A 144179-nucleotide genomic window follows, 5' to 3' on the forward strand; every position below is an offset into this window, starting at 1 on the left:
GAGCCTACTTAAAGGTAGCAGATGCTCTTGTAACTATTGGGTTCAGCTGTTTCTCTTTAGGTTCAACCAAAATGTAGAAGGCCTGCTACAAATGTTTCAAGAACTATTTTCTTATTTTTCTGTGTGTAAGGGAGAGCATAGTCCTGCTGGCTCATCTCCACCAGCCATCCCTGGCTGAGTGTCCTTCATTTTGTCACCTGCTCAGTGTGAGCTCCCGACAGATTAAAAATCTTCTTAGAATAAGTACCGGTTTGGGACAGGCTTGGTTTTGTAATTACACATAAGATATCTCATATAGTGATGCTGTGCAAATCCACCCTGGGGAATAAACGCTGATGCTTTTAGGGCTAGGTGGCCTTCATTTGGAACCTTTGAGAAAAACCTAATATTTTTATCCCCGAGGCAAGGTAAGAATAGCAAAATTATCAGTACGTTGTTCAACCTTCCAACACATTCCCATAAGCTGTAAAGAATATTTTAGCCTCTGGAAGAAGTGAGACTTTAACCCCTTTTTTTGATCTCATAAAAATGCCAACAGGTTTTTATAAGTTTCCTTGAGACTTTGCAAACTTGTTTGAAATTCATTTCAGGAACAGAGATAATGGCTTACCAACTAAACCCCAGACACGGCAGATATCTGCCAACAGAGAAACCCTCTCAGACGTGCTGCTGGAGATTAGATTTTTAAATGTAACTTAATTTGAATGGGTTGTTTTCTGTTTGAGTTAATGGATTTTAGAGTCAGGAATTAAGGGTTGTTTGAGAGCTGTGGATCAGGTTTTTTGAATGCTGTAATTTTGATGTTTTAATGAGTTTTTCTATGGCTGTCAGACAGACAGACTAGATTGTGGAATCATGATCTATCTAACAAGTCGTCATTTAATACAAACATATATTTCTCTGTAATCTTTAATCATAAATATGCTAAGCAGGATAGTGTCATTTGGGTTTTGTTGTTTGCATTTTATTCAAATTTGATCTGAAGATTGTGTGGTAGTCTAAAAAGAGGAGAGGAGGTAGAAGTCGTGGCCGACATCCGCTATCCGTGCCCCCATCACCCAGCAGACAACAACACCACATCAAATCCACATGAGACAGATGCACAAAGCCTGTGCTCATCCAAGCATCACTCTTTCCTTTCTGTCTCTCTATCTGTCTTTCTCCTTGTTTTTCTCTCTCCTCGCTCTCATTTTAAAAGGACGAGAAAACCAAGGTCAGGCCACCGAGCAGGTGAAGTTGCAGGAGAATAAATTTCCACATACTTGTCCTTTCCGACCCACTGACAGTCTCGAGGAATGTAGCCTTGTCGAGCTGGGTAATATATGACTAGTGAAGACGTATGGTGTGTTTACATGGAGCTCTTTGTTGCTGTCCACCTTCCCTTTCCCATCAAATTTTTCTCCTCCTCTCACATGTTACTCACATCCGCATAGGAAGCGATGGCTTCTTAATGCTTGTCTTAATGCTTGAGTCAAAAAGTCCACACTGTCAATGTTTGAGCAGAGGGGAATCTAATTAAAGTGGCAAATGGAAGAAGAAGAGACAGAGCAGGGGGAGAGGGAGAAAGTGAGTGAATCAGCATAATTACAGCTTAATGCAAACAACTCCACATTGTCTTTATTCCAATGAGTTAATGAGGTTACAGAGTGGAAAAAACAATTCCATCACTGCTATTGTCTTCCACAGGCCACCAAGGAAAATGAGCTGTCACCCGATCTTAATGGCGACAGGGTTTTCACCCAGGCCGGAATTAATATCTGACTCCTCAGCCTAATGAGGAGGAGCGAGGAGAGCAGAACGGACTCTTCGTCCTGCAAGTTAGGAGGAGAAAGACAGGAGAAGCTAAAAAAAAAGAAAAAGAAATGAAGTGATGAAAAAAGAAGTGGATGTGCAGAGAGTGATAGAAGTTGTGAGGGAGCACAGTGCTGTGATTGGATTCTGCTCCTCAAGGGCAATTTAGATTCAGAGATCCTTTATCGGTGTAATGCTCAGAAAATTTATTGTTCTACATTTTTGATGCAAAACTCAATACAATAATGAGGTTTAAGTAGTGATAGAGTTAACTTCCACACTGGTGTCATGGACCTACAAACATAAAACTTTATATCATTTTAGTCTGTTGAATCACCCTGACTTTATTTGGGACAAGCATCAATTTATAACATTCACTAGCAACTCTTTTTAAATAAAAGTCATGCACAGCAAAGATAATGAAACTATACTTTTTAAATTTACACCACAAAGATAAGTAACCGTGTAAAAATAGGATATCAATTAACAAATTAAAATAAAAAAATCCTTTATTTGATTGTGCTTTGTAGGATAACATACCCTCTCGCTGCATAGCTGGTAAGCATACTAGCACAGCTTCCTCTGAGAACACTGAGGTTGTGCCCTCCATTTCCCTCTTGGACCAGCAGACTATTTGCATTCCTGGAGAGAATTTACATTTTACGATTCAAAGCATTCTCAAGTGGGGGTGTTGTACATGCTGATTCTTGTTAGAATTAATATTTTCAAACTACTGTTAAAAAAATGAGAGCATTAATTGATTGGTGCTCATGATTTAACAAGGTGGGGGGGGGGCAATTACTTTTTCACTATTGTTACCCTTAATAAATGAAATCATCATTTAGAAACTGCATTTTCTATTTACTTGGGTTGTCTTTGTGAGATATAAAAATTGGTTTAATGATCTGAAACATTTAAGTGTGATAAATATGCAAAAAAGTCAGGAATCAGAAAGGGGGCAAATATTTTTTCATGGCACTGTATGTTAACAGTACTAACACTATGGACCATGTTCCCACAGTGACTCTGATCCTGTCACTGGTGGGAAGCTCATGTTGATAAAATGTGGTCCAGTCTCTCTCAGGATTTTCAGTATCCATTGTTTTTGTTTTGTGCCACTTTTTCATCAGGAAATGTGCGAATGTAAGCAGGGACCGGAGTCCCAGCATTTGTTGGGGGGAAAAAAAAAAAGAAATATAGCAGTCCAACATGATAACCACATTTGAGCTTGACGTGACAGGAACATGACCACCATTGGACTACTGCATGATCCTTGGTTTAAACGATCAATTTCTGTCTGGATTTTTCAAACTTGCTGGTTCTGAAACAGACAGAAGTCAATACTAATACTTATCATCTACAAAAACAAGACCATCAGGAAGAATATTCTTTATATATAGTTATTAATGCCTGAAGCATTTGCAATGGATAGGTGCTTGATGAAGTGATATACTCCATGCTTAAATTACATGGAAAAAAATCTTGATAAGGTATAGATTCAGCAGGTAGAGAAAAAGGAGGATGATTCTGAGTGACAGAAGACAGACAGGTGTCTTTAGGGTTCTGAAGAGTATAAGCTATACAGCATGATTTTCCTTAATTTCTTCTTTTGTGATCACAAAATAAAATATTGATTCTCCAGTTGTTTTAGATGTCCATAACAGTGTAATCCAGTGGAGGAAATCTCCACAAACACTCATAAAACACTCTTGCCAAAGAACCAGAGGAATTGTAAAAAATGTCTGCATGATCCAAAGATTATGGTACTGAACAAGTTATTCAGTGTGCAGGATTTTCTTTTTATTCACCAAGCCTGCTGTAGAAAATGATGCATTACATCAGTTTGGGAAGAGACTCATGCTGTGTGTGATTATACAATGGATTTCATATTCACTACTTCTCTGATTGGTTTCAACTGTGTTCATGCAGCACTCCCACTAACAAATCCCAGATAAATCTGCCCAGAACTGCCGTTGGAGTTTTATTAAGTTTTCTAACAGGATACAGGACCTCCCTGGGGTCTTACTGACACCCCAGATTAGCCACATCCCTACAGTTGCATCTCAAAAACTTAGAAAAGTATGAAACTGTTCATTGTTTCAAGTGACATAATTCAAAAATAGAAACTTCCATTCTAGATTTATCTTATACAAAGTAAAATATTTTAACACTCTTTAGTTTAAATGTTGATGATTACGGCTACAGCTCAAACAAATCAAAAATCCACTATCTCAAAATATTGGAATATTACAAAGCATCCGTCCAAAAAAAGGAATTATAACACAGAAATGTTGACTTGGAAATTTATGCTCATGTATGCACTCAGTAATTGGTTGGAGCATCTATGTGATGTAGAGCCAATCAGTCTGTGGCACTGCTGGGGTGTTATGAAGCCCAGGTTGCTCTGATAGCAGCCTTCAGTTCATCTGTATTGTTAAGTCTGGTGTCTCTCATCTCCCTCTTGACAGAGATTCTCCATGGGGTTCAGGTCAGACCAGTTGGCTGGCCAATCACACTAATACCATGGTCAGCAAACTAGTTTCTGGTAGTTTTGGCTTCACTGTGGACAGGAGCCAAGTCCTGCTGGAAAAGGAAATCAGTATCTTCATGATGCTTGTCAGCAGATGGAAGCATGAAGTGCTCTAAAATCTCCTGGTAGACAGCTGACTGTGTTGACTCTGGACTTGATGAAGCACAGTGGACACACACCAGCAGATGACATGGCACCCCAAACCATCACTGACTGTGGAAACTGAAAACACTGGACTTCAAGCGCCTTGGATTCTGTGCCTCTAAGATTTCCCTCCAGACTCATCTGAAAACAGGACTTTGGACCGCTGAGCAAAGGTCCAGTTCTGTTTCTCCTCAGCACCAATGAGATGCTTGGGGCATCTGTGGTTCAGGACTGGCTTGGCACTAGGAACATGACACTTGTAGCCAATCTCCTGGATCTGTCTGTGTGGTGGCTCCTGATTCACTGACTCCAGCCTCAGTGCACTCTTTGTGAAGCTCCCCTAAGTTCTTGATTCTCCTTTGTTTGATGATCATCTGATGGCTACACTCATCTCTTTCGCTTATGCACCTTTTTTTTTACCACACTTTTCCCTTCCAGTCAACTTTCCATGAATATGCTTTGATACAGCCTCAGAACAGCCCTAAATATTTCCTTAAATATTTCTCTGTGTTTTGTTTCCTCCAGGAGAAAATGAAAAATAATGACCATTAAATCTTTGTTTGTGATAAATTAGAGCCAAAATAAAGCTTAAAGACATATTTAAAAAAGATTGTTTTTGTATATTTTCTAATTATACAAACCTTCCTGTAGTGCAAACATATTATTTTAATGTTATTTCCTGCCTCTGTTTCATCTGATGCATTTTTTTTTTATATCACACTTTGTGACTGTTTGTGTCAAATGTTGCCCACAGCAACAATGCAACCATGTCTTCATTATGTGCACTTACTAGACTAAAACAAATTCAATGGCCTTTATATGCAGGTACTTATTTCCAATTATAATGAATGAATCTAAAAATCATATTCCAACCTAAAATGTAAAATTATAGCAGTTTTGCTCTGTATTAATGCTATCTATCTTATTCTCCAAACACAAACTGTGACGCTCAGCCAGCTGGGATTTCCTTCCCAAGGACGATTTGCATTTGATCTTTTTTTTTTTCCTATATTAAGCAGTGATTTTTTTGATTTTCTGCCTGTTACAGAATCTTTTTTTAACTCTTGTCACCCATGCAGAGAGATTAGGGGGTAGAAGTTGTAAAAAAGATGGGTATTGCCTGCAGTGAAAAATGTACTATTCCAGCTCAGTTGTGACCCAGCATTGAAGCAGAGAATGTGTTACGAGGGCAAACCCCTGCATCTCTTGTACAAATGTGGAATATGTGCATATATCAGTGAGCTATGGAAGAGTTTAGGCAACATGCCAATGCCACAGTCAGGTTTGATGTGGATTTGTGATTCACTGGTGGGTAGGTGGCCTTGAAGAACCTCATGACCTTTGACTTGCACACAATGTCTCACTGATTATTCCTTCATCTAAACTAAAGTAAAGGCTTTATATTAAGCTTTCATTACCAAATTGTAATTAACACTTGTCCTTTACTGCAGATCCTGTGGCAGCGGGACACAACTAACTTTCTTATTACCAAAGAAAGTCATTTATGCCCCTGTTCTCCTTTTGATCCGTCAGACTTGTGATGAAAAGAATAGTGGAGCCTCGGCTAGAGGATGTGCTGCCTTTGAGACTGAACAGCTTGACTCATTTCATTACTGTCATGAATTAAAGATCCCCAATCTCCTTTTTTTCCATTGGCATGGCAATGATCCACCCTTAGTTAATTTACAGCTGCCCGTTGTGCAAGGCCTCCAGCCTCGAAGCTCCCATGACAATTTACCTGTGTCCTTTTCACTTGCCGGTGCATATCATTGTGATATAGTGTAATGGAATGAGCAGAGGGCTTCGGAGTGGGTGGGCATGTTGTATAATGAGCTGAGGGAGGTATAGTAATCAGTTATAGTGAACCTTGTGCTTCCTGGCACAAGGAGACATGCTCACCTCAGAGCCAAATGAGAGTTTTCCAGCTGTGGATACAGTTAGTCAGAGTTATAGTCTGGGAATGATGTGGACATGCACAGGCCTTAATTAAGACCCATTTCATATGCAACCATAAGATTTATGAAAATGCAAATAGAGCCACTTTGTCAGCTATTCGTTTGGGAAGAACCTAAACAAGCATTTAGTCAGGGATTTAGCTGTTTTCATGTGTTTTTTTTTTTTTTTTTTTTTTTGACCTGGAGTGACAGTATTTGAATGAAATCACTTTCATGGTTAGGATGCTGGTGATTGGTCCACACAGGTAGCTGCACTCTGAAGCATTTACCCTACTTTTGGGGCAGTTTTACCCAGAGTGGGACCATATTTGGAGAACAACCTCACAAAAGACTGTAAAGTAGTCATTAAAAACATTCATTCATTGTGAAAAATTTTGCTCAGGTATTAAATAAAGTAAAAAGTAGTCTGGGCACAGTTAATCAAAACCTTCAGAGAAGACATTAGCATTGATAGCAGTTCATCAGTCAATAATAAACATGTTAATTGAAGTTAAATGAATAATCTGCTTTTTTGCACTGTCAGTTTGAGTTCTAAAGATGACTTAGAAGTCTCCAAATGATCCATCTATTTAAAATCTTCACATGGTGGAAGCTTTTTTGTAACATCACCACTGTCTTTACTTAAAAGCAACTTGGGCAAAGACAGCCACTATATGGTCCATTCAATTAGCTCAGAGAGACAGTATGCTCTGGCTTTGGATGCATATAATCCATCTAACCATGTAAGAGCAGGGTTTGGATCCTTCTTTCTCAGGTAATCAAATATAATGTGGGTAAATACAGTACTGCAACACAAGTAGGAGGGCAGCAGCACTTTCTTTAATCAGCCAGTCACCAAGAGCACCTGCATCAGCACCTATTGGTGCGTTTCCATTTAATCTCCAACTAAGTTTTCCAGCCAGCCACCAACTAAGAATTTGCCCTATTCTGGTTGATAATTGACATCCTAAGGTTAGACTACCTCCTACAATCACTAGAGTCCAGGTGGTTTCATATCAACAACCAATAGACTTCTAGATTCTTCTAAAATAGAATCTTTGCATGTAACTTACCTTTAGTTTCTATGGACATTTTATTTTATGGAAAGAGTGACTATATACAAAATCATTATTTCACAGCATGTATGTAAATGTGTCTCCAGGATACATTTACTCTCATTTCTATATACAGTATACTCCGATCTACATTTTTAAAGGCTATAATTGTGTATTGGACAATATTTTACAGCTTGGGAAACACAGCATCTGTTGCCTCCTTTCTTTCCTAGAAGTGGTGATAGCACTTCATGATTATTATTTTACTCTTGTGAAAAGCCTGAGAAGAAATGCCTCCTCCTCTGTTACAGTACGCTCCGGGGAGCATGGACACACAGCATACAAATGCAGGACAGGATTATGTACACACACTTGTGTGCCCACACCCTCTGATGCATTCAGAGAAAACAGGAGACACGCAGACCAGTGTGAAAGGTGACAGCATATCCTGTTCTCTCGGGTGACCTGGTTCTCAGCGGGTTGCTGCGGCGGCAGCTTTGGACTGAGCCTCCACCGACCATCTGGCCCTGCCGGTCTCTGCTGTGAGCAAATACCAGGCGAGTGGCTCGCTGACATATTCTGATGGTGTGATTCAATATTGGTGGTGGTTGTAAGCTCAGGATTAGCCTGCTGCACATACATCCATTTCACTCAGCTACACCACCCACCTGGCTGTGGTTTCACCTGCTCCCCATGGTAATCTTCTGACTTTTTTCTCTCTCACTCACTACATGCTATAGTGTAATTATAACAAGCATTTGATCCCGAGCCAGTATGCCTCAAAGTACATACACTCTAGAGTTTGTGTAAGCAGCTTTTTTTTAAATGAAAGACTGAATAGGCAATTTGGAAAATTTCCCATATTTCATTATAAATGTAGAGCTGGCAGATGGAAATGTTCCAGACTCTCTTATAGAAAATGTTAGATGATAAATACTGTCTGCCAAAGCTTACAAACTTTTATTTACAGTCTGATTCCTTCCTGTCTTTCAGGGAATCATCATCCACAGATGAGGCTTGTCTGTCTCTGTCCATGGTGCTGAACATCTATTTTTCTCTCCGCCGGTAGGGGGCGTGTGCTACCTAAAGATTACAGCACTACTGCTGTGAATCCAATTCCCCCTGGGTTTCAGCAAACCAAGCAGAGCTGCAGACTGGTCTTCGGTCCTGTCACCATTACTGGAGAGTGTGCGTGCTGCTTAGTGATCTAATCAGTGTGTAAAAGCATCCATTATCATATCAAGTGCATGGAAACGGTATGGGAAATACCTGATTTGCTTCAAGGATGTGCAAAAGTTGAAGGCATACAGAAGGAAAAAAGGTCTTAATAATCATCATCATCATCATCATAACAATAATAGTGGTTATAAAAATAATAGTAAGTTAGAGCTTTACATTTCTACAATAGAATACAGTCATCTACAAACTTTTCTATGTGGATCCAAATAAATAAAATGCCTTTTGTTAAGTCGTTTATCTCTGGGAAGTTTGCAGATTTAAGATGTTTCTCTGTCCGTCCAATTAACCAGGCAGAACTGAAATCTCTGTGTTTTCACTCTTTTTTTAACACTCCGCCTACGCCATCACAGCAGTCCCACTGTCCTGTCCCCTGGGGGAGGCGGAGCGGGTCCCACCAGCAGGCCACGCAGCCTCTTCGCCCGTCATTTGGGGGGGGGGGGGGTCGTATGCATGTGCGTGCCTGGTCCTGTCCGATCCAAATAGATTCGCCTCACGTCACCTCGCTACCCACCCACTGGCACCCCCACCCCCCCACCCCTTGCACATAAAACATTCATTAGAGCGCAGCTCTGCACTGCAAGAAATGTCTGTCTCAATAAGTCATTACTGACACCTAAAAAAGTCCAGCAGTTATGTAAAACAACCTACTTTCACTTACATTTGTGTGTATGTGTAAGATTTTCTATAAATAACTGTAGTGGAACCAAGCAGACGTACAAATCTGACCAAAATCTGTTTGCTATGCTTTGATTTAAGATGAAGATTCCACTTTTAAGAGGGCTATTTTTTACAGCGTGATATATACCCATAAAAGATTAATCTCTGAAGGCTCTCTCTCCCTCTTCCTCTCTCTGTTCCGCCAAACGCACCTCGCTGCCCCGCCCTCCCTCTCCACCTCCCCGCGGTAAACGCACACTGACGCTCACCAGTGCGGCCGCCATCCGTGCGCATCCACCACACTTTTCTCCGTCTACTTGGGGGAATATACAGCGGGGCAGGTGATCGGACTGGATATGTGCTGCTACTTCAAAATATGGATTCAATACTGATTTTTCGCCTGTGTCGCTGATTCTTCTCCACTTGTGAGTCCACACTTTAAGCTCTCCTCTGGAGCTGTTGTTTTTGCGCGTCCTATATTTTTGGGGAGGTGTCGACTGGTGGTGTCGAGTCTACTGATCCCACTTTGGATGTTTATTGCTGACTATTTTTTTTAATCACTCGTCCAAATGACTGAGCTCGGGTGCAGCCGGAGACGTGGCTCCCCACTCGGGACGACCTACGGCTAAAGTTTGCAGGGTGCTGGGCTTGCTTTAGGCTGTCCGTCTCCTGCCGTGCACTGGATTTGCAAGTAGCCATAAATTGCAAAAAAAAAATCAGCGGATATCGTATCTGTCTGCGCACACGCTGGGAATCATTCCAATTGGATTTAATACAGCGTCTGGATTTCACCCCCATTTAAATCATGAAGACCGTCATTATTGATGGTGAGTACGCATTAGACAATAGGACATGTTTGCAAAGTTTTCACACTAAGAGACTGGAGAATCCTGCCAGGTTACTGCGCAGTGACTATATCCACACCGGGCAGTGTCTGGAGAACAGACAAAGATAAATCACATGTCCTGATTAGAGTTTGCTCTGCTGGCTGAACTGGTGTGTGAGTGACAGTATGCGCAAAACAGCTCTAATCTGCACAGTAACACCTTCTTATTGTATTTTCAGCGCGGATCTGACAAGCTGCGCCGCTAACAGTTATGGATGTTGCGGCTGTAAACGACCTTGACTTAGTGGCTCTTAATTGAGTCGTAATTTGCAGATTTTGCGCGTGCCCTCTTTTATGCATGCGCGCGTGAGAGAGTGAGCGCGTGAGACGCCGTGGAAGGGTTGTAGTGGTCAATATGCTCCGCATGAAATCGCAACTTAACCCAGGCATCCGATCAGCTCCGTCTGGACTCGGTGGGATGAGCTTTTGATGAAGTCTGCAGATGGTCCGCTTGGCGGCCCAATAATCCCGCGTTTACTCTCACAGCTCTTTGGCTTCTAATTGGTGTTTTTGTGGCAGCGTCCCACTAAGGGTGCCGCCAAAAAAAAAAAAAAAAAAGACAGGAAATGGAGCCTTAATGTAGCTTTCAGCGACTGGACTTGGAGCTTTCTCTAATGAGGACAGGAATGGCTCTCCATTCCGGCCGGAAATGAGAAGGATTTTATTTGTTTCTTGGCAGGAGCAATGTATATACTGTGTGTGGTGAAAGTGGGTCCTCATAGGTGGAAGGAGGAGGGGCTGGAAGGAGGAAGCACCTGGCATGTCAGCGCGTGTTTTCCTGCACGCCTGATTGCGCTCGTGCCCGTTGTGTGTAAATGTGTTTAACGCAGGCACTGACATGGCGCGTGATGTTTGATAAGCAGTACCTGCAGGAGATAAGTGAACGTATGCAGCATTCAATTTGTTCCATCAAGAGCTTTAGGAAAAAACCCTCACCTCCACCCTGCCCCACCCCTACACAAACACATACACAGACACTGTGATTATGCAACATGCTGAACACTCTCCCCCTTCCTCACGTTGTTCATTACTTGGCTAAAACTGCAGGATTATGGGAAGAAAGCTGCAGATTATCATGGGCCTACGGAGTAACTTTGCATCTCATGACTAGATAAATCAAAGAGGCTCGTCTACTCGTGCATTCTCTTTGATATGTCACAGAGTGATGCAAATTCAAGTGCACACCCCTTCATTTGCACAGAATGGCTCCAGGTTCCCTCAGACACTTCAGGCAGGTTTTCATCATCCAGCTGCAGGTGTGAGGCACACAAACCTAAGTCTGGCTGCAATTATAATTGGTATCCATCTTTCAGGCTCCTGATTTGGCGCAGCAAATACGGCCTGTCGTGCCTCCTGTTTAAGGTGTCACAGTGAGGAGGGACTTTAATTTGCACTCTTTCTCTCCCAGTCAGCACATGATCAAGAGACTCTGTGGGGAGGCTGTTGCTCGGAGGGGTGACGCTGCTCCCTGTCTGCTGCAAAGCAAAGCCAATAAAACCCCAAATGAATGGATAAAACCATTACACTGGAACTGAAAGCTCTCTCTTCAGGAGTTTTAAACTACATAAGGGCCACTTTTTTAAATTCACTAACTTTGTTATTGTTTTGGCGCCACCATGCCAAAAAACTCTGCCCTATTTTCAAGAATTAGGCCATAAGATGCAGCATCTGAGGTGGTGAGATAATTGTTCAGGATCTCTAAAGAAAAGACAACACACACACACACACAAACACATAAAGAATAACAATAGCTCATTTGCATTGCAGCATTAGGTAGGATCAAGCATCGTGCCATGAACTGATAATGAGACACGGCATCTTCTGCATCCTGAAAGGGAATGTGAAATTGATCCATCTTTGTGTTTTGTATGGGTGTATATATGAGCACAGAGGGAGGGCTGTGACTGTGTGGGTGTACTGTTCCGGGAGTGTATGGGGAGGTCTTAGGAAGAGAAGAAAAAAAGACAGCAAAGAAAGAATGCATTTGAAAGTGAAAAGTGTTAAGGTTATGTAACTTTTCATGCCGTGCGCTTGTGCGACTTTCCAGATAAAGTGTCTTTCATCACATGTCAGTGTGTTGGCTGCATGGATTCTGCAGCACAGCGAGGGAGAGAGAGCGAGAGAGAGAGAGAGAAACAGAGTGGGAAAAGTAGCTGCATTTTTCTTCCACGTTGACTCCATCTTGTGAGTTCTCCTTGAGTTTGTTTTTCCTCTTAATTGGCACAAGGTCGACAAAGAGCCCAATAAAAGCACAAGTCTTTCTTGCAGGTATCCAAGAGGAAACATGTAGGATTTCTAACTCCCCACAGCACAAAATGACCATAATATATCTGCAGTTGGGAGGGTTGTTGATCAATAGCACTGACTCATTGATTACTCTGCCAGGTGCTGAGATTTCTGGCTTTCATTTCTTGCTTTCTCACGCTGACTTTCAAGAGCCTCCCATCCTCCTTGGTCTCATTTATTCACCCTTTCTCTGTGACTTTAACAATTGAGGATGGTGCTGCTGGCAGGACCTTTCAGCTATGAAGACTAATAAGGCTCATTACCTGTACCAGAGGCCTGAGATGCTCCAAGAAGAGGAGTTAATAAGTTCTGCTAAATGTTGTTGCAGTTCTTTCTGGTCACCAATAGAGGTTGATAGAGGTCTCGGATTAGTTGTTGCACCTCTGTGATGCAGTTCTGGGGGTTCACAAGAAGTCAAGACAGCTTGAGTGAGTGTAACATTGCTTGGCAGCAACCTAAAACCAACTGAAACAGCTAATAGAAGAATTGTTTACAGGAGTTATGCTGGAAACAGCACAAAATAAGGGTGGGAAATACACTGCTGTTCAGTTGAGACACTTTTCTCTGTCCTAAATGCACAACACAAGGAAATAACATTCTTTTACTCCTCTCTCTCTTTTAATACACATTTGCATATAAACAGTGATAATGAACACATCATAAAAGATGTCTAAATAAGTGGGGAAAAACAAGCTGATGCTAGCTACTAGGAACCCTGTAATTATTTGACATCAATTTAATGGCAAGGATAGCTGGTCTAATAGCAGAGAGAAAAAACTTGAGAAAAAAAAGATTGAAACACTCCATTATCTACTTTTGCATGCAAAGGCAGATATTTGTCTTTGAGTTATGTGTGCATGTATGCCATTCCAACATTTATGACATACAAGATGTTTACTGTAAAAAATGGCAACTGAAGAAAAACTGACATAATGGAGCTACAGCAAGGCACCGGGGTTTTTAAGTAAACACTGAAGAGGCTTACTGAACAGCAAATACTGGTAATAGGAATATTGAGCAACGTTATCATACGTTGCAGGTTCTTCTAATCACATGCTGGCCTAATACCCATCCAATCTTTTATTTTCTAATCCAACCAGCTTTAGATTTCAGTTTGGAAGCAACTATGTCATCACTGTTTCATAATAGTGTTTAAAATTTACCAATGCTGTTGGAATCCCTCTTTAATCTGGCCTTGACTGTACAATGTAAAACTGGTTGGATGGAACAGAAAAATAATGTATTAAACCAGACCATAGCTATAAAAAGACTGTTCATGTGCAGTAAAGTTATTTTCAATGCCTGTTGGTTCTAAGATGACAATTTCAGAAGATACTTGAGGTATTTGAATTCAGAGTCAAGGTTGACATTTTCCTTGCAGTAATTTTTGGCAACGAGTAACTCTTAAGTCTGTTACAAAAAAGCAGAGAGATATCTTTGCCAAAGGACACACCATGAGCATGTATCAGACAGAATCAGCAAAGAGATATGAGAGCAACCACTTGAGTTGACAAGAAGGTTCCTTTCAGCTGTGTTCATGTTGTTTTCTTTGTGCACTGCTCCGCTGGAGTATAATATAATGTATTTGAACATTTTTTTTAAATTTAAAATCAAAATCAGCTTTATTGGCCAAGTATGCTTATGCACAAGGAATCTGACTCTGGTTAGCTTTGCTCTGTGTACAGAAATTAAACATTGGATCCAAAAAAATAAATACACTGAAAAAGGTGTAAAAAAAAAAACAAAAAAAAAAACAAAGATTTAAATATGTACAAGTGTTTTATAGGTCTTTTTGATTAGACACTAGTCCATTTGCATTGGTAGTATGGTCAGAGGTACAACAAAAAATGCAAGTATGTCAGTAGATCTGCAGTTTATGACATAGATCAGATAATTTAAGAAAGATAACTAGTGCAATGTGCATATGCGTTGGGGCATTTTACCACAGAGAGCTTTCTTGCATTTAAAATACATACAGGCATCTATTCCAGTGCTTCCAGAAGAATGACATATATTTTGTGTCACTCTATTAGTATGGTAAGGAGGATAACTAGTGCAGATATACAAAGTGAGTAATTTTACCACAGCCTTCTTATAGCATTAGAGTTAGGTACAAGATGTCCTTTTAATGCTACAGTGAAGCTGTTTTTGTAATACAGATAAAAACTATACGATCAAGCTTTTCATAATCAATAAAAAAAATAACAGATGGTCACATTGATCACTTTTACATTAACTGATTTTATCTTAACATTCGTCGCTGTCAGGCTACAGCCTCTTATCTCCAAAATCACAACTTTTCATCAAATGAATGAATAGCTCTTTTTCAAAATGTTATAGTCTGCATTGTGCTTGTCTGTATTGGCAGATTTCAGTATGTGTGTCCAAATTGGTAGTGTTTTGCAGAAATCAATCTAAAATGGAGTTGCAAGGTTATGGACCAGCCGATTTGGACAGAAAAGCTTTTGGCATCATTTCAGAATTGCTGAATCCAATCACTACATACATAACATTTTCATCATCTTTTATATCACACAATTCATTGTAGTCACTCATGTCCTCAGTTTTTTTCTGTTATTAACTACACTTGTCACAAATTTGGTTAGAAAACATTTGTTTTTTGATCAGAGCATTTGACAGTAAAGTTTACAAGTAGGTGACTTAAAAGGCACTCTTCTTGCCATGATTTCCCTGATGCTCTCTTGACCCTAACTCTTCATAAAACTGCAGCCATTGTAGTCTGCCATTGTAATCTAAAAGCAGGTGTCTATAGTCTACAGCAGTGGCCCCCAACCCTTTTTCAGAGCCTTAGACCCGTTTAATAAAAGACTATTTTCACGGACTGGCCATGAATACGTTGAAATTAAATGATACAAACTGCATAAAAACAAAGAAACTGCAGAAAACATGCAATATAATACTTAATCAGTGGGTGTGTCACACAAAATAAACCAATTTTTTAAGTAGGATTCCTGGTATTGTCTTTTAAATGCAGCTTGCCTTTCCTTGGCTCTACTTCTGTCTCCTCTCTGAGCCTTTTCCCATTTGCAGAGAAACACAGGGTGCTTCTCGTTACAAAGTTTTGTCCATCCTCGCTTCCTCTCTCCTCGACTGACCCGGAAATCGTTCTCCCTCTGCCATGATGAAGGATCTTCCAATTCCTTAAATGCACCTGGAGGAGGCAAGGATCGAGGGAGGAAACAGCTCCTGGAGGAGCGTTGAGCGGGGAAGCACCGGTGTATCCTCCACAGAAGTCTTTTTACCAAAGGTGCAACATGATTGGTGTGGAGGCGCGGCATCTGCCAGAAAAGCTGCACCTCGGCACGGTTCATGACTGTTTATATTCTTGCAGCACTTATTTTCTTGAAATAAAACCCTTAAACAAAGATAGATTAAATAATGAATATTTTTTTTTATGTTTTAACTTTATACAGGATGATATGATCTTACAGAATTTTGGCCTCACTAAGGCAGAAGTTTGTTTACTGTTCCTATTTAACTGAAAAAATCAACAAACTCACAGAGCTCTGTGGTGGATTATTGATCAGATTACAGATTATGAGAAAGAGAGCCTCAGTCATCAGTTAATAAAAATGGATCTGTAGGCTAGATAGATGAGGATATTAACAATGATTAAATGGTTTGGTTTATAAACCAAAAACATTCTACTGATAATCAGATATGTAATATAAAGATTGCTTTTCTTAATACATTTTATTGCTGATTTTTTATTCCATTTTTATTGTCAGTCATCGTAAAGGTTTTTAAAATGATTTTAAATATGGGTCTGCTAATGTTTGGGCTATGAGGTGGCTCAGCTGATCAGCTGATCATCAGTACCTGAAGTCACTCAGACTGACGCTGTGAAGTGAAGGATTTCTCATTCACCAAGTCGTGCCTCCTCTCTCCTCCTGTCTCTTCCTTGCATCTCTCTTTCAATTCCTCGTTGGGTGGAGCTAAGACGTGAGGAAATGACACGAATGGAGGAAGGAAGGAAGGAGACCAAAATATGTAATGAGAAAGACCTTCAATGTTTGATTTCAGCTACCTTGTTGGCCTCATTTTTGTGTATCATGTGACTGAGACAAGCATCCTAACATGTGCCAGGAGGTCAAAATGCAAAGAAGCATGACATGATGGAAAAGAATCCATTTCCTTTTTTTCTTTTTTTTAATTAAAACATCTATCAGACACTAATAGTCAATAAAATAATGACATCTTCTCTGTTTACTTTCAGTTGCACAGCGCACTGTAGGTGGAGCTAAGAGGTCTTGTTGACAGCTTTGAGACCCAAGGGAGTCACAGAGTTTTGGCACAAACTGTTTTTGTCACTTTATATTGGCTCTGAAATTTAGCAAACTCAGTAACAGACATGAAAGGTGACCAAAAGCACTCTGTATGAATAAAAAGTAGAGATAAAAGGTTGTGGCCCATTTCAGTCTGTTTCATAACCAGCTAAAGAGAACAACTTCTCAAGCTGCATTTCCATTACCCTTAGAAATGCTGAAATCTAAATAGCACAATAAAAAACTGGTAATGGAAATACCTGAATTTCAGAAAAACCTCTCAAATATGGTTAAATAGTTTTTATGCTCTCATGTGAAGGTTTTTCAGCGGTTTCAATACAGAAATATATTGCAAAAGTGCAATGGAAGCACTTTTTCCGCATTTACACATCGCAGGATGTAGCGTAGGGTGTCACATGACCAGTTCACTCCAAGACAGCATGGCGCAGTACGTGGATAGAAGAGGAGACTGAGACTTTTCATAACAACATACTTATACCCTTATACCGGGCTTTTGCCATACATACAGACCTTGCCTCTGAACTCTTATCTGTTGCCTTCATCTTTTGTTCAAAATTATCACTGCAACCACTGTAGATGTAATCATAACTATACCAACACACAACAGGTTTCCAATATCCAGTTTCCTTGCAGCAGAGTCTTGCAAGAGGAGAATTTACAAGAATAGCGAGGCTCATGCCCAAAACTCCCTTCAATGGAAACACATTCAAAGCACAATTGTACTTGGTAAAAATATAAGAAATATTGCTTTTATTTAGCGAATAACTGTAGTGGAAACCCAGCCACAGAAGCTTTAAGTCTTAGAAGTCCACACATTACCATTGCCTTTTTATCAGTAGTTTTCTTCTGACAATATAAACCTCTCATAAAGTGTTTATCAAGCTCAAGTTTGGTGTATATTTCTCCAAACAACCTCAACTTTATGAAATGAAGGCTCATTTTTAACTTTAACATACTTTATTATATAGTCCTATATAGCTTCTAAGGATTTAGCTTCCAAGTCTACATTTTCTACAAACTTTAAAAAATACCTCAGAACTTTAGATTTTTTTAAGTTTGAATGTAAGTAGAATTGAGTATGAATGCATGAATTTAGCTGTTAAAGATGTTTTTTGTAAAATGATAAAAGGCATTTAACCACATAACCACAACAGGAAAATAAAACTACGTATATCAACTTTTTGCAGATACAATGCTAACTAGATAAAAAGGCGAGATCAGTTGTTCATATTTATATAAAACTGTAAGATAATGTAAGGGCAGCTGTGGGTCCCTGGTAGAGTCTTTTTTCAACCTGAAGGTGTTATCCCAAGCTCCTGTTGTATGTCGATATATTATCAGGAAATATGCTGAACCCCAAATTGCTCCCATTAATGCATCAGTGCTGTGTGACTGAAATGCGGTTAGCTAATACTAATGGACACCATCAGTGTGTAAATGTGGTGTAAATGAGCAAGTTTGGCAGTCAGATGGCTTTAAAACCCCTATACGAACCATTTACCATGTTTCAAACGAGGGCTCATAGCTGAAATAGAGAAAAATCCAAGGCTTAAAAATTTGGGCTCCCATTACACTTGCCATCTTGTGAGCCATTGTATTCATATTTCTATCGATCTCTCTCCGTCTGGAAGGATGAAGATGTCAATATTTTGTGCTCCAAAGTCCTGCTGGTGTTAACTCCAGTGACAGACTGCAGCAGGCGATCTGTGAGTGAATCTGCTATGTTCACTGCATCCTGATGAGCTGGCCCCTTCAGGGGCTTCTTTTAATTGGCCGCGCCCTTTGAGCGGCTCTGCGTTTGTTTATACAGCACACACACTTACACACATGCAGATTCAGAGTGATACACACGCATAAGCAAACAGGCGCTCTGGCCTCAGATATCCTTGGAACTATTCGCTCTAGGTTATCCCATCCTACCAGCCCTTCACTGCTAATCATCAAGACAGAGGAACTAAGTGGATAAACGAGCAGAATTGTATTTGTTTATTCACTGGAAGCTAAGGGGCAAAAAATCTACAGAACAAAATAGAAATGGAATACTCTACTCCCCAAGATTACCAGTCCTTAATCCTCTCTGTGGGTTATTATTCTACTGTCAGAATATTTGGAAGGACAATGATTAGAAAACACAGTGTAAAAATTAAAGTCCTCTCCAAAAATAATAATAAACAAGTGTTGTCCGTTATCTTGAGGAGGGTGTGGGAGAAGAGGGAGGATCATATGAATTATTGTTATGCAACAGTGGGACGATGAGGCTGGTGGAGTCTTTATAGGGGGATTTATTTATGTCTATTTTTTAAACCAAAATCCACTCTTGACACTGCACGATAATCCTTTAAAGGTGCCCACATCAAGCTCTGCATGACAGAGCATGATCAAAACCACCAATGTGCCAAAGCCGTTAAATAAAAGACAAGGTTCAATCTGCACATGATATGCATAAAGCATCAGAGCGCCGTTCACACCAGTGTCGTGATACATATGGACCAGCTGAGCCAGCAAGCAGCACGAAAGCCCCACCCCCATGGGAGCAAACATGCATCTGTTGATTCCTTTAACACGGCAATAATGTTAAAATGCTGCAGTGCACAAAGAGAGCCGATTAATTTGTGGAGCTGGGTGCTCATCTCACTCCACTGCACAGTGTCTTCTTTCAGTTTGGGGTTTCACGGTCGTCCTTGGAACCGGCCCTGACCACTCATCTGTCTGTGTATCCATGAAAGTTGCATGCTTTTCCTAATCCTGTTGCAGATGTGAAAGTGTACGCCGAGCTGGCTGAACGTCGGTGACGCTGATTATACCACAATGGGGAGGCTGACTGATGGCCTAGTAAATTGTTAATTAGACAGAGCAGAAGCTGCTCTTAAATTAGACGCATGAATGGAGCCGTTGTCAGCCTTATAAGTCAGCGCTTCCCCGCTCCTTGTCTTGCTGGCTGCTGTGCCGCTCAGATAGATAAAGTGGCTGGCTGATCCGAGACGTCAGTTAGTACAATGTCATTGATCACAGTGTAAGGAGAAGGCTGCTGTAGCTGATCAACACTATTTGAAATGTAGTAGATATGGTATCAGGTACTGGGTTTTGCTTAGCCTTGCCCCTGATATTCTTTGTTTTGTCATTTGAAAGGTGTTTTTGCAGCAGTGATGGTTCAGACAATGAAAAGCTGAGCACTTCAAGTATAAAGAAGACAATGTTTAAGATAATACTCAATTAACAAAATGTCTTCCTTTTCAGGTGAATAAGAAAGAAAATAAAGGTTTTAAAACTGTAACAAAACCTGGATGACCAAGGTAATATGTGAGGCTAAATTTAACAGCCTAAACTGTGAAGGTAAAGTATACCATAGATAAAATCAATAGGAGGACTGTGGGTCAAGTCCAGGCCAAAGCAGAGGTGCAAAAAACTGCAGTAAAACCCTTTAACCATTCATTCCACTTCTCAATTATAAAAACAGCTCACAGTCTGCTGCCTTTAAATGTGTCGACTTAACTGTGAGGATATAGCCTGGTTTACAGCCCTTAATCTATAACTCTACAGCCTGATGACATCACTAACAGATGTAAAAGCCTTTACAGCTCTTTAATATGCTCACAATCTGACAACAAACTGGGCAGAGCCATACAGTATAATGCACGGCTGTGCATAAAATACTGTATGCCTCATTGGAATAGCTGCACAGCTGATTGAATGAAAACAATACTACACAAGCTTTTGAATTTAGGTTTGGACATGGTGTTGTTCTTGTGCCTTTTGTCCAAATATTCAGCATAAAGAGGATAGTTCCACAGTGTAATGCTGACGTCCTCTCTTCCATCTCACTAGCTCAACAAGCTAGCGATGCATGCACTGTCACAGCTGTGTTTACCTTTGCTGACTCACAGTTAAAAGCCAAGAGGTAGAGAGAGAAAGAGTGCAGATGTTTTGAGGATTTCATTTAGTCACCACTAAAGAGAAAGGAAACAGTTGTGTTTTTTTTTCCCCCGCAAAGGATTACTTTGAATGATAAAGTAAGTAATCAAAAAATACAAAACAAATGTGTTACTTGTTGTACATAAAAGTAATCTGAGTACTCTGACACTGGCCTTAACTGAATAAATTAACGTTTGGATGCACCATAATGTTCTTCCGTTAAACAAAAAAACAAACAAACAAACAAAAAAAAAGAGCTTGTTGTGTTTGGGCCCAGAGAGGAATGTTTAAAAGTCAGTTCCAGTCATTACGGATAAAAACTCCTGTCCAGGCCAGAATCTTGGTGTTGTAATGGATTCAAACCTAAATAAAATAAAAAAAAACACACAAATACAATTACAAAGACAGCTTGTCATCATCTCAAGAAAATTCCTAAGATTAGAAGTCTAATGTTTCAGCAGGACCTTGGAAAAACATGTCCATGCATTTATTTTAAGTCGAGTTGACTACTATAACAGTATCTGCACTGGTCTGCCTTAAAGTCAGTAAGCTGCAGCTGATTCACAAGTCCTTATTAAGACGAAGTGAGTGGATTGTATCAGTCCTGTTCTCAGGTCTTTACCCTGGCTCCCTGTCTCTTAGGGAATAGACTTTGAAGCCTAGTGTAATTTTATGCAGGACACGGTTGTCATATGCCCAGTCATGATCAGCTGGCAGCCAGCTGATCCCAGTTATCACCTCCCAGCTCCCACAGCCAATCACAGCTCTTTTTCTTAACACAGCAATATACTTAAATATGACGTGCGTCTCATTAATCCCTACTAGCATCAATGCTGCTGCTTGCAAAGCTTAAGCTCCTCCACCCCAGCCTTCCTCTTCATTGCATAATGCTTGCTGTACCCTCATAATCAGATTTATGCTATTATGGATTAATTGCATTTAAAGACCCTGTAAAGTGAAAATGGTTCTGTATTTGGGTTTGTTTTATGACAGGTCATGGTGTTATGAACCCCTCAATCAAATTTCAGTCAAATAAAACATCTCTAGGTTTATAAAATTAAGCTTCAAAATCATGAAAAATGAGGCAGTAAAATCTGCTCCAGGATGGTGTGGGCGTGTCTGTTGAATGAGCTGAAGCCACGCCCACTTAGGAGAAATGCAATCCTCTCGGGTTTAAAAAATGTCACACTCTGAATGTTGACTTTATGATCAGAGTGAAGCTGCCTGGCTCTGTGCCAGAGAAGAGATAAAGTGAGTTTTCAGGCTAGAATCTCTGTTATGATGCTTTAAATAATTCATAGGCCACTGTGGCTGATAGATTTGGCAAATTTACCTCACAATGAACAAAAAAACAGCATTTAATTGACTGTTAACTTTCAATAAAGGCAGTGACATCTGCTAACAACAGACTGTACTGAGATGAACTGCTCTGTAAATTTATGTTGTAGTGTTAGAGGGGCAGGGTCATCCCCTGCTGTGGGCTTGTGACATCATGAGCCCATATATTGGCCCCGCCCACATGAAACCAAGCCTGGAAAGAGGTGAAAATCTTTCTAATGGTCTAAATCCAGAATTCAGTCACACATAGATCTCAGTGTTTTCACATGTTTACAGCAACCATATTCCAACATACCTAGTGTGTTAAGACACAAATTTTGGATTTTGCTTTACAGCGTCTTTAAACTAATTTTATTGTATTGTACTGTCAATATGCATTGTCATAAATGTGTCTATCTACTGTAAAAGGGGATTTCTTTTTCTCCCTGGAAAGTCAAAGAATGCTGCTTGACTAACCCATGGAGCATCTTTGGGTAGAGCCCTCTCCACCAAGTAAAACTGTATATCTATTTTGCAGCTTATAAAGTACTAACCAGTTTACGCCCCAATGACATCAGTGACCTTCTAATACAATAATACAGGTTGTCTGGTGCAGGTCTGCTCTGTGTCCACAGAGCCTGACACAAACTGGGGAAGCAGTGTTCAGTTTCAATGCTCTTTATATCTGGAACAAACTCCCAGAAAACATCGAGTCTACTGAGTCAAACATGATCTGTTTGAATCAAACAATCAGATTATATATAAAATGCATTACTTTTTTTTAACTTTTATTTTTTTTAAATGCCTAGCTCTCTAGGTATGACATAAATATCAATGTAGGGGTCTTGTTTATTTTAAACTAGCTCTTGTAAAAGACAGTTACTTGTTTGGCTTGTTGTATTACACAGAAGAATTTGTTGTGCTGGATGTAAAGCAGAGAATTTGTTGGTTTCAACAAGGCAGGTCCATCAATACTTGGCCTTAGTAAATATGGAGGGCATTCTGGTATAATTAATACAACATTTTGTTGACATATGACCTCATCTGAAGTCTGCTCTCAGTCAGTATTGGCTCTGGTGCTTTTCACAGCGGGATGCTTGAATGTCTAACCAAATACTTTGGAGAGAGTGTTTTATTGCTCCACAGATGGATCCATACTCCTGTATTTTGAGCTGTGTTCATCTCATTAGTTTCAGTGGTATGGAATGGACTCCCTAATCCTTCTGATCAGTCCATGTGAGTGTACCTGTTGTTGTGATTAGTTTGCAGATGTGCCAGATGGAAGTCTGTGTTTGATTCTGTGTTCTAGTCAATCCCCAGCCACACACTGATGAGGTACGTAGGATAACATGGTCTTTAGCTCAGCAAGGACTCTCCGACTTGCATAACAACTTGCATATATGTGAGCCAATTTCCTGTGAAGGACACATACTGTTGACTTCAGAGTCTGCACACTCTGCAAGCTTTCAAAGAGTTGTTGTACAGCTTGGGGTAAAAGAAAAATGCACCTTGAGTCAAGAGTACACTTATTGACAGAGGAGCAGCCCACTCAGACAGACAGGCTAGACTAACCGGATATAGATGGATGGATAGATAGATTGATAGATGGATATGTAGAAAGCTGGGTAGATTGGAAGATTGGTTAGATGGATGGATATATGCTAATGGATGTGTAGCTGGAAAAGCATAGAGTGGGAGAGAGATGGGGAATGTGGGTGCTTTGTCTTAAAAGTGGAGATGTAAAGTCTGTCACCTAAAGCTCATTATGCATCAGACCTTTTTTTTTATTCCATTATGTAACCTAAAACAGCAGTCATAAATGTGGTGTTGGGTATAAAAGGCTGTAAAATGCTTCTTCCATTTGGTTTTTATAAAGAGTGAAATACAATTGTGGTGGATACATGCAAAAGTTGTTAAAAGGCTTCCTGTCACTCACTCAGAAATAATGGATTCACCTCCTGCTGTGACATAAGGCGAACTTGCCACAATTTAGAAAATTAGGAACAAGATATTTATGAATACATACATTTGGTGCAAGGCCAGCATTAATTAGATCACCCTCACAAGGGAGCAGAAAAGAAGGCAAGTCTGGGTTCAACATGAGCTACTGAAATACAAAAACAAATTAGCATTAGAGCACTCCCAGTTCAGTTGTTAGCAGTTGCTAACAAGATTCTGACTTGGACTAACAGAGTTTGTCAGAGACATTAAACGTCATCATGTTGCATGTGTAAACTCATCTACAAGTCCACCTTTCACCTGGTGGTTGTTTTGTTGCTTAAACTGGTCATATTAAGGCTTTGCAATTCGTTAGTCACATTAAGTAGACATTCTTTCGTGGAAGAGGTGAGAGTGCTACAATGAAGTTGGAAGCTTTGTGATGGAGAAGTTTTAGTCAATCAACTGTGGTGTGGTTGTTTCATAGCCCAAAGCTGGCATTTTAACTTGGCTAATCTTAGCAAAGATCTTAATGAGTAAAACATGTTTGCCAAAAACCTCTTCACTGTGGAGCTTGTTTCAGCAGTGATCCAAAAACCCATGGAAAAAACACAGAAGCGTTTTGTAATGGAATCCATGAATTACAAACTTCCTGGTTAGCTCCACTCCGCAGCACTCTATTGCAAATCAGTTAAATGCATGATTAATACTTTGAATGCTGTGAATGAGCATTGAATGCCGGTCAAACATTTTGTACAGGCTGTTCTGCAGCCACTCAGGAATACCTGGCTGTAGTGGTAGACTTACTGTTGCTCTGGCAAATGAGAGATCTCTTGTGGCTTTACTGTCAAGATGTAAACAAGCACAGGATATCATAAGGAGCAGATCTAGATCTAGAAAATAGAGGCGCAGTTGTATGTGAGCTGTGGCTGCTTATAAGCACTCCAACATGGGAAGGTGTAACTAAATGTGAGGGAAATCATGGAACTCTCAAGCTAAACAGCTGAAACTTATCACAAATTTCACCACCTTTAAGAAAACTACCAAATCCTGGTTAATTCAGCAACAAAGTTGTTGTCATATTTGATTTTCTGTAACAGTGTCACTGTTTAATGTTTTTTACTGTCTCTATTGAACCGAGTTCCCTTTTTAATCAACTGTTTTAGCTTTTTATTCTCATAAAAGCCCTTCTAGAGATGGGTGTTGCAAATTAGCATTCGTTATAAACACTATGATACTTGCATGGGATGGCTATTCTCAGTTGTCTATGTATATTGTATCTGTCCCTAACAAATAAACTTTAAATAAATAAATAAATAAATAAATTCAAAAATCAGCAAGGAGGACTATGCATGTCCATGTGCTAGCACTGCTAATATTAGCCACACTCCACAAACCAGTTTGACACCGTTGAAACGCAGACAATTTTAAAGAAGTAGTGAACACAACATTTTCAGCCGTACACTGAGGTATCTGACTGAACTATGATAAAATACATCAATGCTGGTGTAATTTCTAAAATCTGCACCAAAATGATAAAATCTGCATTTTAGGACTTTTAATTAGCTCAAACGGACATCTGCTTTGAAAAATATTTTCTGTAGCCTAGAAACCTACTATTGGTAGGTTTCTACGTCACAAACTCTATATAAAAGGTTGAATATTACTACCCCTAGCTGACTTTACCATCAGAGACGACTCCCATCCTCTCCTGCACCTGCGCTGCTCCGGCTTTAGTAACGCCGGTGCTGGAGCCACGGGCCAAGGACCAGCGTGGTCAGCCACCACTCCACAGCCTCTTTCAGGGGACTGTGAAGGGGAAAAATCCTCCACCTCAAAAGATCACTCTGAGACAGCAGTGCTGCGGGACTCTGTGACACTTTCTGGCAAGGGGAGTCACTGTCACTTCTGCCTCATCTGGAAAACCCCATCCTTAAAGAAAAGAACCCCCCCCACCCCACCCCGTACCAAACTGCTCACTTTCTGTGCATTTTTTGAAATCATGAAGTGGGCTGAGTTAGCTTTGAACTGGGGGTTCACTTACACTTTAATCAAATTGTGCCCAAATGTGACTGTTTTCTTACCTTTAGAATGGCTAGTTGTTGAACATTTAAATTTGTTCTTAATCCATTTTGCAGTCACCAAGCAAGTTTTTCAATCCAACAAACAGTAATCAAAACATTTTGCTGACCCCCTTTCAGTCATGAATGAACCAGCAGACTCTGCTTTATCACCTGTTTTCTTGCGAGAGAAACATATTTACTAAATAACAATCTTTTAAAATATTACTTTTGGCTATGCCTTTATTGAGAGATAGGGCAGTGGATAGAATCAGAAGTTGGGATGGGAAAGAGTAGGGAGTAACATGCAACAGCCCTTGTACACAAGGCAGAGAACAAAGATAACAGACTACCAACATCCCATCAATGAAATCAGTTTAAAAACACACTTTACTTAGCATTCACTCTACGTATCCTACTTTCTTGTAATAATTTATCATTCATTGTGAAGACCTGCTTTGGAAAATGTAAAAAAAGAAAACCGGCTTTTTCTCGTTAGCCGTTAATCGTTTCAACTGGCACCTTCCCTGCAGAAATGTCCAAAAGATTAAAAATAACTTCAAGAAATAGTCAGTCTTGTCACTGACAATTTGTTTTGCTTCTTTGGGTCATATTGATGTGTCCGTTTTCCTTTTAGTCTGCGTCATAACTAGTGCATGGTAGACAAGTTTAACTAGATAGATAGATAGATAGATAGATAGATAGATAGATAGATCATGCTCTACCAGGATTAAAAAATGCAGAACACAACAGATCCTTTCAGAACCTCAGTGACAGATTGTGCCTTCCTGCGGCCACATTGCAACACATTGACAACAGTAATGTGTCTCCCTGTGAGCCCGGTGGGTTGTTCACCGCTGAAATATGTATGGGGAGCCCTTCAAAGGAAATAGGTCGTCACTCCTCGGCTCAGGGGAAATGGATCTGTAATAGATGTGAAAGCTCATTCCGTAGGTGCTAAACATATATAATATATACCTGCTTTGGTGGCTTTACACAAGAATCCCACAAATTTTACGAGGCGGATAGAACTTTTTTCATACACAAATCAATATCCTCAATGGCAGGTGGCAGTGAAAGGATTTGTAGAGGAAAGGCATAATCTTGTGACTGCTTATAGGAGCAGAGAGAGATTTTCTAAACAAACTTGTAAAAGTTGAATCAGTGAAGATACCACTTGCCTGCTGCTGTAAGGTTGCCTTGTGACCTTTGCCTTTGAGGTACAACACTAGTGTTTATGTGCCCTCACAAGCACAATACAGAACAAGGAAAGGTAACTCACTCTAAGCTAAAATACAGCATTGGTATTCAGGCAAGTTGATGTGGATCTCAGTCATCTCAGGGGCTTGAAGTAGGTCATTCTTATTAAAATGCAAATCTGACAAGTGCATTTCATCTCTACTCTCCTTTTGTCCCTGTGGATTGTTCACAGAATACTTCCTACTTTTTACTACCTTCCCTTCACTCTCACCTTTTTTTTACCTCCCTAACATTGTGCTGGCCATTCTTCTTCTTCTAATTCTATTATGGTTTCATACCCACCGTCGCTCATCTTTCTGTCCTCACTCTCAGGTGTAAATGCTGATTATCTCGTGTAGATATCAGGCCATGGCAAATTAAATGTGACCGCAGATAGTCTGCCAGGACGTCCATTATAATGATATCTGTAATCTGCTGGGCTCAGGGGAAGCGGAAGGGAGGGGTGGGAAGATGGAGGGATGATGACGGAGGAGGGATTCAGAAAGTATCCGGTAGCTGCAGCAGGAGAATGGTTGACATGGATTTTCCTGTGCTGATGAGGTTCGTGTGAACTATAGGACCATATGTCAACCATGGGTTTAAATCCCACGAATCAGTGAACCATCCAAGGATAGAACATCAGAAGCTGAGGTCACGAAGAGTTGTATACAGTGTGTCGACTTAGAGCTCAGCTGATTTTCTTCTTTCTTAAGCTTTTTTATTCTTTCTCCATGAGGACTTCAGTGCAAGCATTCCTTGTTTCTGTGTTTCTGCGCCAAAAGACAAGGTTTTATGTTCGAACGCTTGTATTTTTTTGTTTTTAGCTATAAAGAATCAGTTGCAGAAGTGTGTGGTGATCATTATAACTTAACCAAGAGCAGGACATGAGACCAGATGATTTTTTTCTTTTTTTAGCCAATAAAAAAAAAAAAAAAAACAGGACCAGAACTGACTGAGTCAAGACCAAGCCTCTAACAGAAAAACACCTAACACTATTTCAACATTTTACTGACACAATTGTTGATTTTCCTCTTATATTCTGAAAATCAACTGATTAAGGGAGCATAAGAGAAAGGAGTCAGCCTCTCTCAAACAAAACCCAGAAGAATTAGAGTTTTACTGGGTAAAACCTACTATCCAAACCTGAGAACTCCTGGAGTAAAGCTAATGTGTGGTTACTATCAGACAGTCCATCTGGTTTGTTAAATGTTTTATAAAGGTAGGGATGTTTTAGTCATGCTTCACTTTGTTGTCATATCTCCAGCTCTAAATTTAGGGAGTGGTTGCACACTTTGGGCCCCGTTTTTGAAGGCATGAAGCATGCTGCATATCAGAGTTTCCACTGAACTTTTTTGTCCCCGGTCAAAATGACCAGCAGTCCTCAAGAATTTCAGCCATTTAGAACAACTACCGGACATTTGCTTTAACATAGTTTGCAGCATTAACAGCAGCAAAACACATAAATCCGATATTCTACGATACATTGATACATACAAGTCTGTGCTAAGCGGGACTGAGGACATATTTTTATTTCTGAACCAAAACTGAAACCGTAGAAACCAAGCCGGAAGTAAACATAAGTAATTATTAGTTTATTACAGACTGGTAGACACATACACACGATTCGACCCTGGGAATGACGCACACAGACTTTCTCTTATTTTTCTTAGTATCTCAGGGATATCTCTCTCAGTATTGAAATGAAAGCTGCACGCTTTTCCTTACACATATAGTCAGTCAAGCGATATACGCCCACTTTAAAATCATAAACAACAACAATTAGCTTCAAATTAGCACCATTAGCCTGTTAGCACATTGGCCGCTACCATAACTTAGCAGCTTACAACAGCCAAATACCATCCTCCACCAACAACAACGAAACATCCAAACATAACTCCACAGTGCTTTGTTAACTGGACACCACATTAAAACTCGGCATCTCAAATGAAAAATGTGTCTTACCCGTCAGTTGTCCAATATCAGTCCTCATGATGATATAACTGTAACCTCTCCTAAAGCAGTAAATCCAACCATCCTGGTTTATTTGGACTAGTCCAGAAAAGACATGTCTTCTGTCAGATATTTTAATCTGCTGGACTTCCGCTCTTGAAACCGGCCAATGACTGGCAAATGCCGGCTAACGGAAACTCAGCTGCATATACAAAAAATATTTAATATCATGAATAAGTTCAATATTTTTTGTCACTCATTTCAGAAAGTGAAACCCATATATTATACAGGCTCATTACACATAGAGTGAAATATTTCAAGCCTTTATTTCTTGAAATGTTGATGATTATGGCTTACAGATAATGAAAACCCAAAATTCAGTGTCTCAGAACATTAGAACATTACATAATGAAAAGGATATTTTAAACAGAAATGTCAGGCTTCTGAAAAGTATGCTCATTTCTATGCACTCAATACTTGGTTGGCCCTCCTTTGAATTGCCTTGTTGCTGAAATGTGCTATACAAATAAACTTGCCTTGCCTCCTTTAAAGATAAGATAAGATAAGATAAGATAAGATAAGATAAGATAAGATAAGATATTCCTTTATTAGTTCCACAAAGGGAAATTCCAATTTACAGCAGCAAAAAGTGTCTTGGACAAAGCAGGCCATTGGCGGCAGAAACACATTAGAATTAGAGGACAAATAAAAGTAGTATTACAAGAGCACTAATAAATACAAAAATACAAAAATATGGAATGTAAAAATGTCAGCTTACAAATTATAGATAGTATTTACAAACAGTTATGTACAGGTTGGATATATTACAGATTAAGTGTGGTGGAGATATTAATATGTACGCCTATATACACATATATACATAAATATATATACAAAAATGTGTACAGATTATACATATAAACACTAGTTATTGCACATATTATTTGGAGCAGCTTCGTTTGTGGAGTCTTACAGCTGCTTTACACAGCTAGTGTCACTGTGGGCTTTCCCACTTGTGTGCTGACATACCTCATTATTGGTCAAAGGTAATGATAGTCAACTTGCTATTTGTCATTAACACTCTACATTAAGAAAGTGCAAAAATAGAGGGATTATAGTGACAGGTAAGCAGATGTATCAAATGTTAAATAACAAAGGACAGGGACATCAGAAATGCTGAAAACGTAACTGAAAATGGGTTGTTTATTCACTTTGGTTATGGGCTGCTTGGATGAAAGAGATAACAACTGACTGCTCAGCATGAAAGAAACATGTGAAACAGTTCATGCAGCTCTGCTAATGTTAGTGGCCTGGACAGGGAGAGAATCCCCCATCAGCTGCCTGTGATGGTGAACAGACCCCTGTCGCACCTGAAATAAGACTGTTGAGGAAAGTGTTTGGTAACAGTTGCATGGGACTTGAATGACCTTTGAACCCCACTGCTGACACTGTGCATTTACATAGTTTAAAGGCAGGTAGTAGCCATTGTTGCAGTAGTTACATAAATTCAAGAACATTTGGACATGTGGACCACTTGATGACTCTTGGATGTTAAAGCACCAAGTGGCCTGTTTGCTGCGGTTCTTTAGTGCTGATTCAGTGGTATTAAGTGCAATGACTGTTGGTGGGTTTGCAGGGCAGCAGATATCCAGGGGGCACTTAGAAGTTCTTGCCCAGAGGCATGATGTTGTGTTAGACGGGCCCTGTTAATGGTGCACAATTCAAGTGCAAACCCATGTGCAGAGTTTATTGGAGTTTATTCTTGGGAAGTAATGACACATATGGTAAGACTTGTGATGCTGGTTTTACTGCATAACTTTTTTTAATGTTTCTGAAAGGCTGTCAGTAAACAATTTTATTTTCAAGTTTAAGATAAGGGTTTAACTGAGATGCTTTTACTTTACTGCCTTATAAGTTGGATACTTTGTTTTCTCCTTTGATAGCATACATGTTTCATTTTGAAAGGAAACAAAAGGATACTTTCAGAAAATTATAAAGTTACAAAAGTAAATGAAGAGCATTAACATAATATAAGGAAACATTTGGTGTATTATCACCTTCTCAGGAGAAATAAGCTCTAATGCTGTTGTGTAGGTAGATGTGCAACATATACATGAGGAGACCATCTTCTGGTTTACAGATAGCAGATGGCAATCATATGATTTAAGTAAGAACATGCTAAAATGGTCAGCAAATGTATGGAGGTGTGGTGCCAAGGTGTGAAACACTAGCAGTGCTTCATCTGCTGTGAAATCTTCAACAGCTGCCATGGTTGCACACCTTATGTGATATATAATACGTACCATATAGCCTCTATTTGGCTGTAGATATAAGGGGCATGAGGACCTCGAACAGAAGGAAGTCAAAAGTAGTTAGCATCCTTTGCTATTTAAAACATTTAATCAGGATTATTCTTTTTATTTTACTGATTTGGATCATTGCTGAAGTATACTATTTTCACACCCCATGCATATGCTATATTCAACACAGCTTTGCGTCACCAGGTTGTTGTTGTTTATCACAAGCAAAAACAGAACTTAAAAACAAGAACTTGTCTCATGCATACTAAATCCACCCACAAGTCAAAACATCATTAACATCACTTAAAGTGCTGTATGTTGTGAGTGTGAAGATTGTATTCGAAAGTTGTTAACAGCTGTAACAAAAGTTTGTATGGAAGTAGGATGTTTTGCCTCAAAATACAATTATATTTTTGATAAAAAATGATGTACCTTAAATGCCATAGGAAATAAAACGCCACGTTTTGATGTGATATGTACATATTCCTGTGAGAACGATACACACCTATTAATCTGTATTTCATGAGAGACGTCAAATTGAGAGGGCTACTCAGGGAGTGGTGCTCTTCCAACTCTACCGGTCCTCAATTTGACTTGAACTGGCAAACAGGTTAATACAGACCAGTGTTTAATGTTTTATACCTGACAACTTTCAAGATGATTTAGCAGTATTTCCCTGTGTGGTTTTGACTGGTGTTGAAATAAAATCCAGAATCCTCTTCATGTAAGACCAAGAGAAGTCCAAGTTAAAGTGTGGTTGATTCCAACCTTCAAAAGTGGACTTTAAAATGGCTTTGAGTCTTGAATAGTCTTGAAGACGGAGCAGCACAACCTGCTGAGCTAAACTTTCTCAAAACATACTTAAAGATTCTTAGTCATAAAAGTCAATATGAGCCTATAGTTGTGATTGATGTTCATATGTAACTCAGTTCCCTATTACCTGTTGTTGTGGGGCTTTTATTAATGACACACAGAGACACACGAATGATGAAGCTGGACCTTCCTGGTAAAAAGGAGAGTTTTTAATGCTGGAGAGACCATGCCATTGTGAGTGTAACCAACGTGCCCCTTAACTGCATTACAGAAGATAAGTGTGCTTATCCAGAATCTTTTTTATCATCATGTCTGAGCAGCCATCTTGAGTCTGCTAAAGTCATGTTTATAAAAGCAGGAATAGAGCCTAGTCAGTGCCTTAACATTTAACACCCCCACACTTAGGTTTTGATTTCAGTAGATTCCACTTTACCTCATGTAAAGCTTTTAGATAACATGTATGATGCTCAAAAAACCTGAACAGGCACACAAAAACACAAACAGTTACAATGGCTCATTATTTCAAAACAAGCACAGATAAAACTTGACATAAATATTAGAATAGATACTTCAAACATGTCATCACGCATTTTAGTATTTGGATATTTGGAAAAGCTCATTTCAAATACCAGTTCCTCTTTAAACTGTGTTTTTCTTGAGACTCTCAGCATTCATCACAATGTGGTCCATAACCAGAGCATTCTTTTTATTACTGGCACACTTTATTGTCCTTTTCACACAAATAAGACCACCACTGCACATTTATGTTTCAATTCACATTCAAAAACTCACTAACAGCAGTGGACGAGTCAAAAGTCATGATGACTTCAGGACAGCAGGAACAGGATACCCTCTTTGGAGTCTAGACTCTGGTGGTGGTGTTGATAAATGCAGAAAGACTTCTGAAAAGCTAGACCAGGAAACCATTGAGGTGGCTTGGAGGAGGACACTGAGATATGCAGGAAGAGATGAGCACAAGACTTGGACTGGATCTGGACTAGATGCTGATGAATGGCTGACGAGTTAGCTGGGGTGGAGGAAGGTTGCAGCATCCACACTGAAACAAATGGCTGACTGCAGGAGAAAGGATGGTAGAATTGAAATATAACAAGTGCATCATGATCAGTCAAACGAGGTTGTGGCAGAATTTGATTAGCTTAGTGCATAAGATAGCAAACACCCATTATCAGCTGATCACCAGAGCAGGAAGAGAGGAAAAATGGAAGCAGGGATATGAACGAGCAGTGATAAATGAATGAACGGAAATAGTCTTCCTGCTTGAACTTTCTCTGAGCTCCAGGGGATCCCAAACTTTCCCATGTCAAAGACCTCCATAACATCTGACTGAGTTGCCCCTTGTCTGTTATCTAAGCAAAAAGCAAAACTTTAAAAGGAGCCACTCTTATAGGTGCTTGGTTCTGATTTGCTGGAGTGTTTTGTGTTATTTTGCCAAATTGAAAAATTGGCACGAAAAATAGCTGAAAGAATTCAACATTCAGTGATGAATAGCATCTGTAACTACACATGGTATAAACAACCTATACAGTGCACTGTTCCCTTTGGTTGGGGAGAGTCCCTTCCTCCAGTGAATGAATTCAAGTATCTCTGGGTCTTGTTCTCGAGTGCATGAGATTGACGTGTGGTTTGGTGCAGTGTCAGCAGTACTGCAGGTGTTGTGCTGTAACGTGGTGAGGAGGGAGCTGAGCCGAAAGGCAAAGCTTTCAATTTCCTGGTCAATCTCCCAACCCTCACCTATGGTCACGAACTTTGGGAAATGGGCGAAAGAATATGAGCAGATACAAGCGTCTGAATTGAGTTTTCTCTGGGAGGTGGCTGGGCTCAGCCTTAGAGATTAGAGGAGTTCTGACATCCAGGGGGAGCTGAAATTAGAACTGCTGCTCCTTCTCATCAAAAGCAGCCAGCTGAGGTGGTTCAGGCACCTGATCAGGATGCTTCCTGAGCGCCTCCCTCTGGAGGTCCTCTGGGCAAGTCCAACTAGGAGGAGACCACTGGGGACACCCAGAATGTCCTGGAGGGATTATATATCTTGACTGGTCTGGGATCGCCTCGGGATCCCCCAGAAGTGTCACTGGGGAGAGGGATGTCTGGGTTGCCCTGCTCAGCCTGCTTCCAACACGCCCCGATCCCAGATAGGTGGAAGAAGATAAATGGATTGATAAATTTTTTTCTCTTACATGTACTGAGGATCCAGTTCTTTTAGAGACTTCGTCTCACCAACTCATTACCACTCTAACAGATAACGCCTTGTATGAGCCCAGTGTATTGTAGATGGATGGAGCCACTCTTCAACATCTAAAAACACAGCACTGACTACTTTCAGAACCGCAGCATTTTTTACCCCCAACGCTCAACATCTTAGAGCTCGCCTTAGACCTGTGTAGAAAAAAAATCCTCTGAAACCCCGTTGACATTCAGGATTGGAACAAACAGCGGAGGAAATGATCTGATGAGTTAAAAGATTGTAGCGGGAATATGTCGCCTTCGCTGCTGCGTCAGCCTGGCTCGCTTTCCAAACCCTTTAATCAGAAATGGTGCTTGTTTTCACATGCCCGTCCGTGTTCCCAGCAAAGCCTATCATCACAGCAATTATTCCAGTGAGGAAGACAAGCACTGCCAACACTCCATCTCCGAGCTGTAAACAAATTATGCTGAGGGGTCTTGATGATGTCTGTGTGGGAAAGGAAATAATCTGAAACCAATTCTGATGATCCCGCTGTGCGTCCGTGGGTCCTCTGCCAGCAGCGCCTCATGGGGGGGACGCTGCAAGGACACTGGATGGTATAGCACTGTCTTACAGATGTATGGTGTTTTTGTGATGTGTTTTTTCTGTCTTTCTAAGCTTTATTTACACATTTTGTGTCTCTCATCAGAAGAGTAGACTTCGCTCCACTTGTTTGGATAACGAGTTTTGACAAATCCAGCTTTCACACCATTTGCATAAATCAAAGCTTGAAATTTCCACCTGGCACTCTCAAGAAGTAATTGATGAGGATACAAGTGGTGCCATATGTGGCCTTAAATGCAATGTAATTTCACTCCATGCCACTGAATAAAAGGAGGTTCATTTTTTCACCTTAGTCCGGTTTTTTAATCCACTTAGTGTTCAAGCTCATTTTTCTGGCACTTTTCATGAAATCTTTCAGTAATTTTTGATTTTTTTAGCTTGAGTAATTGACAGGTTATGTTTTCTCCCCCTCCATCGCTCCCGCCGAAGGCATTAGCATATTGAGTTTCGTGCCTGACTGTGAAGCGATTCCCACCATGCCTTTAAAAGGCAGCGCATGAATAGGCGGCGCGTTATACCGCAGAGAAATATGAGACAGAAGAGAGAGCTTCTTCTGCTTTCCCTCTCTGCTCATACACACTTCAGTGAGATCAGCTCAACATGGTTGCGAGCTCACACACATACATGCACACAACGGCTGCTAGAAGCCCCCATGCTGCGTGCTGACTCACACAAGATTTGGGGAGGCGGGCCGTATTTTTGGAAGGGGTGAGTTGTGCATGGAACATTTTAATTTCCCACAGTTCACCATGAAATCTGTTCACCTTTACTTCCAAGTTATGATAAAGACCTGAGCCTTCCCTGGTTCGTTGTTTCTCTCTCTAGTGTGAATCTAAAATGAAAGCTGTAAACTTTATCAAATCAGATCAGCAGTTCAAAATCACAACCAAGAATTAAGCCTCTTGGCTTGTGGAAACAGAGATCAAAGAGCTGGAGTAGTTTCCCTCAAAAAGTCAATACCAGGCTTTAAATTAAGTGTCAACAACCCAATGTACCGTTGAATTTATTTCTGAGATGGCTAAAACAGTATCTAATGCTTATTTATTAACAACATTGATTTTCAAGGCTTACCCATAGCAGGATAAAGAAAAGTGTTGCACTCTTACCTGTAATTGATCTTTTTGTTTATCTATTTTATTGTCTAGTATTAATCTATTCTTTTTTACAATTGCCATAGCTGCTGTTACAGCCTGTCAGGAGGGTTCTTTTATCACTAACAGTACTGATCATTAACTATGAGCTTACACTCATCAACCACTTCATTAGGTATACCTGTACAACTACTGATTAATACAAAGGCCTAGTCAGCCAATCACAAAAAGAATTGTACAAATTAGAGGGAGTATCCTCTCTGGGCCATAATGCTTTTTGTTTTGAGAGAATTGTCAGAATGATCAGAGCTCATAGAAGCACGACAATAACTCAAAGCTGAGAAATGTGGAAATGCGCCTCTGAATGCACAACACGTGTTTACGATGCTTACTCCAAAATCCCACAGTACCCTGTGCAGCGATCCAAATACTCCAGGGCAAACTGCTCCATTTCCATCCAATCTTTGTAATTCAACACTCGGTGATCTGACTTCGGCGTGTGCCAGAAGTGCCACGCCACTCTGCTCCACACGAGAAACCTGCCAAGTCTATTTTAAGTGGAGGCTGCTGCCAGCACATGAAACCATGCAGAGCAGATCAACCCAAAGTAAACAAAAAAGAACTTCTGATTGTAAATCTCCTCACTATATCAACATTACCACACAACCAGGGAGACAAGCCACAGGTCATCAGTGGGTCCAAAGGTCACAGAGGTACATGATGAATGAGGGGAAATTTTGGAAGTGGAAAACCACAGGATTTTATTGCTACCATACATAAAAAAACAGCTACTCATAAACCTTTTAATTACCTAATGTGCTTACCAAGATTATTAAAGTTAACTGAATCTTACTAAATAACTAAAACTAAAATGTAAGAAATCAATTTTGTTAAGCTTTACAAAAAAAAAAAAAAACAACCTGTAACTGCATTGCGTGCTTACAAAACTAAAACGAGATAAAATCAGGGGAAAAATGTCCCTAGTTTTAGTCTTTGACACTAGCATACTGACTGACATGTACACCCAAGCCTGGAGAGAGTAAAATGGTCTGGTTTCATTAAAGAACACACCACACAATGAATAATTTTAGGTCTTGAGTTGTCTCCAACTATCATGTTTGAATAAATGAAATGAAAAGTGAATGGCTCTTTTGGGTCTTACCCCTGACTAGTGTACCTTATTACTGGGATGGAGTGGGCAGGACTAAAGGTCTTTAAACACTGGGTTTGTTATTTTTGGATGCGTTTTTTTATGATGCATATTCCAAAAAAACGTCACGCATTCGGACCTTGCACACTGAGTTCGACGTGCGTTTACTTGCCTTCACTGCGAAAAGTCGTAGAATATGGCAAATTGTTTCGTACTGCAAGCCTGTGGCTCCGTCACTCCTTTAAAATCACACTTGGATCCATCCTGACCGAGAGCTTTATACAGCACCTAATCACCCATATAAATGATTTGAAGTGATGTGAAATTTTGCACAAAATTGAAAAATATGACGGACGAAAATTTTGACGTCAGTGTGCAAACATAATTAGAACAACATGGGCTTTTTTAACATGCAAAAAATTAGGACTAAAAAAACTTGACTCGGTGTGCAAAGGCCTAAACCCTAAAACCAATAAAAACTAAACTAAAACTATGTATTTTTACAGAATTAAAAATTAAACTAAATCAAGAAACCAGCAGTAGAAACTAATACAACAAAACTAAACATACATTTTAAACAAAAAATAAAACTAAATAAGAATCAAAACTAATGATGAATCTGAAATCTGAATAGTCTTTAAATATTAAGTACTGAGTAGCTACTGAAGAGTTGTACAGTAAAATATGATCTTTCCTTATTGGCAAGAAAAAGAGAATAGAGATTTCTAAACAGTTTGTTAAGGTAAAATTACACCTTAATATAAAGTCAAAGAATGTTTTGGGAATCAATCTTTGAATTAGGGATGCCTGATACTGGATTTTTGCCTATAAATATGCAGATATGTACAAATTAATTCAATCATGCAAATAATATTGAGCGTCCCTACTTGCTATGTCCTACTATATAGTCAACAGAGATGGAAAAATACAAGAGCACCGTGCTCAAGTAAAAGTAAAATGCTTCTGGTTATTACTTACTTAATTATAAATAAAAGTACATGTTTCAAAATGTACTCAAAAAACTAAAAGTACAACAAAAAGCTACTCAACAACAGTAATTTGAGTTTATGTGATTAGTTAATTTCCGCCTCTGCCCAGTGCCGAGGGCATGCAGTGTTGCAGTGCAGCCAGGATGCCTGGGACTGTGTAGAATTTGTGGTTGATGAGCTACAGCAGGAGAAAACCTCATCGGGAGCCACTCTTGTCAGCTAGAACAGAAAACTGAGGCTGTGCTCAAAAACTGGACAATAGATGATTGGGAAAATGCTGCCCAGTCTGAGGAGCCTGTCAGACCATCAGTGCTGCTCTTCAGATCCTGACCATGTCTGCATGCATTGGTTGCTTCCCCGTGACTGCCTGCTTAGATTTTTGTGTAAATGAGCACGTGAATCAGCACACCTAATGAAGTGGACAGAATGAAAATAAGATTACCAAAGGCATTTTTCCACATGTCTACATGAGTCATTTTAGGAATCAGCAGATGACACAAATTACAGGAGGAATATTACATAGTATGGACCAGTCTGTATCAGATTCAGGTTCACATGAAAAATGAACATCAAACAGATGTAAATGCATCCAAGTTCACTGGAAGGCTAGTTTCTTTTAAAGTTTCCAGGCTAGTTTAGTTAATAAAGCATGAAAGATACCTTGTTTGATTTGCAAATGTAAACATACATGCAACGCATAGACATATATATGCAAATATACACAGGATTTAAAACAGGGCAAAGGAACAAAGCATCCAATAAATATAAGGATTCTTTCTTTTAAGACATAAACATCACAAAATCTAGCTATCTGCTGCTGAAGGTTGTGCTGTCCATTGACCTTTCAGAAACAAAAACACAGATTTTAACATGTTTGCCTAATTCTATAGATCAAATAAGATGTATAATCCTAAATGAGGAGTAAACTTTTAGAAACTTTGCATCCAGTTAACTTTTGCTTGTCTTGAAATAAGATGTTTAGCTTGACTTGTTGGGTGAATGTGTGCATATTTTTGACTAGAAATTAGATGAAAACTCCTGATAAGTTAGGGGGTTCTGTTACTTTTTTTACTCTTAAGAATGCAACAAATCTCCCCAGAACTTTAATTGAGGAGTTTGAGTTTCCTTAAAAAAAGAGAGGATACTGAAATCTCAAAAATGGTTTGAATGCTAAAAAATGTATTGCAAAATTGGAATTTTTGTGCTGTTTTTAGAGGATTGGCTGCATTTTTAAGGTTTTAGAGGGTGGTTACCATGTAGAGGTCTTAAATAGTAAGTCAGTCTTTCAAGCTTTTACTGATGCAAGTAGCAAAAATTCACATCCAAGTCTTCTTCTGTTAAAAAAATACTCTTCCAAATAGGTCAAGGTATGCCTTCAGAAGTTCTTAGAGGTCACTCTCAGTATCACAGTATTTCCCGTCAATGGATCTGATCTGCACACACTGTCGTAATAGAGGCCTATAATTTCTAAAGCTATAGGCATCATGCATTAGAAACCATAAACAGCCATTAGCTCCCTTCAGTGTGAGAGCACGGCACCTCACCAGTAGCCAGCAAAGGCAAGGCATTACTCAGCAAATGGAAACACTGGAGACTGGAAACTTTACTGCAGATGAGTGGATGAAAGGAGATATGGTTTACTGACATGGACTTTATGGGCCTCTCTCCTTGAAAGAAGCATCATTTACTGAATCTGCAGGGTTTTATGGGCTTAGTGTTTATTGGGGAAACACTGTCTACCAAAGCCGCAGTAATGGGGATGTGTTTGTGCTGGCAGAATCATTTCAGACATCTTTCACTCCTGAAAGAATACAAACACAGCCTATTATTGCAGCTTTTGTTTTGTTTCCCGATCTTACTGTACCCATATTCTTTGTCTTTCTACTCATCCTGAGGATATGTTTACTTTATTATGACAGGGAGATGTCATAAAAAGTTCCTTCTGCTCTGCTGACAATAGGCCCTCGCTTTGTCTGCTCCAGTGGAAACTTATTCTACATTATGTAACCGACATTGAAACATCTCATCTTTGAGGATTCCTCTGTCAATACAGCAGCTCTCTAATTACGTCCTTTTCATATCAGAGCAGTGAGCAGGCACGGCCTGATATGGCTCTGCAGTATGCAACCTTCCTTATTACTGAGTGGGCTCATCCAGACCGCCCTCTGTCATCCCCCTGCAAACTATCCTCCTGTGCACCACCTTCTCAATGAGATAGAGTCGGAGCAGAGCATATTGGGACTGTATTACAGTATCGACTCTTCATCCACTTAACAGGAGAATCAGCTCCGTTTACGACTAATTAAAGCCATTAAAGGGGGCACCCACTAATGCTTTTCTGCACTGATAACAGAAACATGGGCGGCAATGGCAGCAGGCTCATTTTACCGGCAGGTCAAGATGAGTGTAATTAACTGGATATTAAAGTCGCAGCGTGAAGCGTTCGTCAGCTCTCAGACGAGACATGATGGAGGCTCGGGTGGAGAGTCCTAATATGGATGTCATTGAAACTCTTGAGGATTACTTCTCACACTTCATTCTGACTTGTTCAAGAGCTCTCCTTAGGGATTTGAAAGCATGTCTGTTATGAAAGCAAGACAAGAGAATTGGTCAATGTATTAATTTTTTTTCCTATAGAAGTGGATTACAATAAAAACAAGGTAGCATGCTGCTATTGTTTCATCACCAACAATACACAACATGATGTTGTTTGTGGAAGTTGTTCTGCTGTTTTCAAGGTTTCCAAATGGCCTAAAAAGTAAGTCTGAAAAAATCAATGACCCTACAGTTTCTCCACCTCCTCACATCTGAAACTAATAAAGACAAAAGTCAAATTCTGTGAGGACACAGGGTATTATTTCAAGTTGACAAAGTTAATAATCCATTAGTTAACTAAACTTAATTTAAGCTGATAGTAATGAACAAGAATAGGCGTAGTTACCCCCAGTTTCAACATAATCTATCTGGGCAATGTTCTATACACTCTGAATAAAATCACTTGCTTGTCAGGTCTTTAGGTTTCCAAAGCATGCACCACAATCCAATTCTGGTGTGTGCCAAAAAAGCCACTCCACCTGAGATATGTGCCATGCAAATTTTCACTGAAGGTGCCGCCAGAACACTTCTGTCTGCACAGAGCAGCTCAACCAAAACAGGAAGACAGGACAATTTCAAAATATAACACTCGGTACTGACTGAAAGTAGTTTATCCTATCACTAAATCAACATAACATCAAAAAAGGAAACAAAAGAACGCAATTCAACCCTATACAGACAGAGAAACGTGCTGTTTGTGCTCTTTAATCCAATGTAAATACATGTTCTTGTTATCATGTGGTCTCATGATCCAGCTGCTCTGAGCTCAGCTTAGTTGAGCTGCGCTGCACTCTGCTTCAGAAACACGGTGTTGATAAAATGCCATGGACTATTGCAGGTTGATCTGACACTGGTTAATTTCTCATATTTGCTATTTTTTTAACTTGTCTTTCAGTGTCCAGTTGTTTTAGCTGTTGTTTTAGCTTAATTTGGTTTCCATTTGCTTCTTTTTATCATTTGTCTGACTTTGTTGGAAACATCTTGTAATACAGCAATAAACTAACATTTGCTGAGAAACTGAGTGTGACAGGATAGCAGAATTCTCTGTAAATGTGGGGGTGGGGGGGGTTAGAAAGTGACAGGACCAATCAGTGACGAGGGGCAGTACTTTCAGGCGTGGCAGAGTTGTGAGGTAAGCAAGCAGCAACAAGAGGCCGGTGCAATTATGGCAGAAGAGCTTAGCGTAGATGCTGCTTAAGCGCCAGTTTTATCAGAACTTGACAACATTTCTTTGTTAAAAGAAGAACAGCAGTGAGTTGTTTTCTCTTGAAAAACGACAAAAGCAGAGTATTTACATATTTATAGTCGCCATGGTTCGCATTATTCCTCGGTAGCTGTGCACACGCACCTCAGTCGCGGCTACGTCACGTGTTTTGTTGCTCTGATTGGCCTGTAAAGATGTGACAGACAGAACGTTCATCCAATCACACTCCGAGATTTTTTCAACTTCTCTGCCCTTTCCTGAACGCTTAGTATTGAAGGTTTTCTTGCTGGTGTGTGAAACAAATCCATCTGTCGTGTCAGGTTAGGTGGAAACGATATTTGTTCAACTTTTATTTAAGTTGAAACAACCTAATTGATGACTTGTTATGAAAACATGGCTAATGTTAATATTCAGTCAACAACAAGCAGATATTTCTGTTTAGATTGTGTCACATGACAGCCTTGCCAACAGTAATGTAAGTAAATGTGTTAGTGATTGTGTCTAAATTCTCACCCTTTTTCAATAGTGAGCTGTCTAAAGTGGGCTATATCATGAAGTCATTTACACAATAAAAATAAGTATTTCAGATCTGTCCTAGCTGTTGCACTATCAAAATATGCAGCATCAATGATTGGGGACAGCAAACAATGGCATAATTAAAAAAAAAAAAAAATTACATTGTTTTATAGCGATTCATGACTTTTTCGTGTTGGCCCTGTAGCAGTTCAAAGCTCTCTGAAGCCAACATTTTCTGATTCAAAACCCTAAGCATTGGTCTTCCTTTGCAAATAATCTACAGCTTTTAATTAAAAAAATTCAGTTGTAGCTGCCATCAAGTCAGACAGCAAGCATGCAGTTTGGTTAACTTTCAGAACGTTTTTGATTCGTGCCCCCTACAGCGGGCTGAAGTTATCACAAAGTCAAGATAAGAAAGCCCACAGGCTAAGAGGGGAGACATGATTGGTTGATTTTACTGTCATTCAAAAATAATCTCCCATTTAATTACATTACCATAGCCCTCCACAATTTTGTAAAGGGCACACCATACACAGAACTGGCAGTAAAGCTTTATCCTGCCAGGCAACAGCAACAACAGAACAGTCTGACTGGATGAATTACTGTACTGAACTTTACATTCCAACACAGGAAACCAGATATTCCTGACGGCCTGATGTTAAAACAAAGTGACATTTTTTCGTGAGTTTTTATCATTTTTTGATGCATATTTTTGTGATATATCTTATTTATATTTTTCCTATGATGCATGTAATCATGCCAGTGATCATAAGGAAACAATCATAAGGAAAAAGGGTAACATTTTGTTTGAAGGAATATGAATATGACTGCTATGAATGCTTATGGATGCTGTCATTAAGTGTCATTTGGTTAATTATGCCACCTTTAATGAAGAGGACATTGTTTGATCCCTTTTCACTTTTTTGTACATTAAGGCTGTAGCCAGCAAACTTAGCCTAGCATGAAGACTTGACACAATAGGGGAGAATGGGTTGAGCCCAATTTTTACCTCTGCCAAGGAGGTTATGTGATCAGGTGGGTTTGTTAGTTAGTTAGTTAGTTTGTTTGTTAGCAACATAACTCAAAAAGTCATGGACGGATTTTCATGAAATTTTCAGGAAATGGCATAAGGGAGAACTGATTAGATTTTGGGACTGATCCAGATCACTGACTGGATCACAGGAATTTTTTAAAGGATTCTTTACTATTGGGAGATAGGGCTAATGGTGGAGGTCTGTGCTGTTACCACTTTACACCAGGAGATGGCGGACATGAGTAACTTCAATCCCAGCAGCATTTTTGGTGTTTCTATTCAAAGTTTTGGAGTTCATAGAGTTTGAAAGACGCACACCTGGTCAAGGAGAGGAGTCAGAGCATAAGAGAGCGAAAGACAGCAAATTGTAGCAAGAACGCTCACAATGCTGGGAAGAATAGAGGAATATTCACCCTCTGACATGACTTTCAGTCGTCCGGTGAGGCCATGGGTGCTTCCGCCATGACAGTCCATATGTAGCAAAGCCAGTGCTTTGCCTCACCGTGTCTCCACCCCATCGGGTAGGGAGTAATCGGCGAATTAGATTTTGGGAGTGATCCGGATCACCGTCTGGATCCAGGAATGTTTTTAAAGGATTCTTCACTATTGGGAGATAGGGCTGATGGCGGAGGTCTGCACTCTCTGAGTGCTTTTCCAGTTACTTATATGGCTCTCCAGGATAGGAAAAAAGCTGCAGGACAACCAGACAGAGTGCAAGGTAGACTGGAAACTTCTGCTCTTGATTTGGGATGTGACAAAAGTGACTGAATGGCACTTAATGCCGACATTCATGAACATTCTTAAAGCCTTCATTATGTTAATGACAGGTGTCATGTCAGTCTTATGCATACCCCTTCAAATAAAGTTATCTGAAAAAAGTTTAGTTGTAAATCCTTTGTGCTTTATTAAAAGAGACTGACGATTCTGGTAAATAATATTAACCTTTAGGTGTTGCAGTGTTTTATTTTCATGCTGGTTGTGCTCCTTTATTTTGCCTGTCATGTATCAGAGATGCCACATGTCACTTAATGTTTTTTGAAATGCAATGCATGATGCTAAATATTGCTGTGAAAGTGACCATTGGTTGTTCACTTTTCACAATGCACTCTAATATATGGTAGACATCACTGAAAATTGCACATTAACTATATAGAGAATATGATATGATATCATTAGTTGTAGTGTAAGCATCAAGCCAGCTGATTCCTTATGTTAGCTGTTTTTTTTTTTTTTTCATCTGTCAGTTTCCAATTGATCATTAGCCCATTGTTTTAACTTGAAATATCCCTAATGCTGGATTCCCTTTGTTTAAATAATGTGCAAACCTGGAACAAAGTAAAGCAGCTTTTAACAATATTTGAGAAATTAAGCATGACATCAGAGAAAAAATAGCACCCTGTTATTAAAGGAAAAACTATACTTGGGCTTTGCATACAGGATGATGATTACAAGAGTAATAGAAAACATGCTCCAGGTAAAGGTCGGGTAAACAGCAGAAGAGGGTGCTTTAGGGAGAGATGAAAAGGCTGCTCCAAAGGTATTACAGCCACATATGCTGCTTTCACACTCTCTCATTTGTATTGCAGTATTTGCTGCCTCACTTTGGAGCTATTCTCAAGAGCAGCTCTTGGGAGAAATTATAGGTTACATCAGCTGAATTTACATAAAATTGTAGGCCGATTAGCTGAGTTTTGTACCATAATGTGCAAAGTTGTTTTTGCTTTATAATATTTTCATTATATGCAATTCTAATGGAATATTATACAGGTTTAATGCATGAAGGACTTGCATAATGGCTGCAACTGCAGACACAAAGTGTTGTTACAGTGCATCCATTATTCCAAAAACTGTGGTTGACAACAGCCAGCAGCCTGAGTGTGAAAAGTGCTTTAAAGCCTACTTGATAGACAGACTTCCCTATCAAACAAAGCAAAAAGTAGAATAATCTATACCCACTGGTGGAATGTGATATTCCACAAGCACAGAACTGAAGTACTATTTTGAGGTACTTGTCTTAAGTATTGCTTTTTGAGCTGGTTTATACATCTACATCAATTCATTTTAGAGCATTGCATTTATTTTTCAGTCCATTGTGTTGGCTGTGGTTGTTAAGAATCAGGAGTTTGTATGCAAACTACACATAAAAAGGACACACTTTTAGACATTAAACAGCTCTACAGTGTACACATTTTTTAAATAAGCATGCAAGGCAGTCCAATCATATAACATCACGCTGCCAGAGGTAATTTGTATGACTTAGACCTTGAATCATTTTATTTAGCTTATTTTTCCTAATTTAATTTCTCCACCAGCGCCTGCACCTTTGAAAACCTAGCCAGGCATGTGCACTCTGTGTTTCTCTGCAGGGAAGGATGTTGGAATAAGCAAAAATGACACAGATAAATATTCAGGGTCCTGATGTAGATTAAAAAGACAAAACAAAGCCTGGTTTTCTGCCACAAGGAGGGAGATGAAAGCAAAAGGCTTTAAGAGTTCCTCCACCTAAGGTAAGCTGTTGCTAAGCTGAGTCTGCAGTTATCTCTTATCCACTGTGCTGAATGCAGGAAGAGGGGAAAGGGAAGGGAAAATAAGGGCTAGGCATTCTGTTGCCAGATTGACTCCATCTTCAAAGAGATATTAACATAGCGCCAGTTTCCCTTTTATCTCCCTTTAATTTCAAGGATGCCAGCCCAAATTAAAATGCAATGCGACTGGAATGTACTTAAAATATCAGCGACACAAAGGAAGGACGGAAAATAAAAAGAAATAAGGACAAGCTTACAGGAAATATTTATGAAAAAGACAGAAAACATCTCAGGTCAAGAACATTTGTTTTATCTACACATTTTATTACATCAAACCAAATCATGCTTGCTGATGTCCAAGTAATCTAAATATTCAAAACCAATGGAGTAAATCCAGGCTGACTCCTACAGAGCAGATGATACTGTGTGATTCAATCAACAAACAGTCAGGTTCATAAACATTCAGCTGCAATCAGATTAGAACTGCAGGAAATTTGAGCAATGCTAAATGAGACCCTCTGAGCTGTCTTGTTATTTCCAAACTTGTTAGAGAAATTAGGATGTCAATTTTTGGTGATGGCATCAAGCAGCAAAGCTATAAGCACTCTTAAACTCTGAGGGAGAGATTCGCTAAGAATGGATTGTAGCTGCTAATAACTGCATGAATGGTGCATTAATTATGCCTGTGATCTGCTCTGTCTCGGGGTCTAGATCACAAAGCACAAGCAATATTCAAGCTTCCAGACATCCTGCGTAACAACACAGACTGTCCCTGCACAAGACCAGGACACGTCTACCGAGACACGCTGTCAGTCGACATTGTCTTGTAGGGGTGTAGCAGTTCACAGAGGTCACTGTTGGATCGGAGATAATTTTCCAGAACACTGCTTGGTTTGGACCTCGGTTATGGGATCACTGTTGGTTTGTGGTATGGGGTTACTGTTTGGTTTGTACCTCAGTTTTGGGGGCACTGTTTGAGTCGTACCTTGGTTTTTGGGGGCACAGTTTGGTTCATACTTCAGTTCTGTGGTCACTGATTGCTTTACAAGTTCCGTTTTGGGGTCAGTATTTGGTTTGTACCTCAGTTTTGGGGTCTGTGTTTGGTTTTTACCTTGTTTTTAGGTCTGTGTTGAGGCTTTATTTCTCAACGACTATAAACAGCTTGACAGCGGAGGTGTGTATAGAACAGGAAAGTTGTGTGTGACTCATTGTATGCAGTTACCACCCATTTTCAGGAGGGAGCAAAAATTCCTGCACTGTTATTAATGAACTGGAACGTTTTTGAAATTTGCACTGAAAGTTGACATTTTTTTCCAAATAACTTTGGCTCATAAATATGCCCAACAGCATCAGCACACAGAGATGTTGATTCCTCTGTACCACGTCAATTAGTGCATTTCACCCTCTGCATGTGATTTATGAAATAAACTGTCTTTTCCTCTTATTTTCAAAGGGGAAGTGGGTGCAAAAGCCTGAAAACCATTTCTGAACCAAGCCCTGAATTTTAGTAGTTTTCAGAGTGAGCTTGTTTGAGAATTTGTTTTATTTTCAAGGGAAAATACTAATTCATTGGCACACAAGATGGTCAGCACAATTACTCCTGCTTTAATCAATATGTTAAATAGCAAGGATTTGCCAGATTGTAGAAAACGGCTGCTTGTGAACTACTGCTTCCTCTTAAATGGGCTGAGAAATGAGAATCTGTTAAGCCAAGTTAGCTTAGCAATGACTTCAATGTCATTTTGATTTTGCATTTAAATCCAGTGATGTGGTACAAAGGCTGCAAGTGTTTACTTTGGGTGTTAGTCTGAGGTGATGGATGGATTATATGTAAAACAAGTTGGAACTATTACTTATCAGAAATATTTAACCCCTAAGTTGACCATCAGTCAGCAACCAATTTGCAATATACACCACCTTTTAATGGTTATTATACAACAGCTCCACCTGAGTATTCTGATGGGACAACAGCCGTACCTTAAGTACCGATATTGATACATCATCACTGGGACTTTCATGATGTGTATCACTGCCTCAGTTAGGTTTTTAATATACAGTAAATCAGTATTACAGCTGGGGGTGTAGCTAGGGATTGTGGGCCCCCCTTGTCCAGCCAGCCAAGCAAAAAAAAAAAAAAAGAAAAAAAAAAGTTGTTTTGTTTAACAAATACGTATGCATTTTAATACAGAGAACTACAATCTCCCTATATTAAGGAACAATGTTTCTATTACGGTAAAATTAAATGTAATTGTATAATTTCCTTCACATTAGTTTATATATTTATAAGCCTGTTCCCAAAGTGTGAGGCAATATATACCATTTTAGCTAGCTAACCCCCGCATTAAGAAAACGCTTACAATAATGCATATGTATTTCAACTTACGGCTCTTTGTGCACCTTAAACTGATGCACTTTATAAAACAACAATCCACCAGGCTCTGTTATGTTTGAACAAGATGCCAACTATTCCATTTTTATTTATCTCCTCTTGATTTCTCACGCTCACTGGCTGACTTTGTATATTGAAGATAGTTTGAAAATGGCTTGTCTTTCTTCACTTTGGGTGCCATTTTTGGTTTGTCTACATCTTTACAGGCAGGTCTGCAAACAACTCTCTCTCTCTCTCTCTCTTTCTCAGTGAGCTTCTCTCACCATGATCCTGGGTTGACTTGTAAAAATCCATCTGAATTGCCCTCACTTTCTTCACCTCGGTCTTCTGTCCTCTGTTCTTCCCCACAACCCTTAAAAAAATTAATTTTCCTCTTTTCTAACTTTTCTTTTCTCTCTTTCCCTGCTTTTTCTCATCCATCATCCTCAGCTTCTTGCTCACTGTCTCTGCATTCTTCTACTCCATCATCTTCATCTTCTTGCTCTCTGTCCCTGCTTTCCTCCCCTTATTCTTTTTCTTCTTTGTCCTCCTTTTTTCTTTTGGGCACTTGATTTAAAGTGTTCAGGCAGTGTCCCGCCTCCAATTTTCTGACACCTTCTCCTCTCCTACATGCTCTACTCTCCCGGAAAGCGCTAGGGTTGGACTAAACCATTTGGACATTTTTGAAGGGCCCAAATGTTGGCCCAGGTAGTCAGTATCCTTTCTCTATCCTGTGCAACGTCAATAATTACAGCAGACAGAGGATATTCTGATTAAAGAGGTAGTGAACACGTTAACATTTTTTTTCATCTGTACACTGAGGTATCTGACTGAACTATGATAAAACACATCAATGTTGGTGTTTTAGCTGAAATTTGCACCAAACTGATAAAAATCTGGATTCTACAGCTTTTAATTAGTTCAAACAGATATCTGCCTTGAAAAATCTTTTCTGAAAAGGTGGGGCTTATGTGACGTAGAAACAGACCATCGGTAGGTTTCTACATCACAAACTCTGTATAGAAGGTAGAGCATTACTGCCTCTAACTGACTTTACCATTCAGAAACCACACCCATCCTCTCCTGCCTGCACCTGCACTGCTTCAACTCTGAGAGCTCCGGCTGTAGTAATGCCGCTACTGGAGCAAACGGACCGAACAGGTAGTGCTCAGGACCACCACGGTCTGCCACCACACTATAGCCTGCTTTAGGGGACTCTAGAGGGAAAAACTCCTCCACTTTAAAAGATCACTATGAGGCAGAAGTGCTGTGGAACTCTGTCTGTGTCTCTCTCTGACAAGAGGACATCACTGTCACTCCCTCCTCATCTGGAAAACCCAGTCCTTTTCCCCTCCCTCCTCTCAGTACCAAACTGCTCACTTTCTGTGCATTTTTTGAATTACGGTGGTGGGCGGAGTTTGCTCTGAGCCGGAGGTTCACTTACACTTTAATCTAGCTGGTAGCTCTGAATCATTAAATACTCTTACTGAGTAGGTGCTCTGAGGTAATCATGGACACAAACAAAGTAAAAAAGAGTTCAGGAGACTGTTTGGGTTGTTAAAGAATTGGTCATCCTCGGTTAAGAAGTGGATCTAGTTAAACTTGTGGTGCAAAAAAATCTAAATTGTTGTTTCTAAAGCTTTGTTATAATTTGGTTGTGGAACTGTTATCCAATAGCTTTTGTACGAAGGTAGTATCAAACTCAAACTTGGGTTGTTGTGCTTAACATCAGCACTGCTGTGAATATCTTCAGCCCTCGCCCTGGAGCCTCTTGCCTGTAACCAAATCACAGCATTGATGAAGTTCAGCCACTCTGGTGTGATTGCACATCGTTAGATGTTCAAAAGTCATTAGATAAAACATTTCTTGGCAATCTCGGTTGTAACAATAACAGATGTGTGATCCTTTATTTCAAGTTTAGGGAGATGTCGATTAGCTACTATAACCCTGCATATGACAAAGTATGCTAATGTGGTAACCAGGGCTACAAGTCAATCTTCTGTAATTGATAAGCCCAGAGAGAGCATTTGAATGAGAGACAAAACCCTGCCTCTTCTCATTTACCACAGCTCCATGTATAACTCACCCTTGTGCTTCTTTGAAAATGTTTCTTGCTGCATACATATCTCAAAACTTCACCATGTCCCCTTGGCAGGGGTCTGCATTCTCCCCATCTCTCTAAGGACCCCGCTTGCAGTACAATGTAAGAGATCGAGTGTCACAACTGCTTCCTGAGCCTTTTCACAGAGAATATCAGCCTCTTTCCCCCATGTGACAATTCTGTCATCGACATAGCATGTTTAAGATAAAACAGGGAATAAGGGATCTTGGAAGATGGTGTAGCGGGGCTGGGGATGGCACGGAAGATCAGACTGCAGTAGAGAACTCTGGAAAGTGAGATTGACGGAGAAGGAGAGGGTTAGCATGCATACTAATGTTGCCCTCTGGATTCTTGTCTCTCTTTTGGCACAGAGATCTTTACTTCAACTTCACCGTCTTCATGTAATGAGGCCTCCCACACATTATTCTTTATTTTCCATACAAGTTCCCCACTGAAACATTTTTTCCCACTCTGCACCATCAATTTGTCATCCTTATTTGCCTCCACCTGCATTTACCTCAGTGTCAACCTCGATAGAGGTTTCTGCTGTGCATAGAAGTCATTTAACTGTGTTATATTGTGGGTAATAACCGACAAAGCATATTGACTTGGCTAATTGACTTAGAAATGTTGGGTAGTAAGAAGATAAATGGCGAGATGTCTGTGGTGTATTTGTGTCATTACCTGCATACTGTACCTCAGTGAATACCTGAGGAGGCGCTCAAATGGGCTCTCTGTCTGAGAAGAGGTGATGAAAACACATGAAAGTGACTGATGGTGTATTCTCTCAGGGTGGGGGGATGCAGTGGTACATAGGCTGGTATTCAACACTCCATATGGTCATACACCCCCCTGGTCATATGTGAAGAGTTAATGTAGCCTGGCAATGAATTCACTACATCAGATTGGGACAGACTCCTGGGGAGTATTAAACCAGACCAAAGTTTAGTCAAATGCTTAGAAGCACAAATGGTGGCATCATTAAAGTCTGGACAACAAAATGGAGTCAAACATCTACGTGTCTACTGTCTTGAAAATGTACAAAGACATTTGAATGCAGGTTTTACGTATTCTAGGTTATTTGGCCTTATTTTACCTAAATATCCATAAGATTTTCTTTAATCTATTCTCAAAAAGTTTCTTATAGAAACCTTTTTCAGCTTTATGATACACTATATGGATAAAAGTATTCAGACAATTACACCAACGGGGACTGTAATGAGATTGAATTCAAATGCATGTGCTTTAATATGGACCCATCCTCACTCCCCACCCTCTTTTGCAGCTATAACAGCTTCCACTCTTCTTGGAAGACTTTCCATGAGATTTTGGAGTATTTCTGTGGAAATTTGAGCCCATTCATTCTGTAATGCATTTCTTAGGTCAGGCACTGATGTTGAACAGAAGGCCTTGCCAGCAATCTCCATTTCAGTATGTTTCTAAGAAGCTGAAGGTTTTACTGGGATTTTACAACAAAAATAAGTCTTGTTTCTCCTTTTCTGTAAAAAGACTTGTTAAGTCTACTTTTTTACTTATTCTTGAGTATGGTGATGTTTTGTACATGAATGCCTCTGCTCAGAGTCTTCACATGTTGGACAGTGTGTACCATGGAGCTCTGAGATTTATCACAATCTGTGGATTCCTCACTCACTATTTTACTTTGTATTCTTAAGTCTGAGTACGTATCATCTTTCTGGACTTTTCCTCGCTTTTTAAAGGATGGATTGCACAACTTTCTTTGATTTGACTTTGTTCCCAAAGCCTGAACTCAGCCAGAAGCACACTGATCTGCAAGCCAAGACTAAACAACCCATAGTATGTTGTTGTATCATGCTTTCCAGCTGCTTAGTCAGAGAACTAACTAGTAAAACTTCACAATGATTTTTTTTCCATTCAGTTGCCACAGTGACACTGTATAAATGCATTGATATTATTAAAAAAAAGTCTATTTTCATTGTCACAAATTACTTTAACAATGCAGTTACCCAATAGAATAAGTAGGGAACTCAGTTTGACTTAGACTTTTTGAATTGCTATTCCAGACTGAATGCTAGTTCTGTCCATCTATTCATGACCTTTCCTGAGGTTATGAGGGTGCTAGAGCCTGTCCAAGTTGGAAGAGTGGCATGGTACACCCTGGAGTGGTCACCAGTCAGTTATGAGGCCAACAGCTAGACAACCTAAGGACAGTTTAGAGTCACCAATTAACTTAATGAGCATGCTTTTGTTGGAGGGAGCCGAAGTACCAAATGAGAACCCGCATGTCACTGGTGTCAGGCCAAAACCTCGTACCCCCAGATTAGATGTAATTGACACACATCCTCTTACACTGTTGGACTAGGAGAAGCAGTCACATTCAGGAAATCTATCAGTTAGAAACAGTCCATCCTCTGGAGGGTCCTAAGGGGCTTGAGTGCATCCCAGGTGACATAAGGCAGGTTGCACTTTAGACAAGAGAGCCAGTAAATCAAAGGGCTGACACAAAGTGACAGCAACCAGTCAGACTTGCATGACCACCAAGTTAATCGAAGTTGAACTGTACTTGCATGTCTTTGGACTACTGTGCTGTCAATCCCGGAAACTTCTTCTTGTGAGGCATCAGTGCTAATTGTTGAACCATTTCCTGACAATACAAGATTTATTTCCTGACACTTTACTTTGCAGCTAGAAATGCTTTCCCCTTTTGAATATTTGAGATAATACAGCACGCAACCCTGGAATGATATTTTTGAAGAAAACTTGCACAGTGAAAAACTTGTGAGGAATTCAAGATATCAATTTTTTACTGAAGGGTTTCAAAGTTGGACAGAAAATGTCAAAATACAGCTCTGAAAGAGAAAGTAGGCCAGAAGTCAGCACGGGACTTGTGTCTAAACACATTTATGCTATCAACACTTTGCCTGAACAGAAGCTCTAGGATTCCCCAGCAATATGAAAGCAGAGTGCTTCTTAGTAGCTCAAAGACACATGTTCAGATTTCGGGTGACATCCGTAGTCAACAGGTGCCAAAAAAGAACATCTGCTGCTGCTGTGACTCGCCTGCTCTGAAGTCGCCCAGGGGAGCCTTATGCCAGAGCTGGTTTTCTGGATCATCACGTATCCCGTTTGCATTCCTGCAAAGTTTGTTATGGCAGATATGAGATGTGAATACTAATACAGTAGCAACAGTTACATTAGCATGGGGGTTGAACTTGAATTTTAAAATATTCATTTTTATTCAGGAATGTTCAGATTTGAAGGTGTGGGCAGAATAACTTCAGAAATATGTGCATTCAGAAAAATAATCTTGACTCAGTGTGAGTGATAAAAATGCAGGTGAAAATGAAGATCATCTTGAGATTCAGAGGTATATGCCTCTCAATCAACACAGCTGTGGAAAACCTAAAGGTCCTTCAGTGTATAGTGACCCTGTGACCTCGCTCTGAATATGAGAGATGGAGAAAATCTCCACTTGGCTCCTTTGGTGCCTATTTAAGGAGCAGCCAGTCTGCACTCTCTATTTTATCCGAGCCACAGAGCAGCTATTGGAATCCACATGATTGATGTGCTCTCATCTCTCTGGCTGTCACGCTCTCCTGATGAGCAGATACTTTATCGACTCTGTTTTTGGGAGTGAGTCTAGCCCCACATTGAAGAGTGTATAAGCTGTTTTAGGGAATAGACTCTAAATGGTGACCCCGGCCCTGATCTCCAAAGTGTCGATTTAAGTGGAAGGTCCCATCAGATAAGTCCTCCTCATAGGATATTAGTCTGGAGGAGAGGGGAGGAAGCAGCAGACTGTAAGTGCTCAGTGCCAGATCTTATTGACAGAAGAGGAAATACTGGTGTCTGAATAATGGCATTAGCTAAGGTGACAACAGTCCATTGATGTTTCCCTTTCACCCCAACTATCGGCTCCATTCTGCTGCCAATAATGTCTCATTGGTCGGCTTTCCTTGCAATCCTCCAAGCCTCCCAGATAATGGAATCCCTTTGCATTAGTACACGTATGGAAATGCTGAACTACTTCAAACACAAACAGGCTCGGTAGTACATTAAAAATACAAGCAGATTTTCTCCCGTTGTTTGCTTATCCCTGCTTTGTGCTGTGATATTCAGTTTAGGAGGAAAAAAGATATTAAAAACTGTAATCCACAAAGGCCCCCTTTCCTTGCAATAAGATGATGGCTTTGCATTTCCACTCTTAAGCTCTGCCCAGCAGTATCAGAGGGCAGCCTTCACAGAGGAGATTGTACAACCCCGTGTAATAGGCTACTTTCTCTGTTATAAAGGGCAGCTGCTTATCTTGTCCATATAGAATCCTTTCGTCAGACTGATCCGGTGTAGAGACATTGGATCACAACCTTCATGTCCAGGTCTGTGTCTACCCAATAGCCCTAGCAGGGCAAAAAAAGCTTTCAAGTGGAAAAACCTGTGGATATACTGTGGAAAAACCCATTGAATTAGATGCTTTTTTTGTCAGGAACATGTGCTTTTCTTCTTGTGGCCTTTTCCCCTTTTATATCACGTATAGGCAGGAGGCTAAGACAACTAATTTGTTCCACTAAGGGAAGCAGAAATGCCGAGATAATAGGTCTGAGTATCAAGGTTGTTTAATCATAATGAGACAAATCAAGAGACAAGACTGGAAGTTAAAAGATGGGGTAGAAATCAGTTCGCAACTTCTGATTAGAAATTACTTATTCATTTCCTCTTTGCCACTAAGGCTGTCTAAGTGCCGTTTCAATGGCTTTCTTTACCTTTTTTCCTGTCTCTTTGATGCTGCTTTTCTAGCAGACTGGCATTCATTTAAGCTCTATTTAAAATTAGAATTATGCTGAATAAGAAGCAGAATTTTTAATTGTTAAAGCACACAACCAAAATAAGAAGCTTGTTTTTCCCACAGACTGCTGTTGTGTAGGCGTTTCCTGCCCCAACCAAGAATTGGCCCTCAACAAACAAACGTTTTGACTAGAAGCCAGCATCGTAGACAGTCTGGGTTTTCAGTCTTACGACTCCCAGACTGCAAAGCCTGGGAGTAAAAACACAACAGAGGAAAACAAATCTATCATTATTTCAATCAGGCCAGAATGCATATATGTTTAAGATACAGACACAGAAAAGGAATTAACAAGCAACTCTCAGCGTGTGCACTGGTCCACTGCTGAGGCAATAATTGCAGTAGCTGATTACTTTATCGACAGGAATTATTTGTGTGAGTCATCTAAATGCCAAATATTCTCTAGTTTTGCTTCTCAAATGTCAGAAGTTATCTATTTTCTCAGCTGTGAATCATGAATTGTATCAGGCTGTCAGACAATCAGTTTGAGGTTCAATCCCAATTCTTCCTGTCCATGTGTAGAAGTGGGAAAGTCACTGAACCCCATTTTCTCCACATGGTTAGGCCAGAGCTTCACAGGATAGCACACTTAATTGATGTGTGAGTGTAAATGGATGAATGAGCGTCGATTTATAAAGTGCTTTGGATTAAAGGCCAACATAAAAGAAGCCTTTTATGACATGGAGCTTTCTTTTTGGGGTTTGTACCATTGGTTGAAGAAAGCAGGTAATCTGATGATGGCAGGTCTGCGAGCTTGTGTTGACTCATTGGTAAAAATAAAAACACAGATTAACCATGAACATGAAAAACATAGTTACCCCTATACTATACTGGCTTCTCTGACTCACAGGGTGCATTTAAGCCAGCTGTTGCTTGCCCATTTGCAGACACTATTGTGTCACAATAATCCCTTGCAACATGAACCATCAACATCTCCAACCAAGCAGGCTGCATGGAAGATATGACACTTCTCAACATAGATATACGTAGCTATGCAATAAAGCAGGTGGGCTCTGTTTGTGCTAGCCTTCAGGCATTTACCCTAGTAGGGCCTGTGTCCAGTAATGACATGTTTCGTCTGGTCATGAATCAAAAGGATGTAGGGATTTTTGATGTGAGCTTTGTCAACAGCAACAGTAGAGGAAACTCCATATCGACTTTTCTTTCTCCAAGAGTACCATTTGCAGGTATAGAGCTGCAGGACTCTTTTCAGAGGCGATTTGAGTCATTAGGAGACCTCAGGCAGTGTGCGAGATGTTTTTCCTGATCACTTTTGTTTCATCTTTGGGTTCAGCACCTGCCCACGTTGGTTTGGATGTGCATGTTAACTGTACGAGCCTGGCGTTATCATATACGACAAGAAGAGATACATGTTATATAAAGTTAAACAACTTTTGAACTATAAATTGCAGCCACTTACTTTTTTTTTTTTGTTTAGTTTCTTTGTTTCCTCCTTTGATAACAGAAGTCTTTTATTTTGAAAGGACACAAAAGGTACTTAGAGAAAATCCCAAAGGTACAGATGAAAATGAAACCGTTCAATAACCCTCTAAGACCGACACTGTCATATGAATCATAGGTTGTAAAAAATGTCATAACTTTTGAACCATAAATCATACCCACTTACTTTTTCCCCTCTGTTGTGCTGTTTTAATCATGTCCGTTTCATTAGTACTTACAGAATGTTGTCTAGCAAGCCTGGAACTGACTTTTGGGGGTCTTTAAAGATTGAATCCACACCAGTGACTTTTGCCCAGCAAAATTAAATGTCTTTTTATCTGTTTTCTAATCATCTTTTCAGTTGTTTTCTCTGCTGCCAGCTTCAGCCTTAGCCACCATATAAATTTCCCACAGTGCATTGTGACGGGCAGGGAGAGGCTGTGATGTGTCCCTCTTTGTCACTGCAGACAGGAACTGTTTGAATAACTGTTTTAAAGAAGCCAATTCCAACATATCTCTAGGCCAACAACAAAAAAGTACTGTTAATGATCTCCATTCTTCTGCTACAAATCATTAATTGCATGGCACGTTACCATACTACAATCATCCAATGCATTGTCATAATTAGTCTGTTGGGATCTAACTATGATTTGCTTTATATGAGGACATTTTGAAAGCTTTTGGAAGTGCTTGGACCCTGCTGCCAAGGACATTTTAGCATATACATTTTGTTCATGCTGTTATATTCACTCACCCCTATTTACATTCAAAATGCACACCTCAATAACTGAAAGTAATCTTTATTGTCTACCACTTGTTTGATAATAACTGTATCTTAAGGCTGCTTGGTGCATAGGCAGTTGCCTGATGGTAACGAGTCTTCATGGTCATCTTTTCTTGATTTCCTTGAAGAAAAGAAAATAAATAGCTCACTTAGCTTTATGAAACAAACCTAACAGTGACCTAATCTTTCTAATCCTCTCTTTCTAATCTTTCTGTACAGTAAGCACCAGTGAGACGCACACTAAAAATTAGATTGTGGGAAGTCCCAGTGCGAATAAAAGGTAAATGGACACAAGCCCTTAATGCCAGGTCTTGCCTCTTAGTTACTGTTAAATCATAGGAACTCTTCTCTCAGCACAGTTTTTCAGTTAACCATTACTGTATGTTCAGCTAAACAAGTCAGCTGTGACTGGTTTAAAAAAAACTCCAGAATAAAATTTAGACTAGTTCAAGCACTGTGAGAAAAGTCCATTTAACAAAATACGGGACTGCTCTTTGGTAAACCGACTCATGGACTTGAACTTGTATTGCACTTTTCTAAATGTTTTACTTCTCAAAGTGCATCAACGTGACTGTAGGAGCAGGGGATCAAACCGACAACATTTTGGCTGTAACATGACCAACTCTACCTACTGAGCCACAGTCGCCCCATATTTTCTTGTTTTCTTTTTTTTTTTTTTTTTTTTTTTTTCTGTCATTGTGTCTTATTTCAGTAGCTTATCCAAAATGTTTCAGGTTTTTTTTTTCCATGAACCAGAAATATAGGCAATATTTCAAGGCAGCTTTATACTCACTTCTTTGATTTGAAGTCTGGTATTTGGACAAATAAAATCCCTGCCAAGTCATGACATGGCTTTTACATTTCCAGAAACTGCTTGCTGTGTAGAAGCAGGCTATTGAATGAGTTGTTGTCCTCTTATCTGCTAATATAATTGCTCAGCCGACAGTCAAATCCTTTCTTGACAAGAGGCTGAAAATAGGCATTTACCATGATCAGGGCTATTGATACCGTGCACTGCTTTATAAAAAAAACACACCATTGATAACCATGTTGGGCTGATGACAGCTAAGCTGCTGCAGTCACTTCGCTGTGATTTGCCTTTTATTCCTCTGGCTACTGGGATTAGAGCTGTCAAACTGCAGCGCTTAGCTCAAAACAAAGAGATTCAAAAGACAAAACCATCGGAGAACATCTCTCTAGTGTACAGTATGATACAAGGGCAACATTTCTCATGAATGTGTCAGCGGTCTTATATATAGACAAATGATGCCTGGTCAGCTGGAAAGGTTAGCAGAAATATAAATAATGTGCACGAGGAAGAAGAGGGTTGTGGTCCTTTTTATGCACTATAGATAATGATAATGTGTTTATCTGTTGTAAGAAACCTGTTTCTGCCTCATTCAATACACAAACCATCTCTTCAGTGTTTGACTAATGTTCCCTTAGTTGTATTTAATTGAATCATAGTATCTTCAAACAGCTCCATTCCATTCATTTTCCTTAACTGTATGTCGTTACCACTCTTGAAGCACATCAAATGTAAATAATGTTTTATGTTTGCTTTATTTAGCTTGCCTTGTGCTGGCTTCCCACTGTTGAATCACTGCTCATTATTAAATCCAATCAGCTGCTGGCAATACAAAATAGAGAATTTCCAGAGCTGAGCGGAAGAAGGTCTAGTTAATGGATCACATTCTTTTTTATCTTTCAAATAATGAATCTTTCTACTAATGTGGCGTTTACTTTGATGTTGATCCACAGGCTTAGACACCATTAACTATGAAGCTGTCTTCTTCTCATTGTATTTGGTAGTTTCTTTCCACTGCAGGGCATTCCTTTTTCATGGCCTTTGATGCAAGACAGCTTTATTATTCAACTACATGCTTGTAAATCCAGTTGCAGGAAATATTCATGCACTTGATTCTCATTTCTACTCCTCTTCTTGTCTGACTGTTTGATCTACCCTTCCTGAAAGTCATATTTAATGTTTTTTTATGTCAATTTGGATAAATATTCAATGAAGGAATGCTGCATTTTCATTTACTCAGATGCATCAGAACATGAAATATTCTGTATTTGAGCCAAGTTGTGGAAATATTAAGGCTGATGGGATCTTTAACCGTTAACATCAAGTTAAATGAACTCTTACCCTCAGTGAAAACATCACAGGACCAACAGAGAATTCCACTTTTTCCCCACTGCAGCTTTCCTGCTGTCTCGGGACCTTAAAAAATAGAAAGAAGGAAAGCTTGCCCAGAGTAAAGGAAATGCCTTTTCTTCCAAGGAAAATTTTGAATAATATCTGAAAAAAAACATTCTTTCATTTAGACTGACATTGTGCAGCTATAATGGAGTTTTCTTTTGCACTTCCTTGTTCTGCTGCCAACAGGGACAGGTATGAACACTAGGGGGCAAGCTTAAGCCTTCCTCACCTTTCCGTAGCATTTTTAGGCAATCAGATCGGCTCCCTCCTCTCCCATTCTTTAACACTTTAGATTAAGTGTGTGTTTGCATCACAGCAGAGTGTGTGACAGACTGTGAACTCACACGCTTGTTCACATTTGTTTGGGTGTGGGCTTGCATTCAGTGAGCCGCCCACATTAATCTTACTCCAAATATAAAACTCATCAGGCTATTTACCATTCTGATTGAGGCAAGTTGTTTGGATTTCTGACATCTCCGATTAAAAATGGATTGCACCCCCTGAATGGTTCCCTCTCTCTTTCTTTCCCTCCCTTTCTCTCTGCAGCCCTTCCATACACTCTCTGCTCTTGCAGCTCGTCTCTCATGATACACTTTTTTTCTTCAATCTTTCTTGTTTTTTTTTGCTCCGGGTATTAAACCTCCTACTAGTCTAACCAGGGCTAAATCTTTCTCCTTCTGCCCCAAACCCATCGCCTCCCTTTTCTTCCTTGCTCCTCCACAATCGAGAGTGTCTCTCATTGAACCGTGGCTTCTTTCCAGTGTCGGCCTCAATTTGCATCATTCCTCGCTGCGCGGTGTCAGCCCGGGCCTCATGATCAAATCCAAGCAGATGACAACTGCTTTCATCCCACATTTAGCTGCCTTGTGTCTGTGTAGCTGCCTCCCCCTGTTTCCCACAATTCATTGCCGGTGCAGGAGTGGTGCCCGCCTGTGTCTGCTGGTCTGTCTGCTGCGTTGGTCTGTCTGTTGTTTGTTGCTGGGGATCAGCGAACAGATGGTGTGCTACGTTTCCCCCTGCAGAGAGTGAGCGCTACAAAGTGCAGCATCATGCAAGATGGGTTCCACTGCAGAAACGGCTTTCACAGTCGATCTTTTACACTGTGTGCTCTATTAGCAGAGAAAACTACTGCTAAAGAACATTTAAAGCACACAGCTCCCAATGTATTTTGTTATGATATGACAAAATGTAGTCTCCCTTGGTGTTCATGGACAATGTTTATCCTTGCATTACTTCTTTTTGTGCTAAATATTTAATCACGGATCCTCATAATGCCTCGATAAAAGTTTTCGTTCTGAATTAAAGCTGAAGCATTGAAAGGAGTGTCCTTGACTGTTTTCAGTGCATAACTAGTGAATTATTAAGCGCTTCATTAAGGGACCTCTTTGTTGCTATATTTTCTCTAAGATCTGCAGTCGTTTGACAGTTCCTGAGTTCTGCAGAGAATATGGGCAAAACTCCCAAGGCAATGCTGCTGTACTTAGAAATATATTTGCAGGAAACTAGCGTCAGTTGGCGCATGCAGGCAGGACTCCCCCTCCCCCCCAGGAGGGTGAGTGGGTAAGCACGGATGGTGACTCTCTAGAGACTTTGCCTGCTAAAATATTAACAAGGTGAATGAATTAATCTTACATAAAAGATGTAATTTTCTTGCAACTGATATAACTAAAGCACTTTTATGGCAGAGATTAGTTGATTTTGGGGGAAATAAACAGCCATGCAGCTGCCATCATGCTGTGCCCAGCTGTGCCCCTCATTGCAGAAGTGCATTTTTAACTCCTAATGAATTACTGTTGTTTGGACCAAAGCCAGGCACTCAGAAGCTAAGATTAAAACTCTGCTCTTGCTAATCATAACAAAAGCCATGGGATTAGTCATTGGAGATAGAGTCAAGGTCCTTGCCCACACAGCTAATTGAGCTCTTATCTTAGCCCTGCCGGTAATGCCATTAATCATAAATGGCATGTCATGTTCAGGAGAAAGTGTTGAAGCTCCCGATGAGCTCTGTAAGTGCACACAGCTTTGTTTTCAAAAGCCCATGCGGAGCCTTGTGGGTGTCATAGAAAGATTAGTCCATCAGGGTGCTCTGTTCGTTAGCTTGGACTCTACAAAAAGGTGATTTAAAGGAGCTGTGATTTGTTGGCTCTCTTTTTGTTCACATTTGTGCTGGTTTCATTGCGGCACAAGCCTCTTGTCTTGCTCTTTGCCGGCTGGTGAGACTAATGATAATCTGCGGGAGCATGATTTGTTGCTCAGAGCAGACACAGAGCCTCTATTTTCTTGTTTACTCTTCTTTACCCGGGGCAGTTTACCATAGATATAGCCAACAAAAGTGGAAGAGCAAACATAATCTATTGTTAACCACTCCAGTTTCTGCACAGCTATTCTTAGATGCCCTGTAGAAATCCAGTGAATTACCTGTGAACTTGAACTTACGTCCCCTGTTTTCATGTGTTCATTGCCCGATAGCTATTTTCCTCTTTGGGAAATGTGTGTATATACCCACACATGGTTGCCTTATGACCTTTTGATTGAGCAGATTTACCCCAGTCCTGTTTTAAATCATGCTTGACCTTAATTGTCAGCTCATGATGGGATCTGAGAATGCTCTAACATGAGCACACATCAGTGTTTGCTACTAAATTAGCATGACAGAGGTGGGTGGCTGCAGTGGAAGTAAGAGTAAGGCAGTGATGGAGACAAGGTTACGAGCTCAGCAGAATGATCGAAATCCCTGCTGTCAGGTGATGGCTGCTCAGGTGATACAGCACTATGCTAGCCAGCCTCGAAGCAGAATGAAGACAGAGGAAAAAAAGATTATAGTGGCTTTCATATCATATAGGCGGAGGATCAGGGGGAATTTGTCCTGGCTGTCTGTTTCTTTCTTGTTTCCTGTCAAAGCTTCATGTCACATGCAGCCGGCAAAACAAATATGCATAACGCAAGGAGGCACATGCACAAATCCAGTAAGTAATACGATGGCATGTTACTGACAGAAGAGTAAATGATCTGCAATATGTGTAACACAAGCAATGAATCAAAAGACTGAATGAAAACAGTTCACTTTTGACTAACACATGGTGGGACCTATGGAAACTGAACAATGCAAAAGTTTAAATTCCAGCTTGTTAGAGGCTTACAGAAATTACTATTTAAATAGAGGCATTAGATAACAGGATGAACTTAACACCAACATTAATATGTCTGTGGTTGAGAATTACCCTTCATATATGAATTTATGTACAAGATACATGATTAGTTTTGGATATGATGTAACACAAACTATTTATCAGGTGCAAGGCAGCCAAAGCAAGTCTGTTAATCATTAAATATCAGCATAACATTTTTAGAATTAATTTTCAATGTGGATGTAAATTTGAAAGGTAATTATCATAACCTTTATCCGAGGTAAATCCAATTTAAATTATCATCACTTGGATCACTTGTATCATGCCATGTAAGGGGAGAAAGAAAGCCTTTGAAAGATGTAAAAAAATGTTTGCAACTACATGGCACCAGTACACCACCCACTTTTACCTGAGACTGCATTTACACGGTTACCCTGCATGTAGAGATGTGCATCTTGACTGGTATCACGATTCAATTCAGTTACAATTGTAAGGCCAGTGACTCAATTCGATTCAATATCACGATGCATCACGACTTATCCAATACATGCTCCATATTCTATGCAACTGCACATGACTACTTTTTTATCAACCGAGGCGAGTAGTCTGCAAATATATTTCATATCATCCATGTTGGAGTTTTAAATCTGAGCTGAAAATCGGACGCATTATTTTTTCACTCATTGAAATGATTTTTATATCTACTCAAAGCTAATGTACCTTTAAAGGAACATTGTTGGCAGGTTGTTGTATCAATCATATCAGGTTCTTAGTTAATCTATTTCTGTGTCATCATTTGGTATGTTTACTCCACAGATGTATGTTTTGTGTCGTAGTTACATCTGACATCACTGCATTTAGTGATCATGATGGTACCGAAACACACAACATGCTAGAAACTAAGGATGAGTATCAAAAAATGGTAGCAACATAGAACCGGTACCAAGAAATCAAATACTTACCTGAATTACAACACAGATATCGATACTTAATTTTGATACCCTGACACCCCAGTGCAACTCCCTGCCACCCAATGAAAGGCAAGACATATGTTATGGAATTTGTGTCAATTTTTGTGTTAAGTTACACCAGTTTTCTTTCCTTATCCAAAGTTCAACTAGCACCTTATTAAGATATGTCTGATACCCAGACAGCCTTTATTCTCTTGCTGATTTTCAACACACATTTTATCCCACAAATGTATCAATTCAGACAATGTTCAGGCACCAGCACCATATAAAAAGTATTGATTTAGCAGTGGTATCAGAAAAAACCCTAACCATGCCCAACCCTACTTAAAACTGTTGGTGGGGACAACGAACATCACAAATTTACGGGGGATCCACCCTAAGTTTCCACATCTATTTTCTTTGTCTTCTTTTCTAATTCTCCCTGACTCACAACAGTTTCCAGTCAGAACACTGCACTGTGCAGATTCTTGAGTATTTCTGGGTTAATGTGCCAGCAAAGTCTTGACACAGGATTTGACTGGTTGTTGACGGGGAAATCAGCGCCATTTAACACTTTAACTTGCATTGTAGTCGTGCAGTTGACCTTTCATTCGCCACCATATTGTTGTATTTGAAACTTTGAAAACTGACTGGCTATTTATCCTCATTCACCTCGCTGACAAGTGTATGTAACACTGATTATATCCAATGGGTGGCGCTACTGTACATAAATATAATTGTCTGAAAACTGTGGAAACAAAATGATGTGACTCAGTGCTGCACAGCTCCTCCGAAATCTTACAGAGTAAATTAAAAAAATCAGGTAATAAAAAATCTTTTCACATATCATTTCTAGACCCTCTAACAATCATATTTTATTTGAAGGAAATATATTTTACAATAAAATATATATATAGGATTCCTCAGAAAACTGGGTCAGCCACCTGGTTGAGTTGCCAGTTTGGGGTAAACAGCCTGGCAGATTAGCGCCATTCATTTGAATGGTGAGCAATTTTTTCAAACCAATAGTCACAGCTTAAAAACAAATACAGTATATCATACAGATCTGATGTTTATTTTGTTTGAATCATTACAATTCTACAATTTTACGCACACAAGACTACTCCCTCTACCTCAATCACAGGCATAATGGACTACAAAAAGCAGTGCTTTTTTACCACACAAAGTGAATGCAGGTGTTTGATAGGGTCATAGAGTCACAATCTGTGGTCCAGTGAGCAAGTTATACAAGTGTGATGTGGAAATATGAAGCCTGTCTACTTCACTGCCCATAGTATCCAATAAATTTATGTTAACAGGAATTGCTTAGCCTTCTAGGTAGTATTTGACTTTAATGAAATTGCAATGTTGGTTTTATAAGTATTTACATAAGTCAATAAATATATTTGTTAAATAAATGAAAGGTTATTTTAACAAATTCTACTCTCTGTGATGTATTAATTTGAAAAAAAAAAAAAAAAAATTGTAGCAGAAATGACAGAAATCCATTCATGCCCAGAAGACCCCTAAACAGGCAAGTCAACCAGGCAGTTGACTTGGATATCTTCTTCCTGATTGGGTAATCTGAAAAATAAAACATGAAATATTGTTCAATGAAGAGCCAGGACCACAATTTTACCAACAAATATTTTTTTTTTCCAAATGTATTTCTTAGTGTGGAATTCAAAGGGTTAAAATAGACTACTTTTGAAATGCATTGAGAGTGGCCTCATTTGCAAGGGAAACTGGGTCTTATTTAAGTATTTACAACAGTGGAGATGGGGGCAATACACAAGCAGTGCTGTACGCATTGATTACAAGGTGCCTCTGCGTCGATGCAGGGTTTTCCATGTCCAAATTACAATGCAAAATGATTATTTTCAACACCACTACCTGCAAAGCACATAGATATGCCAGATTCTGCCATCAGGCAGATCCATCTTGCAAAACTTCAAGCTGAAACATGTTTTCCTGATCTGAGAATGAACACACCAATCTGTGTCATTTGAGGAGAGCAAGGCAGAAGCCACAGGTGAGGTTTAGTTGCACTGGAATTCTCTAAACAATGGCAGCCAGTGGAGAGATTGGCATGTATGCAGCTACAGTCGCGGTTTTACGAGCAAAAGCTACTGAATTTTACGATGAATCAAGGTGTTTTATTCTTCTCCCAACTAGCTGACCAAAAGACTGGTCCCATCTGGCTCCACGTAGAGTAAACAATGATAATGACTGCCTGTCGAGCTCACACTTTGTAGTTTATTCACCTGGTGGCATATGCCATTCATTAAGGGCCAAATATTTTGGCCTGTAATCAATATGACAGACAAATCATTCATCCAATGACCCTCTGAGATTTTAGGTGTAAGGCTTTGATCTTCTCAAACACAGACTACGGGAAGTTTTCAAGAGGGATGTGAAATACATCCAATGTAATAGATGTGAAACAGTCTCTCTAGCATGTTGGGTTACTTACATGGTTAGATGGAACGCTAACACTAGCACCCAACCCTTGTATGGTTCATTTCTGCACTGGGCAGTTTCACTATGAAATGATGCTTGACCTAAATGAAGTTATGTAATTCCAGAGCATTGTTAGAGTGAAGACAGTTGTGATATATCAGAAATGTTTGTATTCATAGATTTTAAATGTATGGTGTGCAATATTGAGCTTTTTAAGTCATGATGGCCTCTTCAGAACTCCAATCTGTTGAGTAAAAGGCTGATTACAGAACTGTTGTCCAAATGACTGTAAAAAGAAGTTACATTTCAAAACAGTTTCATACACAGTTTCAATTAACTGTTCCCAACCTTGAAAATAGCTCAACAAAAGAGATCCGAACAAAATGAATTGCTAAGCACACTCTAAACTTTAATTGCGTTAATTTTTTTTACAACCCGTGTACAAAGAAGTACCTCTTCTCTTTTGTCCTGTCTTTTAACTGTCACATGTATTAATAATGAAGAATATTTGCTGTGGGGAATGAAAAAAAAATATCTGTTTCAGCAGCATGCAGTTAACATTTCATCTTTAATCAACCTCCCAGGGGCAGTTTCAGACATTAAAAGTAACAATATAGAAAATGTCAGTGTTTATGCTGATGTTCTTGTTTGCTTTGAAGCTCATAAAGAGACAGTGGTAATTTCATTGCGTTCCATAGATAGATAAACTACAGCAAACTCATACCTAAATATCTCCAGTAGTTTTTGCTGGGTCATATGTTTGAATATTCTCCTTTGGTCCTTTGTAATGGTTGGATTTGTTGTGCTATACTTTACATCCAGAATCTCTTTAGCTTAAAGTCCATTATGTTTGTCTGCATTTTGAATCCCAAGTCATACAAATATGATTTTTCTCTCCTAAAATTGGAACACTTCACAGATTAAGTGTAATAACCTGAAAAAATACTACTACCACCAGTTCAATTGGTGATTTGGCACCTAGACATAAAGTACAAGGAGATTTGTTGTATTTTTTAGAGCATGAAGTCGGCATTGGCAGTACATGCATTACTAAAAGCACCATAAAATGCACTGGGATGTGTTTGTATTCTTCACCCACATCAGACCTAAGCACTTAGAATCACTACAGACATATTTTTCTTGTTCTCACTGAGTTTTGAAATTGAAATACATCAGTTAAGCTGAAAAATGTATTCTAACTTAATGTTAAAACACCATGCAAAGCACCCAAGTGTTGTAACCTGACAATTCTATTACCCCCGGTTTAATGGTTCATTCTGAGCATATACATAAAATACATGAAGTTTTTTGCATTTTGTCGAGCATTAAGTTATAATCAGCAGCACATGGAGAACCAAAAGTGCCATTAAAAGCATTGTAATGCGTCTGTATTATTCAGATGTATCAGGCCCATTAGCACAGGCACTAGGAATGGCATTCATATTACAAGCCACCAGGAGCTTACAAACGGGAGCTCCAGGGAGAAAGGAACAGCTGAAGGATGCAGTTTAAAAATACCAGATTGTTTTTCTCCAGGGCTGGAATGACTCATTACCCAGGCAGCAAGGCAGGAAGTCTTGTCAGTTGGGTCGTACTACAGTACAACGACACACAAATTGCGCCAGTGCATCACTTACTGTGTTACAGTCGTTTAGGGACTGTGAGAACAACAGCCGTATACACACGCACTTGCATACAACTTCCCATGAACACACACCTGTGTGTGAATCCAAGGAAGTGATGTATGCAGATTGCAGGAGACTTTTTCTTTCTTAGAGGCAGGGTAAAGTCTCAGGTGGCTGCCATATGCTGACGTGTTTATCCCTTCTTCTCATCTCGTGACTGGCTTGTTCAGAAGCGAGGGGTGTTGGTAGATAGCCTGACCAGCCCATCCCTCAAATCCTGCTGCACCTCCGTGACAACTTGCCACTATTGGATCTGTCCTCGGGTCTTATCTGATGGCTGCACTGCCGTGAGGCGTTGTGAAACTGATGCTCACACGTCACCAGCTCTCCTCCTATCTCTCTGGTAGCAGCCCAGGGCTGTGTGAGAGAGATGTTGAAGGGGTTAGAGGGCATATTGAGGGCACACGGCCATGGCACTCAGCCTCGGATCATCCCTCACCTGGGAGATAAAGAGCAGGAGTGATGACTTCCCAGCTTGAGCTGAGCTTTGGGCCAGCGCTCGACCTTTCCAGTAAGAAAGGTGACTGATCCGTGGAGGGCTCTGATGTAAAGAAGTGCCCTTATCAGGCCAACAGGGAAGAAGAGGAAACGATAGCATGAGGACATGTGAAGAAATTTAACTGGTTCAGGCCTTGGCTGGGTGGGAATGTTTCCTTATGTTGTGCTGTCTTCATCCACCCATTTTCTGCTCTCTATCCTTTCCTCCCTCTATCCCTCTTATCTAGGCTCCTCTGCAGAGAAATCCATTTTCCTGCAGCAGGCCGCTTTGTCTGCTCTGGGTGCAGCGGTACTGAGGCGGCTGGTAAATAATGCACAAGTCTTTCACAATTCTTCGGAAGGAGGGAGCGCTCACTATAAGACTGTCTCTGAAGTGGGCTTATTAAACCAACCAGGCTGCTGCGGTTTTTGGATCCTTTTTCTTAGGGGGCAAGGTGAGGTAAAAGTGAGAGTGTCCCAAAAGAAAATATCAGCTGTAAAGGCCCATTTTCCCACTCCTTTACCCATTGAAGCTAAAAGAGGAAACCAAATGGGAGATGCAGAAAGCTCCCAAAGTCACTGAGTGTGCCTTTGCTGCGGTGCACTGCAGAACTCCTGCAGCTGGCCTGAGCTTGATTCCTTTTCGAAAGACAGACATCCTGACATGATCCTGGATACCGACACAGAGCTTTGCCTTCTTAGATCTACTTAGCTTTGATTTATGACATTAAAGCTCCTGTGAAGAACTTTCAGGCTGTGTCTGTTTTGGTGAGTTCATCATCAGTGCTTTGTGTGGATGCACCTCACCTCAATACGTCCTGATTTAATATCCGATAGCTCAGTTGGCATATGGAGCTGGTCTGGGATGCTTTATCCAGACCACCATGCCAACTATCATAATATGCAGTGTGTTGCTAGTTAACAGCATGGCTTTATGTTTGTCCATCTGAGCTTTCTTGAAGCAATGGGAATTCCAGTTCTTTTACAGACTCTGATTATTTGTCTCAAGAGCAAGCCTCTCTGCTCTCAGATGGCTCTTCGTTTGGCACCAAAATGTACTTTTTTTGAGATTATAAAGTTGTACATTTACAAGACAAAAAAAATCAGAAATTCAAATTTTTAGAAATTGTAAATTTTGATGTTACAAACTCAAACATTTCAGTTTTTTAACATCATTAATTTATATCAGTGTAAAGTAAAAAATGTACAAGAACCTTGGGGATTTTCAACATTTGGACTTTTTAATGTCAAAGGATTATTTTTACATGTATAACTTTTGAATAGAATAAAACAGTTTATTTTTTCTTATATATTAACTACTTTTCAAACATGACGAACATTTTTTTTTTCTTGAGAATCAACAGATCCTTTTTTTTTTTTTTTTTTCCCTTGGCTGGCCCTGATATGCCATCTTAATAATGGAACGTTTATATGGATAGATAAATCACTGCAGCTGGGCTCAAGACACACTGAGCACACTTGCTCTTTGTTACTGTTATTACAGAATTAGACTTGGAGAGTACAGAACAAACATTTTAACTGTTTGCTGTGCTTAATTACAGCAGCATGAGTGAGGGATATTTACCCATCTGCTTGTAATACAAGAGAAAACCATGCTGATGACAGGACTCAGACTGAGGGGTTGTCTCCAACAGCAACAGCTACATAGCTTATGCCTCCTGCATGCATTACAACACAGCACATGCATTTAAACCAGTGATGACAGTGCTGCAAAAATACATGCTGTGGCAGAAATTGTACCAGTGAAAATACTGATAGCACTTCACTGCCCACCACCATTGAGCCATGGTGACTTTGGCTCAATATGAAGAGTCAGTTGTCTTGTAAATGGAAGGTTCTGGCTTTGAATCCTGGCTGCCACAGTTACATGTCGATGTGTTATACGGTACAATACGATATGATACATTCCTGTGTCGTGGTGGCGATGAGTGATGTCTAATGCTCTGTATGAATTGATGGGTGTGACCTGTGTTGTAAAAGCACAACTAGAGAAGTGCTATACAAGCACAAGACCATATTACATAAACCTAATTTATTCATCTATTCATCTCAGTTTATTACATAACAGGTGTTTATTGACTTAAGTTACAGTTACTTAACTCAACTGGATGGTCATGTAATTGAAACACTGGCATCAGTGGCCAGAATATTTTCAAAAGTAAGACTCAAAGGAATATCCCAGTGAACCAATAAGATCCTCCTCTAGCTCTTTTCACCTCTGATCTGGTCCATTTTTCTTTAACCTCTACAAAAGTGAGTGCTCTGTGTTTGTTTTTCACCTCTTGTTTTCACCCAGTTCTCAGTAACTCTCCTCCCATGGTGTTTCATTTTCAGTCAAAATGCTGCAATGGTTGTCATTTTTCTTTTAAGCATAACAGAAAATAGAGCCCTTACAGTGTGCTTGGAGGTCTTCATTCTCTGCAGTGGCTCAATATATACTGTAAACAGTGTTTGAGTCAACAGAGGGGGCTGAATTCACTTTTGTAGCTTCAGTTTTCTCATGCTTTGTGTTTAAGTGGAAGATCCAGGATAGAGAATGAATCAGATATATGCGGAGGCAGGAGTAGATATGAGATTCTATACCTCACTAATGTCAAATATCCACCTACATACGCTTACGCAGAGTACTGCAGCCTCCACAAATATTTACAGGATTCTCGATAGTTTTCATTGCGCAACAAACCCTAAAATATTGCCTTGGCAGGACTATTTTGGAAAGAAAAGCCTGCAACAAACCCCAGCATGATGGGAGGAAAGCAGTGCTGAGAACAGTGCTCTTGTTACAGGGCAGAGCAGCAGAAGCAGGCCTCCTTTTATTGGCTCTAATACATTAGCTTGCAGGAACTGACTCCAAGAGATGAAAGGAAGAGAGAGGTTTGTCTTTTCCAGGTCAACATGCCTCCAGGGCTGCCTACACATCCAAAATAGATGGATCTACACGAAAGTTAGCCAGACTTAGTTAACGCTTGCACGATGATCTACCTAATTTTCTTAAATTTATTTTAGTCTTTTTTATATTCTGCTATTCTCAGGACATCTCTCTTCCTCCAGCACTTTCTTACAGACACTTGTGGGCACATTGCGTCTCTGTAATCTCTCCACTGCGATTGTGATGAGTCATGCACATGCTGAAAAAGAAAATAGAGCCATTATTTGAGATAATGGATGTATAAAGGCTAACTTTTAAGACTGTGTACTAGAGTGTGTGGCATGTGCTGTGAGATTAGGCATGCTGACACTGTGATGTGATGAAACAGACCGTGTAAACACCAGCCACACAACAACAAACCGGTCAGACACCATAAACTGCAAACTGGGCTCCACCTGCTCACCTTCATCCCAGTTAGCTGCCTCATTCATCTTCGTCCTCCCGGGATCTCATCGACCTCCCTTTCTAAGACGACAGTCCAGTCAGTCTCTGTCAATCACACGTCATTAAAACAGCCCTGGTTCCTCAGCAGGAGCAGGCCGTATATCCCACATGATTCCCCTGTCATGTCTTTAGAATGAACACTCTTCAATATAAGGCAGTGTGTACCGCAGCTGCTTTGTGGCTGGACTCAGAAATGAAAGCCTGATGAACACTGGGCTGTATGACCTGACATAGCATGGTGAGTTACGTCATTTTTACCACCTAGATTGAGGCAGTAAAAATAACTGCACTGTGTTCAACCAGCTTTTTTGGGCACAGGATGCTTAAAAAACTACATTTTTTTGTTTTCTTTTATCAGTTTTTCTCTTAGGACTAGGCACAGATGGCCATCTTCAATATAAAATTCTGAAAATAAAAGTTAAAAAAAAAACTGTTATACAATTTTTAAAGGAGTAACACGTTTACAGAATAGTCACAGACAGGAGAACTCAGACTCTGGGTAAATATTTAAAACATACTCATCACAAAAATGTATTTCATTAACTATAGGAACATATATCAAGACCAAAAATGCTGATTCATCCTCAAAAATATCCAAATAAATACCCTGAACATGAATATATTTTGAGTTAAACCTGCATTGTCTGATTTTCTGACACCTTAAAGCTACTATGAGGAGTTTACAGAGGGTTATGAACAAGGTTATGTTACGCTATGTTATGTAATGTCACATAGTTGTATTTTGTTAGCTTATATCATGTTGTTATGTTGGTACGCTGTTATGTTATGTAACATTATTTTATGTTTTCTTACGTTGTGTTATGTTAGAGTATTTTAAGTTATGTTGTTATGTCGCGTTTTGTTGCAAAATGTTATGTTACTTTATTTTAAGTTACGTTGCATTATTTTATTTTATGAAGTAACTTCATGGTATGTCACATAATAGTATTTTGTTTGCTTATGTTATGTTGGGTTATGTTGTTACATTATGTTGTTACACTGTTATATGTTTCTCTTATGTTAAGTTATGATACATAATATAATGCTACATTATGTGATCTTATGAGAATTTATGTTATGTTATGATATAGAATCGTATTCTGTTGCCCTATGTTTTGTCGCTAAGTATTGTTGTTATGTAGTGATATGTAACATTACGTTATGTTATGTGTTACATTATATTATTACATTGTCATGTGACTACATTATGATACTTTATGTTTTGTTATATTGATTTGTAATTTTATGTTATGTTACTTTTTATTGTTAAACTATGTTATGTTATGTTACCGTGTATTACCTTACATTTCGTTGTGTTACATCATGTTATGTTAATGTTATTCTATAGTTTGTAATGTGACTTTATTTTACATTATGTTATGTTGCATTATGATATCTTACATTATGATGGTTTTCTAAGTTTATTTATGTTTTATTTTGTTGTTATATTAAGATTTGTTTGGTTATCTTACCAAAGCATGTCACTGAAACATTCATCACAGTATGATACATGGCCTTTGACTGTAATAATATCACGATACAACATTTCTGCTTAATTGTAAGACCACCATATCAAACATCAAATGTCTTGTAATTAAACAACATAAAATAACATGTAAAAGGTAAAATGCAACAGTCATGTATTACATAGCTAAAATTTGTAGTGACTCCCATAAGTCATGTGCTACCCTCTTGCTTTTTTGTGACCATTGTCCAAAAATATCTTGATGGCATTAATTTAATTTAATTTAATTTAATTTTTTTAATTTCACCGTGCCATCAATTCTTCTTTGTCCATTTTAACTTTCGTCCTTGTCAATCATGTTATTGGCACCACCATGACAAGTCATAGAGTATCCATGAGTCAAATTGGCAGGAACCTTGGAAAGGCTGGTCTCAGAGTGCTGTATTTTTAGATCAATATTTGGCAGTAGTGATTTTATGTTTTTATCCTAAGAGAGCTAGACAGTCATGGGTTTGATCCTTGGCTTCTATTGTTCTGTGTTGATATGTCCTTGGTTGAGACACTTGTGGCCAATTTGCTCCCACTGCTGCATCGTTGGTGTGTGAAGCATATGGATACATATAAATGAGATTAGCTTTTTCATAGCAGCCTTCACCATCATTGTATCTTTATTGGGTGTATGGTTTTGGATGGGTAGGTGTAACCTGTGGTGTAAAAGTACTTTGAGAAGTCAGATGTTTAGAAAGATGCTAATCCATTTAAGAATCAGGATGACAGTTGTTTGCCACATTGAAATTTGTCCCACCTCTAATGGGTGGTCAGAAAAGATGATGATATAAGCCTCTCTAAACCTCTGCTGGTCAATCATCCTTTTATTTTCTTCATTTGTGTTGTCCTCTAGTCTTACTAAGCTCAAAGAACCTTTCAATGGTATGAATAATTTTCTGGTTTATTTGCATGCTTCTGTCCTTTGAACAATATGCATCTGTCCCCTTCTGTGTATGTTTGATTGCAGTTATGTCTGGATATACATCACACCCAGTTCAGTCAGGACTATTTCAGCGATGTTTGCAGCTCTTTGAAGCCTCTCTTGCTGGATAAAGTACATTTTTTCTGAGGTTGCCCGGTCTCAGTCAGTCTGAGGTGATTGCAGATGACACATTTGCTGTGAGTCTGCATAGTCAGCTGGCAATTCAGCATGAGTGCAGTATAGCGAAACTAGAGAAGAGTGTGGAAGGTTAGATGACACATTATGGCAGTAAAAAGGGTGTCAATAATGGTTTGTCTTGTGAAGCAATCTTGGGCTCATTTTCAACACATCTCGCCTCAGGCATTGGATCTACCTGTTTCAGTCATTGCTTTTTACATGAATGAGAAATCTGCCTACTCAAAGTACCACTCAGTGCTCTACAGTACATTCACCTATGCATAACCTTTAAATGACTAATGCGTATGCTTGCAATTGTTTCTATCCTGGGCACAAGGGCTTTACAAGGTTAAGTAGGGTGTCCATGTCAAGAACAAAGCAGCAAAGGTTTTTAGCAATTTAGAAAACCTTTTTCCCCTGGAGCTTCACTTTCCTCCACAGCAATACTCCAAACCTGCTAAATAGATTACTCCCTGAATGACTTTGGTTTAGTCCAGACAGGTCAAAGATTAAGCACCTGTTTGATGTATTTTTTCCCCGATTGTAACTCTCACAAACACAACACTTCATCCACAGCTATTTTTTTTTCTTTTTTTACAAGTGCCAGTCTGAGAGAGCTGCTGCCAAACAACAGGAATTTTGTTGTAATGAAGCTGTCAGAGAGATGTGGAGTGTATAATGTTTGCACCCGCTCCACTTCCAGGCCTTGTGAGGAGAATGGAGCATTCGGTGAGAGCTCAGCAGAGACAGGCTACGATGACATCAAACCATACAACCACTCATTACAACGTGTTTTCTGCTCCGACCACCTCAATGTGTTTTCTCAACTTTTCTTGTCCAAGTACACGAGGGTGTCTGTGGGTGCTGTCACTGCTCTCTTCCTCCTCAACTGACACTCCTTCAGCATTATTAGAAGCTATCATCCAATATTTCCCAGGGTTGTTGTCCTTTTTTAGATGATGCAGGAGTGATTCATTAGGCTGCATTTGCTTCCATGAAGGAGTAGTGCATTAACTAGGAGGGCTCGTGATTCTCAATGATCACAACAGTTCAAAGCTCAATTTAAACTGTTGAGATGAGAGCCCCAAAACTGCATGAGACACCAGTTTGTTTTAGAGAGGTGAATCATGTGTGTGAATAACACTTCAAATGTGAGGACCCCTTTCAAGATGTGATACACCCCTACTTTTCAGAGTCACAACTTCGTCAGATGAGAATGGAGGCTCACGATTTATTTTCTGAGATATTTTCAGGGTGTTTTTACTGTGATCACAGCTCAAAATAACTGCAGGTACAAAATGTGGCACGACTGCCAGAATGTGCACAGTTGACTGAGCAAACGAGACTTGTAAGCAGAATACAACCTGAACTCCTTTAATTCAACATGAGACTACATTTGTATCTATGTTTTATCTATGTTTTATATTCAAGACTGAACATTTTTAATCCAGCTGCAAGGAGTGGTGTCTGTTCAGATCTTTAATATTACAAATTGATATCTTGAAAAAAGCAACTGTCTTGGTATCAGCTCCGTTTTAATTTCTCAACTAAATCTATGATGAAAAATGTTTGTTGCAGCCGTTTTTCCAAGACTAGACTTAGACTAGGCAAAAATATATCTTGCATGCCTTAAAACTAACCAGTAAGTTTAGTGTGCACCAAGAGGACTAAAACTAGACTAAGATGTACTGTAGTTTAGTTCTCGACAGACATTCAAAATCCTTGATATTTCTCCACTGAGGGTAAATCTAAAAAAATCTAAAATGCAATGCACCTTTATCTCCTCCACCTCTCAGCTGTAGAAAGCAGGGTTCTAGGGTTTGAAAGGGTGGACAGAACCCATTACCATGATTTGGTACCAGATTCAGGCAAGAGAATAAATGCTTGGACTAAAAGATAAGACCAAAATATCAGGACTTTTTGTGGACTAAATCTAGACTTCAAAGTTTTCATCGACTAGAACTATAAGGAGTAGAAATGACTAAAATGTGACTAAAACTAAAAGGCATTTAATTTAAAGACTAAGACTGAAACTCAAATATAAATAGCTGTCAAAATTCACACTGTATCAATTCTCCATTTTGCCACCAGCAGTAAGAGAAAACAACTTCCTTTTAGCCTGTCAGCGAATCACAATGCTCCAATTTCCTCTTTTATTGTTTTCTTGGTGATGGCAACTAATCTGTGCCATCAAAAGATAAAAATGACACAAGATAGTTAACTTTCAGTTTGAAAGGTGAGAATAAATAGTAATCAATGACCCAAATAATGACAAAAAAATGTTTAAGCTCACCAAATAAACACAAATTGCCTGCAGGAACTAAATAAAGATGTGAAGTCTTGTTCATTGCTGATGTGGGTTTGATTTGTATAAAGTTCTGTGAGGTTTAATTTCCAATGTGTCATTTTACTTGGTATTTCTGGCCATATGACTTTTGACACATGCATCTGACTTCCTTGCAGCACACATATTTTGATAGTCCAGGTTGTCCTGTAAAAAAAGATGTCTATACTTGATTGGCCACCCTGTAGACACACCGCTGACTACAGGGCTTTAAAGTAAAAACATAGTTTGCAGAAAAAACATGCAAATTTCTAAAATGTATAGTGCCACTCAAACCAAACAGTCAGCTCCTGAAGTAACATAACCTTTCCCAGAAATCACCATGCTTGGCCAAACTTAAAAACACGTTAGAGCTCAGTTAAGGCATTTAGTTGCAATCCTTGAAACCATACAGGTATCAGCTGATATGTTATTTCCTCTTCTATGTTTCCTGTAGCTTAGGATCTTAAACAAGTCCTCTTTGTACTTGAGGCTGCGTTACTGTTTCAAACAAAAAACAAAGTATGCTTTCTAAAATGTTGTTAACACCTGTGCTAAAGTCTGCCTAAGAGCTAAGCAACACCGAGACACATGGGGCATGTTCTGAGCTCCCCTCATTTATTTTCTCTCCAGCCATGTGTAGATAAGATAAAGCCTTACACACTCTGTTAAGCAAAAATGCTTGGCTGCACTGTTGGCAGCCTGCACAGTACACACACACACATGCAAAAAACCCTTCAAAGTAGGGCATTCTGAATTTTTCCAGTCCTCTGTGGCTTGAAGAGTGCATCTGGACACCCCGCACACTCACACTCTGCGGATGCCTGCATTATTTTCAGCTTACGCCACTTGAATTATACATTTTACATGGTTTCACATGTGGAAATCTCCCATGTCTGTGACATGTGGAGGAGGGCACAAGCTGGATTTGAGCCATTCTACAAAAAAACCTCATGGGTGGACTTGACTCCCAACGCCTTCTGTGGAACATTTCACAGTGAGCAGCAGCAGCACTAAAGGCCTTTTGGTTTGCTGCCAACTATACAATAGAGTTGTGAGGAATGTGCCATTTCTCCCTCTTATCCAGCGGCACTACGCCACCACTCTACAATTAATCCACTGTAGTGGCATTTAAGCATATCTAACTCTATTCCAGCTGTCTTTAAATGCAACTTGGAGGAAAAAGCATGGCCATTTAGCAACCAGGCTGATTGATAGTTGCTGGAGTGCAGACCATATATACAACAAGACGTGTAAATTGTATCCATGCTTTGCTTAAAGGGACATTTTGCCGATTGTAAATGACAGACATTAACAGTCACAATGACTGCTAAATAGCTCGTGAAAAAAGCTTGTTGACTGATGTTTTGCACGGCTCTGGGGGAGATTTGTAAAGTTTGACAAAAATGATTAAATGACAATACCACCATTTTTCAAGCTTGGCTTAAAGACAACAAATTTGTAATGGAAGTAGACTTCAGTATGTGCTGTGTGGTTTGAAAGACTTTTGCATTTACCAGGCAGGAAGGGAAAATAAAGGATGGTTATTGATTCGAGAAGTAGATGTGGGATCAATCATTTCTGAAGCTTGACCCTGGAAATTAAGGTCAGAATATTCCAACCTCATGCTGCATCCATTATAAGTACTCTTTTCAAACATAGCTCTCATTCTTTCTGCATATTCAATTAGTTGTTATTTGTAGAGCAACAATTCATACCTCAAGACACTGTACAAAAGAGCATGTAGAGACATTATTATTTCCAAAGACCCGATCCAAAGAATAAAATAACAGTATCTAACCTTAGAAAAAGCACATAGACTTCACATTTGTATAAACGTTGTATCCTGTGCAGATAAATTAAGCCTTTGGTCCCTAATTGGCATCTCCATTTTATTGCTTATGCTCTACATCAAAGTTCCCTCTCAAGGTAGTTGAGCTGAATTGTTGCAACGGCATGTTTTATTTACTTTAAAAATCAAATGTTGGAGCTGAGAATGACATCAAATCCAAGTTGACCGTGGTTCAGTTTTAAATTGGTAGCTTGGGGTACTGGAGTTCTGCCAAGTCTCAGAGTGTGGATTCCAACTTCAGGGGATGCTCCAGATGACATATCCAACTGGCGTCATGGAATTCCAAGATCAAATGTCGACCACACAAATAGTTCTTTTGTTCCATATCACTGAAGACTGCTAAATATCTGCAACTATCAGGGGTTCATAACCTAAAACACCAGAGAGACTGTTTCATGTGGTATGGAATCAGATGGAATTTAAACTTAGCACAAAGAGAAAGGAAATGTGTCTTTGATAGATTGTTTGTTTGTTGTTACAATGCTTTTTTGGTAATGAATCTTTTACCGATGGAAAGCCTGTTTTTTTCCCTTTTAAATGGGGACACATTTGTTTGGAACAAGTATTTGTGGGATGAGCAGCAGAGCTGAGTATGTAGGCTGCGCCAATGAAAAATTTGGCAAATCCTTGACTCTCGTTTGGTGTTGTTTGGTGGATTGGATGAGATGTATTGGCAATTTAACAACAACTAGTTCAACAAACAGGAGCCTCAGTAGTGTGTGGAAGAACCATACACAGTCACAACAGCCTGGCACCTCCTCCTCATGCTGGTCAACAGCCTGGTCACACACTGCTGTGGGATGGCATCACATTCTTCAGCCAGCATTTGTGTTCAATGGAGTTGGGGTCAGGACTGCTGGCAGGCCGTTCCATCCTCTCCACTTGTGAATTCTGGAGGTAGTCTCTGATAAACCTGCTCTGTGGGGGCGAGTGTTGTCGCCTTGGGGGATAGAGTTCAGACCCAGAAGATGGAGATATGGGATTGCCACTGGCTGCAGAATCTCTCTCTTGCAGATGTCTTTTGTCCATATTGTCCTGTTAACCTTTACTACAAATCTGTAGAAGAGAGCCTGGGGTATCTAAGTGCTGACAGGATGAGGAAACGTTTTTCTTGGGGTGTCGTCTTCTTGGTGTCACGTTCCCCATTGTATGGTTATAAGCCTTCAGTTTGGAGATGACACTAAGGCTCACCCTAAACAATGCTGTACCTTGGTTTTTCAAAACACCACATCAAAGTTGCCCTATCACACTGGCCCCTATCCAGATCAGTCAAACATGGCATGCCTGTTCTTGGAGCAGACTCCTACTGACCTGTGAGCATAGCAGGGTCCCATGCTCCCAGGTGCTGACAATCAGGTGTCAATCAGGCACCTGACTGTCAGATCCTGGGGGTACCAGGAGCTCAAACAAGACTAAATAGCATCAGCAAAATAAGCTGTTTTGCTTTGGCAGAGATGATTTGGTAATTTTTTCATGAAAACAACCCACATACTCAGCTCTGCTGCTCATCCCACAAATGCATTTTCCTTACAAACATGGCACCAACTAAAAGGGAAATATACAGGCTTTCCAATGGTGTAAGATTAATATCCAAGAAACATTGTTACAGTAAAGACATAATCTACCAAACACAAATTTCCTTTTCTTTTTGTGTTAAGTTTGTTCCTCTTCCATCTTGGACATCCCCCATATTGATAAAAGTGGTCTTGTGGAAAACAGGGGAAGATTTTTGATATCTAAAAAAGACAAAAAAAAAAAAAAAAAAGACAACCAAGGTGTGGAAGGAGGATGAGACTTCCAATATGATCTGACATGAGAATCCTTGATGGCTATTTGACAACTTAAAATGAAATCACACTACTGCTTTGGTGAGTTTAGTTTCTTGAGTTTCTCCTCCAGCTGCTGCAGTTTGTAAATGTTGAGCATATCACAGACCTGAATGATCTCCCGCTGAGTGCAGATCTGAGCAACTGGGAGGTCAGTGCATCACTCAGGGGTCGATGGTAATTTGATGGCAGTTGTTGAAAGGGAGAACTCTTCACTTCCACTTTATCCTCCAATTGCACACCGGTTGAGCGGGGATTCGATCTGACAGCCCTCTGATTGCAAGCTCATTCTCTCACTATCAGCCCTCTGCCTTTTGTTACTGCTGTCACTTCCCTCTAGTTTGATGTGGCAGCCTTTCTGACTATATCTGTTATGTCAAAGCAAAAGAATTTATCTTATGTTTGTTATTGATTCTACCATGTATGCTCACATATGTTCATACACATGCGTAAAGATCCATATAGACCCTCTATTCCCTACACTCTCTGTTGTTTGGCTCTGTTTTTCCTTCCTCTGCGTCTCTCAGTTATTCATGAGCCATCTGCTTGGGCGAGTGCTGTGTCAGATGTTTGTCAAACAGGACCTCATCTGTCCCCCCTGTTCATCTTCTGATTGTGTCCTCGTGTGCATACTGCAGCCGCCACTGATGCCCCAACAACACTCCACTGTAAGCCAAGGGACTGCTGCTCGTCTCTCTGGTCCAACATGTCCCAAATAACCTGTTTAATATGATGCACATGTCTCTATTTGAAACCAGAGCATTTGGTTCATCAATGTTGTAAGGACAACATGGATCAGTCTTTATGTGTTGATGTGCTGAATTATGTCCGCTTGAGATACAGAAGTATGGTGCACTTTTTCAAAAACATAATAAATAGTTCTTCACTCTCTGTGCTACCAGAATAACATCAAAGTAAGACGCCAATAAGGAGCTAAATTAGACTGCATCAAGGTTGAAAAAGTTCTGGGATGAGCAAGAAAAGAAGTCTAACTTGACCTAGAAGTTGAATAATTGTGCTGAAAGCTGAGTAAAAGGAGAAAAGTGGCTCTTTTGAACACTCTCCTCTCAGTGACAGGGTAAATATGGCAGCCATGAAAAGGCCAATGTGGTCTTCTGATCACAACCCTTTCCATATGAATGTGCCTTTAACCAGCCAATCCCCCTGCAATTCAGCATTGCTCTTGAAAGTGAAGAGCATTTCTTCTCTATAATAGGACGTTTTTCACAGGCTTATGACAGTAGAGAGGTTCAAAGCAAATTTAAATGGAATATTCTCCAGGTCAGCCATGACAATGTTACTGTAGGCTACTCTGTAATTCTCACCTTTTTGGAAGTAGCACTTTATTACAAACTCCTCTGAAGTTTAAACACAGGTGCTTATTTATGGAACCAAAAAGTTTAAGATGACAAAGGTCAAACAAGAAGAAACCTACAAACCGATTATAATCAGTTTGAGAAAATTGCTGATGTTTTCTGGTGTGTGTTCAAAAGGCTAGTCCTCACAAAGCCAAGTAGCTGCTTCATCAATCATTTGGCCCATTGATGTTGCATTAACTTGTATGGAAAGTAAGATACAATTAAATAGTTTTGAGCCAAATCAAGAATTCTTGTAGAGAGCAGACATTAAAAAATATATTCTTTAAAAATAAATTAAGGGAAAATAATCATAAATCTGAAAGTTGAACAAAATTAACAAGACACATCAAATTTGGCTTTGTAAATGATCTGCTTACTTGTAAACAGTATCTACAAGGAAAACGGAGAAAATTACATTAATAAATAGACAAGAAAATAAACAGAATCCTCTCAAATGTAAGCAAAACATAAAGGGATGAATACATCTATATGTATACATGATGAATGGATGAAACCAGAATTAAAAAGTAAATGCTATTTAAAAAAAACTAACATAAATAAAGTTTATGTAAATATCAAAGATGATTGAATAGTGCTCCACAGCCAGAATGGCCACATGTCATATTTGCTTTTGCATGAAAATTAAGAATGAGAACCAGAAGGGAGAGCAGAAGGACACAGAATAGTCAGCCATTGATGCTGGGCTGGAGAGAGAAAACAGAAAGAAAAAAACAAAAAAAACAAAATCAATTCATACTAAAGCATTGTTGATTTTATGTTACACAGAAAAGACAGCCAGACACCAGAGTCCCAGTAACTTTGGAAAAAAATCATTTTTCTTGGCTCAGCAAGAAGAGCCAGCTCATCTGGCTCCCGGTACCACTCTTCATTTGACTTATTTTAAAATTTATTTGAAGTTCAAGGTCCCTCCTTTTTTTAACACAGTAGCTAGATATGCTATCACAAATGAAAAATAAAAAATTGCATTGACATGTGGTCCAGTGTGCATTGAAACCAGTGACTTACATTTAAATGTATACTGATTCATCATCTGAAAGTCTGACATCCTGTTTGAATCAGTATGCAATGAATCTCTGATGGGCCACAAAGGATGCACTGCATAATCTGGTAAAAGTAGGACACATTTAAAGGAGCCTTGAAATGGGACAGTCGTCATTGCGCTGCTGTGATGTAATCACTCTTCAGATGCATTCTTCAAAGGATGCAGCTCCTGAATTGGGACACTACTTTTGTCTTATCCCCAAAAAGAGACAAGGAGCTTGTAGTTTCTGACTTTAGGGGGGCGACTAGTAATGACTGGACTTTTCAGTTCTTTGAAACATTTTAGAAACAGGAAAAACAGGCTTGAACAACCTCTGAGACTAAAAGCCATAAGTTCTTTTGATAGAAATGCAACAAAATAAGAAAAGAAAGTAAAGATTCAAATTTATACAACTTTGTTGATTACCAAAGAGCATACAGTATTTGCGGTCTACCCAGACTTCCCAGTCCAAGTCACCTGTCTGTGTAAACTTTTCTAGGTAAAACTAATTATTTCAAGGGGTTAGAGTGGGAACAAGGAGCAAGGCATGCAATCATTGTTCTTATTTTGACTCCTCAGACGAACTGTGCTTGAACTATGATTTTGTGAGTCATCACCGCATCGAGTGATTGCCCTTTATTACCCTCAGCTCACACAGTCATTTATAGCTGCCTTGGCTGCAGCACTAAAATTGGGCCACATACAACTGTCACATCTTATACACTTTCTCTAAGTTCTTCCTTTCAAAGGGCTATAAAAACAATTTATGTATGCATGGTTGGATTCACACAAGATACATGACCTCTGAGAGGGTGATCATGACTATATTAAATGCAGGCCTGCCTCTGAGCAACACAATAATGTATGATTTCAGAAAAGAGGCCAGGAGGTCCCTTTGGAGAGTGGCTGTGATTCATCTCTGACAGAGACATCACTTCCACTCCAGGCCGAGGGGATAACGCTGTCATGTTAGCCGTCCCTGCCCAATCCCGGCCCTTCAAAGTAAAGCCACCGTGATGAATCTGAGGCCTCCTAAATGCACAGTCCTGACATGCCCTCTGTGTTCAATGAAGGTTTCCTGAGCATGAGGATGGGGCTAAATACGTGTTGTATTTACACAATAAGACAAAAGGAGCGCTGGGAGTTAGTTTTTCCAGCTCCAGTATGCCAGGGACACATGCAAATGAGCGAGGAGTCTGGCTAAGTGATGCACTCATAGAATAAGTAAACAAGGCTGTCTGGGCCTACTTTTGCCGCTCCTGTGGGCTTCTCTCTGTTTCACTACTGAATGTTGTGTCCTCTAGCTGCAACAAGAGATCTGATAGCACTATTTTTGGACTGAATTTGCAGCATGATGATATCATTTATCTCTATAACTGGCTACTTTAATGCCAAAGCTTGTTCTTCTTGTAGTACTTAATCTTTCTTTTTGACCACTGGACAAACCTCTCTTGGAATCCATACTAATAGAATTCTCAAGTGGTTAAGCAAGGACAGTGCAGGTTTCATTGCACGACTCCCTGATTGTTACGCCTAAAGCTTATGCAATAAAATAATATCTTCACCTTCAGGATATAAGAAAGGGACACTTGGAGGCCAACTTCCAATTACTGGAATTACTGAAACCAATACCAGCTCGATTTAATGCCTTAGATGGATGGATGGATGCATGGATGGATAGATGCTTTATTAATCCAGAGGGAAATACAAGATTGATGGTGTCTTCAGCAATTTCACAGTATCTTGGAGAACATATTTTGAAACAAAAACTGTATAGGTCAAGCATTGAAGTAGTTGGATGTTTTACCCTTTGATTTATTTTATAAATCAATCCAAGTCAATATAATTTTGCATTTTGACAGAAAAAAACACAAAAACCTCTTAAATGTCAAAGTGAAAACAGATTTCTACAAAGTAATGTTAATTAAATAAAAATATGCAATGTAAAATAAGTGACAGCATAAATGTTTACCCCCTTCAAGTCAGTATTTTGTAGTTGCAACTTTGGCTGCAATCACAGCACTGAGTCTGTCTGGATAGGTTTCAATCAGGCCTGCACCTCTGGACACTGCAATTTAACTCCATTCTTCTTTACTAAACTGCTCACGTTGTCACGTTGAGAACTTTGTGTGTCAGGTTGCATGGGGATCAGGTGTGAAGAGCCCTTTTCAAGTCCAGCCTCAAATCTTCTATTGGATTGAGGTATTGACTTTGACTCGGCCAATCCAGAACATTCATCTTGTTGTCTTTAAACCATTTCAGTGTAGCTTTTGCTGTATGCTTCAGGTCGTTGTCCTGCTGGAAAATAAATCTGCTCCCAAGCTGCAGTTCTCTTGCAGATTGAATAAGTTTGTCCTCCAGAATTTTTGAATATTTTCCCACATTCATTTTACCCTCTATCTTTTAGCCTTCCAGGGCCACCTGCTGAGAAGTATCCCAACAACATGATGCTGCCTCCACCGTCCTTCACAGTGGGGATGGTGTGTTTGTGATGATGTGTAGTGCTTAGTGTGGCTTAGTGTCTGGTTCACAAAAAGCACCATTTTGGTCTCATCAGACCAAAGAATCTGAGTTTTCTTCAACAGTGGCTTTCTCTTTGCCACTCTCATATAAAGCTTTGACTGGTGAAGAACTAGGGCAACAGTTATTGTATGCAGAGTCTCTCCCATCTCAGCTACTGAAGCTTGAAACTCCTTCAAATTAGTCATAGGTATCTTGGTGGCCTCTCTCATTAGTTTCCTTCTTGCACAGTAACTTATTTTGTGAGGACTGCCTGATATTTACACATGTAGCATATTCCTTCCATGTCTTGATGGTGAATTCAACTGAACTCTGCAAGATGTTCAGTGCCTTAGAAAATGTTTTGTAACCATCCCCTGAACTATATAAAATTGTTATAAAAGAACACTCCAAGCAACTCAGAGAAAATGTTGAAAAGTATATTTCAACATTTTCTCTGAGTTGCTTGGAGTGTTCTTTTGTCTTCATGATGTAATGGTAGCCAGAAATACTGATCACCCAGTGACTGGACCTTCCAGACACAGGTGTCCTTGTACTACAGTCACTTGAGACACATTCACTGTGATCCTCAAGACCTCTGCTGAGTCAGGGGGTGAATATGCATTTATGCAGTCACTTATTTTATCATAGAAATTTTTGCTTTATTGACATAACTTTGTAGAGAGAGATATGCTTTCACTTTGGTATTTTTTTTGTTTCAAAATGCCAAATCATATTGACCATTAATGATTTAAAATCAATAAAAGGTAAAAAAAAAAATCAAAGGGGATGAATACTTTTAGTAGGTACTGCATCACAGATGAAAAACGAGGTTGACTTAATTCTTCAACCTGTGAAGCTTCTTTGTAAATAGAGGTGCTCGTCTTGAAGGAAGGGAAAACTGAAGAGGCTATACTGTCAGTCAGCTGGAAACAAAGAGGCCTTTCTGGTCCTTAACAGAGTGATAATAGCTGCTGTACTTTAATATAGCTCTCAGGAAAAAGGCCACTGACAGGGTCTGAAACAGGAAGGCAGCGCTCCAAGCCTTGTTTTGACACACCAGATATAGAAAGATTAAGTGTTGAAACCAAAGCAGGCAGGAGACGATAGGGAATGGATTTTTCTCTCAGCCACAACCTTGATCTCCTGAGATATTCAGGTTTGTGTTGAGAACAAACAGCCACATATTGATACCCTTATGAGTAATCGTAGGTATCATTTGGATTTGAAGCGAAGACAGTGTCAAAAGGGGAATACAAGTGTTATCTGATCAATAGTGTGAAGCCAGCATAAGTCTCAAGAGGTCTGACTAAGAAGTCACCCAGAGGTTATTCACCAGTGTGATAATGACAGAGCATGTAATACAAAGATGTGAAGAGGGCATGAATTCCAGATTTATGTTTGCAGTGTATGGTAATGCAATCAGCGTGGAGTGTATTTGAAGATGCTGTGAGAGAGCGAAAAATAATTGGGACGACACTGATGACATTACGGTGCCATTCAACAGATGCTAACAAAGACAAGGCGCGTTATGCCGAGAGCTGAGGAGCTGAGTCTTTGACATGCAACGCGTGGGTGGAAATAGCCTGTTAATGAATAGACAGAAGAAGGGGGGAAAAAATTGAAGACAGCGGAAGAGATACACGAAGCGTGCGGTGCGATAAAATATTGCTATTGTTAGGCAGTACTGAGGGGAAAAAGTGCTGCGATGCAGAAAGAGTGGGAAGTCTTGACAGCTTTCCGGTGGCAGTCTGACGGCTGAGCAGGGAGATTGGAAGGAAAGTGCAGCAGAGGGCGGCTGTCAGGCCACACCAGAGCTCCATTTAACAAGGTCCAGAGATGAGCTGCACCACAACACATTGCAGGGGAATGAGATGAGGAAGAGCGGGAATGGAGGGAGGGCTGAGTAAGGCTCATGCATTTTTCCAGAGCCTCACTACCTGTCATGCTTGCAAGCCGCAGAGTCCTCACATGTGCATGGGAGCAGAGATTGAAAATCCTCAGTAAGGACAGGAGGAGGATTCAGAGATTTGGAGGAGCACCTGCAATTTTATTCTGACACCAGACATGTCTTTGACACTTTGACACCATTATTTCTACATGGAGGAATGGCTGAGCCTCAATAGGTGCGCTCAATTTCTACCTCAGCTGTACCTGCATCCGTGTAATGTCAGAACTGATCATTCACATATGGTTATCCAGCCCATTTCACTCACCATGGTGCTGTGCAGCAATCTGGTCTGAACCACCGAAGAGGACAGGCAGAAATAATTAATGAAAGCAAATACAGAATACGCCTCATTTTAAACATGGATGGCTTCAGGGCAAACACATACAAGCTTCTTTACAAGTCTCCCTCTGAGCACTACCACACCTCTTGTATATCTCATCTTCATGCAGCACTCAGGAAAAATGCTTCAGTAAATCCTGTGCGGTGGAAACTCTAGCGGGGCCTCTATAGCCATTCCATCTTGGCTCCAGGCATCAATCTTCCAGCCTGGCATGAAAGCTTATCTCCCAGCGTCAGGCTAAATGTCAACCTCAGGAACGCTACAACACCATTAGTTATGTCCGCCCTATTAGAGGCAAGCTAATTCCACATAAAAGCCACCCACCCAATTTTAAATGAGGTTGCCTGCACAGGATTCTCCACAGCTGTTTAGGGCTTCCTGTCAGCAGAGACAGCAGGGAAAGGATGTGTCCCCTGATCTAAATATCATCACTGTGAAAAAACCTGCTGAGTCACTTACAAAGAGGATTCCCTATTCTGTAGTAATGTGCTGATTGGTGCACTTTATGCAAGACAACATTTTAGATATTATTTGTTACATAATTAACATTTCAATGGCTTAAAGGAATCAAACTTAACATGGCTTATATACTTAATTTTTTAGATAAATAGTCAATTGACTTGAGCTTGTAAAACCCTCTTCAAGTTATCTGACAACTCCAAGCGCTTTTTACACAGCAGGTCACCATTACTCATTCACACCACATTCACACACTGGCAGGCTGCTATGTTAAGAGGCCAACATTATTAACTTATTGTATCATGAACATTTTTACACCACTGTTGCAGCAGTGAGAGCAACTTGAGTTTAATTACAAGAGCTGGAGATTGAACCCCTGACTTTCTACATGTGCAACAAATGACTCTGGAACAAAAACAAAAACAAAAGAAATGGTATGAAAATGAATAACATTTTTACCTAGTTTAAAACACTTAATCTCTCTAGGCCTAGGCAAAAAAGTGATACATTGCTGTCATAAACTAATACAAACTGTTATTCATGCCATCTTAACCTGAATTGCAAAAGTGGCTGATTCTTCCATGATTGATCTCCCCTTCTTGTGTGTTTTAAAATTCTTTTTTTTTGCATTTTAAAATTGTATGGATACATTACTGCTTTTATTTTGTAAGAAAATAAGGAAGTATGCCCCCCGGTCAGCCTGGACCCTGGGGTGGACGCCGATGGTTCCCATGTGGTGTGAAGTAAGCTAAGTGCTCCTCAAAGAAGCGCCACCTTGTTGTGGTGGTGGAGGGGTTCTGTCCTGAGAACCCAGGAGCAGCGTTGTCAGGGGCACTACACCCTGGTAGGGTCTCCCAAGGCAAAGTGGTCCCTGGAGAGGGACCAGACTAAGAACGGTTCAACAAATCCTTATTGAGCAGGGCTCAGCAAAGCCTAAAGAGATAACATGAGCTGCTACTCAGGGTTGGGCATTGGAGTAGGGTGCACTGCAGGCAGACTCGTTGAAGTCTAATGTAAGAATTAGAACAACCATGGGTTATTACTCAAACTATGTAACAACTAAAGATTCTGTAACACATGCTAAAGAGGCTATTTTGCATGGATATGTGGTGTGCCTTGAGATTTGGTTTTATCTTAATGTGCCTTAGGTAAAACAGTTTGAAAATCACTGCTCTGTATCACACTGATTTTATGATCCTCTATTTTTTTTGTTGTTAAAATATTTTTTAATACACTTATACCTGAATCGCTTTTTTTGCGTAAAGGTTTCTATATCCAAAAACTGTGACTTCTAATATTCACAGACCTCATTCACTAATCTTCTACTGTCTTTTTTCTTGTGTTTACAGGGGGGCGCCTCCTCTTCCTGATGATGTGGCTGAACCTCGTGCCTCAAACTGACAGCTGCCCTGCCAAGTGTGTATGCTACAGTGAGCCCAGGCCCACAGTGGCCTGCCAACAACAAGGACTGTTTTCAATTCCTACTGAGATCCCCGTGCGGAGTCAGAGGATATTTCTTCAGAGCAACAAACTATCAGTGGTGAGATCCACCAGTTTCAGCTCATGTCACAATCTCACTGTTCTTTGGCTCTATTCCAACAACATCAGCTACATCGAGGCAGGAGCTTTCTATGGCTTGGAGAAGCTTGAGGAGCTGGACATTGGAGACAACAGCAATCTGCGCACCATTAGCCCTACGGCCTTTCGGGGCTTAACTAAGCTGCATACCCTCCACTTGCACAGGTGTGGCCTGTCAGAACTCCCTGTTGGAGTTTTCCGAGGAATGTTCTCCCTACAGTACCTTTACCTGCAGGACAATAACATTCTAACCTTGCATGATGACACTTTTCTGGACCTTGCCAACCTAACCTATCTCTACCTGCACAATAACAAGATCAAGATAGTTACGGATAACATGTTTCGGGGCTTGATCAATCTGGACCGACTGCTTCTACATCAGAATCGTGTTATCTTTGTCCAACCAAGGGCTTTTAGTGATCTGGGAAGGCTGAAATCCCTGTTCTTGTTCTTCAACAACCTTACTGTGTTGACTGGGGAGACCATGGACCCATTGGTATCTCTGCAGTACTTACGTTTAAATGGGAACCAGTGGATCTGTGACTGCCGGGCGAGGACCTTGTGGGACTGGTTCAAAAGGTTCAAGGGTTCCAGCTCTGAGTTGGAGTGCAATGTTCCTGAGTTCCTGGCTGGAAAGGACCTGATAAGACTAAAAAGTGAAGACCTGGAGGGATGTGTGGAAACACCTCAAATCCAGACCAATCTCTTCAGTAAGGCACAGTCTGGCAAGTTCCCTTCCACGGAAAATCCTCTCGGAGACACTATTCCAAGGTGTTGCCTTGGAGAGAATGACAAGTCCTCCATACTGTCTGGCAAGAGCCGCCAAATCACCAACAACCCTCTTAAGGAGAAGGAAAACATGTCTAAGACCAAATATAAGGAGCCAGAACGAACGAAAAATGAGACCCAAAACAAGCAGAATGATGGACCGCTTGGGACCTTGTCCAACACATTGGACAAGTCTTTGGAAAACCTAAACCCTGACCTTATAGACAATGTGGAGTCATCTACAGCATCAAACAAAAAGAAAAAGAAGTGCTCCAAAAAGCCCAAATCAGACGCCCACTGCATTAAAGGCCGGGGTTCTTCCCTGCAAGTGCTGCGCTGTCTTGTCATTCCCATGATCTGGATATCTCTAGCCATGTCTTAGGACTCCTGATGGGACTCTAAACACAGAACTCAAGATTGTTGATGCTCATGACAATGAAAACAGAGAGATGCAGTGACATCTACAACAGACAGTGACTGAAAAGCCAGGAGTCACATTGCCCCCACATGGGAAAATACTGGCAATGACGAGGACGTTAGAATACATTTAACAAAATGGATGCCTTTACAGAACACTACAGATCTCATGTATATAATGAATTGGTGCCCAGAATTGTTTGTTCTCTATGTACTTAACTGTACCGTGTCTAAGCTACACTTCAGAGACTCCTCCTTTTTTCCCTCTCAAAAGCTTTTACTGCTTAGACAGATGACTGGAGGAATAAAAAAGACAAAAAAAAAAAAAAAAAACCAAGAAAAAAAAACAGGGAATCAGAGACAGAGTGCACACAAAGAATGTTGGGTCAGTTTAATGAGGAAAATCTACCCCCATTATTTATTCAAAGTGATGCATTTGTTGGGTAATGTTATGTTTTTTATGTTTATAAAAACAGGTGTTTTACCTCCCCCAATTTAGTTCTATTTTCATGACAGAGAAGGTATATGGGTAGCATTTACCAAAAAGAATGCTGTCGATTTGTTCATGGAGACTGCAATGGAATCATAGATATGCATTTTATTTTACTTGTGTACAAGTATGAATATATTATGAATAAAAGTTCTTATTTCGTAGATTTTTGTGAGATTATTGTGTGGTATTTTACAGCATGAAAGAGAAGACACCAAAGGATTTGCTCTTTTAACCCTTAGATTTGCAAGTGAGTAAAAAAAGCCTGTGAGGTTGGTTTCTTGCAGTTTATTTGTATTTTTAAGTTATTATTAGTTCATATTCCAAGTATTTATCAAAATCTTGTTTCTGAAAAGTATTTTAGATTTAGTATTTAGTATTTTTTAATGGTATTTAATACATTTTAAGAAAATTTAATTTTTGTATTATTATGCCAATGGGGTTAAAAAATTACCTTTGTGCATTTCCTATGGAATATCAAGGAACATTTAACTATGATTAAATGTGGCTTACAGGGAAATACTGTCAACCAAAAGGACAATGTTAAGAAGTGTCATTCTTTAGGGACCTCACTGTACACAGCAAGTTTAGAGACATTCAAAAATTACTTCCTTATTTAGCTTGTAAGCATTTGATGTAATCAGATCAATATAGGCTAATTCAACCGAACAACCCATTCATATGTGTTTTCATAGGAGCATTCATTGTGTACATAAGTATGTGCTGCCATGTATCAACTTGTTTATTTCACAGTTAGCTTAAACCAGAGGTCATTTACTCCATTTGTACAAGAGCCAGATTTTTCTTGATAGATGCTGTGGGAGCCGGAGATTGAAACGAGCTAAAATAGTATCAGCATTTTGGCCTTTTTTGTTTTTTTACATGCTCTTGAAAACATATGTTATATCCTTCCAAAATTAATGGAATATGTAGTTCCTATCACTGAAGCCAGACACAAAGGGGCAAATGAGATATTTCTGGAACTCACATGATGATTGTCATTGTTTTTGATGCTAATATGCTGTGTTGTGATTGGCTAAAAACACATGCAGGAAACTAACCTTGCAAAGCAGATGGATACGCCCGTTTCCGTGTTTTTCACTGGCGAATCCATCTTGCAAAGCTCCCATCTGAACCGTTTGGGCCCGGGTAGAAAGTGGCAAGACCAATCAGCGACAAGGGGCAGTACTTTCAGGCGCAGCAGAGTCGTGACGTAAACAAGCAGCAGCAAGAGCTGGTGCAGTTATGGAGGAAGAGATTTGTGTGGATGCTGCTAAAGCGCCAGTTTTATCAGAACTTGATGACATTTCTTCATTAAAAGAAGAACAAAAAACAGCAGTGAGTTTTTTCCTTTTCAAAAACCACAAAAGTCAAATCCTCTGCCTTTTCTCAAACGTTTCCTATTGAAGCTTTTCCAGATGGATGTGCGAAACAAATCCATCTGGCATTTCAGGTTAGAAGGAAACATCTTTTGTTTAATTTCTCAGTAAGGAAAACTGCACTGTCAAGGAGCCTTAGGAAAGGCGATTTGATGTGAAAACCTTTTTGTTTAATCGAGAATGACTGGTAAGTATGCATTCACCATGCAAGCCAAGGGGAAAATCAATACCTGTGTGCTTCTTGTTCAATAAGTTGCTATAGGTTGAAGGTTTTAATTTAAACTTTTAGACCAAAAGGTCAATAAAGACAAGCCATATTTTCCTCCTTATGTTTTCTGAATTTGTTAATCTTCTTGTGGCTAGATTAGAAAGTGGTGAGGGGCCTGATGTAGGAGCCATAGAGGCCAATTTCAGAAAAAAACCCCTTTTTTTTTTAATGAATTGAAGAGATAGCAAGCCTAAAATTTGAAGAACATTTTATTTAAAAAGGACAGATATGCTCTGTGTTTCTAAGATGAGACCTACAGTACAGGTACATCTCAAAAAATTTGAATATCGTGAAAAAAGTTCAATATTTTTGTCAAAGTGAAAATGAAACCCATATTATATAGACTCATTACACATAGAGTGAAATATTTCAAGCCTTTATTTCTTGAAATGTTGATGATTATCGCTTACAAATAATGAAAACCCAAAATTCAGTGTCTCGGAAAATTAGAATACATAATATCAGTAAAAAAAGATATTTTAAACAGAAATGTCAGGCTTCTGAAAAGTATGTTTTTTTGCATGAATTACTGCATCAACGCGGCATGGCATGGAGGCAATCAGCCTGTGGCACTGCTCAGGTGTAATGGAAGCCCAGGTTGCTTTGATAGCGGCCTACAGGTCATCTGCATTGTTGGGTCTAGTGTCTCTCATCTTCCTCTTGACAATACCTTATAGATTCTCAGTGGGTTCAGGTCAGGCCAGTTTGCTGGCCAATCAAGCACAGTAACACCATGGTCATTGAACCAGCTTTTGGTACCTTTGGCAGCGTGGGCAGGTGCCAAGTCCTGCTGGAAAATGAAATCAGCATCTCCATAAAGCTTCTCAGCAGAAGGAAGCATGAAGTGTTCTAAGATTTCCTGGTAGATGGCTGCGTTGACTGTGGACTTCAGAAAACACAGAGGACCAACACCAGCAGATGCCATGGCAGCCCAAATCATCACTGACTGTGGAAACTTCACACTGGACTTCAAGCAAAGTGGATTCTGTGCCTCTCCACTCTTCCTCCAGACTCTGGGACCTTGATTTCCACATGACATGCAAAACTTACTTTCATCTGAAAAGAGGACTTTGGACCACTGAGCAACAGTCCAGTTCTTTTTCTCCACAGCCCAGGTAAGACACTTCCGACGTTGTCTCTGGTTCAGGAATGGCTTGACACGAGGAATGCCACATTTGTAGCCCATGTCTAGGATTGGTCTGTGCATAGTGGCTCTTGATGCGCTGACTCCAGCCTCAGTCCTCTCCTTGTGAAGTTTCCCCAAATTCTTGAATGGATTTTGCTTGACAATCCTCTCAAGGCTGCGGTTATCCCTTATGCTGGTGCACATTTTCCTACCACACTTTTTCCTTCCACTCAACTTTCTATGAATATGCTTGGATACAGCACTCTGTGAACAACCAGCTTCTTTAGCAATGACCTTTTGTGGCTTACCCTCCTTGTGGAGGGTGTCAATGACTGTCTTCTGGACATCTGTCAAGTCTGCAGTCTTCTCTATTGAACTACTGAACCACAATATTCTAATGTTCTGAGACACTGCATTTTGGGTTTTCATTATCTGTAAGCCATGATCAGCAACATTTCAAGAAATACAGGTTTGACATATTTCACTCTATGTGTAATGAGTCTATATAATACATGGGTTTCACTTTCTGAAATAAGTGACAAAAATATGGAACTTTTTCACGGTATTCTAATTTTTTGAGAGGTATCTCTATGTACTATGTGTGTATTACAAAGTCTGTAGTTTCATGAGTGTGCATTTATTTACACTGAGGATGAATTTATCAGCCCCTCAATGAAAATTTCAAAATTTTTAATGTTTTCCCAAGTGCTGTTAAACAGAGCAATTTTTTCAACACACCTTTTCCAAACATCCTGGTTTTTATTTAATTATTTATTATTATTATTATTATTATTATTATTATTTTAACTTTGGATACAATTAATAGCCCCTGCGATGCTAATAGTCAGTAGTGTCTCCTTTTTGCAGCAATTGGGAAATACTTAAAACAATTTAAATTTTCATAGGGGGCTAATATTTTTGTCCTCATCTGTATAACTACATATCAGTATCGCTTGCTTGTAAGTCAAAAGCACTCAAATTCCTTTCCTTCTCATCATAATTATCTGTAAAAAAAATAAAGCAAAGTAAGTCTCAATGGCTGAAATGTTTCAGACAAGCAAAATGATACAGGATATTTTTTTTAACAATATTTGTGAAGTTTTCTTTTTTTTTTTTCCTTGATTACATGACTGCAACTACATGCTGTGTTTGTTCATTGTGAGGTAAATTTCCCAAATGTATCTGTCAAGGTGACCAACAGGTCATTGAAAATATCATAACCGAGAAATTTGTACCAGAAAACAGTAAATTTAATCCCCAACATCTTCTCCAATGCTCTGGCACAGAGCCAGGCAGCTGCACTCTGATCAGAAACATTTTTTAAAAAGTCTAAGAGGAGTGGGTTTGGCTTTAGCTCATTCAACTGACATGCCCACACCATAGAGCAAATACTGCTTCATTTTTAATGATTTTAAAGCTTAATTTTAAAACCTTAGAGATGTTTTTAAGGACTGAAATTTGGCCTGGCCATCCATAACACAATGGCCTGTCATATAAAAAACCTTAAATGCATACAGTGCTTAATAAATTTGTTAGACCACCCTAACCCTAACCAAAGTAAGGTTTATGCCACAGCTGCCCTAAATAAACAGTAATGGTAATTACCAAAATAATTTTTTATGTTTCTGCAGTGGTTAATACACCAATATGTTGAAGCTCTTTAACCCAAATGATATTTTAATGCTAAAATAGAATTATTATTACTATCCATGAATTTTCAAATTTACTGATTTACAAAAAAACTGAAAAAATAGTAAAGCACATTAATATTTCTTGATTAATATGTCAAATTATAGTTATTTACTTGCATTCCTGAACAGAAAAATGAGTTTTAGTGGTTGAATGTTATGCTTGATTAATTTCTGACTTCTCAGAGAAGCCCAGTGAGCCAGCTCAAATTTGGTTGAATTCAGTTTGAAATTCCTCATTCCTGTTCAAAATGGTAAAACGTGGAGAGCTCACTGAAAATGAAAGAGTCCGCATTAAAGCACTTCATGATGCAGGATGGTCTCTGAGACAAATATGACAGGTGGCCTAATAAATTTGTTAAGCACTGTATATATATATATTTTTTTTTTCTAACCACTTTACAGGGTGTAATATCATTATCCAAATGACAAAAACTGCATGTGCACATCAATTTTAAAAGCTCATTTTTTTCCCACCTGTTAAAGAGTGTAGGGTCCAACAACTTGCACATCTCAGGGTTTAAGCCAGTAAATGCTGATATCAACTTTCATATTTTCAGATTTTGGTCTGAGGATTAGTAAAAATAAAGTTGTTCCATCACATGACATCCTAAATATGTTCGAGTTTTGCTCATTTCTGTTATTTTTATTGACTAGATCATCCCAAAATAATAATAGTGATCATTGTTAACAATGACATTATCAGCATTTGGATTTTCATTTTAAGTCAATGCTAAATAAAAGGCATTTTTGCTCTTCTAGCACCTCATGAAAAACACTAAAGCCAATTACCAAACCTCTACCCACAGCTCATGAAGTTTCTTTTTGCTCCATTGCCAGTGCACCAATTAATGAGGGGGAAAAAGCACTTTAACAGAGGAATGTAGAATAAATAATAAAGACACAAAACTGCTAAATGGTGCCAAAATGCATTTGAATTTACTAAAAGCATTTGCATTCAGAATTTGCAGTAGCTCACATTATGTCTCACTAACCATACTGAGAGCCAAACAACATTCTTCCTTCCAAACAGATGGTGGGCCTGCTGTGGTGAGTTCATTGTTGCTCAGGATTGTTGGGAGAGAGATGGCCGACTGTTTCTTCAAATCTGGCTTAATCCCAAACCTCAGGCGTCCTTGTTTTTTTGTTTGTTTTCTCCTCAGCCTCTTCAGGACATTGGCTTCGCTGTGGTTGACTCTCCATTCAAGACCCGTGTGAGCTCTTTGCAGTGAAACCGAGAGCAGAAATAAAAGGACAACACACACATTAATTAACATTTTGCTAATGTGCATTTTGAACTTTTCCCTTCTTATTTCAACGGATGTAACCACCTACTTCAGCTTTGATCATACACTGGTCAAGGAACCAGGAATAACTCCTGCTAAAATTAAATTATTAAGTCTCTGTTTGATCTTTATTAGTTGCAACTTCTGTTCTTGGTAAAGTCTCCTGAGGCTTTCTGTAAGATCAAATAAATCAATGATTATTCTATAATATGCATTTTAAACCAAAGTCAACATCACCAGCCATCCATGATGATTCTATTTGCATGTCTAAAGTGACTTTTGCACATGCAGAAATGCCTTGGGCGTTTTAATAAAATTCAGCATACCATTAGAGCTACTTATGTATATTACAAACACTGCCACATTTCTTATCATTTTCAGTAAATAATTTAACAGTGTATGGAAATGCAGTGGGAATATTCAAAGTGTGACTCCTCACATCACAACCTTGACAGCAGAAAAGACCCCGAAGGCAACATTAACCATTAAGTACTGCTTTTCTTTCTCAACATGAAAAATACAGTAGAAAACATTTGAATACAAAATTAGAGAAGCTTTGAAATGTCAGCTTGTCCGACAGATCTGCAGGGGCAAGTTGCCTCTGGTGAGTCCGTTGTGGAGAGTCCAGAGGCTCAAAAAATTCTCAACCATTTTTATATACCAATTTCAGACATATCTTCTCATCACAAAATATATTAGAAAAGTAGGGTTCCTGCAAATCCATTGAGCTTTTTATTGCCACTGATTAACCCTGAAAAGTAAGGGGTTTGAAGGAGACCTGAGATGATATTGATCTTGAGTAGGAATCAACTGCAAAAATCAACAAGGCCTCTCTGGCAAGTCTTTGCAGATACACAAGCAGCTGCAGGCTGAGAGCATGCCAGAGTTGTGTCTCACTCAGTTAAAGCCTCTCTGTACACCAGTTTGGGAAATCATGATACCTGAACCCTATTCATATAATTATAGTTGTGTGAATAAGGCCTCGTTCATCTTCTGCTCTACATTAGTCCACCTCTGCTGTAGTGTGAGAAAGAGTTCACAGGTTGGTGGGTTAAGCAGTAAAATTAAAAATCTGTTTCACTCTGTTAGCTTATAACATCATGATTCTTCAACATTTAGTCCTCTGCATACCAGCATTGAAGCAGAAATACAATGATGTTGAAGCCTTTCTTTTCTCTTTTTCAACAGTCTTAAATTCTCTCCCAAATAATAGAATTCTTACCCGTTTTCAGGTGGGTGATGTTTAGATCACAGCTCTACTGATCCATATGATCTAGTGATCTAGCTCTTCAAGTTGATCTCAGACAGTATAAAAGGTTGTCTCATCTTTTCAGCCCTGGTAACATGGCAACAATTTCAACTAAAAATGTTAACATTTGGTTGCTTTTTGGCTGTTAGTGAACATGGAGTCTGTGTTTTGGGTGCCTGGAGAGGCATGGCTTTTGTTTGTTTTTTAAAGGCACCACCTTGGTCATTTTGTAACATGGAACTATGCAGCTACCCTGAAAATGAAAATGACTCCCAGATGCATGTGTGCACTATGTCAACAACAATGGTGGCACTGTGAGTTCATCTTGTGCAGCTCACTCCTAGTAGACATTTTCCTGAAATTTACTCACTTTGTAATTTAGGGTAACATGGTGGTAGCCCAACTTCATTGTCCAACCATGCAAACAACCCTGTGTCAGCCATTTTTGCATGTTTTACACCTCATTACTCTACAGAAGCATATATGTGCATTGGGGTGTTGTTTTATTGCAGTGTCACACCACCAACACAGCAGTTTTCAGTCATTTTTGCGGAGCTGTGTGCATGGCACTTGCTATCCAAACATCCTCATCTGTTCATGGAACCTTTTTCATAACAACAAAACATGTAGACCTTTTGAATGTGATGTCACACAGTCTGTTCTTACTGGCCCACCTCCTGGGCAGCAAATGGGACATGCTACTTACCAGATGTCAGTGCTAAATGAAAAATCTTGTCCACAATTTCACCATGGTAATCTCTGTAACGCACATTTTGTCAGTACAAGCTTAGAAAGTTTGAAATGTAATTCCGAGAACCCTTCAAATGATTTTAAAACATAGCATTTTCCAAAGCAGTGTCTCATTTGTAACATATATTAGCATAAATGCTAACACTATATTTAAAAAACCCTGAAACATGTCCATGTGAACTCCTCCAGTGACAGATTTAACAACAAAGTGTCCTGCAGAAATACAGCTGATCATTGCTCCAAGTTGATCAGCTCACTGAAATTACTCTTCTTACCAGTCCATAAGACAAAGAGGTGATATAGACCCGATATATTTTATACATATTGTAATGTATACCTTTTCCATAACAGTTTTTTTTTTCTTTTTTTTTCTTTTTTTTTTGGGGGTTTTTTTTTTTTTAGATGTTCAACTTGTCCAAGTTAAACATGTGAGTTCTTTTGTTTTCCCATGAGGCCAAATAGAAAGGCATGTTTGCCTCTTTGTACACCAGCTAAAGTCCTCTTCCAGCAGATTCTACCCTTTAAATACATTTTGGATTCTGTCTGACAAGCACCCTCTGAATAGAATATGTCCCTTTAGAAGAGAAAAGGTTCTATCAAACTTCTCGTATCTCCAGTTTCATGATCTATTTTATATAAGAGTTATTTAATAAATTACTCCAAGTGCCTGTTTTCTATTTGTGGCTGATGCTTTTATAAACATGTATCAGGATGAATCACTGCTGTGTCATATGCGATAAAAGTCCTGCTCCTAGATTTTTACTTGTAAAGGAACTTTCCGATGAAGTATTATTAAGTGTTGACTTCAAGAGCTCATTTTTAAATGAGCCTGATCTCCTGAGGCATTCATGTTGGCAAACACAGAGCCTGTGGATTGGAGACTTTGAAAGGGAGGCTCATGCTGAGAGGAAGCGAGGGTTCCCACTAGCATGAAAAACACTGTGAACATTTGGCGAGATACAAGGATCCGCCCTCATCAGAACATCACGTCTCATTCACGCCTGGTAGTGCATATTTACCCTCTACATTCACACCAACTTCATAATTAGATTTCATGGCTTATCTCAACCTCCCTCACAGCTTTTTATTTTCTCACAGGATAATTAGTTGCCATGCAGATCTCTGTGGATTTTACGCTATTTCCTGCAATTGTTTTTTCATTTTGCTCATATCAACATTTCTATGCGTAGGATGGTGTAATCAAATATGTAAATAACGTACACGGGAACATACTGTATGAAACGTTTCAAATGAGTTCTCTGCTGACAAGCAGAGCTCCACATATCAGGATGAACAATCAAACTTTTCTCACAAAGTTAAAACATGCAGGACACAGTCATGGCTATAATGAATTAAAGGGTTTGCTCCAAAAAAAGCACTCCTTCTCGTATCTTTTTAGTTGGCTCCTGTTTACTGGCTGTTGTCTTCATCTGAGCCTACTCAAGCTCTAAAGTTACCATCTAAAGCTTTCCAGACAACAGGACTTTTTAAAAGCAGCTCATCACTCACAGTGTCATGGTGAAACCCATTTGATATCACACCCACAATGAGTTAGGCACTCACTGTGATGTAGGGTTTACAGAGGTGGGCTTTGTAACAAACAGTGCATTCCTTTATCTTGGAAGTCAGATGTCAAAACTGTGAATGAAACTGTGAATGACCCCACATCCAAGTTTAATTCGTAACTGATGTCCCTCCAAGCTTCAGAGTCGGGATTCTGTCTTGAGGGGAATTCATATCCAGCTATAAAGGATCGAGATTTTTTTCTTTGTTCTGTGATGATCAGTCCTTGGTCTGAGAAACACTGATTCACAGTTGTTCGTCAGCTGAAACACAAAGCTCTCCCTTCTTTAGTGTCCAACAAATGTCTCAGAATTTCTGACTTCTGAGATCAAATGGAACACACCAAAGCCCCTCAATCTCATGGAAACGGGAACTTTCTGTAACCATAGATTAATGTCACTCAAAAATATGTTGTCTGCATTTCAAACTCTGGCAGAAACATTACATTCACATCATTTCTTCAGCCAATCATTTTCAATCATATTTATATGTTATTATTTGCAAACATAAAACTTTGCAGCCATACAAACTCATGTAGCATTCTTCCATCTTTTAGACCAGCCTTTCCCAAACTGAATTATGCTGCAGCCCAGCATGAAAAATCTTCTGGGGCCCACAAAAATCCTTGTACAACCATAACATGAGACTCAAATAATTTACTTTTTTATTTATCACATTTTTGTGTCAGAAAAAGTTAATTTTAGTGCAAATGTTTTGCTTTCAGATACATTAGTATTACTCAGAAAGTACAACTGATGTACACTGACATTTATTTTGTCTTGATCAGACACCTGCTAAGTCACTATTTTCTTTTGCAATATTTATCTCTGTAAATGTATTTTATGGTCCACGAAACCCTTCCCAAATAGCATTAATGTCTCTGAAGACACTGGTGAATTCTTAAAATCAGGAAGCAAGTGGCATAGTAGAATGGTTAACGGCGTGTCACCAGTCAATCCAATACCATTAAAAGGTGTCATGAACCGAAACACTGCTGTAGCAGCTATGGTACAAGGACAGGATTGGGACGAGCAGAGTTGTAGTGGACTTGGATGAGTGGGTAAATCTGCCTATGACCAACTCTCAGATAAAGTGGAACTGTATTCACACAGAATCACGTCACGCAGAAAGGCATGGACTGCTTGGGGCTGATGGTGAGAGCACCATCTCACTTCCCCTGTGTGTTCATGCTCAGGGCATCCTGGCTAATCAGCAGCAAATGTGTGAGAAGAGCCATCAATGAAAGTAGGACTGTACTGGCCTATCCACAGTGGACACTTTTGTCTTTCTTTGGGACTACTCCAAAGAAACCATGTTGGTTGGATTTATTGTGTTAGCGGAGGTTGAACAGTTGAACTCATCATGAGGACTAATATGGGACAACTGACTGTAAGACAAGATCTTCATTAGTAATACAGAGTTTTAATGTGTATTACAGTCAACAGAGCCATGTTTAGTTGTTTGTTTGGATTATTTGTTTGTGTTTTCACTTGAAGATGGTATTTGGCTATTGTAAGCTGCTAAGTTATTATAGCAACTGGTGTGCTAACTGGGAACCAGTGGTGCTAATGTGAAGCTAAGTGTTGTTTATGTGTTGAACATTGGCATATATTGTGCAGCTGACTGAATGCGTGGCAGAAAAACCTCACAGTTTTCATTGCTTGTTTAAACAACTTACACAAAGACAAAAGAAAGTCTTGATGCAGTCATTTCCAAAGCCTGGTCATGTGAATTATGAGTCTAAAGCTGCGTTTCCATCAGGTGATCCCCTTTGAGTATGTTTTAGTATGGTTTAGTACGCTAAACACCAAAACAATTGCGTTTCCAAGGACGCCTGTACCCTCACTTGGTGGGCGGGCTGTAAAGGCCTTGCATGTGAAGTCACATGCAGTGGAAGTCTGCCGGTCCAGCTGCAGAGTTGTAGAAAGGATGAGTGACAGAAAGTCATACTGGACGCTGGCATGACATCAGTGCAAACCTCTATAGTTTTGTGGGTAGCTCCTTCTTTTTGGGACGGGTAGGTAAGGATGGTACTCCTACAGAAGGGTGCCAAAGAAAGTGCATTGTACAGGTCAGTATTTTGGGACCCTTTACAACTTTTGCTATACAGATATGCAAATGCGTGCCGTGCCAGGCAAAAATAACAGGGTAACAATTACTCCTGGTTTACTCTCAGCTTGGTTCCTATTGTCTCAGTCTTTGGTCAGATTCAGAGAGAAACATGTTCCCTCAGTCCCGTTTTATGCATACTAGAAGCAAAGTTTCTGATTTATGTATATTCTGCTGTTAAATGCTGGTTAAATGGCCCAAATTCTTGTTCATTTTGGCAGGGGACAAAAAAGTCAAGGGCTTCAAACATTTTGTTACATCTAAATTTTAAAATTATAAGAAAGTATTGTTACGCCCAGCGAGAGGTCCCGGATTCAAATCCCAGACGAGCCCCCAGTTTATATTATGCCCAGCCAAGGGGATACTAGACATAACATAAAGGTGACCTCTTCTTCCTCACTCCCAAGATGAATCAGTACGAAAATTGACAAGAAACAAGCTTGCAGTCCAACAAACAAATTTAATTATTTCTTCTTCTTTATTCAACAATTTACCTCAGGGAGCTATAGCAAAAATAATTATCAAAACACTCTTATAAATCAAAACACTTACCTAGTCTTAACAAAGAAAATACATACAAACCTAAACTGACGGTTTCAAAGGGCTATTTTCCCCTACCTACCGGGACTGCTTTTAAGTTTTAACTTATAGTTAAACACCAAATTATCAATATACAATTCTCAGTAACACAATGAACAAGCTGCTGTGGCGAAGGTTGCATGTAAGGAAGGAGGGTCGGCGTCTCTGCTCCCGCTGTCTCCCTTCGAATGTGCAGCTATCAGCTCTCGGCCAATTGCAGCCCGTAACGCCACATCACTCCTCCGATCCGCGGCTGGTGCGTGCCTTCAGCTGCCGTCTAATCATAACGTGCCACACCTGCAGAAGCATAAAGTGGAGGAGCAGAAAGAGAGGAGAAAGAAAACAAGCGCTTCTCTACACGATATACAACAATACAATACAATAAATATGACTGACAGTCATAACAGTATTTTATTATCATCTAAAACTTGACTTGATTTTAATCTTTTTTTGTTTTTTGTTTTTTTCATTTCTCTGATTTTTAGTTATTGTAATTGACCTCTTGGGCCAGTGGGCCCCAGTCCACTTTTGGAAGCACTGCTGTAAACTTTAAAATCATCAATTTGACCTTGACTAAAGATCAAACATTTTTTAGTCATTCTAAGTTTTTTTTTATGTATGTACAGGTGATAGCACCAATATTTATAGCGTCTCCCCTGAGAAACAAACACAGTCACACCTGTTAGTGAGTCTGTGTCAGTGCAGACTCAGTGTCTGAGGGTTTAATAGTGCAGTCTCTCTCCAAAGCAAAGGTCTGTGCTGCTCTCAATGTGGCAGGCCCTCCACAAAAATGGAGTGTAAGTGTGTAGGGAGAGGATGTGGTTAGAGAAAAGCTCTATGTGTGCCTAAAAATTGTGACAATGAAAACCAATGCAGCAGACAGAGCTGCATGCAGGTCAAAAGTCCGTGTGCAGTTTTAGAGATTCACTGTAGAGCTCATTTAATAAAGCCAATACACATAAGTGACCTGGAAGTGGGGAGTTTAAGTGTCTGTCGGTTAATGCATGACACAGCTCAGTGCTGCATTGTTATGCAACTTTGCAAACATGCAGACACATTCTTGTTGAATACGTTTGCAACTTGTGTTTACAGTTGAACTCACAAGAAGATAAAATGGTTGGTTGCAGTAATAACTTTACAAAACTGTTGAGTTTGTTCTTTTCAGTCATGTACTTAGATGTGATAAGACCTTAAACCTTGCCTTTCACCTTCTCCCTTACCTGGACCTATGCGACCCACACTAACACAGCTTCTTTTCAGTACAGAGCTATTTTTGGTCTGAAAAAAGTCTCCTGCACAAGGTTGACATGACTCTCCCCTCGGGTCCTCTGACAATCATACGGCTTCTATACAACGTTGGCACAGTCCCTTAATGGCTTCCCACCAACAGTGCAAAATGTGTAAGTTAGTATTTCCACCCAGGCTTAAAGGAAATAGAGAAATGTACACACACTTTTCTTCTTTTCTTAAATTAAAAGTTCATAAGAGTGTTTCTCTCACACACACACTCACACATCATGGGATTCTTCCAATTTTTTTTTCCAGCTGGCCGCCCAAGGAGACTAAAAACCCATCAGCCCTGGCCTCTTTACAAGCCCCCGAAGTTGTGGGCAGAGGCTGTGAGGTCTGACAGCAGTGGCACGCTGGGGCCACAGCTCCATTTAACTGAGCCTGGAACACGATGACCTGAGCCTGTAGGCTGCTGCTAGACGTCAGGAACTTTTTCATCAAACCAAGACTCTACCCTCAGTCCATCTGAGGGTATTTCTTTGTCTCAGTAACAGAGTTACTCTCACTTTACGATGATTAAGGTAAATAGAGCACATTTCAGACCCTTAATCTGCACGGAGGGTCTGGGTATTACACGGTTTAGCCTCTTGGAAGTGATTAAAAAATAAAGGCTATGGCAGAAGAGCAGAAATGTTGTGATTCTGCAGCCTGCAGCTGACTTTTGAATGATTCCATCTTTAACACGGAATGTCAGATCTATTGGTAAATGTATGAATATGACTTTTTTTCTCTCTCTTCCACATTTAAGGCTGGACAGATGGAGAAATCTGTTTAGTCTCAATAATTTTGTTTGCTGCTGCAGGCTGAAATTTTATGGAAACTACGTACAGCATTTGTTTCAAATGCTAAAGAACTCTAAAAAACTCGAAGCTCTCTATATCAGGACTGAGGCAAGTATTCTTTCACCATATCAAAGCAGGTCGAGGCCCATCAACTTACTGATTGTGACCTCAAAAGTCAAAGAGAGGTGAACCAGCTCCAGAAGTTGAAGGCCTTTCACTCTTAATCATTCAGAAACCACACAGCAGCATTTTGAGAAACTAGGCTGCTGAAACTCCAAAAAAGCAAATATTAAATGCATAAATATAACATTATAAAATAGTCATACTAATACAGAAATATAGTTAAAAATTAACCAATACATTACGAAGTCAATAAATTATTTACGCTGATCTCAAATGTTATTTCTGCATTATCCTCACTGTGAAAAGAAAGGGGAAAGGATAGTGGCTCTCTCTGTTTGGTCACAAGCTGGCTGTTGGATGGCTGGTAGCATGTGGTGGACTGAGGGGTGAGAGGTAGGTGGGGATGTGTCACACTAAACTCAAAACACCCAATATCACCATAGGATATAACAAGGTACTATTTGAAACCATCGGAGCAGTGGTGCTTCGGCACTGTTCCATGCAGCTGGAGAGAAGACTCTGAGCCTCTGATATATTTAAGTACAAAGGAGAAAACCAGGTGCTCTCTCAGGCAGAGAGAAAAACTCCAGGTGGAATCGTGGTTCTCTCTAAGATGAGAAAAACTTCTGAAAATAAGGGAGCAAAGGGCTAGAGCCTATCGGGGCATTTTTCTTAAGAATATCATCAGTCAGACAGAGCTTCTTCAGGGTTTGGAAGGATGTAGAGTCCACTTATAGTGGATGAATCACACTGGTATATATTTGAATAATAATAAATTAAATAGCCAGTGTTTTTTGCTAATGTTTCTACGATCTGTGTCTTAATGAAGGCACTTTAACTGCACCCTTGGCTCTATTGAGAGGCCTAATGATTCCATCTGATAAAGCTGTCTAAGGGGCCGCTCCAGTATGACAACTCTTACAGCTTGTGCCACAAAGTACATCATGCATAACTGCCTTTCAGGACAACATGTTCTCCAACTCTAAGACTGTTGTCACTTTTATAAAAATGTGGCTGAACGGTCAAACTGCAGTTGGCCAGTGCGAGATGTCAGTGACACTAACTAGAGCATACACATTATGGTGAATTCTAATGCTGTGGGAGTAAATACGCATGAGCACTGGCAGACATTAGTAGTTGTATTTACAGCCAGAGACATTTCTTTGTTAACCACAATTTGGGGCGTAACATTACATAAGTGTGTTACATCATGTATGTTATGTAACTCAGGGATGTGATATAATGCTTTTGTACTGATTCAAACCCAAATTTCAATTAAGTTTTCAAAACTAATGTAGTTTTGACTCTTAAAACTGAACTAGAGGTCATCATTTATATAAAGGATGTCAAACTCAAGGCTGGAGGGCCAAATCCGGCCTGTGACAGTTATACCCGGCCCGCAAGATCATACCATACTTTTATTATAACTGGCCCGCAGGTATGATGTCTGCAGATTTCCTCCAGTATAAAAATTTAAACTTAATCTTGAATATTGAAATATCCTAACCTTGCAAAGCAGATGAACACGCCCGTTTCCATGTTTCTCACTGGCAAATCCATCTTGCAAAGCTCCCATCTGAACACTTTTGGCCCAGTTAGAAAGTGACAGGACCAATCAGCAACGAGCAGTACTTTCGGGTGCGGCAGAGTCATGACGTAAGCAAGCAGCAACAAAGGGCTGATTTGAATCATGGCGGAAGCCATCAGCGTGGATGCTGCTAAAGTGCCGATTTTATCAGAACTTTACAACATTTCTTTGTTTAAAGAGGAACAAAGAACAGCAGTGAGTTATTTTCTTTTCAAAAACATCAAAAGTTGTGTACTGACATGTCTACAGTCACCACTGTTCACGTTATGCAGTTCTCTATGAGTTTATTTCTTGGTAGGGGCGCACCTCTGTAGGTTACATCACGTGTTTTGTTGCTTTGATTGGCCCATAAAGATGTGACAGACAGAACGTTCATCCAATCACCCTCTGAGGTTTTTTGGTTCAAGGCTTTGCCCTTTCCCAAACACTGTCTATAAGAAGTTTACCAGATGGATGTGTGAAACACATCCATCTTGCATGTCAATTTGAAAATATCCTGAAGTCATAAAAATTTGAAGATGTAAAATAATAAGATTAAAAAGTCCGTAATTTAGGAAAGAAAGTAATGTGTTTTAATTTCAATTTTATAATTTTGCATCTCACCATTATGAGTTAAGATTTTTCTTTAAATTTTACATTTTAAGTTTTTTAATTGTGAATTTTGACTTATTTCATATTTTGATCTTTAAGATTCAGTCAGACATTTTAAGTCATATTTTGTCCTTTTAAACACATGATTTTCAATTTTATCTTATATTTTGACCTTTTAAACGCATTATTTTCAACTTTATGTTGACCTTTTAAACTCATCTTTTGAATTTTATTTTAGCCTATTAAACTTATCTTTTGGATTTTATCTCATATTTTTACCTTTTAAACACATGATTTTGACTTTTATTTTGGCCTTTTTAACTCATTTCTTGATATTTATCTCATATTTTGGCCTTCTAAAAACATGATTTTGACTTTTATTTTGACCTTTTTAACTCATGATTTTGACTTTTATTTTGGCCTTTAAAAAAATTTTTTGATATTTATCTCATATTTTGACCTTTTAAAAACATGATTTTGACTTTTATTTTGACCTTTTAAACACATGATTTGAATCTTATTTTTCCCTTTTATCACATGATTTTGACTTTTATTTTGAACTTTTAAACACACGATTTTAACATTTTATTTTGACCTGTTATACTCAGGATTTTAACTTTAATCTCATATTTTGACCTTTTAAACACATGATTTGACTTTTAGGTTGATCTTTTAAAACTCATGACTTTGAATTTTTTTTTTTTTTTTTTTTTTGGCCTTTTAAGCTCATGATTTCGAATCTTATCTCATATTTTGACCTTTCAAACTCATGATTTTGACTTTCATTTTGACCTTTTAAACACATGATTTTGACTTTAATTTTGACCTTTTAAACTCAGGATTTTTTACTCGTATCTCATATTTCGACCTTTCAAATTCATGATTTTCAATTGTATTTCCTATTTTTCCTTTTGAAAACATTTTTTCGACTTTTAATTTCATGATTTGACCATTTAAAACTACTAAATTTAAATTTTTTAATATCAGCTTTTAGCCTTTTAACTTTGTCTTCATTAATCTCAAAATTATTTATCATTACAAAAGTGACATTATGGTTTAATGTTGACCTTGTTAGTCTGTCAGGTTAGACCTCATTGACCCCTATGATTTTTGATTGATGAAAACTGTTCCACTTGTTGTCTTGTGCAGACTTGCAGGAATGAGCATGTGTAGCATCCCCCTGCCAGGACATGGCACTTATTACGGAAACGCTTCAGTGGGTCATGTTACAAAGTAGGGAACAATTGGCCAGTTTGTTGGTATTCTTCCATCCTGATTCTCCCTCTTTGAAAAATGTGTGTCTGTTACATCAACCCTTTTCCTATTTTTGTCTGGGTGAATGCAGTAATTATTTTATGACTAGATGGCACTTGCATTTGAATGCTTTCAAAGCATTGCTAAAATGACATGTGGCAGGCCTCCTCCATGATCTGCAGTGACCCAAAGCAACCACCACAAAACAAATTTCAAACGTGGAATAGGAAAAATAAACAAAAGAAAGGGGTCATGGAAATAGTACAACACTGTTGACCAAACTGGCCAAACACGACTAATCAAGTGAAGTGCTATCCAGATGTGCCACAGTCCTGCTTCACTGCCTTGGCCCAGCTTATTTCATTATGATTTATTTTATCAATGCTTTATCTTATTTCTGTTTCTTGAGCCCTACACTCACATTCTTTTTCTTTGTTTTTCTTCACTTGGATGAACATCCACACAAAGCAACTTACTAAATAACACACGCACACACTTACAGAAAGAAAGAAATACTTCAATTACAACCCAATCCAATTTGCACACAGCCACTCAGCCTCAAGAGAATGCCAGTATTGCTTTCTCAGTCCAAGTTGCAATTTTGATAATACTGAATTTACAACACACATTACATTTATTAATCTTTCCATCCATTACACTGCTCCTCCATCTAAGATCATGGGGATCTGGAGCTTATCCCAGCTGCCACTGGGCAAGCATGGGGAATACATGCAAACACATAAAGGCTCTGTTTGACCAGGGATTCTGACAAAGACCGTTCATGATGTGAGGCGACAGCCACAACTAGTGATGTGCGATACCACTGATTTCCTTTCCGATACAAAGTAAAATTCAGGCTGGTATCGCCAATACTGATCTGATACTGATACTTGCTGTGAATTCTTAATCCTATTTAAATTCAACTATGTATGCAGACTCTCAAAAAAACCTACACTAAAACAAAAATCATTAATAGTTTTCATACACTTGCCATTTTATATAAAAAGCTATGTGACTCATTGAAATTGCCAGTAAAATACATAATGAAATGAAAATAAATGTCACAATAATTGCATAAGTTTGTCACTACCTTCATTTTAAAATATTCAGTTAACCATCAGTCAAAACAAATGAGACTGACTGAAACTAATATAACAATATCATACAACAGCAATATTTCATAGATAAAATGTTATCATCTATTATTTCTAAAATGATTTTCAGTTGTATTTTTGATTTTGTTTTTTAAAGCCCACAATGGCTGATTTATTGCAAGTATTATGTATATTTTAGTAACACCTAGCCTACATAATCCACTTTAAATGTTTTACTTTACAGGAAACCTTACATTACTAAATCTAGGCCTACTGAATGGATGTGAGGTGATCTCAGGGAAATAGATTTTTACTCCAAGCTGAACTCATGCAGCTGTTTATTGTGGCATTTATTTATTTATTTCAATACTAATTTAATAACAATATCTATTAATGAACATTTGAATAGAAAAGTATTCCGTACCTTTAAGAATGCAGGGAACTCCCGTTGTTTGATGAAGTAGTAGTTCCTACCAACTGGGAATCATTACGACAAGTTTGCAATATTACTTATACTTTCCACTGTATTCCTGTTAATGGTAAACTATACATAAGCCAACATTTATTAAAATGTTGATATTTTTATACGAGAATCAATTCTAGAACATAAATCTCTGGTATCAGGGGGATCAATATTTCTGTTCGATCTGCTATACTAAAATAGTCTTACTATTTCCATTTATTCCATTTGTACTGTGTATTATTTTGTATAGGTCATTTGCAGAGGACATCACACAGTTGCAGAGAAACCCTATTAAAATACCATGTTGTGAGCTGTTTACAACTATGCAAGGCAATGAAAATTGAAAAATGAAGACATTCTTAAATCTTACACTATTTTTGTGCCTAAAATCAGCAAAATATTCAGACTTTTTTAAGTTTAAAAAACTCACAGAGAAATAGCAACAGGTAGGAATTCAAAGAGCCTTTGACTGAAGCCTGAACAAGTGGTGTCACACAACACTCATGTATGATCTGTTTCCACAAAGCAGTTGATTCAGCACCGTTTTGTCACGGTTTAGCTCATTAAACTGATCTTACCTGTGTAAGATGATATCTGTCTCACCAACCTTCAGTTTTTTCTCTGTGTGACGTGAAATCCATCTTTTTTTTTAAAAAGATCCAGATCATTTGGCTTCCAAAAAGCTCTTCAGTTGGTACCAGTTTGTCTTTATAAACGTGGATTTAAATAAAAGCAAAGGATGGAGAAAAGGACACTGGCAATCAAACAAGAGCAAGCTACCACAGCTAACATCAAAGAGCCATTTTGCAGCACAGGCTTGTTAATGAAAGGCTCATCTCCTCTTGGTTGCTTACCCCTTAAGGTTTATTCAGTTGATCGTATATCACCAATCATTTAAACTGTGATTGTGACAACATTAGGATTTTTTTTATATATTAAATGGGGCTCAGCTAGTCTCTTTTCTCAGTGTAAAGGTCCTTACACGGCAAATGTGATTTTTTTTTTTTTTTGTTGCAAATAATTCGCTCAAAATATTTATTTTGCAAACCCGTCAATGCAAGCGTCCACACCAGCAACATAATTTCGCCGTGCAAAATTGTGGAAGATATTTTTTTGAACTGTGGTCGTTTTTTTTTTTCAAAGTTTTGCTCCAAAGAGAACACATCTGACCAGCCAATACACATGCTAGTGCTGAGTTTTAAGGCAGACAGAGCAGCAAAAATGTCCTCCTCACCAACACCAGATGATGTTTGTCCTCTCCTGATATCTGTCTGTAGTCAATGCCTGTAGGTTTTCCCTCACGTAGCCTGGTAGAGAGGGAGACAAGCAGAAGGGAGCCCGATATGTCCATGTGAATGTAAAAGTACCACTCGCACAGCTGGAGCTGTTTCTGAACTAACGGGACTTTAGTCCAATGAAATATCTAACAACACAGTCTCCTCTGACCTCAGACATAACGACTTATAAATGCTCCGCATCAACCAGCTAACTGAAATGACTCCTCTGACCAGTCTGTGACACAAACAGGTGAGCCGATTGGTGCGCTATGGAGAGAGTTAACTCCTCTCACAGCGAGCCTCAGCTGTGCCCTTATTATTGTTATTAATAATATTGAACATAGAATGAATGTAAAGCCAGTCCCTCCTATTAGCAAACTTGGCTGGCAAAGTGAATGTCACTGTTCATCAAAGGACAGGAAAAACACCGCAGACTTTCGCAGTGCAAATGTTTTTTGGAATGTGCATAATTTATGCAAAATCATGTCGCTCCTGATGTGCATAGAAAGCAGTGACAAAATTCGCCTCAGATTCGCATTTTTGTGCTGTTTATTCGCTTGCTCTATATGTGTAAAGGCCTTAATTAAGACTCCTCATGACTCGTCTTCCCTCATCTCGCTAGACAACACTAGGAGACCTAGAGGACAGAGTAATTTGTTATATTGATTGCCTCCACAGCAGGTAAATCAATTTAACTGTGGTAAAAATCCTTTTTTGGAAAAATATACATTTAGTGCTTAATGTAAGTAGAAATTGTCTGATAATAACTGCAGTGTAGAGGTCCATTTAGAACCGTTAAAGTTCGAGTATGTAACATTCAATGACAGCCGTGTAGAGTCAACTCTACTCCCCCTCCCTTCCTGTTCTTCTCCCTGCTTGAGCGCTGTAGCTCCGCCCCTCTTCTCACGTACCTCCTAGCAAATGTGCATGTCCGCTGAATTGAATATTTACAGTGGCAAAGCTCTCATAGAGTGCTTTTGCTCCGCTTTTCCACTGAAATCAATGGCTGAATCACAGGTATGAAAACACTTAAGCATGAACAAGTTCTATATAGGACCGGACACCACCGGTAACTCCGCAATGGTATGAACTTCTCACTGAGCTGAGAGGTGGTTTTTGTGGGCATACAACACTAAAAATAAATCGCTTATTACAGCTTTAATTACTAACTGTCTTACATTCCCATTCATTCCTAAAGGCTGTCCCCCACTTCCTGACCCCTGATGGACATTCTGAATCACATGATTGCAAACAACCTATTGTGTATCACAGTATTGTATTGAATTGTTATAATATATTATATCGTTAGCCTGATAGCATAATTGCCTGTGTAATTTTTTGGCCAAATTGTAATATCTGCCTAACTCTACTCTCCTAATGCTGCTAATTCATTGTGCCTTATTGCCTATATCCTCAAGCAGAGTGCTTGTTACACTTCATTATCACTATATGCCTAAGTAATCTAATAAATTGAATTTTTTATTATCTATTATTCACTTTAATTTGTTATGTAGTCCTTGTTGTGGCTTTTCTGTTTTAAGAAACTTGTTCACACATTTAGTAGAACTTACTGTTAAGTATGAATAAAAAATTGTGTATTTTTTCTTTTTTTCTGAAAACCTTAAAATATGCCTTGTAAAATTATGCTATGAGTCTAACAATATAATATATTATTGGTGCATGTTCACTTTTGATTTCAACTAGAGCTTTCAGCATTCATGTATTTATGTATCCAAACAGGAAGTCAATAAGTCTTAGTTTAAGACAGTACAAAAATCCTAAACAAAATAAAAACAGTTTTGAATGCTAAATAGTGGAATTTCAAAAATGTGAAAAAAGCATTTTACTTCAGAAATCCTGATCTTGATTGTGATTCATAAATCTAATAGTTTGTCAGCCCTAATTTTTACATTTTACCCTCCACATCTTAAATACCCTTTCATATTACATACATATTCATACTGTACTATCAGACTAGTACTATTATTCTGTATTTTGTTATACCAATTATCTTTTACATTTTATGTCTACTTATACTTCACCCTATCAGCCTCTTAAAATTCAAAGCATTTTCTTAATCCATACTATACCATGTTAAAATGCTATATTGTTGAACTGCTGTTTCTATAAATTGCTGATATTGATCAGACCATTTCACTTTGTGTTTTATTATTACAACTTGTCATATGTACATCAGTTATTCCTATGTCTTATTTTATTCGGTTCATCTTAGTTAGTATTTTTGTCTTCAATTTAATACCTGACTGGCTGTTTTATCTGTGTGCTATCTCCACAGCAGTATCTCCTCTGGGGAAAATACAGTTTAATTAGTCTTAAATCACATTTAGAAGAGTCAAACTTGGACTACAAAGTCAAGTTTGTACTCATGAGAACATAAAGTAAAACTATATTATTAATCTGATGTAATGTGTAAAATAAATGAATCTTTTGGTCAGCTGAAGTCTTCATATATCTAATTAATTTGAACCATTGGTTTTCATGTTATCTGGGGTAATTATAAAAAACAGCACCATCTGTTATGCAGTAACATTACCATCAAATGGAGGCAGAAAATAGATCACATTGATTGCAGTCAAAGGTATAGCAATTAAACGTGTGTGAAAGTCCATCATCTCAGCAGCTTACAGGATCATGAGAAGATCTACAGGAGAAAGACGTGTAGCTCTTCATCTAAATGGTCCTTTATCTAGATTTCACGTTGCTCTGTTTATTCATGTGAACTTTCTTCAAAAGAAGTTAACCCAAAAGAAGAAAAAACAACGAATCCCCTCCTGTTTCTGGATTTCTCTCTATTCACTGAAAATGATCTGCCTTCAACTCTTAATGCAAATTCTAGCAGACGCTCCATGTCTCCTCCAGAAAACACCAACCTTTGATCATGAGTAATAAGGCATTTTTTTCCTTAGCTTCAATAAATGTGACTGAAATATTTGAGTTCATGGCTGGAGGCGAAGGCTTATATGAGAAAGTTTAGACCGCTCACTGCAGAGGAGTCCCAGACTTTCGACACAGGGGCTAAAAGTGTTCGCCGTCTGTTCTGCATACTAAACGCTCTGACGCTATCATGCTCTCTTACTATCAAACCTCACTTCAATTTCCCTCTCTATCTCCGTCTATTCTGTCACTCTACACCACTCCTCCTCTTTCTCACCCTCTCTCCAGCAGCGCACAAATAATTCATGCTTGGGAAAATCTCTTTGGGTAATATATACAAGGTAAAGCTCTCAAACAAGTGTTTGATGTGATGTGAGGCTGTTTAGCTTTGCAGCTTTTGTAAACACCGCATGAAAATGAACTAAAAGGTTGAAAAAGTTTGAGAAGTAAAGTTAGAATGCATAAGTTATGTGTTTTTTAGGCAAATGGAGTCCTTTATTCAATTTTGGAAAAGTGAAATTATTCCAAAAATGGCTCTTGTTCTTGAGAGATATACTCCAGCTGTATATTGGTATTAAAATGTACAAAGATAAGGGTGCTATTGCACGCTAATGCACAATAAGTGTTTTTCCTTCATTCTAATGGTCAGTTGAAACAATATGAAGAAGTGCAAGGAAACCCACCTGTTTTAATTTCTAAGCTATGAGGTAGTAATGCATGACCAAATTTAAAGCTCCCATGAGGAAAAGTTTTAACGTTGTTGTATATAGGCTATTAAGATTTCTGCAATGCCTGTGGGATGACTTTTTCTGACTGATCTTGTCATAAGCATAGTACTGCTTAATTTTAAGTAACTGAATAAAATTTAAACTTTTTGTCCAGGAAAACCTTCATGATATTAATATTCTCACTAAGGTACCTCTGCAGTGTTGCTATGGACAATTTTAGCTGGCTTATGGTGTGAGAAAGTCAACTAATTTAACCAACCAATAGGAAGCAACAGAGAATATTTTTCATAATTTTGCCTAAAAGCAGACTTTCCAGTTACCAAACAAGTAAATAGTGAATAGTTACATATAATTTAGTGTTATCTAGAAGATATGTTGTCAAGAATCCTTTAAAATAAAGTCCAAAGTAATTTGAATACGACCTACTTCCTGTTTGGTGCTGGGGTTGTTTCTCTATTTAAGACAGCACATGGCTGATTTAGTGTTAATATTCATGTGATGAGTAATGTCAAACAAAGCCTTCTTCGTGGGGACTTTTGAGCTTCTGAAAACTATGCAAATCGGCGGAGGAAAAGGAAGGATTTTGATTTTATAATGATGCTGATAATAAGGAAGCTGAAACAAAGGGAACTGCAGACAGCCAAGCGACATACCCAGAAGTAGAAGCCGGGAAAAGGATGGACAGGGGCCGAGCAGGGAGTTGTAGTGGTCCTCTGATAGATCTACTTATGACCAATTCTCAGATCAAGTGGAACTGTATTCAACACAACCCACAACCTACATGCAGAAAGCCTTGGGTCGGTTGAGTTGGTGGTGAGAGCACCATCTCACTCTCTCTGAGCCTTCTGGCTTGTCCAGCCTGTAGCAGCAGCAGAAAATGTGAGACAGGACAGCACTGAACTATCCAGAGTGGACTTTACCTTCAAACGATGAGCAGCTCTGGTGAGGATAATTAATTTCATATATCTTTACTAGCTTTGCTTTTCTTTGGTGTATTTTAGTTGTCATGTTGCTCTGATGTGAACATTTCATTGGTCTGACTGTAAAGTTGAGAGGGCGGCTTCTAGTGATGGGAAGTTTAGCTCTTTTCAGAGAGCCCGCCCTTTTGGCTCGGCTCCCTAAGAAGAGCCGGCTCTTTCGACTCCCGAACGGCTCTTTATTTAGGATCTTTTGTAGCCCTATATTTTACCTTAACTTTGCAAAAAATAATGGTTAGTGTGTTGAAAACCCTTTTGCATTCAGTGTTTTTATGAGAAGCCTTATAATTGCCTAATTTTGTCCATTTATTCTGTTGCAAAACCATTCTTAGGTTTAGCATTTAAATTCCACTGGTTAGGGTTAGAATTAATGCCGAGTGGATGTAGACGTGTGTTTGCACATGCGCAGTGCAAATCGGGTTTCCAGGACGGATCGGGTAGCCACATCCCCCTCTCTGTTTTCACATAATGGTATAATCCTTAATCCTCACATGTGATTGGCCGCATGGCCAACATGCTGGCCAATGAAAAAAAGTTCTAACCAGAGCTGGGGGTGCGCACTGTGAGTGCTAAGCAGCGAAAGGAAACAAACTGGGAGCTGGCTCTTACTCTATGCGAGCCGGCTCTTCTGATTCAATACAAAGCTAGGCTCTCAAAGCCACAGCTTTTGCGCATTACCCATCACTAGCGGCTTCATGTGCAGGAATTTGGCAGGAACACATGGAGGTCTGTACAGTATTTTAACCATTTGGTGCTTATATGAGTAGATATTTGGTTGTTAGTCTGTTCATGCTGTGATAGCTTTCAACTTTATGCTATGCCCATTCATGATGCAGGATCCTGTTATAATGTGTACCAGTAATAGGCCTAGATTCATGATGGTTACAATGTGTTTATGTATCTTTGTGAAGCTTTCATGCTTTAACATTGAGGCTAAAATATTACCATGAATAAGGTGAGCACATGAAATATCACTTTCTACTGCTCATTTTAAGCCACATACAAATGACAAGTCTGTGTAAACATCTTTCTTTAAGGTATGGATATACACAATAAAGCCTGATAAAAATATGTGTCAAGCATAAAGATTCTTAAATTGAGATATTATCTACAAAAATAATGATAATTTTAAATCACTTAAATTTCTCTGACTGCATTAGTGAATGTATTCTTTATTACTTATTGGCAAATCAGGGCTCATTGTTTGTATTATTATGCAATTTATTTTGAAATGTTTGCCTGGACTTGTCAGTTATATAGAGCTAATAATAATGAATCTTTTATGAGTGGTAATTGGACAGATATTCTTAAAAATGTGAGCTTTTAACCATTCAGTTAGCAGTGTTTGGCTAAAACAAGTTATTTTTAATTGTGCCACATGTTGACTGACACTGATCTTTCTCCTTGAGTGCAATGTGCTTTCATATGATCCAGGGATTTCAAACAACATCGCACCTTTCCCAGTGGAACAGATGATTTCCTGCATCATGAATGGGTCACTCACATTGTGAACATAGATGCCTTAATCTCATAATTCCTCTCACTACCAGCCATCAGTCTCTGGAGCTAACTGTGAATTGTGTCTATATCAGCTTCAGCCCCCCAGAGCCCACTCCAAAGGTCATATCGGTGCGACCTTCATCTTGATCCGCTTTAAAATGATGAGGATCATGACTCTATTTCTGCCATTAGTGCTATCATAGCATGAAATTCTAGCTGGGGGATAATCTTTGAGTGTTTTCAATGGGAGTGGACTGAAATACAGGAGAGATCAAAGTCTACGGGGTTATTGGAATATATTTGAAAAGGCCGTAGGTTGGAAAAAACTTTATTCAAATATCAAAAAGATCAATTATAGAGCAGAGGAATTACGCTTAGATTAACATCAACACTGAGAACCTTGGTTTGTCTCACTGAGTCTTTATCTGGTCTTTTTCTGTCTGTGATTAGTCTCTACATGACAAAAACTCTTTGACTTCTCGGCCAGAAAAGAGGTGAGAGCCATAATTTAGAGCTGGATAATCTTGTGAGCCATTTATGTGGGCTGAGCTGCTCATTATTTCTCAATCATGCCTGGATTTGGGAATGTAGAGTGGCAATTTGTTTTCAATCCTAATTCAGACAAATTAATGCTGCACGTATGTGCATAGCCAGGCTCGGGTTGAGGGACAGACAGTCCCCACCAGAGCTAGCAGTGGAAGCCGCAGGGCTTTTGCTGTAGATTAGGCTGATGTCCAATAGGATTTGGTGGTGCACACCTCATGAAAGCACTGTGTAAATGGGTCCATCTAATGATCCAACTTAATATGATTAAAAAGAATAAAGCGGCCCATATGCATGCTCTCTCTCTTGCTCTATTTTTTCCTGCTAGACCTTCTCGTTCTCTCACACGCACACACCAAATTACCCAGTTTTATGCTGTTGTGTTCGGCCAATTTGCGCTGATATGTGGTTGTCCCCGTAAGGCCAGGAGCACACGCAGAGGTCTATAATCTGCTCCCAACCAAATGTCCACAGTGTGAGGGCAGGGCTCACACCACACCCTCTGAAAGAACACCCACCAGCTGAGCTGCTAATCCAGTGTGACGTAATAAACACAAACAAACCAACAGGGATGAATGTGATGTAGTAATCTGAAATTCATTCTTTTTATTTTTTAATTTGATATGTCCTTATTTATTCTTTTGTTTCTTACGCAATTTCTTTGGTAGTGTAGGGTTATATCTGAAAGGGTTTCATCGCAAAAACATGTTTTTTATGTTAACCTTGTTCCTTCAGGGGGATTTCTTGGTATTGTTTGTTGATGCAGCATTAGTTCCTGGAAAGTGGTGCTCCTTTTCTCTTCTTCAGGGGAATTAAAGTAAGCTTAATAAATGATTCTGCGATGGTGCAACAGTGATTGTGTTTCTGACAGCAGCCAAAGTCTTTAAACATCCCTGAAGCCTCTGCATCCTATTGAGATTATTGATCGAATTCTTTTTTCTTAATGCATTTTTAGGGTTAGATTCTTTCTCAGAAAATCAAGAAAAGATCGACAACAGCAGATAGGAAGACAGTGCACTAATGAAGGGAATCCCTCTTTTCACAGCAAACTCAGACATGTAGATTTTCAACCCAAACAGCTTAAGGAAATCTAATATAGAGTGTTCAAGCCTAGGACATTTTGAGGTGACAGAAACAAGAAGCCAGTCATTTAAATAGAGTGTAATTGATTGATAGAAACAGACTGTCAGCGCCTTGTGGGTGTCTTCTCTACACATGATGGATATGTTGATTTCCCCAAACTTTAGATTGGACTGTCACAACTGTCATAACTTGCTCTCAACATCTGCAAGTAAACAAATCAAGCTTCTTTTATTAAGACAGAAAATAGCCATGGAACTCCATTTGATTGTTTTCATAAACACTGTTTCTCTGAGCCGTGTTATCCTTATGCACTCACTCGTCTCCATGCATATTTTTCATGGTCTACTCGGAGAAGAGCTCTACTCCTAATCTGTGGAACGATTAAGGAATAAATAAACTGCACTGTCATGCTCCGCTCATGCCTATAACCCAGTTCCTCTGCTCGGTTTTGGTGTTGTTTTTGTAAAGAGAAAAAATTTGTTCAGGTCCAACTCTGTGGCTGCTCCAGATAAGCTCTGTTCACTATAAAGTGGGGGCTGAAGTGCTCAAAATACTCACTGACCACAGGCAAGATGGGCTTCTTCATATCAATTGATTCAACTCAAAGTGCTTAACACAGATACGACAGGAATCCAATTGTTTTTCAAATTGTGTGAATTGTTTAGTGTACTCCTAAAGCCACTTTCTAACAGATACATATTTGAAATACACTTCAACCACTGGATGTTCTGTTTTAAGGTTTCGGACATAGTGTGCATCTTTTATCCTCTTTTCATTTTTGTTTACTTTGCCTTTTCTTTTTCCCACAGTCATGTTTTTATATGTACTGATATGGACCTTTAGGTCTGGAGTAAAGTATAAAGTATTTTGTATATTGTACTACTTTTTTTTTTTTGTTTGTTTTGTTTTTTTTTGTTGTTGTTCTGTGCTACAAGATTGTCAACCTCTGTAGCACCAGTGCTATGGGCAAAAAAAAAGTTAACATACAGCCTGCATATACAATGCTTAACAAATTTATTAGACCACCCTAACCCTAACTAAAGTAAGGTTTATGCCACAGCTGTCCTAAATTAACAGCATTGGTAATTACCAAAATTATTTTTTATGTTTCTGCAATGGTTAATACACCAATATGAAAAAGATGTTTAACCCAAATGATATTTTTAATGCTAAAATATAATTATTATTGTCCATGAATTTTCAAATTTACTGATTTACAAAAAAACTGAAAAAAAAAATAGTAAAGCACATTATTATTTCTTGATTCATATGTCAAATTATAGCTATTTACTTGCATTCTTGAACAGAAAAATGAGTTTTAGTGGTTGAATGTTATGCTTGATTAATTTCTGACTTCTCAGAGAAGCCCAGTGAGCCGGCTCAAATTTGGGTGAATTCAGTTTGAAATCCCTCATTCCTTTTCAAAATGGTAAAGCATGGAGAGCTCACTGAAAATGAAAGAGTCCGCATTAGGTGGTCTAATAAATTTGTTAAGTACTGTGTGTGTATATATAAATATATATATAATTTTATATTTTTCAACAACTGGAGGAATGGGCTTGAACTATTTGTTTAAGTCAAACAGTCTCCTCTTGAATACCATGTATGGATGTTAAAAAGCTATACAGCATGAAGAAATGGAACTATCACAGAGGCCTTCATCTGTATGCTGTAGCGAGTGAAAAGAGAAGCCATGACATTTTCATATAAATAAATCATGTCTTTAAACAGGACTATAAGATTGGTAAGTGTGAGCCTTTTCATCAGGACCATCCACTATCCAAAGCCATACGTTACAGGATGAAATCTATAACACCCGACAGAGCCGGTGTGGAGTCACATGTTGCATTAATGTACTCTCTGCCACTGAGCCATCTTTGCGGGCGAAACATGCTCTTAACTGGAAGAGCTCGGCAAGCCAGCATTTCTTGATGTACCTCAGGGGCTTAGGGGGACTGATGTCCAATTCTTTACACTTCCATGGCTCCAATTTTCACTCTCTAATGGAGTGAAACATGTTTCAGTACTACGGAGTTTGAGTGAAAAAGCTTCTGTTCCCTGCAGCAGTGCAGGCCGAAGAGTCACAAAACAGGGAAAATAAAACAACAAATGGTTCTATTTGTTTCACTTCAAGTGAATTAGCTGAAACAAAAGTTCGTCCTTTTTTTCTGTTGTTTAACAATAAATCCATACAGGTTAAAGCTACAGTTTGATACACTATCACAGTTTTGTTCAACACAAATAGATCAGTGTAAGTCATTGATGGGTGGAAATAATCCTTAGAAAAAATGACCTGAGGTGTGTGGCAGATGCCTTTCCACCAATGATTTTGATTCTTCTGTTTCTGTGTGTTAAAGTCAGACTTGATGCTATTTTTGCTTAGAGATTGCAAGTGGTGTATTAAATTAACCATCTATTGATGGGACTATTTTGGTGGTGTGGGGAAAAAAACTTGCCATATTAGCTAATTGCTAATTTTTTGGTCCTAATTCCTGTTAAAAAAAAAAAAAAAAAAGAAAAAAGTAACATATATATTTATTTCCACTTATTTGTAAAGAAACAAAGATGCCATTCTGTCAGAAATCAGTCTGTAAATGTTTCGACTTGTTTCCTAATTTTCCCCAGCATTGCCTCTCAATTCTGCTCCTCCTCTGCCAATAAACCGGCGTGCGCCTCGCCACAGGCTGAATCCATCCTGCTGTTCGCTCCTGTAAATATGACTGATTCCTTTTAATCTGCGCCATTGTGCTCTCGCTCGTCGCTCAGGTTCTCCTAAATCTCTTCATTCTTGGTTTTTGACAGTGAAGAAAGCATGGAGAAAGTACAAAGAGAGAGACATGAAAAAGGAGGAAGGAAAGAGGGAGGGAAAGATACGTGATGCTGTTTATCACTGGAGTAACCCCAGCCCAACCTATCTCATTAGCCAGTTCGTGATTAAAAACTACTCTCAAGCTGATATCATTAACCTGCCCACACAGCCATACACTCTCAATGGGGCCTTACAAACTAGCGAGAAGAAATGAGCCTGCGATTTGAGCACTAAATTCACTCCTTTTATCCACAGCTGGAAATGCACACTTAAGAGGTGCTGGAAAACAAGCTGCTGTTTGTATCAGATGCTGGGTAAGTGAGCTCCCTGAGTAGCCTGTCATGGGGTTGAAAGAGGACATTTGGCATCTATCAGCGATTACGATGGAATCTATAGCCTTTTCCCCCACTGTCACCATTTATAATCCCTTCCAATGTTCCCTTATCTGATTGCGACCTCAGTCACAAGCTCCTCGGTGTGAGATTACAAACATCTGGCAGGTCATCGACTCTCAAGCTGTTATGATAAACTCGGCAGCATCAGCAGCAGAGCGGGCTTCTGGACAACCACGGGGGGGGTGGCAGTGCTGGAGTATATCACGCAACCCAAGTCCTAATGTAATGCTTCGTCATTGCAATGAGATCCACTGCTTCATGCCCCCACTGGTGTGAATATGTGATCAAAAAGTGTAATTGGAGAGGTTTGTATGGACTGATATGCAGTTTATCACTTCACAGCCAGTGTCTCTCCACTTAGCTGTGTTTTTTAATAGTGCTACCAGTCTAGGGTGTTAAATGTTGTACCTAGGTGGAAGAAAAACAAAGAAAAATTTCAAATATATCAAAGGTAAAACTGCCACTGGATATTCAGCTATATATAAAAGGAAAAACCCCATTCTCCTCTGATTTTTTCTAGCTTAAATACACATCCATTAGCTTCTTCAGATCAAATAGACTTTGAAACCCATCCAAAAACATCTGACACGCTCCGGCAAAAGATCAAACCAAGCACCAAACAGAGGATCGAAGCTTGTCAGAGACCCCCTGCTGGACTGGGCTGTTACTGAAACATGAAAAGGAAGAATTTTGCAGCTTTTGTGTTAAAAATTAACATTTTCTATAGCTTTGCTGAGCTAAGATCCTGATTGGTCAACTACAGCACTCCTTAGTCTGGTATTCTTGTTTGTAGTTCCTTCTGTCAACTGTGGAAAAGTGGGTTTGAGCAATTAGTGTGAAAAAAAGGAAAGTAGCAGAGAAAAGACAGAAGGATGATGGCTACTTATGTCACATTTAAATACAGTAAAAATTAAATGTACCTATTATTAATAAATACAGGAGGAGGGTTTCCGGTTCTGGGACCTTAGAATTCCGTCTTTGCTTTTTGCAGATGTTGTGGTTCTGTTGGCTTCCTCAGCTGGAGACCTCCAGCAGGCACTGGGGTGCTTTGCATCTGAGTGCGAAGCAGTCAGAAGGTGAGTCAGCACCTTAAAGTATGAGGTCATAGTTCTCCGGTCGAAAATGGTGGCAAAGCTCTCCATTTACCAGTCTGTCTACCACCCAACCTTCACATATGGTCAACAACTCTGGGTAATGACTGAAGAATGGGATCGTGGATACAAGCGGCTGAAATGAGTTTTCTCTGGCTGGATTCAGAGATCTAGGGAGAGCTTAGGGTAGAGCCGCTGCTCCTTCACATCGAAAAGAGCCAGTTGAGGTGGTTCGGGCATCTGATCAGGATGCCTCCTGGGTGCCTCCCTGGGCTGGATGGGTTTATGTTTCCTGGCTGGTCTGGGAATGCCTCAGGATCCTCCAGAAGGAGTTGGAAAGTGTTACTGGGAAGAGGGATGTCCTGCTTAGCCTGCTACCATCTCAACCCTACCCCAGGTAACTGGAAGAAGATGGATGAATTGATTGATGGGCAAATATATACAGTTTGGAGTAATAACTAACTTGTTACCCACACTGATGAAGTTGGCAGGGTTATGTAAAGGGTTCCGTATCTTTGTGTGTTTGTTTCTTTGTTTGTATGTGTACAAGATAACTCGAGAACGGAAAGTTGGATCTTCATCAAACTTTCAGGGAATATTGGGATAGTGACAGGAAAGAATCGATTAGATTTTGGTGATGATCTGCGCACCCGTTCGGTTTTTCTCGGACTTCGAAATTTTGAACACCATAGTTATCAATGGGAGCATAAGTTCCTTGGTGGTGCTGCTTAGGCGTGGGTCTGCTGCCTCAGACGGCCATTCTAGTTAAATTACTGTGTTGCATACTGAGTAAAGTAATTTATTACGTTACTGCTTTACCAACTGATCAAATCTGGGTATTTTTGCGTTACCATAAATTCAAACCCTTTAATTCCTCGTTGCACTTGTCGGTTATAAAAAAGACACATTATGATGGCACATCTGTCTAACAATGTGTGGACTCTACTGTCATCCACCTATTATCTGTTACTCTGCAGCCTGGTAACTAACAGACGTGAAAACCTTTACAGCTCTAAAATGTGCTCATAGAACAGGAGCTTTTCAAATTATGTTTCACCACGATGTTGGTCTTGTCCCTATCATCCAAAAATCCAACATAAAGGGTATATATCCACATTGTAACGCCATTCTTTCCACCATCTCACTAGCTCAGTAAGCTAGTGACGTACGCATACTGGCACAGCTTTGTTTACCTTCTGCTGGCATGCCGCTACACACCAGCGTGGAAAGAAAAAAGAATGACAGTGCAGACGCCTTACAGACCTTTTTTTTCTCTTTTCTGTGGCCACAGAAAAAAAAGGAATTTGGGGATTTTTCTTCCAGTAAAGGATTACTTTTATGGAAAGCTAACTAATAATGGATTACTTAAATTGTAAAACTAATGCAGTAAGTTTTTGGTCACAACAAAATGTTGAAATGCCTGACTGGCAGAGTGATGTTATTTTTTTATGACCCAAATTTATTGTGGCTACTTAAATGTACATAGTTACATGCTGTCCTCTGTGTCTCTGCCTCTCCTCTTAGTAAAGCTCTTCTCTGTGTACATATGAAACTCTACAGAGACATGTCAGACTTCACTGATAGAGACAGACAGTGTCACTGGAGATTAAATGTTTTTATGTCAGATATAAGTCTTTAATGGTGGTAATTTTATATTAATAAAACACTAACTGTTAATGAACTGTTTATTCTAAAATTAAACAAAAACTGCAGCAGGTTTCATGAAAATTTCTAATTCTTCTCAGATAGGGGTGTAAGGATCTTTATATGTGTAAAATTAAGCTGAATTGCTACTTTAGTGTTCCTATTGTTTTTTTTTTTGTTTTTTTTAATATCTGTTAATTATGTAAACAGCACATTTATCATATTCCCTGCAAATGAAGACGTGTCAAATGTGTAGCGTTTTCTTAACACAAATGCGGAGGTTTTAACATTTATTTGTTCCCCATAAACATATAGGCTAATATTAAGGGAATATTTACCAAATATTTTTTAACATTGCACACGCCCCTGGCTCACGTGAGGGACACAGACACACACAGCTGGAGCGCACAAACACACAGCGTTGATCCTCCATGCTCAGAGAAGAGCTTTGAGAGGAGAAAGTTCTGCTGTTTATCCTCTAGTATTCTGAAACTTTTGCCCTCAACAGATAGAAGCCTGAGGTCTACACTACCAACATGTTAGTGTGGGTTTCAGTGTAGGTGTGTGCATGAGTGTGTGTGTCACTCTGCAACATGAAAGCAGACGAGGGTGAGAGTAGAGAAAAGATGCACGACTGGTCAAAGAGAAAGGGACTATAGGAGAACCTAAGGACTAACAGGTCTGCTAGTCCTTAGCTGGGACACAACAACTCCTAACTATAACATAATCATACCAAAGTGGGGCAGCAGAAAAGTGACAGCATCGTTTTCTGTCACAGAAAGCTTTCCGTGTTGCTTTCAGTGATAACTGTATGAAGAAATGTGTTGGTCTGGCTCAGGCTGAGCCAAAGTTCGGCAAACACAACAAGTAACCCTTTCCCCCTTTAACTGTCACGCACTCACGCTGAAGCGGGTTTGCAGAAGAGCAAAAACACCCTTTCTGTCAGAGAAAGCTTTTAGTGTTGCTGTCTTCACTTGTTTTAATAAAGAAATGTCCAATTTTGACTAAGTGCTGCTGTGACTTAGAGCTAATCACTCATCGAGCAGCTGTTGTACACACAAGCATTGACAGAAGAAGTTACCTTTTCCCTCTCAACAATCACATAGTCATGCCAAAGCAGGTCAGCAGAGGAGTGAAAACATCTTTCCCAACATGAGAAGCTCATAGGGTTGTTTTTATTCTTTGTCACACAGAAATGTGGCCCAGTTCTGGTGAAACAGAGGCCTAGCTAAAGCTATATCTGACTATTTAGAATAGTAGAGGCAGCCATTAGAGGGCTTTCTGACTCTAGGTTTGGTCCAAGGACGTTTATATGATGTATGAAGTTTGTGCTAAAGGCAAAACAACATGTTATGATTGATAATAGAAACAAAAATGTGGTAAGGAGGCAAAAAAAAAAAAAAGATTTTTGTGGTCAAATCTTTGTCACATTGTTTATCTATGAGACGGTCTATAAGTTTAATCCAAATAGAAAGATGAACACATTTTAAGGAGACTCCCGAATTTACAAATGTTATAGGTGAAGGTCCACTACCACCTCAATTCCACAAATGTTAGGATGCTGTGTAAATATACACACAATGATTTCCAAATCTCATAAATCCATATTTTATTCACAATAGAACATAACACATCAGGTGTTTAAACCGAGGCATTTTACCATTTCATGAAAAATATAAGCTCATTTGAATTTGATTGCTGCAAGACATCTCAAAATGTAGAGACAGAGTGACAACTGGTTTGTAGCTCGTTTGCAAATTTCAAATTCAAAAAGGTCAGTAACATGACTGGGTATACTAGGAGCATTTTAGAGCATCAGAGTGCCCCACAAGTAAAGATAAGCAGAGGTTTAACAATCTGAAAAAAAAAAAAAAAACAATCTAAAAATGATGGAACAATTTCAGAAAAATGTCTCAATGTAAAATTGCAAAGATTGTGAATAGCCCACCATACAGCACATAATAGCATCAAAAGATTCAGAGAATTTGGAGAAGTATCTTTTATCAAGGGACAAAGTTGAAGGTTCACTCATTGCTCCAATGACTAGCATCATTAATAAATCCATAACTGAAGGTACATTTCTGAACTCATGGAAATCTTCAGTTATCACACCGATCTTTAAATCAGGAGACTCTGCAACAATCAGTAATTACAGGCCGATAAGCATTCTCCCTGCAGTTTCCAAAGTAGCGGAAAAACTGGTAGCAGAGCAGCTTATTAAACATTTAAATGACAGTCCTTACAACTTGAATCCCATGCAGTTTGGCTTCAGAAAACACCGTTCTACTGAGACAGCCATTTGCCTTTTTTTTTTGGAACACTTTAAGTCTAAAATTGATACTGGTGGTATCATAGGAGCAATTTTTCTTGATTCAAGAAAGACATTCGACACTGTGAATCACCAGATATTACTAACAAAGTTGTCACATTTTAACTTTTCTGTAAAAGCACTGCAGTGGATAGAATCATATATTGGGCAGAGGAAACAGTGTGTTAGAATTCACAATACGACATCTACAACCTCTGACAATAATCTGGGTGTACCTCAGGGCTCGGTCCTGGGACCACTTTTGTTTAGTCTGTACATTAACGACTTGCCTGATTGTTGTCCTTCAAATGTAGCTTTCCAGATGTATGCTGATGATGCAGTTGTGTATGTGCATGCTAAAACAAAAACTCAAGCTGCACAAGACTTATCAGCAGCTATGTCAAAGGTGTCCAACTGGCTGAAACTTTCCCATTTGCATCTTAACGTGTCAAAAACTGTTTGCATGTTCTTTTCTAAAAAGGTAAATGTTGATATAGCCGCTGACCCTGCTTGTACATGAAACACAACTTGAAGTCGTACAGGAGTTTAAGTATTTAGGAATTACTATTGATTCACAGCTTTGCTTCAAACAGCAAGCAAAATAAATTGTGAATAGATTAAAATTCAACCTGTCAAACTTTAGATACATCCAAAACAACTTAACTATTGACTCTGCAAAATTATACCTAAATGCGATGATAATGCCGCCTATGACCTACTGTGTAACAACCTGGGCACTAGCGTGCAAGTCTACACTGAAACCTATAGAAATTGCATATAAACAGGCTTTAAAAGTTTTGGACAAAAAGCCCAACTCGTGCCATCATTGCAACATCCTAAAGAAATGTGAATTATTGAGTTGGGAAAATATAACATATGCAGATGCCACTTTAGTCTTCAAAATTATGCATGGTCTAGCACCACCACCGCTAAAATAATTCATAAAGATTAACATAAACAGGTCAACCAGAGCAGGGTCTAGAGGAGACTGTCTGGTTCCATTTAGAAAAGGTGTCTTTGGGCAGTCAGTTTTTCTCTTATCGAGCATCTCAATCTTGGAATCGAATACCAAGTAACATACATGACTTACCAACACTTACCTCTTTTGCTAAGCATTTAAAAATGTGGTTACTGGAGAATCAAAGCTGCAGTCACAATGAATGAATGGATTTACTGTATTATGTGTATTGTCAAGTGTACTGGATGTAATTGGTGTTATTTTTTATGTAATTGGTTTTTGGGGATTTTGTTTGTGACTAGCCGTTCTAGTAACCTTATATGCTTACATAAATGTATGTATGCAAATATTTTGTGATATAGTGCGTACATAATTAAACCTATGTATGCTAACCAGTGCAGTAACACCTGCACACACACATCTGTGTGTGCAAATTAGGTGCAATTGGGCAATGTGCAATATACAACAGCACTTTAAATTCTAGCACTCATGCACTTTAGCACATAAAGCACTTTAGCACACAGGCACTTTAACTTAACAAGCCAAATCCCCAAGGTTTTCTTTTTCTTTTTCTCCTGATTTGTCATGGGTTTATCGGCTGTCTAGGTTGTTTATTGTACTCTTTATTATTATTTTTCATCTTTTATTCTCTACCTTTTATTGCTATTGTACCTCTGTTTTATTGATTGTACATTGTTAACATCAACCTGCCCAGGGTCAAAGGATGGAAATTAGCCATTGGCTATAATCCTACATATTTACATGTAAGTGTTTAATAATATGTAATGACCCTGTCATTTCAAATAAAATAAATACAAATACAAATATATTTCATTAAGACAATGCCTAACCGCTTGACTTCCGCATGACTTTACCGTAAGAGTCCAGACCTTTCACCAATAGAAAACATTTGGCACAAAATAAAATGCAAAATCCAGCAATTCAATTCAATTCAACTTTATTTGTATAGCACATTTCATATAGGCGTAAACTCAATGTGCTTTACAAAAGATTAAAAACAAACAGAGAAAACAATCAGCGATTCAAGCAAGTGCAAAGAACGATCAGGTCCATTGAGCAACTATAATCTGTCACCAGAAAAGAAAGGGACAACATTCCTCTCCCAAAACTCCAGTAACTGGTCCCCACACTTCCCAGATGTTTACAGACTGTTGTCAAAAGAAGAGACAATGCTACACAATAATAAACATAGCCATGTCCTTCCTTTTTTTTTAAGATGTGTTGCTGCTGTCAGTTTAAAATGAGCTAATATTTTTTTATGAGATGGTCTTAGTTTCAAAATCAGATATGTCTTTTGTTCTACTGAACAATGCAACGGCAATGCAATTAATAATTGTATTGTTTTTTTCATTCACATTTTACACAGCACCCCAACTTGATGGCAATAAGGGTTGCATTTTAAAGTCAAAGCAATCATTAACAATTCAAATCATGTCTCAGATTATTGTTTCCTGCCATAGTTAGCTGTTTTGTATAGGAAAATGTATACTTAGAAGGTTGCTTTTAGCAGAAATAGACACTTATAGGGAGAGACAAGACTAACTTAAACCTGTCAAGGTTTCCTCCAGCTCTAACAACCTGCCCACTGTATAATCCCTGACTTTATCCCAGCCTTAGGTCCTTTGACTGAAAGTCTTGTTTCACCTGGCAATATCAGCTCATTCACCACTCAGACCCAAAAGTGAATATTTCAGCAACTCTGAGATAGACTGCCAAACATTTTGTGCATGCATTCACTATTTTAATGACAGTGCACACTGATGTTTCACACAGCATCACCAGCAGGTCACATGGCCTTTCACAACATGGATTTAAATCCTTAGCCTTGATTGCTCATATGGGTCACATCATTAAAAATGGATTATACCAAACAGCTGTAAAAACAAGAACATTTCCAGAGTGCAGAATAATTCATGTATTCAACATTATATGCAGATCACAATCAGGCTACATGACCAGCAAAAGATTTTTGCAATGCCCTCCAAAATCCAAAGGGATGCGGATTTGCATTACAAGTTGTTTATGATTTTAATTAGAGACAATAACAAGGAAGCAGATGTCCAAACAGAATCTGAGGCTTTTTGCAATTAATCACGTTCCAAGTACTAATCAGACTCTTTTAATCTTGTTTTTTCATCCACTTTCATCAAGGATGTACAACTACAGATGCACCATAAAGTGAGATTTTATACCCCGGGTAAAGTGGAGGCTCCAGCCAATAAGTGTGTACTTCAAAAAACACCTGAGACACAAATTATGCATTCGTGCTTGAAACCCACACCGCTCCGTCTCCTTTTAACAACTTCATAGACATTCCGGTTACAGAATTTCCCTAACACCCAATATAACTCTGGAGTGTGGCGGGAGACTCAGCCAATGAAACTTTCAAACAAATCCACCTGCTAAGGCGCTGCGTTCAAGGTCTCTATCAAATTTTTACTGTTTCCTCACAGTTAGCAAAGCCCTGCAGTGCAGATGCAAAGATTTCTCCTTCCAGGAGAGAGGAAATGGGAGAGGGAGGGGAGGCAGAGATAGACTGAGGAGGAAAGAGACATTAATAAACAAATTGTGAAACCTCTACGTCTCCATCATCCCTCCCTTTCTTTCTGTTATTCTCGCCCAAATCTAACAGCTGGTGGTACAAAAAGGGAGAAAGTTTGTTTTGATGTTTGTGTAGAGCTGAGGCAATAAATTGGGCAGGGATTTAGTAAATCAGAATTCATTGCACAAACTTTCTGATCCTGGAGGTTCAAGGGCTCCGGATAAACAAGACTGATTGTTTCAGAGGCATGCATATATTACCCCTATTTGAGCCTGAGCTATTACACACAGACAGCTAAGGGAATATAAGCCCGGCTCATATCGGAGGGATTCTGCAGAAAAACACGGTGAGATCAGTGGATTCTCTTTATGCAAGTAAGGCAGACAGTGAGAGACACTTCTTACAAAACTCTGAGGCCTTGATACATGACAGACGTGATGTTAAATGTCTTGAGTCCTGCTCAACAACACGCACGACAGAATAGTTCGTCAGGGGCAAAAACAAAAAGAACAGCTGTCACGCTCCCTTTTCATCATAAATGTTACTGACAATAGCTGACAGCAAAACGCTGAAAATATTAAGAACAGACTCAGAATATCACAACCATCGTCATCTCCATCCTTAAGCTTGACCTCAGAGTTCAGGAGGAAACAAAGGATCTCTAATAATACCACATATGATGACGACAGGCAGGAATCACAACATTTTGCAACACTCCCAGGATCATCACATTTATGCAGATCACGTACCCGCGATGTAGTTAGATCACAAACTTTCCACTTAGACTCAGCCTGAATTTGAGGTCTTCATTTCACACAGAACATAATCTCTGCAAGGTTATTTAATTTGCAGACTTTGTCACTGCTAAAAGCCCCTCTCAGACGAGTGGAAACTCCTTTAAGAGGCAATAAGTATGATTTTTACTGCCCCATTGCACCCAAATGTCCGTAATATATGTTGAAGGGGACACCGTTAATGGGGTTGTTGATCAATACCAATGACTCTCAGATCACCAGGTGCTGAGATTTCTGGCCTCCAAAAATAGGAATAATAAGTCTAGTGGGACTGTAAGGCACTTCTACTGTCCACTCTCCATTACACAGCAGTTTAAGCTGCTCTTTAAGGATTTTAAACCCTCATCCTTTGACACACTGTTACAGTAGTGTATTCCGTCTATTTAAATTCTTATAAGATTCTTATATAGTGACAAAGTCATATTATGTTTAAGACAATTACGGGGTGAGTGAAGAATGTGCCTTGGTTGAAGGAGGCCGTAACAGGGACTAATGTGGGCGAACATGAGATGTGTTGGAAAAAGTTCTGCTTGTTTGCCAACAAGGTCAAAAAATTAGGTCACAGATCACTCAGTGCTGATATGACTTATGCCTTAAGCTACAATGAAGTTCTAATACTCTATAATAATGTCAGAACTTTAGACATGGAGAAATAAAAATGCTTTACTTAAAGAATCTCTAACTGCTATGTTCTTAAAAACAGAATAGTGCATCTTAAACCTTTTAAGCAATAACAAACTGGTTGAAAGAAACTTTGTGTCAGGAATGTTTTGCAAAGAGAACGACATTTTTCACATGAGTTTAGGGTTAAATTTGGCATCACAGGTGAAAAATAACTAATTAGATTTACTCAAGTTTCTGTTATTGTGTAGCTTTTTGGGCACTTGCATAAATCCATGATTTTACTTCTACTTCAGGAACCAGAGTAACTATACTTTCACTTGAGTACTAAACTCTTTTACTCTTTCCGTCTCTGTTGACTATTCAGTAGAGGATAATTCCACATCACATCCCACAACAACCATTGTATTAAAATTTATTACAAAGTTGTGACTTTATCTGAACAGCCTGGTTGGAGAGCTATATCCTCTTGTTATTGGCATGACCCGGCTCTAAGACCTGACAAAGACAAGGAGACGTACGGGTTTTACTAAAATAACAAAATCACTTTATATTAAAATATTAAACAAATTATTAACAACTGGATTAAATATTAACTAAACTAACAAAGGAGTTAACTAAACCAAAGCATAGTGCGCCGAGCAATCACTGCACCAGGGATCAGAGTAGCAGAGCTGCAGCACAGGGTAGAGCAGACAGAGTGTGAAGATTAACTGCTAGCCTAATACACCTTGTGGAATGGCCAGATCCACCCAGGTGTGGCAAACCCCACCTACCAACCTGAATGGGAAGACAGACAAGACTCCAGTACAGGGGCAACATACAAAACACAAAAGCAGGCCCTAGAGGCTGGAGGCTGTCACATTATTGTCAATAAAGAAAAATCTGATTTTACTTTACAATTCCCCGTAGCTACCAGGGATTAACAATTTGGGTAGATGAGGAATTTAACATTATTTTTAAGTTCCTCATTTTCAACAAACACAAGCATAAATGATTCAACATTATAACCAAGAAAATATTTCAATCAGGAAATACTTGATACGAGTTTTACAACTATTTATTTTAGAGTTTTAAAAAAAGAGAAATGTGCAAAGTCTTGGAGGATTAGACTCCATCATGGTGACTTCATGTACTTGAAGGGTTAGTGAGGCAAACGGTAGGAATAGGATACCCCTCTATGGAGTCTTGACACTGGTGATAGTGTTGTTGAAGGATGCAGGATGAGACAAGTAGAGAATCTAGATTAGATGCTGATTAACTGGATGGACGTGGCTGGGGTGGAGGAGGGTTGCAGCATCCACACTGAAACAGCAGGCTGAATGTGAAAAAGAGAACAGATTATATGAGGAGTGCATGACAACTGATCAAACGAGGCTGTGGCAGAATCTGATTTGCCTAGTACTTGAGAGAGTGAACACCAAAGTCAGTTGATCACCAGAGCAAGAAGAGAAAAACAAGGAGTCTCCCTGCTTGAACTTTTGATGAGCTCCATAAGATAGATTAATCTGTTCTTTCCTGTCTGCCTAGCCTAAATGTTTGATGGAATTAGATGACACATGAATAACCTATAAAAATATTTTTTTTTATTTATCTGCTTCAGTCACAGAAGTAAATTCAGATTTGTTTCACTTAAGTAAGCAATCATCATGACCAGATAAAGCTCTCATAAACATGTGTTGAGTAAAAATCAATTAGGCAGGGGTTTGTTGGAAACACCTGTAGCTTATAGAGGATTTACAGTCACAGCACACAACACGGCTTAAATTATGAGATGTTGGTTATCACTGACATCTGGCAAAAACCTTCTATCTCCAAAATCCCCGCTGTTCAGGGAATGAAAAACAAATGTTTTATTTTTCAATAAATGTAACACTGAATGTTTATAGACAACATCTTTTGCACCCTTGTTATGCTTTAAATTTGAGGGAAAAAAAAAACAATGGAAAAATGTAAAGGGTGACCGATAGCATGGATTTATGAATAAAATAAAATAAAAAGACAGCTGGAAGACAGCTGGTGAACAAGGGCTGTGTCTGAAATGACTCCCTATTTACTATGTAGTAGAGATGCAAGTTACGGCTCAGTATGTCCCTTGATTTTGAAGTTTGTCATGTTTTTGGTATGGTACCAAAGCAACCTTAGCACAGTTTTTGTTCTTTAGTGGGAACTAGAAAACTCCAAAATCCTGTTCACATTATCTAAATTGCATCATTGCCAGTTCAGGCTCTCAGGCCTATTAAGTTATAACCTAAAAAAAAAAAAAAAAAAAAAAGGAAAATAAATTAAGTAGACCAGATACATTACATTTAAATTAAAACCAATGCTGCAACATTCTCCCAAAAGGTCTTTAATAAATAAAAACACAAAATACATTTTACAAATAAAAGGGTATCTTTTTCATTGATACATTGACATATTGATACTCTTTTCTCAAAATTTCAAATTTCCCAGCTGACCTTGAACACATCATTATATAACCATTAGTTAAGTGTGCTTAATAATGTCTATCCTGTCAGGAATATTAGGCTGTTGCTATCATTTACTGTGGTTGAATGGTTTTCAGGATGGTGTGAGTTGCACTCCTGCTGTCTGTATGAGCTTAGTTCCACATGATCTCATTCATTACACATCTGTATCATACTGAGAGGCCTATAACATATCAGTACGTTATGAAATGTGTACCCCTATACCCCTACTATATAGGGCTGTCAGGTAGGCAGGGCATTGGGACACAACTGCAGACAATAGGTTTCAAAAAGTTATCCTAGAAGGATAACCACTAAAATCGCAAGCGATTAATGGGAAAAGGGGGGAAAGAAAAGCCCAAGAAAACTAGCCTAAAACCAAAAACTCCCGCTCTTGACAATACTAAGAAAAGGGGAAACTAAAGCACTGCTGCCGTGCAGCTGAAATGAACTCAAACTTTTAGGGAGACAGAGAAATCTATCTTCAGATGAAAAAACAAAGATCACCAATCTGGTGTGAAAAAGAGAAACAAAAACACTGGTTAACGGTTTCCAGCACCAACTAATTTTTAACCGAGAGGCAACTGGTTATTCTCATAAAATATAACCAAGGAATTTTATTGACAATGCTTATGTGACCAGAAACTTTTAAACTCACAAGAAGTAACACTAGGAGATGCTCTCAAAACCTCTGACAGTGAGATAATGAGTCAGCACAAAGTGCTGCAGCCTGAGAGTATATATACGTTTGCCACACCTGGCCCCAATCAGTGGCAATCAGCCACACACACACCTGGCCCTGCCCTGATTGACACACACCTGGCACTGCACTGATTGACTCACACTCAGTGAGTTACCAGGCTGATCTTCCTCACAAGGGCACTTTACAGCGAATAAGCCATTTTGTAGAGGTGAGCATTATTATACCGTATATAGCACACTCCTACTATCCAACAGTGCAGTGTGAAAAGTTGTAAACAACTGATGGCCACTGGCCCAGTAATATTTACCATCATGCATCAGAGTTCAGAGATTAAACAAGCATAAAGAGATGTTTGACTGCTAAATGACAGACGAGAGGCAAAAGAATATAGGACACAGAAACACAGAATGGCTCCTTTCTACTCCCTCTTGTCTGGATATAACTTTTCCACAACAGCACTGTGGGAGTGTGCAGCCTCCACTTGTCTCCCTTCATCTGATCGGCCAGCTCTGTATTGAATGTGCGAGCGCAATGTGCAACATAAGCAACTCCTCACCTCCTCCCATGTTTCAGTGAAGTACATCTATTTTCTGTTGCAGCAGTTGATTAATTGCCTTGAGAGCAGAATGTCATTATTAATAGTATCAGACAGATCTCAACCCCTGGGATGGGGGGTACAGTGGGAGTTCCATTACACTCTGCCAAGCTCGATCTGCCGGCTCGGCGAGCTGATAACAAACCATTTGGATGCCCCCGCCACGTCAATGCCATGCATGCTTTATCAGATTGGCTCAGTTTTCTGCATGAATGATTTACTGTTACATATACCTGCGGAAGGTTCCAGCAGAGAGTGTCAGACTCAGTATAATTCTATATCAGAAGCTTCTGAGTAAGCTTGCAACTCCTTATCTGCTATAAGAAATCTGTTATGTGCTTGCTACATCTCATATCTTTGAAACAGAGCTTTGTAGACTGTTAACCACTGGGGTTACCTCTTTGCATATAATGCAGTGTTATCATTTGTGCCCATACCGCTCATATTGAACAGTAATCAATTATCTCTTAGAGAAGAAAAGGTTCTACTGATGTGCTTTGGTTTCTATGAGACCCAAAGAGAGAGAAAGCATATTTATAAAAACCTAATGGATAACAGCTTCACTTGCACCTGACAGAACAGACTTTTTAATATGACTTTTCCAAGAGCTGTCACAATACCACAGGGTGTTTTCGTGGAGAAATTTATCAGCAGGGGAAGGTCGCCAAAGAAGCGTTCAGTCTTGGAATAGAACACATTAAAGAGGGATGAGCCTCGGCTCGGGGAGTGGGGCTGCTGTTTTTATACTGGAGGCTGAAATATCATCGCGTGTCAGCACAAATCGTGATCGGTCACTGTGTTATCCAGCCATGACAGAAATCATCTTCTAATGCAGTAACAAGCATACCTTCAAGCCTTCTTCTGTAAGACAGTCAACACTGTAATGTCAAACCCTCATGTATTTGAATTACATATGAATGCTTGTGTATTATTAATATGAATGAATAATTAACTTGTACCTATGTTTTATTTCACTGGGAAGAGGCGTATCATTAAAATTCAATATTTAATTGAAAGAAAAGACAAAAGTTATCCAGATTAGAATATTAAGCATGCATACAGTAATTTATATCACTAAAATTTATAAACAGAAGAAAAAAGACTTGTTTGGTACAGGAACTAAACAGGGCAAGTCTTTGACTTGGGTGTCATCTTCATAATGTATGCAGGAGTGCCATAATATTGGTGTGCCTACTAGGGCTGGGCAATTAATTGAAAATTAGATTAAATCGCAACATCGGCTGTTGCAATTTTCAAATCCCAAAAGGTGCAATATTTCTTTGACCTGAAACTTTTGTCAAATTACCAGTTTTAAGCTTTTTTTGCAGCAGAAATGTTATGATGATTGCATGACATATCATGCAATCATTCAGGTGTCTTTTTTAAGAATACTCTACAAAAAAGTCCTACCTTCTTCATTTTTGTACTTTTGTACTTTTTCTTATTAAATATAAAATTTGACAAAAAACATGCAATGCAATGATTCATATCAAATTTGCAATATGAGTCAACATCATCAGAATTAGATACCTTTAAAGAATTGCTCAACCCTTGTTTAGGAATAAAAGAAAGTTAAGGAATAATCACATATGGAATTGCATTTGCAATATTGGGGAAAAAAAATCACAATCACATTATTTTCCAGAATCGTTCAGCCCTAGTGCCTACTGTGAAGCTCAGCGTTAGTTCATGCAGGAAATGGTAGTCATATTCCCAGCCATGATCAGCTGACAGCCATGTGATCCTAATTATTGCCTCCTAGCTCCTACAGCCAATCACAGCTCTTTCTCTCAACACAGTGGTGTATTTTGATGTACTTCTCACCAATCCCTGTTTACATTAATGTTGCTGCTACTGTCAAAGTTTAACCTCCTCCACCCCAGCCTCCTCCTTTATATCATAAAGCTTTTTGCACCCTCATATTTGGATTCATGATACTATGGATTAATTGCTCTGAACTAATTTGATTGTATGCAGTTTGCATTGTCATTAACTTATCTATCTTTTTAACAAAGCCCTCTCCAACAGGTAAAACCGAATATCCGTTATGCAATGAAATGGTTAATTGGTTAATTGTATGATGAGAGTGTCTCTGACTGAATTATGATTTTGTTAATCAGTTACTTCAATTTTTTTAAATAGTACCTAAAAGATGCTTATTTGTTTTTTGTTTTTTTCCTTACTTTCTAACAAATCAGAGAGTGGCAACTTTTAGCTGATATCTTCTTAGCTTACTTCTTCAGGGACCCTTAAAACGAGATGTATGTCCAGAGTGACAATTCAAAATACAAACAGGAGATATGCCATACCGATATGCAAAGACAGCCACTTCAGCCTGTTGCACCATGGCCCAAAAAGTTGATTTTAACACGAACACCTTCTCTTAATGTTCATTTATGCTCTACGTTCGAACTTATGCATGCATTTTTATGTTGGTTCTCACTCCTGCTTAATTTTTTCCTTTCCTATCCCACAGGAATCCTAAAAAAATGTCAGCCTCCCATTCACACCCTTTCACTCCATTCTCTCCAGCTTCATACACTGATGGCAGAGGCAAGGGCGTCAGTTTGCTTTGAAAAGTGGGGGGGACAATAACTATTAGCATAAGTGACTTTTGAGAAGTGCTGGGGACAATGACTATAATTGGTTTTACTTTGAATGGCTACTATCAAACGCATCTTTGACGTAGGCTTGTTTCATGTTCTACAAGGAAGAGAGACGGAGCCCTCATTATCAGCTCCAAGTGGTCCATGCCGTTCTGCACGATGTGATTCTGTGTTGACTACAATCCAACTTTATCTGAGGGTTGGTCATAGGTAGTTTATTGAAGTCCACTATAAGGCATAGGCCTATCTCTCTCTGCTGCTGCTCGGTCTTTCAGCCGCACAGCTATACAGTTCCCTTTGTTTCAGCCTCTTCATTACTTGCAGCAGTGACTAACACAAAATCCCTCCATACCACTGATGATATTAAGCCTTTGTTAACCAGGAAAACCTCACTTAGATTAAAATTCTGCTTAACAAGAAAGTTCTGGTCATCTTTCCCTGCATAGTCTCCAGAAGTACTGAGCACGCTCAGAGAGATAGGCTTGGTTTGACATCATTGTGCATACATACGCAACATAATGAGCTATGTGCTTGCCGTTTGAGGAGAAAAAAAACCTCAGCACCGCAGGACAGTAGGTGTAGTAAGATTAGGCTACTTTTAGTTTATATTAAAGCATTCTCGCAACATATCTGCTAGGTTACACAAAATATAATATGCAAGTATTCAGTATTTACTTATCTGGTCATTGGCATGTTTTCTGCTGGACATTTTGACCGGTTATATTTTTATCTGCCCAACTTCCACCCTTTTTACTGGCCAATGACTGGCAAATGCAGGTGTTCTGTCAGATTTTGCTTCCTTGTCAGATTTGGTGTAGGGCGCATGCACAGAACCACAAAGTAGCAATTTTTGATGGGTAGCAAAAAATAACACAACACCGGCTAAGTTCCCGGCAGTAGCATGCAGATGGTTCGTTCAGGAGTGTCATAATTTTATATACTACCAAAAATAACCGGGGTTACAATGGCTTACACATAAAGGATGTGTGTGGTGGGGACAAAATGACCCATGGCAAAAAGTGGGGGGGGGGACACATCCCCCCTGTCCCCCCCTAAACTGACGCCTATGGGCAGAGGGGTTCCCATTTACATGCTACTGTTGAAGCAGTGGGGTTGTCTTGCCCAAGGACACATCAACATGTAACGGCAGGAGCTTGGAATTGAACCAACAACCTCACAGTTGTGGGATTACGACTATACCCACAATGAGGCAGACAGGAGTGGGGTTGGGGCTGAAGAAAAACAAATTAAGATGCAATCATCTCCAAAATTCACACGATGATTTTATCAAATTGAATTGTACTTTTAACAAATATTTGACTTTTCTCTCTTTGTAGAAAGTATTTACTACACACATTGGGGATATTTGTTTTTTGCTGTGTTATTTTTCTGAATGTTGCTTTTCATGTCTGAAAGAGTTTTAGCTGGCAACTGAGTACCATTTCAGGGGTTGCATAACCACCCTTGGCAACCATTTGGATCCACCTGCATGCTGAACCCAGAATAAAGACATCCCTTTTGTTAGTACTGGGGGTATTTTTTCACCTGAGAAGAATGTGAGTTAAATATTCACCCCTCCTTTTTGTTCTTTTCACTTGAGAAATCCATTTATTTTCCCATGTTGAATATTGATCAGTGCAGCTTAAAGGTCTGTCAGTATCATATAACTGTCTGATGTTGTTTTGCTGTTTATATTCTTTGCACGTTCCGTTTATCCTGATGAAATTATGAATGCTAATTATTGCCTGGACATATGGGCCATACATAAGGGTGCATGTAACATGTGTCACTGCTTCTTCAAGCATGTGTACAGGTTAATATCTACCAACTAGCTATGTTTTTTTCCTTGAATAATGCAATGAATTCTTTCTTTCACTAAATGCTAAAGCAATAACTTTCTATGACCATGGCTCCTGAAGCTACATAAAACTTTGATGGCATGCAAAAATAGGGTAACACAAAGGGTATGATCAAGAATAGCATCAGTGGTTTATATACTGTATCGGAGCAATCCCCAGTTTCCAAAAAATGCATCAACAGTAGAGGAAGAAAAACAGTTCACATTCAACCAGCTGTGCTTTTTAATCAAAGCCTTGAATTTCACAAAGGCAGGACAGAAAAAAGAAATATTCAGTCGAGCTCAGTACCTTTACAGAAGCATCATCACATCATGAAAGGATAACAGATTGAGGTTGGGTTTCCTCTAGCACTATATTCATTACAGCTGCTTTTAGCATCCGCCGTGGTGCCAGACTGTTGTTACTTCTTCAAGCAATCTTCATTTTTTTTAGATCATTCAGCATTTAAAATGTATCCTGATTTCTGAGTTGGAGAGGCTGCATTTTGAAGCCTGCAAAGTACTTCCTGGAGGAGTCTGATGAAAGTTTTCTCTAGAAATATAAAAGCAGGATAGTGATCTCAGCACAGGTAAAAACGCACCGCACAGGAACTTCACTTAAAGACAAAACTTTATGCTTCCCTTTGTTATGTGCTGACTCAGAAGGTGGGTTGTCAGTGAGGTAAAAAAGGCATTCTTAGTGCAGACTAGCTCCGTGTTTAACATCGTTCTGTTTTGGCTCATCAAGGGATTCATGATGCCAGGAATGCCACTTGGAACAGGGAGAATGTGTGATTATGGAGAAAGCAATGAAAGCTGCCCAGCACTGCAGCTACCTTCTCCCTCTGCATATTGTTATGAAACCTCAATTTATTCTACTTTCAAAAGATGTCTCTCCAGCCTGTCCTGCAGCACAGAGTCCCTCTGCATTCCCTCTGCATTCAAACAAAGTTTTCACACATTTATTTGCATTTTGATATGATTGACAAAATGAAATGCCTAAGATAACACAATGCAAAAGCTGAGATTCAGTTTGTTCAGAATGCATGAAATCAGAAAGAATCTGAAAAAAACTTGATTAACCATTCTGTTAATGAGGTTGTAGTTCAGAGGATGACCTACCTCTCATTTTTTAAATATCATAATTTTGGATCACTGTTATTGGCTTTCTTTTCTGTCTCTTCAATTATGTGTTTTTTATTTCACTGTAAAAGCATTATTTATTGATTTCAAGTTTGGATTTTATGACACTTTCCCTTAAATTCCCTTCCCTTGCAGGCTGCTGCTAGCACTTTCCATCTCACTATCCCTGTCTACAATCAAGCATCTTATCTAAGTTGAAAAATACAGTGGTGGGGGATTCATAACTTATCAAAAGTTTCATCCCCTATTACTTCCAGAGCATTACTGAATTCATATTCACATTCTGTAAGACTTTCCCTCAAAACAGTGTCTTTGCACTGTAATGCCTGTGACTTGTATAATTTCCATTGTTCTGCACTCACATTGTTGCTTCAGTAAGTATGATTCTTATCAGCTTCAGCCAGGAGGTAGATGCAGATGTTTTGTGTATGCCTTACATTTTAAACACCTTAATGGACCCCTGATACATGAGGCGTCAGGCATTGCCTACCTCTGCCTAATGGTAAAACTGCCTATGGCTTAGGTCCTCTACAAACTGGTAACAGGCTGAATCCCAATCTTATCACTGTTTGGTGCATGTCTTTCTCCTCTCTCTCCCCATAATTCATGTCTCATTATACATTCCTGTCTAATAAAGGCAAAACCAGGGTTGGAAAGTAACTAATTAAATGTACTAAAATACATAGTTAGATAGATAGTTATGTTAAAATACATAATTAAGCAGTTATTTTAATAGTGCATTTTGAAGTCAGTACTTTTACTTCTATTTAAGTAAGTTTTAACGAAAATAACTGTACTTCTACTTGAGTACAATATTCGTACTTTTTCCACTTCTGTTGACTTCACAGTAGTACAAAAGAATGATTCCACATCACGTCATAAAAGAGCAAAACTAAAATCTGTGTTAAACATCTCAGAGTTGATTTTAACTCCAAAAGTGTAATTTTAACTCAATTCTGAGTGAAATGGCCTTCAGTTTTGAAGTTTTTCTGACAGTTTTTATCCATCAGTGTTAGTTCAGCTCTGTATAGAGTGAACTGATCCAATTTCCACCTACTGTGATGTTAGATATGGGGGGATGTGTGGGTGGAGTTCTGCCCGTGGATGTTGCCTTTTGTAAAGTGATTGCTGCTGGGGTACTTTTGTTCATTTTTCTGGTGGATTGCTGTTGTTTTTGATGTGAGATGCATTTGCACCATGAGGGAAGTTATCCACTAAGTAAGAGTTCCCACCTGTGACCTCAGGTTTTTCTAAAGGAAACATAGATCATATTTTTCATCAGTATGCTTTACCTTGCCATAAGGTTGAGTCTGGTTTGTTCTTGCTAGAGAAGACCCACCTTACCGCAGACTTACTGCAGCTCTGTCATACTATAAAATATTAATCACTTAACAGGTGTAGTTTAACTTCATAAAGTTAAGTATTAAATGTGCCTCTATATGAGTCTAACACTGTCAATTTTTTTTTTGTATTTAGTTGTGTTATAGGAGTGTGACTTTACCTGAACAACCTGGTTGGAGATCTATTCTCTTGTTGTCCTTGCCAATAAGGAAAGATCATATTTTACTGAACAACTCGTCAGTAGATACTCAGTACTTCAAGTAAACTTTAATTTAAATACTTTTTACTTTTACTTGAGTAGATTTATAGACCAGTACTTTAACTTTTTTGTAATTTTTTAGAAAAGTGACCGTATTTTTTACTTGAGTACAGTAGCCAGTAGGTATTAATCTAAATTAAAAAAAAAAAAAAGAAAAGAAACCTGCAAACTTGTTGGCAGCTGTGTCAAACATTGAAGAAATTGACAAAATGTGCATTTTGTTCATGTTTTTTTTGCTTTACTTTAGGTGAGTAGAGGTCATATACGT

General features: G+C 39.2%; 1 protein-coding gene across 1 annotated transcript; it reads left to right on the forward strand.

Moving 5' to 3' along the window:
• Positions 1-9639: 9639 nt before the first annotated feature.
• Positions 9640-91613, forward strand: rtn4r (reticulon 4 receptor). The gene is made up of 2 exons (XM_041788223.1): positions 9640-10177; positions 89688-91613. The coding sequence occupies exons 1-2, from the start codon at positions 10156-10158 to the stop codon at positions 91064-91066; spliced, it is 1401 nt and encodes a 466-aa protein (XP_041644157.1). The 5' UTR covers positions 9640-10155; the 3' UTR covers positions 91067-91613.
• Positions 91614-144179: the final 52566 nt, after the last annotated feature.

Source organism: Cheilinus undulatus, linkage group 5 (assembly GCF_018320785.1).
Source record: "Cheilinus undulatus linkage group 5, ASM1832078v1, whole genome shotgun sequence".
NCBI lineage: Eukaryota > Metazoa > Chordata > Actinopteri > Labriformes > Labridae > Cheilinus > Cheilinus undulatus.

Excerpts from the sequence above, each read along its gene's own strand:
- rtn4r (XM_041788223.1), top strand. The coding sequence starts at position 10,156 with ATGAAGACCGTCATTATTGATG. Across the intron at positions 10,178-89,687 it reads GAAGACCGTCATTATTGATG|GGGGGCGCCTCCTCTTCCTG; the intron begins GTGAGTACGCAT and ends TTGTGTTTACAG.